The sequence below is a fragment of the Suncus etruscus genome, chromosome 2, assembly GCF_024139225.1.
Source record: "Suncus etruscus isolate mSunEtr1 chromosome 2, mSunEtr1.pri.cur, whole genome shotgun sequence".
In the NCBI taxonomy this organism is placed as follows: Eukaryota; Metazoa; Chordata; class Mammalia; order Eulipotyphla; family Soricidae; genus Suncus; species Suncus etruscus.
Genome location: NC_064849.1, coordinates 35,584,973 through 35,729,151, shown reverse-complemented (window position 1 = coordinate 35,729,151; position 144,179 = coordinate 35,584,973). Strand labels below are relative to the sequence as shown.

The following is a 144,179-nucleotide window of genomic DNA, read 5'->3' as shown; positions in this document are numbered from 1 at the left end:
AGAAGACCATTGCTCTTCACTGCAATATCCATCAGCAGGCCCTTTGCAGTAAATGCCTGCCATGTGACAATGTGATGTCTGCTGTTGTGAAATGCATCAACCAAATCAGATCCAGGGGCTTAAAGCACAGGAGGTTCTGTGCTTTTTTAGAGGAAATGGAGTCAGAATATGGAGATGTGCTCTATTTCACTGAGGTACGTTGGCTCAGCAGGGGAAATGTCCTGAAAAGATTTTTTGAGTTGAGAGAAGAAGTGAAAGCCTTCATGGAGAAGGATAGGAATGCTGTTTCTGAGTTGAGTGATCACAAATGGCTCATGGACTTAGCTTTTCTTGTTGGCATCGCACATATGCTGAATGTACTAAACAAGATGTTACAAGGCCCGGGCAGCTTATCAGTGCTGCCTATGACAACGTGAGAGCATTCTCCACAAAACTTATGTTATGGAAATCCCAGCTCTCTCAGACAAACCTTTGCCATTTCCCAGCATGCAAGGAACTTGTAGATGCAGGCATACCATTCAATGGTGAGAAATATGTTGATGCTATTTTTAAGCTAGAGAAGAAATTTGATCACAGATTTTCAGACTTCAAAAAGCACAGAGCCACTTTCCAAATTTTTCTGGACCCCTTTTCCTTTGATGTGCAAGATGCCCCTCCTGTGCTTCAAATGGAGCTCATTGACCTGCAATGCAACTCTGATCTCAAAGCCAAGTTCAGGGAGATTAGTGGAAAAGCAGACATGCATGGGCAAGTTTTTAGAGAATTGTCCCCCAGCTTCCCTGAGCTTTCCCGAATGTTCAAGCGCACCATGTGCCTTTTTGGGAGCACATATTTGTGTGAAAAGTTATTCTCCACATTGAACTTCAATAAGTCAAAGTACAGGTCTAGACTTAATGATGATCATCTTCAAGCCATACTGAGGGTCTCAACTGCTTCCTCTCTAAAGCCAAATGTGGTTCAGATTTGTGAGAAGCGCTGTCAAGTCTCTGGCAGCAAGGAATAGGCAAAAGATGCCATGTTCTGAAGAACTGTTCATGATCTTCACTCAATGTTCTATTCATGTTCAGAAGAAATAATTAAAACTGTTAATAATGACCTTAGAGGAGTTTTTTCTTTTTTTAGGGTTTTTTTTTTTTGTGTGTGTGTGTGAAATCCCTTATGCGGCCCTGCCTCATCCCAACTTTGCCTCCTGAGGCCCCCAGGTAAATTGAGTTTGAGACCCCTGTTCTATACTATCTCTCCAGTCCCTATATATTTCTTCTAACCAATGGAGAGATAATTTCTAGATTCAGGTATCATAGTACTATGGAGGCCAGTTCATTATAAGAATAAAGTATGTTAACATTTCATGCTTTTTAAAATAAAATTAAAATATTGGAAGTACTTGTCATAGCAATTAGACAAGCAAAAGATATCAAAGGAATCCAGATAAAAAAGAAATAAGTCAAGCTCTCACTGTTTGTAGATATCATGATACTCTACAGAAGAAAATACAGGCAAAACACTCCATGACATTGAGACCAAAAACATCTTCAAAGAGGAAGCACCACTGTCCAAATGAGTGGGAGCAGTGATAAACGAATGGGACTACATTAAACTGAGAAGCTTCTGCACTTCAAAAGAAACTGATTGGGATACAAAGGCCACCCATGAAACAGGAGAAACTATTCACCCAATCCCCATCCAATAAAGGCCTAATATCTAAGATATACAAGGTGCTTACAGAATTAACATGAAAAAGACATCTAATCCCATCAAAAATGGGAGAAGAAATGAACAGACATTTCCTCAAAGAAGAAATACAGATAGCTATAAAGTAAAAACACATGGTTTGTGAGATCACCCCAGGCACCATGTTTCTAAGCCCAAGCAGAGGGGTCTGAAGAAGCTGGGTAGTGGTGAAAGATTCATAAATCAAGCCAATCAGGACAATCAATGAGTCAGTGGCTTCCTGTGACTTCTTTCTCCTGGTATGCAAGTGCCAATCTAAAAGTTTCTTTTCTTTATTATTCCAATACCCATCCACCAGGAGGGGGAATGTTGAGAATGAAACAAAAGTACCTATTCAATGGGCTTTTCATATCAGAGAAAGAGGTTTAAGGAAGGAGGAAGTTGAGGAAATACCTTTGTCTTGAGCTAATAGCTGGGTGTCATCTTACAATTCCACCCTTTTAATTTAAAACAAAACAAAAACAAATAAAAAAAAAGTAACAGAAGTTTTATTCTTCTTTTTTCCATCAAAGGCAAGAGCCAGGATCGAAACTTATAAAAGTGGTTGTTATTTTGCATAGGCACAGTAAAAGTGGGCTCTAATAGCATCAAAGTTTAAATTGTATACACCATTCTCAATAAAGCTGATTAACTTTTTCCATATCTTTGAAAAATTAGTTTCATAGACTTCTCTGAACATAAACATTAAAACCTTTTGCAAATACACTTAATTTGAAAATTTGTACATTCTTACACCAAGCACTGTGATACAAGTCTAGAACATCTGTGTTCCTTTTCATAAACTTCCCTAAACAAAAGCACAAGAACATTTCTGCATACATATATATGTACATATATGTAATTTGAAAATAACTTTGCTGAAACATTCTTTTTTACAATAAATTATTTTAATAAAAATTATTCATAATATTGTCTCAGAGGAAAAATTCCCTTAGCACTAAATTATACAAAATCTTATTGCACTTTCTTTCTTTACTAACAAATTTCAAGGTCTATTCAGTTTAATGATACTTCATATGACAAAATAAATGCCTTTTCTATTTGTTTAAAGAAATATATTTTTAAATGTCTATATGTCAATATTTAGAGGTATGTAATGTTGTTTATTTCTTTTTTTAATATATTTTTTATTTAAGTAACATGATCACGGTTGGGTTACAGTCACAAACAGAACACCCCCCTTCACCAGTGTAACATTCCCCCCTCCACCCTTCCCATCCCCTGCCTGTATTCAAGACAGGCATTCTAGTACAGTTATTTGTTTTTAAGTTCAGTAAATTGTATTTTTTCCTTAAAGGATAAGAGTAAAAAAGTATAGTAAAGGTGTGATAGTGGCAATTGCCGTTGTTTGCATAGGTCCAGAAAAATATGGGGAAAACGGAAAAAAAATCCTTGGCCTCACCCCAGAAGTTTATCAGCTTAAGACCGACTCTGGGTTCCAGACATACTAGTCTGTCCAAACCGAGTCATTCCCCATGGTCCCAGTGAAACTTTTTCATACTTTAGCTATTGTTGGTATCAGGTTCTTATATTTAAAGATTCTGGATTCTGTGCATTTCTTTCATCGATGTCAGGCTGATGTGGAGCATTCTCTAGTTTCAGCATACCATTAAATTCGGAGCAATCTGCCCTGCAAGCAGGCTGTTGCTGAGTTGTCTGGGTGTTGAGAGCACTCTTTGGAGTAAGTCAATGCCAAAGCAGTGGTAGGTCTTCCCTGGTAGAGGCTTGGATCCTGGTAATGTTATAGACAATTGTGGTTGTTTCCATAGATGGTATCCATTGTTCAGGGGTGTATGGGCAATGCCCATTCTTCTGAGACCTAAGCCAAATCATTATACCAATGTTCAGGTATAAGGCCTAACTGAATTACCAAATTTGTGTTCCCATCTCTATTAGATAAGAACATATGTATTATTTTCCCATTTTAATGTGCCTATGCAAAAGAGAAGCAATGCCACAAGATATTGTTGGTGCATCTGGGGACCAATGAATAAAGTCCAACATTCCTCGTAACTTGGTTCAACCATAAAATCTATACAGAGATACTCTTCTACCAGTATTGCTTATAAAACAGATCTCAAAGGGTGAAAATCAAACAATCAAATAACAAAACCTGTGGGCAAAATTGTCACTATATGAGGATGTTCGAAAAGAGTTATAGATGTTAAGGGAATACATCTGAGATATACAAAGGAGATACACGTATCCCTTTTATGTTTTAAAAATAGTCAAGAGGGAGGGTGTTGTTTCTGAGACACCACTTTGGTCTGTGATTTGGACAAGTGAAGAGCACATGGAGCCATATCCTCCCCGTGTGCTGAAACATTCTTATAAAGAATACAGTAATAAGAGTCTGTAGTATCCAAGTTCCTTTTCCATCGACTTATGTGGACAAAGATATTAGAATTTTTTTTGCAGACATAATTTAAGAATAAGTTGCTACATAATATACACAATAAAACATCACAGCAATTGAGAAACATTCACTAGGATAACTGAGAACTTTTAAAAAAAATCTAATAACTTTATGCATTTCCTCAGAACTGTGCAAACTAATATTAAACCACTAAAGTTGGAAACAAAATTATCTGTTTGAAGTTGGGCATAGAACAAAAGAATAGTATTAAGATCTATACAGGTAGAATACACAATTTAACCAGCAATAGAATGACTGATGCAAATAAGATCGAGAGCTTAACCTAGAAGAAAGTTGTAGGATATTCTGAAAACAGCTTCTCCTCAGTTTGGGTTCAGCTGGACTTGGATCCTCCATCTTCTCCATCCTCTTCTGTGTTAGGCTTCTGAGGTCATTTGGGACATAAAGGTCTTTGGTTCTTAAGCTGGAATCTAGGTGGGGGGACACCCTCATCTTCTGTCTTTTGTTCCTCCCCAAATGGAGCTTGCTCTTTGGCTTCTACTCCATCAGTGAACTCGATAAACTGCTGCAGGTTTGGGGGGCCAAGGTCTTCACACAGATTACTGTTGGTAGAAGAAAGGCAGTGGGTCTTTGCTTCTGGGATGCAGCTCAGAGTCTTCAGTTCTCTCCTCTTGACTGCCTGCTTCTGTCCTGCATGAGGATGTTTCTGCCACATTCAGAACATTGACCATGTGCACCAATGTTCTGGTGAAGGGCACTGCACAGTCAGTTCAATTTAAGGAGGTTGTTATAGTAATTAGTCACCAGAGGGTCAAGGCACTTACCATTGTTCGGGTTTTCTAGGGTCCCTGGTCCTGGGTTTCTGTTCAAATGCCAGTTAAAAAATAAAAACCTATTTTGTGAGATCACCCCAATATATACATGCTATGTATTTTAATTTTAATGCTCTTCTAGGCAAGTGTTTTTGTCATTTTCTATTGGGAATTGAGTTATTTCATAACTGTTTCTAAATCCCATGCAGAGGGGTCTGAAGAAGCAGGGTAGAAGCGAAAGATTCATAAACCAAGTCAGTCAGGAGAGTCAAGAAGTCAGTGGTTTCCTGTGGCTTCTTCCACCTGGTGTGTGAGCACTAAGCCAAAACTCACTTCTCTTTATTATACCAATTCTCATCCACCAGAAGGAGGAAGGTCAAGAGTGAGACAAAAATACCTACCCCGTGGGCTTTTATATATCAAAAGAAGAGGTTTCAAAAAGGAGGAAGTTGGGAGAATGCCTTTGTCATGAGTTAATAGCTGGGTGCAATCCTACAGATGACCAAAAGACACATAAAAAAAATGGTCTACATCACTAATCATCAGGGAGATGTAAATCAAAACAACAATAAAATATCATCTCACACCACTGAGACAGGCACACATCACAAAACCACAAGAACAACAAGGGCTAGCATGGATGTGGGGAGAAAGAAACTCTTATCCACTCCTGGTGGGAATGCTGTCTAGTCTAGCCTTTCTGGAAAACAATATGGTTTTCCTCCAAAAATTGGAAATTGAGCTCCCATATGATCCAGCAATACCACTACTAGAGATATAACCTAGGAACACAAAAACACCTTCTACAAAAATTCCTCCTGCTCTCCTATTTCATGGCAACATTATTTTCAATACCAAGAATCGGAAAGCAACCTAGGTGCCCAACAGATGAGTGACTAAAGTGATGCATCTACACAATGAAATACTGTGCAGCTGTTAGAAAAAATGAAGTCATGAAATGTGCCTATACAAGGATGGACATGGAGACTATTATGTGAGTAAAATGAATCAAAGGGATAGGGATGCACATAGAATAGTCTCACCCATCTGTGGAATATAACAAAAATGAAAGATCCCTCATACCAATAGAGTTGAGGGCTGGAAGGACCCCACCCTCATGATATGAAGCTTCCCACAAAGAGCGGTGAGTTCAGTGAGAGCACTAACTGCACTGACAACTACCATGACCATGATAATGAAAAAGAGAAGCAGAATGCCTGTCCAGAAGACAGGCAGGGAGTGGGGGAGGAAGGAAATGGAGAACATTGGTGGTGGGAAAGTTACACTGGTGAAAGGTAGTGCAAATTCAATGACTGAAGCCCCACTATGAACATTTCTGTAACCATGTTGCTTACAGAAATTATTGAAGATTAAAACAATTAAATAATATGTTCTAAGATTGAATCTTCAGTCTTTCAAGTGCCATCTGATGCTCATCATTGTCCTTATCATTTCCACCGGCCTGTATTAAAACTCTGTCCAGCCACTTACTAGAAGCTCTGCATGCAGAGGTCTGAGTAATATAGCACAGTGGATAGGGTGCTTATACTACGTCAAGCACTCCCACGAGCAATCCTCATGAACATAGTCATAAGTAAGCCCACAACACCACTGGGTATGGTCCAAAATTTAAAATATGTATTTTTTTAAATAGAAAGAAGAAAAAATTCTGCGAGTAAACTTGTGCAAGATCCCTAACCTCTCGAATCTTCAGTTCTATAACTTGCAAATGAGGCTAATTATCCTTCTTATAAAGTTGCTAAAAGGATATATATATATATATATATATATATATATATATATATTTAAGTACAGCACGTATTATCTCATTGACATAAATTCCCAGATTAAGGCCCATCTGAGATGGGATATTGGCTAGTGGGTGGCTCAGAGAGGGTCTTGAGTAGAGAGGGTACATTGCAGTCTTCTGGCATGTTGGCAAGATCAAATGGGGTGTGCTTTGGGTAATGATCTGCCAAGTTTGCATTTATGTATTGGGTATTTTTTTTGGGGGGGTCACACCCGGAAGTGTTCAGGGGTTACTCCTGGCTTCGTGCTCAGAAATCGCTCCTGGCAGGCTCAGGGACCATATGGGACACCGGGATTCGAACCAATGACCTTCTGCACGAAAGGCAAGCGCCTTACCTCCATGCTATCTCTCCAGCCCTGGGTATTTTTTTATATATATATGAATATTTTTATTTTGTAAAAATTAAAGGAAAGAACACATGCAAGGGCCTCTGCCTGTGTCTAGGTGATTTAGGTGATCTATGCATTATTTGTTATGTGTTACTCATTCTAGATGCTAAAGCATGTTGTATAACTGAGAAATCAATGCAAACAAAACTAACTTTTAAAAGTTTCAATAGTTTGTACTTTTTCAACATACCCAATTGTGACAATACAGTCAAATATAAGAAAATGAGAGAATTATTAAAGTCAAAGAAGGGAGTAACTGGAAGGTGTAAAAAATCACATATGATTGCACCTATATATGTATATATGCTAATTTGGTTTTCTTGTATATGTTTGTACTCTAGGTCTTATATCCTATTAGAAAGGTCTGGAATTTTTCTAATCTGTGATCCAGCCATCATTTAGGACGGCATGTATCTAATTTAAATTAAAATTGAGTTTCCACTAATAAAATAAATCAAAAATTTTCATTGAAAGCTGGGACAAACTAAGCCAAGCAAAGACCTGTTGATGTAATCAAATCCTGGTTAATGGCCCTTTTCCTTACAACTCACAGGAAAAGATACTTAAAAATAAATTTTCATATTATTCACTGCCCTTTCTCAATTTAGATGTGGAATTGCTATTGATTGGCATCATATCTTTCTGGGTGACAGCAATTGGAGGAGTCTAATAATAGGTCTGGAAGACAAGAAATATGCATAAACCCTAAATCCAAGTTTCCCAGACCAAAGCTTTCCATTGTGTCAAAACTAAATGACAACACCAAGAATTGGAAAATGTTAAAAGCATTGATAAAAAAGAAAAATATATTTTTCTGCAAAAGAATTTGAAAATGGGGCTGGAGCAGTGGCACAGTGGTAGGGTGTTTGCCTTGCACGCGGCTGACCATGGAAGGTCAGAGGTTTAATCTCCCAGCGTCCCAGATGGTCCTCCAAGCTAGGGGTGATTTTTGAGCACATAGCCAGGAGTAACCCCTGAGCGTCACAGTATGTGGCCCAAAAACAAACAAACAAACAAAAATCTGAAAATATGCTTTTCTGGCTTACCACAGACCCTAGGAAAACAGAATTTGATCTCTGTTATAAGCAGAGATAAATAGATCTACATGCGATAAATAAACAACACGGGTGATTCTAGGGAAGGCACTATAGAAATCCAGCAGAAATAACATCTCGTCCTTCTGTTATCCTAGAAACTTCCCCAAACCTTTGAGAGATAAGGGCAGTTGTTTCCATTTTACAGATGAAGAAATTGGCTTTGACTGGCAGATGGCCAGCTATTTGTTCAGCTGGAGAGAAGCCTAGAGCTTCAATTGGATGAACATACCATGCCAGTCTCATAGTTTAAAAGGACAGTTAAGATAGCAGTCATCTCTCCTCCAGATGTGGCTGCTACTCAAGAGAAAAGGTTGAAGGAGCTCCCTTCTAGCCTCCAATGAGGCCCTGGGAAACTCATTAACAACCATGATCTAGCTTCTCACCTTGATACCCTTCACTCATTTGTCTACACCCTGCTGCCTGTGTCAAGCCATGTTCCAGTGGAATATGTCCCAAGTTCCTTTTCATCAAAGTCAGGTAAAACTTGATTGAGAGGGGCCGGAGAGATAGCATGGAGGTAAGGCGTTTGCCTTTCATGCAGGAGGTCATCGGTTCGAATCCCGGCGCCCCATATGGTCCCCTGTGCCTGCCAGGAGCAATTTCTGAGCCTGGAGCCAGGAATAACCCCTGAGCACTGCCAGGTGTGACCCAAAAACCAAAAAAAAAAAAAAAAAAACTTGATTGAGAAAAATCCAGAAACTTGTGCCTCCCAGACTGTGGCAAAATATCTAGAATTATTATCATCTCTGCAAGGGAAACTGTGATCCTAATTCCTAGGTGAGGCACAGATAGCAAAGGATTCCCATGAACTCATACACACTGCAGAAATGTGGTCCTGCCCTCTGGAAATCTAACTGGGATCCAATATGTTTTAAATTCCCATAAATAGTACCTAAAGTCATAGGCAACTATTTCTGGGCTCATTAAAAAATTTCTTGCTGTTTATTTTTATTTTATTTTATTTTACTTTATTTTATTTTATTTTTGGGGGTTTTGGGTCACATCCGGCAGCGCTCAGGGGTTGCTCCTGGTACTGTACACCCTTGGCAGGCACGGTGGACCATATGAGATGCCTGGATTCGAACCACTGTCCTTCAGCATGCAAAGCAAATGCCCTACCTCCATGCTATCTGTCTGGCCCATTGCTTTTTTTTTATAATAATTAATTAATAATGGAAGAAGCTTTATTATTTGAAATCAACTGTCAGCATTTCAACTCTTGGTATAAATTCAATGAAAACAGCTGCATATTTAAATTAGCTAATATTCAACCATCTCCATCACTCACAGGGTGAGCCCCCAGCAGGGTGCGGCCGGCAGAATGCTCCCAGACAGCCCAGTGGGAGCCCAGTCCCACTCCTCCTCATAGCAAAAAGGACATGAAGAGTTGGAAGTTTGATCCCATCTTGGCAGCCACGACGTCCTTCCGGCCAGCGGCACTGCTTATTTTTAATTTAAATTTTATTGGTTAAAGTGTGGTCCCAGGGATTGAACCTGGATTTCCTGCATGAAAGCATGTGTTCAGCCCATTAAGTTATCTCTCTAATCCTTATTTTGAATTAATCCATTTATTATTATTATTATTATTATTATTATTTTAATTGGGAGCTGGGGAGCTTTAAAGTGGCATTTAGGAAGCCGAGGGCTCCACAGGAGACTCTCACTCAACCCAGTCATCTGTTCAATGCAAGGACCCAAGTCTGCCATGCTGCCCATCTGGCCCTTATATATATTCGATTTTTGATATTTCAGCCACACCCAGAAGTGTTCAGAGTTTACTCTTGGCTCTATTCTCTAGGATTACAATAGGTGGTAATCAGGGGACCATCTGGGTTGCTTGGGATCTAACCAGGGTCAGTCATGCGCAAGGCAAGTGCCTTATCTGCTATACAATTGCTCTGACCCCAATACAAAATTTTATTACAAAGAGCAAATCTTTCATTTCTCTAAAGGAAAAAAAAGTCTAACTGGTATTTGGGTTTTTTTTTTTTTCCTAACTGATATTTGTGTGGCTGCACTTACTTAGTGTCACCGTTTCCTGACAATCAATATGATTCTGAGCCTCTGGGCATAGTTTCCCAGCAACACACATCTTCAACCAATCCAGGTGAATTTCCTCTGTCACTTATGGTCACCTGGTTCCTGCATCAGTGGCTTTTCACAGCCATCCATAAATATTAGGCTTTTGGCTACTTAAGGGGAATAAGCAAATATTATGCTTATACACGATTCTTCTCTTAGGATTTGACAATACTGAACAAAGAAACATTGACTAAGGCTGTGCTATCTTGTAGAGGGCCATTTGGAAGGTAATTCTGTGGCATTTAAACTGGACAGAATAGGCTCAATCCAAGTGGGGAGGGTTGGTATAAAAGAAAAAGGAATGAGCCATCGGGATCCTCCACTGCTTTTGCTGATCAGAAATGGTCCAGGAAATAAACTGACTTCCTTGCATCAGATTAGCTTTGGCATTTTCTTTCTTTCCCCTGGCAAATATCCTCAAAGCAAAACAGTCAAGTTATTGCAACCAGTTAGCAAATAGTATATGAATGTTCCCTGTTTTAAGAGTAAATAGCCTTCACTCTAAATTCCCTTCATCCTTTCAAGTATGATTTTAAAGATTTTATGTTGTTTGAATCCCTACAGAAATTTCCCTTGATATCCACAACATGCCGTTTATGGTTGCTAAGCACAGTTATCATATTTTAAATAATGATGTATATTTCGTACTTAAGAAATGAGACTTTCGGATGGGATTTAAATGAACCATAATCTCACCATCATGTTAATAAATTTGCTGTATTTATTGTAGTTCCGAATTTTTTATAATTTTGCAGAATTATATTTCAATGGCCCAAATCATCAACAGCACTGCTTGGGAGTTACCTGCATCTTCCAAGCTGCCAACACACACATGCACACATGTGTGATGTAAGGTCAGTGCCTCTCACATGCTAAGTAATCAATAAATTCTACTGATAAGAGAAGTTTATGTTCAAACAAAATTCATTTCTATTAAGTGGAAAGGAAGTATTGGACTTGCCTATGTTGAATCAGGTTATGATTTTAGCCCATGTGTGGGAGACAGTCAAATGTCTTAATGTCAGCCTCTGGTATAGCAGTGCCACCCTAGCCTTTGTCAGGCACTGGCAACCTCCCTCTAAGACAGTCACAGACCACAGCACAGACAGTCTCACTCTCCACATGGCCCACTCAGTGCCTCCGGGCAAGCCTTGCTGACCTGCTCTTCTCAATTGTCAAGCAAATCTGAAAGCTCTATCGGACAACACCGGATGCTTTCCTGCAAAGAGCAAGACATGTTATTTTTAATTTAGCTTTCAAATGTCTAAATCAGATCCCAATGTGGGTTCCCAATGTTCCCCATGGAACCCACATTTGTAATTTACTATCAGCTATTTTTTCCAATAACACAGGAGAACGGGGAAGGAATCAGAAAATCGTACCTCTCTGGAAAAAAATCTTTCCTTGTGAAGACATCGAAAAGCTTAAAGAGTGCTGGATATTAGGGGCCGGTGAGATAGCATGGAGGTAGGGTGCTTGCCTTGCATGCAGAAGGACGGTGGTTCGAATTCTGGCATCCCATATGTTCCCCCGAGCCTGCCAGGAGCGATTTCTGAATGCAGAGCCAGGAAGAATCCCTGAGCCCTGCCGGGTGTGACCCCAAAAACCAAAACAAAACAAAACAAAACAAAACAAAGAGTGCTGGATGGGATGCCAGGATTTGAACCAATGACCTTCTGCATGAAAGGCAAATGCCTTACCTCCATGCTATCTCTTCGGCCCCAGACTGCTGGATATTTAATGCAAGGATTAAGGTATTTTTTTCTGCAAGCATTCAAGCCCAGTTCAATTTCCAGTCTCCCTTATGGTACCTTTAGTGCTGCCAAAAGTAAACCCTGAGCATAGAGTCAAGAGTAAGCCCTGAAAACTGCCAAGTGTAACCCCAAACCTTCCAAATAAACAAATCCTCTGAGTCATAAAAAATAAATGCTTAATGGTAACATTCTGCTACTCCCTTAAACAAACCTCTTTCTTTAAGGACTAATAACTGCTGCACCTTGTCCTTTAATGTGTCAACATTGATCACTACCTCCTTTTTATCTTGAATCAGGTTTTTCTCGTAAGCCTGTACAATGGCTGGAAACTTAATATGTTCTACCAAAGGAAATAATGTGTCACAGATGCTGGGCACCTCAAAAGAGCCCAAGACCAGCTGAGCCAAGTAAATTCAAGATGGAGAACAAGTAAGTGATGGCTGACTTCCAACTTCATTAAATGCTCATTGTTAACACATATCTTCGTGATAAAAATCATCCTACTGCTTCCATGGCTGCTTCCAGTTGCCATGGCAGTGCCAAAAAGTGAACATAAATATGGTTAGAATTTGGATGATATCTTGACCCTGAAAAATCAGCATCCCAAACCCTCTCCTTGAAATCCTATGCATTTGGGGGCCGGAGAGATAGCAGTGGGAGAGCTTTTGCCTTGCACTTGGCCAAGACAGACCAGGGTTGGATTCCCGGCATCCCATATGGTCCCCCGAGCCTTCCAGGAGAGATTTCTGAGTGCAGATCCAGGAGTAACCCCTGAGCGCTGCCACATATGTCCCCAAAACAAAACAAAACAAAACAAAAAAAGAAATCCCATGCTTATGTTCTACTCCTTATTAATTTATACATTTTTTTGTACCATATAACCTGGAAACTTGTGTAGAAACAGTGCTAATCTAAAGTATGCCCACACTCACACACTTGTTTTTAATAAAATAAATGTCTTACTTAGAAATAGCACTGCTCTCTTTAGAATATGCCAGCACATTAATTTTTGAGCATATGTCTTTGTTTTTATAAATGATTTTCTGTAATTAATTTCTCTATCTTGTTCTCCTTTTGGTATTATATATTTACTTATAAACATATAATTATATTAGATATTTAATTAATTTATCTTATGAGACTAGGGGTGGAAGAGATCAGATTTAAAATCATAAGAAAATAAAAACTTATAATATGGTAATTGTATCCAGAGATATTAGAGATGAGGGGCAGGAGAGCCAGTGTATGGTAGGAAGCCTCCAACAAATAGCGGGAGAGAAGAGTGGAGTTAGGGCAGAGAAGGGACCACTATGACACTGATAGTTGGAAAGCATCACTCTAGACAAGAACTGGGTGCAGAAAGGCGATAAAGTGATAGGCATGATAGTCCTCAGTGACAATATGCAAACCATAATATCTAAAAAGGAGTGGAGAAAGAAAATAAGAGGTGGGAAGGTTGCATTGGTGTAGGGGTGCGACCCCCGGGGACCCCGGCCCGCAGGGTGGATGAGGGTCATGAAGTTATTCATGAGTTACAAAGAGAATTACCGGCCTGAAAGAAAAGAGGGGCTGGGAGATAAAGAGACTCAAGGTGAAAAGTTCCGATCAAGAGTCCAAGTTTATTGAAGAGGGGGCTAGTTTTTATAGCAAGCATGAGCACGTTTTCAGACAAAAGAGGGGAAGGGGTGGTTCAGTACTTTTCCACCATAATATTCCCATACATCACATATGTCAGGGGGGTTTTTAGTGAGTTATACGTTTACTAGCAGTGATCCTACTTTTACTATACTTTTACTATAAGTGATCCTGTTATACATTAACTATAAGTGATTCTGGGGTGCTCTGTTCTGTTAACAATGCTACAGATCTAATCTTAACTTGTAGCCTTTACATAGCATGTTTGTTCTTTATCCATTTACCTCTGGTAAAAGCTTTTTTTATGGTTAGCTTTTTCTTTTTAGGTTCATGGGGGAAGTGCCACCAGTAACCTGTCACGTACACAGACTTTTTGTCTTCTCAGGCATCAGAGACTCCATATTGCTCTCTAGTTAAAGGGCCTCCAACATAGGGGTGGTGGTTTTTTTTTTTATAACTGTAACCCAACAACAAACATGTTTGTAATCATGGTGCTTACATATAGTATTTAAGAGAGAGGGGGAGAGAGAGAGATGAGAGAGAGAGAGAGAGAGAGAGAGAGAGAGAGAGAGAGAGAGAGAGAGAGAGAGAGAGAGAGAGAGAGAGAGAGAGAGAGAGAGAGAGAGATGGGGCTGGAGCGGTGGAGCAAGTGGTAGGGCATTTTCCTTGCACAGGTCTAACCTATGATGGATTGCTGTTCGATCCCCCAGTGGTGTTCCATATGATCCCTCAAGCCAGGGGCAATTTCTATTTTTTTGTTCGTTTGTTTTTTGTTTTTGGGTAACACCCAGCCAGTGATCAGGGATTACTCCTGGCTCTACTCTCAGAAATCACTCCTGGCAGGCTGGGAGAACCATATGGGATACCGAAATTCGAACCACTGAGCATGCAAGGCAAATGTCCTACCTCCATGCTATCTCTCCAGCCACAGTAGAGGTGATTTCTGAGCACATAGCCAGGAGTAACCCCTGAGCATCACCAGGTGTAGCCCCCCCCCCAAAAAAAACCAAACAAACAAAGAATGAGAGAGGAAGGGGGAATGTTTACTCTTTAGGCAGGGGAGAAGACAGGAGGAAAACTAGGGACATTGGTAATGGGAAAGAAAAAAGAAAAAAGAAAATCTCATAAGACAATATACCTTTATGGTTTGTTCTTGAATTCTTTTCTATGACCAAGTCAAATGCCTGGACTCCTGAGAACAGCTAAAAGGTTTAGCCTACCTAGACTTTTTCTACTACTAATGCAAAATGCTGAAATGTCTTGACTGAAAAAATAAAAGACCTTTTTTTAGTCATTTTTAACAAATACTTAATTTTGGTATTGGAGCAATAGTAGAGCAGAGAGGGTGCTTGTCTTGCACAGCCACCCCATGTACCATCCCCGACATCACATATGCCTCCTGAGCACCATCATGAGTGATATCTGGTGTGGTTTAAATATTATTTTTAGGGGCCGGGCGGTGGCGCTAAAGGTAAGGTGCCTGCCTTGCCTGCGCTAGCCTTGGACGGACCGCGGTTCGATCCCCCGGTGTCCCATATGGTCCCCCAAGCCAGGAGCAACTTCTGAGCACATAGCCAGGAGTAACCCCTGAGCGTCACCGGGTGTGGCCCAAAAACCAAAAAAATATATATATATTATTTTTAAATTCTTTTAAATAAAATAGGCAGCACTGGAGAGATAAATCAATGATCTAGGGAACCTCTGCTTTACATGCAGAAAACCTGGGATCAATGCTAGCATTGCATGTTCTCTCAATCACTGTCAGGAGCCTCCCAGACCCCTCCAGGAGTGATCCTAGAATGTGGAAAATGGACCATTGAGCACAGCCCGGTATAACTCCCCTCCCCCCAGAAATGTACTTCTAAAAAAAGTAAATTTTTTTCATGTGTAGTGGCCATCTTTATTTATTTTTTTAATTAATATCTTTAAACTCCTTGATTACAAACATGATTGTGGTTGGGTTTCAGTCACGTAAAGAACATCCTCCTTCACCAGTGCAACATTCTCATCATCAATGTCCCAAATCTCCCTCCTCCCCATCTCACCCTCACCTGTACTCTAGACAGACTTTCTACTTCACTCATTCATTCACATTGTTAGGATAGTTCTCTATGTAGTTATTTCTCTAACTGCACTCATCACTCTTTGTGGTGATCTTGATGTAGTGAGCTGGAACTTCCAGCCCTCCTCTCTTTTGTCTCTGAAAATTATTGCAAGAATGTCTTTCATTTTTTTTTTAAACCCATAGACGAGAGAGACTATTCTGCGTCTCTCTCCCTCTGACTTATTTCACTCAGCACAATAGATTCCATGTACATCCATATATAGGAAAATTTCATGACTTCATCTCTCCTGGCGGCTGTGTAATATTCCATTGTGTATATGTACCACAGTTTCTTTAGTCATTCATCTGTTGAAAGGCATCTTGGTTGTTTTCAGAGTCTGGCTATTGTAAATAGCACTGCAATGAATATATAGGTGTGAGGAAGGGATTTTTGTATTGTATTTTTGTGTTCCTAAAGTATATCCCTAGGAGAGGTTTCACATATATTTTAATTTTGTTTTTTTGGGAGAAAAAAGTGCAAATCTAACTCCAAATCTATTAGTAGGGTATGGTACAATAGTAATACCTCTCTTCTTCTTGCCTTTCTGGACTCTTGATTGACTTTTCAACCCTTTGAAATACAGATTTGCACTTAATCTGACCACATTCTCAAGTCTCAATCCTGAATGAGATTCCACAGGATAGACTGCCCCTCCTGGGCCTAGTTCCCAGGCTACCTACTCAGCATGTATTCTATAGAGCAGAACAGCCACAGAGGACCACTAGGGAGTTTACTAGATAGACATGAGGGCAGACCCATGTCCTCGTTTAGACCCTCTTTATCATACTGTGCAATTTAACAAGCTTCTAGGTGATTCATAAGCTAATCTAGAGAAACACTCAGTATCTTTGCTGCCTAGTTTCATTGGACTGTCCAGTTTTGTTTACTTCCCCAATTTATTAAATTATGTCATGCATGTGTGTCCCCAAACCCTTTCCCTTCATCACTGATTTTGTGAATTTACTTCTACTTTTCATTTCTTGTACATTATTTAATGATATGGTCTAGAGAGGCAAAGAAAATTTTAAGATCAGTAATTCATCAAGACACTTGATAGTTTTCAGACACAAACCACTGGAGGAATAGATAATTTTGTTGCAATGTCCTTCTATTTGTTTGCTTCTCTATAGGTTTTGCTGCTATAATCTCTCAGAGCACAGATGTTAAGGGGGTGGAGAGGCAGATTTTTTATGATCTGGATGCATAGTCCTCTTGGGAGTCTGCCGATGTCTGCTAGTTGGTGACTTTCCACCTGGAAAACACAAACACTGCTTCCTGTGATGCTGCTGGCTGCCATTCTGCCAGAAAGATCCACACTTTGAAAAGGCCAATTGAAAAATCACAGTGAAGACATCTCTAATAGAACCTTTTAGTAGAGTCAAATACAACCACATTTCTGGGGCTAGAGCAATAGCACAGTGGATGGGGACATTTGCCTTGCACACAGCCAACCAAAGCTTGATCCCTGGAATCCCATATGTTCCCCCAAGCTAGCGAAGAGTGATTCCTGAGTGTAGAGCCAGGAGTAACCCCTGAGAGCTGCCAGGCATGGTTCCCTCAAAAAATTTCCTTGTTCTGGGTGTATTTTTATTTTTAAAATGTATGGAATGCTTCTCAAATTTCTGTGTCATCCTTGTGTAGGGACCATGCTAATCTCTGAATTGTTCCAATTTTAGTATATATGCTGCTGAAGCGAGCACTATATTTTTATATTTAACATTACAACTGCTACTGTATATCTGTCCCGGCCAGTTACCCAAGTATTTGCAAAAATTAGCTGCAATGTTAAAAATCTTTCACAGTTGGTTGAACCAAAACTGATGAGAAAACCAACTTTCTCTGATCTTTTCGCCGTTTTGGAACTCTGAGTTTTATTAGGGTGAAAATGGTTTTCAATAAAAATTATACCATATAGTCTTTTACATTTTTATTTATTTTTATTTTAATATATAATTACTTTAAGCACTTGATTACAAAATTGTTCATGGTTGAGTTTCAGTCATAGAATGTACACCATCCTTGACCAGTGCAATTTCCTACCACCAATTATATCATGTAGGTTTGTGTTTTATTTTGGTGCAGAAACTGAACACCTAACAAAGTGACATTAATGAGTGGGTTTCTTGTTTTTGGAGTTTTGGGTCACTCAGAGCTTTTCCTGAATCTGCACTTAGTAATCACTCCTGATGAGACTTGCTATACCATATGAGGTGCAAGGGATTGAACCAAGTCAACTGCATGCAAGGCAAAAGTACCCTACCTATTGTACTCTGTCCAGCCCTTATTGGGTGGTTTTAACATTTTATTATTTAATTAGTGATTTGCAAAGTTATTGATAGTTAAGTTTAGGCATTCTATTTCAACACCAATCCCACCACCATTGTTCCTTTACTTCCACCAGTGCTCCTATACTCCACCTCTCTGTTCACTTTCCTTTCCCCTTGCTTACCATCTTGACAGGCACACTACAAAATTTGGTGGCTGCTGCTTAGCTCTCATGTTTTCAGTGTTGTTGTGTCTGTGTTATGTATATATATTTATATATATAACATATATATACACCTTATATATGTTATATATATAAATATATATGTTTATATATATACGTTATATATATAAACTTAACTCTCTCACATAACCAGCACAACTCCTCTTCCCCCCATTACTTACTTCTCTTTGTCATCTTCTTCCTTCCTTGATTTCTTTCTTTCTCTGTTCTCCTCCATAAGCTCTAGGGTCAAAGTTGATCTCTAGGCATTTCTCCTTTACTACATTCTATTTCACCATCCAGTTATTCTATAGACTGCTTATGTATAGATAAGTGAGATTATCCTATTTGTATTTCAGCTCTGGCTTACTCAACATGGTATTTTCCAGTTCCAATTAGCTAGCTGTACAATGCATGATTTCCTGATTCTCTGTGTGGCAAAGGTGGAGAACTACTGGCCTACATAATGGAGACATTTACTGTTTACCTTTAACCAGAAGCTTAGAAGTGGCCTGATAAGCAAAGCTGGGAGATTCAGTAATAATATCAAGATATGATTGAACAAGTTGAATGTTTAGAAGTTTTTATTTTCAGCAATAGTAGCAAAGAGAAGCGAACTGACAGAGAAAGAGATGTTCAAAATAAAATAAATCATTTTCTGCTGTAGGCCCGAGTGGTTGCCATCGGAATTAGCAAGTTTATGAAACCCGGGAAGGTGGTCCTGGTGCTAGCCAGATGCTACTCAGGACGCAAAGCGGACATTGTTAAGAACATTGATGATGGCACCTCAGACCGCCCCTACAGCCATGCCCTGGTGGCCGGAACTGACCGCTATTCACGCAATGGGATAGCTGTCATAGCCAAGAAGAAAATCGCCAAAAAGATCAAGTCTTTCTTGAAAGTATGTAACTATAATCACCTTATGCCCACAAGGTACTCCCTGGACATCCCTTTGGACAGAACCATTGTCAATAAGGATGTCTTCAGAGGCCCTGCTCTTAAGCGCAAGGCCCGCAGAGAGACCAAGGTCAAGTTTGAGGAGAGATACAAGACCACAAGAACAAGTGGTTCTTCCAGAAGCTGTGGTTTTAAATGTTTTGTTTCCATCATTAAAAACCAACCAAATAAATAAAATAAAATAAATCCGGAAATAAATGCAAAGAGAAAAAAAGCAACTCTTTAGGCTCTAATAACAGATGGTGAAATGAATCATAGCAGTAAAAACTCCCAGGATATATTATTTTTAGAAGATATCGTAATTTTTTTCAAACTCAAAGAATCAATAACTGATGCATATATATATATATGTGTGTGTGTGTGTATATATATTGGTTTTGAGGCCACACCTGGTGACGATCAGGGTTTACTCGTGGCTATGTGCTCAGAAATCGGTCCTGGCTTGGGGGTATATATGGGATGTTGGGGATCAAACCCAGGTCCGTCCTGGGTCGGCACGTGCAAGGCAAATGCCCCACCACTGTGCTATTGCTCCAGTCCCTTGATGTATATATTTTGAAGGACAAAAATGGACTGTAAGGCTGGAGCAATGCACAGTGGTAGGGTGTTTTTTGCCCTACATGTGGCCAACTGGATCAACTTGGGTTCAATCCCCGGTATCCCATATGGTCCCCCAAGCCTGCCAGAGCAATTTCTGAGCACAAAGTCAGGAGTAGCCCTGAGTGCTGCCAGAATGTTTACTTCAGTTAGCAAGAAGCACTTCACTATATAATTTTTGTTATAAAAACCTGAACTATAATAGGATATATGACAAATTCATCTTTTTGGTTTGTGCACCTGTGTTTACTTGAAGACGTTTGTTGTTTAAATTATTGGTTTTCTAATAAAGTTGATTTTTTTTCTTGCTATCCCTCCATTCTTCAACAAATTATTCAGTGGCTTCAAAGTGGTGACAATTTTTCTTGGTATATTGATAAAAAATTGCACAGATTATCCAGTCGTTGGCTCAGAAGCCTTTATCAATGTCAACAAGAGAAACATATTGATTACCTTGTTTAGGAGAGGCATTTTGCCAGGCCCTGAATATGAAAGGAAAAGAAAAAGAAATCACATCTACTTTTGAAGTGCTAATAACACTTTTGGGAATCAGGAATATAAATTTTCTCCCATTAGTTACAAATGCCACATTAGAATTTTTCACTGTCAGCTGTTGGATAGTCTCCACTATATTTAATTCCCAGGTTCCTCCAATGTTTACAACTCTAGAATACTAAAACCAAGATTGCCATTAAAACAATTCATCTGACTTACTCATATTTCACTAGTACAGCCTACTTTTCATGTATGTACATAAAGTTCTGTGTATTTTATCAAATGTGAAATCACCATAAGACTGGCTTTTAACTCATTATCGATTCTTCCCTGTCTCATGTTTAACTCTGATAATCACTCATCTGCTCTTCATCTCTGCTATTTCATGGAGGTTATAGAAATGGTTTTATGCAGTATGTATCTTTGAGATTGGACATTTTTTTAATTCAGCATAACTGAGACTGGATCTTTTTGCTCAGCATAATTTTCCAGAGGTTAATCCAAATAAATGCAAAGAGTTTGCATCATAAATAAATAATAAATCAAGGCTACAGTTTGTTCCTTTTTGTTGCTGAGTAGTAGTTTGTTTAACCAGTCAGCCATGGACAAACATCTGATTAGTTTCCAGTTCAAAGCTATTAAGAATATAGCTGCTCCAAACACTTATGCACAAGCTACAAAGTGAAAAATAAGTTTATTTTTTGGATAAATTTTTTGTTGTTGTTGTTGTTTTTTGGGTCATACCCGGCAGCGCTCAGGAGTTACTCCTGGCTCTATGCTCAGAAATTGCTCCTGGCAGGCTCAGGGGACCATATGGGATGCCGGGATTCGAACCACCGACATTCTGCATGAAAGGCAAACACCTTATCTCCATGCTATCTCTCCGGCCTTTGGATAAAATTTTAAAAGAGCAAATGTTGGTTATATAGGAAAGTTGCTTTAGCTTGAAAAGAAACTGAACAATTCTCAACATTTGGCTGTGCTAGTTTATGTAGCACTAGCTATGTATGTGGGACCTAAATTTTTCTGCATCCTCAACAGCATTTGATGTTATCACTATTTTTCACTTTACCTATTCTAATAGGTCACATTGCAGCTTTTGAGTTCCTCTAACGGATGATATTGAACACTTTTTTCCATGTGTTTACTTGCCACATATAAACTCTCATATTAAAACTTCTTATAGTTTAAGTAATATTGTTGAAATAGCGCTTGAGTTTTGGTGCTAAGGAGATAGTACAGTGATTAAGGCACTTCGTTTGCATGTTCCTGACCTGGGTTTGACCCCTAACATTTCATGATTCCCTAAGCACCACCAGGAGTAATTCCTGAGTGCAGAACCAGGATTACGCTCTGGGTATCACTGGGTGTGACCACCCCTCTTCTGCCTCCCCCAGAAAGAAGCCTAACAACAACAACAAAAAAGACAAAATAGTGCTTAATTTTCTTTTTTTTTTTTTTTTCCAGAGGGGTGTTTGGGTCACACCTGATGATGCTCAGGGGTTACTCCTGGTTTTATGCTCAGAAATTGCTCCTGGCAGGCACAAGGGACCATATGAGATGCTGGGATTCGAACCACCATCCGTCCTGGATCGGCTGCTTGCAAGGCAAACACCCTACCGCTGTGCTCTCCGGCCCCTTATTAATGATAGTTACATTCCACCATTAACAAAAGCTTTACACCACAGTCCTATGTCACCTCGGGTCTGATCTTCATTCCTGGGATCACTTCCAACATTGATAAATTTCATAAAGGCCAAGCACTTATCATTGCTTGATACCATTCCCTTGTTTTGTCTGTTACCAGATTTATCATATGGCATTTGGATTTTTTGTTGTTTTCTTGTTGTTTTTGGACCACACCCGGTGATGCTCTGGGGTTACTCCTGGTTATGTGCTCAGAAGTTGCTCCTGGCTTGGGGAACCATATGGGACACTGGGGGATAGAACCAGGGTGTCCTACAGTTGCCGCGTTCAAGGCATACGGCCTACCGCTTGTGCCACAGCTCTGGCCCCTGGTATTTGAATTTTTGTTTGTTTTTTTTTTTTTTTATTTTTAATGAGACCAATGTGAATTACAAGTCTTTTACAGTTGTATTTCAGGTACATAGTGACAGTGAATTAGGGCCTTTCTCCCCACCAGTGTTGACCTCCCTCCGCCATAGTTCCCAGAATGGCTCCCATACCTCCACCCTTAGCCCCCTCAACTGCTAGTCTAACAGCTCCCTTTTGTGTATAGTTTGTTGGAGTTTGTGAGTCTTGATTCTATTGTCATTGGCTTTGGTTTAAGTATTTAGGTCTGATCATTTTTCCCCCCCACTCAATGTTCCTGAGACCACTTGGCCCCTGATCCTATCCACTTTCTTTTTCCTTTTTTCTCAATTTGTAGAAAGACAGAAATAAGATTATTCATGTTCTATATGTTCTATGGTTCTGTAATGGTATTTGTTCTATCTCTGACTTAAGTTATTAAAATGCCTTTCAGTTCTATCCATGTACCAGACGTTCATGAACAATTTTTCATTTTATATTTGGGCTGTTTCATTTTATTTGCTGAGTTTGAACTCTTCCCACTAAAGATGCCTAGCTATTTTTTAGTCATCTGCCCTATCATTTCATTTGAAGGAGAAATGACATAACCAAGTCTTTATCATATAAAACCATATTAAGACTCCTCCCTTTCTAGATAAAACACCAATTTCATTCCAGCTGTGGATTACTACGTGGTCAGGTTTGAACTCAGGGCAAACATTCTCTGCCACTAATTTGTTCCATACTATCCTTTGAGAATGAATTAACTTGTCATCTTTCTTTCTCTGAGTCTTTGTTATCAGAACCACAAAAAGCATCTGTGATCATGTGGACAAGATGAATTTTGAGTTTTATTCTCATATCCCCTTTTCTAATTATATTGGTTCCCACTGCTTGATCATTTCTCCACTTCTCCAAACTCTTTCCTTTCCCTGTGATAGTCATGAGTGTCTACTGACAAAGCAGTTCAGTTACTCAGTTTAGCCGATTCTCGGTCCAAATTCCAAGTATCCAAAATTAGACTCCTGAATCTTTGGTGTGGTGGTGAACTTGCAGTGCAACTGTGGTGTAGGAAGGTAACCAGTGAGACTGAGTTACTCATCTGGGCACAGCTTATGCAGGATCTTTGGGAAGTTCAGAGCCAAAATACACTGTCATCTTCATTACAATGACCATATGGAACAGAATCAGAAAAATTCATGAGCTCCCAGTCATAAAGCTATAGTGGAAGAAGCAAAATAAAATCTAAGCCTCTCAAGATCCAGTTCATGTATTATACACACTATTTTAATCATTCCATCAATATAATTCCAGGTTTCTTGGTACATGAATTTGATTTGCACACCTATGTATAACACAGGGGACACACAAGAGGAAAGCCTAAAGAGGATTGAGTTATGTTATTATTCATTCTTTACTGTATTAAGAAGTGATGAGACAACACAGAGCTGAAATGCCTTGCCAACAGATTAACCAATATTGAAAACATGGAGGACTCATTGAGGGTTTTGTCTGGTGGTGGCCAGACAGAACTGTCAGTCTACATCAATAGGAAGAGGAAAGTCCAAAGACTGTGGATATGTAAGGCTGCAAATATAAACAATGGTTACATGGTCTTGGTAGTGGTATGGGAGCTGGCCAGGTGCCCAGTGCACGGATTTTAGGAAGGGAGTCTGCATTCAGTAGTATATCCTAAGTTGCTTTCAGTCTCACAAAAAATTATTTCCAGTACTTAAAATCATTGCAGAATTACTGATACTAAACTGAAGAAAAAAAATCCTATGTAGGGGGTCAAAGCGATAGTACTTATAATGGTTAGGGCATTTGACTTGCACACAGCTAACATGGGTTCAATCCCTGGCACCCCATATGGTTCCCTGAGCCCACTAAGAGTAATCCCTATACAAAGCCAGGAGTAAGCTGAGCTCTGCCAGGTATGCCCCCCCCCCAAAAAAAAAACCCAAAAAAATCTCTGTGTAGTAGATATTATTTTAACTTTACAGATAAACTTTAACTTTAGTAGGTATTGTGCTGCATTTTCAAACCCAAATAGCCTGGCTCTAAAACATGTCCTTGGGGCCAGAGATAAAGCACAAGGGTCAAAGTGCTTGCCTTGCACATGGCCAACACCAGTTTGATACCTGGCACTGTATCTGGTCCCAAACAACACCAGGAGTGATCCCTGAGCAGAACTAGGATTAAGCCCTAAGAAGAGCAGTATGTACCCCTCCATCCTTGCGCCAAGGTTCCTCTTGCACCAAGGATATGACACAGGGGCTGAGCACTTGTTTGCAGGTATACGGGCTGAGTTTGCTCCTGGTCCAGCCTGGTCCCATCTGAACACCACCCTCGAGCCCCTAGCACTAAGCTGAGAGTAGCCACCAGGCATAGCATGTTTGGCTTCAAAACAAAACAAAATACAAGTTTCTAAATATGAAATATTAACTAAGAAATCAGTAAATATTATTTCTTAATATATATTCTTATATATTGTATAAATTTATAAAATTAATATATTTGTATATTATATAATATATATTTACAAATATATTTATATAATATTCTTAATATTATTTCTTAATAATAATCATTCTGCAATAAGAAATTACTATGGCTTCTGTATGTCTGAATTTTCAATGTGACTTTGTTTCTTCCAACCTCTGAGACTATCCTCAATTCAAAGATACCTAATCTACTTTCTGTTATGCTTCCCTTTCTTTTTTTTTTTTTATTTTTGGTTTTTGGGCCACACCTGGCAGTGCTCAGGGGTTACTCCTGGCTGTCTGCTCAGAAAGAGCTCCTGGCAGGCACGGGGGACCATATAGGACACTGGGATTCGAACCAACCACCTTTGGTCCTGGATCGGCTGCTTGCAAGGCAAAAGCCATTGTGCTATCTCTCCGGGCCCATGCTTCCCTTTCTAACTTCTACATTTTTCCTTATTAAACTCTGCCTAGAAAATAATATAAAATGTATAAAATATGTACTTCAATTTTTTTATTTGAGACAAAAAAAGGGAGTAAAATACTTTCCCTAAGTCTTTAGCTATTCTTTTCTCAAGACTTCAAAGACTTGATCAGTAAAGTAGTGTTGAAGCTAATAAGCAGAATATTTTACCAAGAACATATTCTTTAACAGGCTACAATGCTATCAAAACTCTACTTTCAAATCTTTTATGTGCAATATGTAGCAAAGAAAATTATGGCAACAATATGTATCTTCCAGGTTACTGTTTAATTCATGAAAATATAATATCAAACTTAGTATAAAAATGTTTAGAAGTTTTATTTAATAAAACTGGCTATACAAATAGATAATTGAAAGTCATTTATACATTTCAAACACAAGTTTCATCTACAAAATTATTTACATTTTTAGAGCCCCTATTTAAAACAAAGTCCCCAAGATGTAGTTTAGACAGGACTTGAAAAGTCTACTATAAACAGACAATACTTTCCAGTACACGACAGAGCAAATGACCACATAGGAGGCGACTCAATCTCCAGAGGTTGTGAGCCCTTAACTCTGATGATAATAGTCATACTGAGTAGGACAGTAACCTAAAGTTAGTGACCTGAATTTATTTATTTATTATTATTATTATTATTTAATGACCTGAATTTAAATGGTGTTCTATTTTAGGGATAAAACAATCTGCAGTGATGGTAGTTTTTCACATGCTGTCACCTATACCAATATATTTAGTATCTTAGAGAAACAAATAGTTGCCTTAAGATTATTCTAAAAATATGGGGCAGGAGAGATAGCACAAGAGTAGGGTGTTTGTCTTGCATGCAGCTGATCCAGGACAGACGGTGGTTTGAATCCTGGCATCCCCATATAGCCTCCCATGCCTGCCAGGAGTGATTTCTGAGCACAGAGCCAGGAGTAACCTCTAAGCAGAGAGCTGGATGGTTCCTGAACACTATAATGTATGGCCATAAAACCATTTTTAAAAAAATCTACCATATCCAAAGATAGTTTTAATAATAAAAAAGATCACTATCGGGCCGGTGAGGTGGCGCTAGAGGTAAGGTGTCTGCCTTGCAAGCGCTAGCCAAGGAAGGATCGAGGTTTGATCCTCTGGCGTCCCATATGGTCCCCCAAGTCAGGGGCAATTTCTGAGCGCTTAGCCAGGAGTAACCCCTGAGCATCAAACGGGTGTGGCCCCCCAAAAAACAAAACAAAAAACAACAACAACAGCAAAAAGAGATCACTATCATTTTCCTAAACTCATTTTCTTCCTCTATTCCTGCTTAAAGGCAAAAGCTGACAGTTTCTGATTTGCTGAAAGATCTAATGGTTTTTGCTTTTTAGGTAAATTCAGATTCTCCTTTTCTTTTTCTTCCTGATTTTCAGTTTCATGACTTGCATTAACCATTCGTTTTCGCTTCTTTGCTTCGGTTCCATCATTTGCAGTTTCTCCTTTGGCCTTAGTAGTCCATGCCTTTATAAAAAATATTGGAGAAAAATATTAGGGAAAAAAACAAATAGGAAGGAAATCATTTATTTCTTTCCCATTCAATCCTGTAATACTTTAATTCAAATTCTATATTTAATCATATTAAGAGCAAAATACATGGTCTATGCATGAACATGTATTAAGAAAAAAACACCAGTTCATAAGCACTTATTTACACAAAGCAATTTGTGTGCCCTGAACTCCCCAACTTTATCATATAGCAAATCTGTACTGTCACAACACAACTAGGATATTAACATCAACACAATCCCGTCTTACATCAACTGGTCTGATTGTATTTGATTCAATTGAAGTATGTGTATTTATCACCATTCAAGACACAGAGCAGAGATTAGAGAAATAATAGAGGATATGGAACTTCCCTTGCACAGGCAACCTGGCTGGATCCCATAGGAATCCATGGGCTGCATCCCATAAGATCCAGTGGGCACTGTCAGGAGTGATCTCTGAGTAAATAGTTGGGAGTAAGTCCTGAGTACTTCCATGTATGGCCAAAATAAAAACAAAAACCATATAACCACAGGGCTCCTCATGCCACCAACTTTCTCATCCAGGCCCCACCTCCTGGCACTCTGCTATTTATCACTGTCATTCTGTCATTTGAGAAATGTTACATATGTCAATATTTTGTAGGGACTAACTTCTATTCACTCAGCAAGAACCAAAGCTTACTTGTTCTATCTGTAAATTTCATTTTTAATCTATAAAAGATTTCCTCTTCCGGTCCCGGAGAGATAGCACAGCGGCGTTTGTCTTGCAAGCAGCCGATCCAGGACCAAAGGTGGTTGGTTCGAATCCCTGTGTCCCATATGGTCCCCCGTGCCTGCCAGGAGCTCTTTCTGAGCAGACAGCCAGGAGTAACCCCTGAGCACTGCCGGGTGTGGCCCCCCCCCCAAAAAAAAAGATTTCCTCTTCCTATTTTATTTTCTTTCCCATTTGTTTACTACAAGAAAGCATTTTTCCAGTAACAAATTTCTCACATTAACAGTTTTAAATAGGGCCCGGAGAGATAGCACAATGGCTTTGCCTTGCAAGCAGCCGATCCAGGACCAAAGGTGGTTGGTTCGAATCCCAGTGTCCCATATGGTCCCCCGTGCCTGCCAGGAGCTATTTCTGAGCAGACAGCCAGGAGTAACCCCTGAGCACTGCCAGGTGTGGCCCAAAAACCAAAAAAAAAAAAAACCAAAAAAAAAAAAAAAAAAAACAAACAGTTTTAAATAAATGTTTAGCTCTTCCCTTAAAATATTTTTTAGGGGCCAGAGCAATAGCACAGTAGTAGGGTGTTTGCCTTGCACGTGGCTGACCAAGGACGGACCTGGGCTCACTCCCCAGTGTCCTATATGTTCCCCCAAGCCAGGAACAATTTCTGAGCGCATAGCCAGGAGTAACCCCTGAGTGTCACCAGGTGTGGCCCCAAAACAAAAAACAAAAAAAAATTTTTTTATTGCGCCAGAGATAGCACAGCAGTAGGGCATTTGCCTTGCATGTGGCAGACTCGGAGAGACCCAGTTCGATTCCCATATGATTCCCCAGCCTGCCAGGGGCGACTTCTGAGTGCAGAGCCAGGAGTAACCCCTGAGCTGGGTGTGGCCCAACAACCAATCAATCAATTAATCAATCAAAAAATAAAGTTTAAAAAAAATTTTTTAGGGCCAAGAGATAGCACCGCAGTAGGACATTTATTTGCCTTGCATGTAGCCAATTCAGGACAGACAGTGGCTCGAATCCCAGCATCCCTTATGGTCCCCTGTGCCTGCCAGGAGCGATTTCTGAGCACAGAGCCAGGGGTAACCCTTGAGCACCACCCGGGTATGACCCAAAAACCAAAAAAAAAAAAAAAAATTTTTTTTAGTGTAATTATGTTATGTGCAACTGTACAATTAAATACAATATTCATAGTATGGCAAATAACAATCCTTACAATTATCATGCATGATATAAATGTGTAAGCAATATTTTATGGCACTCCTAACCAAAGATAAAATCATTAGTTTTTGTAGATTTTAAAATTTGTATTGAGGGGCCGGGAAGGTGGCGCTAGAGGTAAGGTGTCTGCCTTGCAAGCACTAGCCAAGGAAGGACCGCGTCCCATATGGTCCCCCCAAGCCAGGGGCAATTTCTGAGCGCTTAGCCAGGAGTAACCCCTGAGCATCAAACGGGTGTGGCCCAAAAACAAACAAACAAAAAACAAACCAAAAAAAATAAATAAATAAAATTTGTATTGAATGAACTAATATATTGAAAATATTCCCAATTTTTCTATATCTGTGAGGTTCCAGAGAAATGTAGTAGAGAACTATATTTAAAATGATAAATGATTTCATTAATTCTATCTAGTAAATGCCTTTATTGCAAATCAACCTTTTTTTTTTGTTTTTGGTTTTTGGGTCACACCCGGCATTGCTCAGAGGTTACTCCTGGCTCTATGCTCAGAAATCGCTCCTGGCAGGTCTGGGGGACCATATGGGATTCTGGGATTCGAACTGATGACCTTCTGCATGAAAGGCAATCACCTTACCTCCATGCTATCTCTCCGGCCCCAGTCCTTTTTTTTTTTTTTTAAACTACAATGTTCCTATCCAACCAGGCATTTGTTGTTTTTTGTTTTTGTTTTTGGGTCACACCCGGCAGCACGCGGGTTACTCCTGGCTCTACGCTCAGAAATTGCTCCTGGCAGTAAATATACTTATCCAATTTTAAATATTCAAAAAACAATCACAATTTGCCATTAAGGCCTTTTCATTCAGGCGCCAGCATATTTAATTTCATTAATTAGAATTATGTAAAACAGGCCACTGAACTTCGCTGGATCTCAGATGCCAGCACCCTTCTGCCTCTCTACTCTGCTGTCCTGCATTTTCGGCCTGATTTCACCCTTGGTGCGGCTCATCAGCCAGCCTGCCTTCCTGTGAGCTTTCCGGGGAGTCTGCCTTCCCGTGAGCCTTCCGTGGAGGTGAGTCGACACGCCCAGAAAGGGAGGAGCCACTGAACTTTGCTGGATCTCAGATGCCAGCACACTTCTGCCTCTCTACTCTGCTGTCCTGCATTTTTGGCCTGATTTCATCCTGGGTGCGGCCCATCTGCCAGCCTGCCTTCCCGTGAGCCTTCCGTGGAGGTGAGTCGACACACCCAGAAAGGGAGAAGCCAGAGGAGCACGGTTGCTCCGCTCCCCTTCGTGACGGTGCACAGCATTTAGCCGATGAATACAATCACAACACGTAGAAAAACACGCAGTACTAGTGTGACAATGGGGAAACAACACGGGCCAGTGCCAGACATAGAGAATGAAGATGGCAACTCTGATGACTTGAACATGACCAACCACCTAGTCAGTCTCTCAGATAAGGAGTTTAGAGTTGCAATATGGAACATGTTCAAAGAACTCAAACAAAGTATAGAAGAGAAAACTAAAAAGAATCAGGAGAATATGAAGATAGAAATGAGAAAACTCCAAACAGAAATTTCAGATCAAATAACAGGTCTGAGAAACTCAGTAGATGAATTGAAGAAAAACATGTTTGAGATTTCCCACAGGTTAACAGCAGCTGAGGATAGAATCAGTACACTGGAAGATGAGATACATAACAATTACATACAGCAGAAGAAATTGGAAAAAAGCCTCAAAGCAAATGATCAAACAATGGAAAAATTACTCAAAGAATGGGAACAGATGAAAATAGAAGTCTATGATAAGCTCAACAGAAACAACTTAAGAATCATTGGAGTCCCAGAGACTCAGGAAGAAAATCTCCAGGAAGAATCAACAGTCAAGAACATCATTAAAGAGAAACTACCAGAGATAATGAATACATGTGATCAAATCCTGCATGCCCGAAGAGTGCCAACTAAAAGAGACCCCAGAAAAAACACCCCAAGACACATCCTAGTCACAATGACGAATCCCATAGATAGAGACAGAATTCTGAAAGCAGCAAGATCGAAAAGAGAAATTACATTCAAGGGAACATCCTTGAGATTTACTGCAGACCTGTCACCAGAAACACTCAAGGCCAGAAGGCAGTGGTGGGACATAGTGACAAAACTCAATGAAATAAATGCTTCGCCTAGAATACTGCACCCAGCAAAACTCACTTTCAGGTTTGAAGGAACAATACATAGTTTCACAGACAAACAACAGCTCAAAAACTTCACAGACTCAAAACCATTCTTAAAAGAAAAACTGAACGGCATACTTTAAGACAAGGCTTACCAACAGACACACCAAACTTTAATATAAAGATGGCACTAACTCCCAGGACAATTCTTTCTCTCAATGTCAATGGACTAAATGCACCAGTTAAGAGACACAGAGTGGCTAAATGGATCAAAAAACTCAATCCAACCTTCTGCTGCCTACAAGAAACGCACCTGAATAGTCAGAACAAACATAGACTCAAAATAAAAGGCTGGAGGAAAATCATCCAAGCAAACAACACCCAAAAAAAAGCAGGAGTGGCCATATTAATATCAGATGATGCAAACTTTATACTTAGGAAAGTTGTAAGGGACAAAGATGGACATTTTGTATTAATCAAGGGATATGTACAGCAGACACAAAAGAGAAAAGAGCTGGAAGTTCCAGCTCACCTCAGGAAGCTCATCACAAAGAGTGATGAGTTTAGTTGGATAAATAACTACATTTTGAACTGTCCTAATAATGAGAATGTATGAGGGAAATTGAGAACCTGTTTAGAGTACAGGCGGGGGTCGGGTGGGGAGGAGGGAGACTTGGGACATTGGTGATGGGAATGTTGCACTGGTGATGGGTGGTGTTAAGAAAAAAAAAAAAGAAAAAGAAAAAAAAAAAGAATTATGTAAAACAAATAATAGAAGAATTTTCTATCTGTCATTGTTTTTGGATCAGACCTGACAATGCTCAGGGGTTACTGCTGGTCAGCTGGCAGGCTCAGGGGACCACATAAGGTACCATGGATTGAACCCTAGCTGGACACGTTCAAAGCAAGGGCCTTAGCCACTGTACTATGTACTATGTCTCTGGTCTCAAAAAATTTTTTTTTGTTTTGTTTTGGTCACACCTAGCAGTGCTCAGAGGTTATTCCTGGCTCTACGCTCAGAAATTGTTCCTGGCAGGCTGCGGGGGGGGGGGGGGAGGAGGGGGGACGACGACGATGACGGACGGACCATATGGGATGCAGGATTCAAACCACCGTCCTTCTGCATGCAAGGCAAATGCCCTACCTCCATGCCATCTCTCCAGCCCCTGGTCTCAAAAATGTCATTAAAAAACAAAACTGAGGGGCTGGGAAGGTGGCGCTAGAGGTAAGGTGTCTGCCTTGCAAGCGCTAGCATAGGATGGACCGCAGTTCAATCCTCCAGCGTCCCATATGGTCCCCTCAAGCCAGGAGCGATTTCTGAGAGCATAGCCAGGAGTAACCCCAGAGCATCAAACGGGTGTGGCCCAAAAAACAAACAAAAAAACAAAACAAAACTGGGGCCAGAGAGATAGCACAGCGGTAGGGTGTTTGCTTGGCACACAGCTGACCCAGGATGAAATGTGGTTTGAATCTCAGCACCCCATAAGGTTCCCCAAGCAGGACAGGAGAGCAGTTTCTGAGTGCAAAGCCAGGAGTAACACCTGAGCACTGCTGGGTGGGACCCAAAAACAAACAAACAACCCCCACCCCAAAGAATAGCCTCTTTGTACTCCTATGTTCATTACAACACTACTTACAATATAGCCAAAATCTGGAAGCAACGTAAGTGCCCAACAATAGATGAATGGCTAAAGAAACTGAAACATTTACACAATGGAATACTATGCAGTCATCAGGAAAAATGAAGTAAAGAAATTTGCTATACATGGATGGCCATGAAGATTATTATGCTGAATGAAACGAGTCAGAGAGATAGACACAGAATAATCTCACTCACCTGTGGGATAGAAGAAAAATAAGTGAGGGGCTGGAGAGATAGCATGGAGGTAAGGCGTTTGCCTTTCATGCAAGAGGTCATCGGTTCGAATCCCAGCGTCCCATATGGTCCCCCGTGCCTGCCAGGAGCAATTTCTGAGCATGGAGCCAGGAGTAACCCCTGAGCACTGCCGGGTGTGACCCAAAAACCACAAAAAAAAAAAAAAAAAGAAAAGAAAAATAAGTGAGGGATGATATCCAGAGACAATAGAGATGAAGATTAAGAGGATTAGTCCATGGTAGGAAGCTTGCCACAAAGAGCAGAGAGTACAGTTAAAGTAGAGAGGGACTACTATGACAGAGATAGCTGAAACTGATCACTCTGGATAAGAACTGGATGAAAGGGGATAAAGTGACATGCATGGCCCCCTTCATTAACAGTAGTACAAAACAGTGTCAAAAAAGGAAGACAGAGCAAGCACGAGAGCTATCGAGCAAGAAAGTGAGAGAGAGTGAGAGAGAGAGAGAAGTAAAATATCTGCCCCAGAGACAGGTGGGGGTTGGAAGGGAAGAGGTCACAGGGAGGTTGAAAGAAACTGGGGACACTGATAGCAGGAAATGTGGACTGGTAAAGGTTGCTGTACAATGTATGACTGTAACTCAATCATAAACAACTTTATCTATAGAAAAACTGTACTATGAATAACCTTGTAACCATGGTATTTAAATAAATAAAAAGAAAACATAAGTTTGGGAGCCGGAGAGATAACACAGTGGCAAGGCGTTTGCCTTAGACACAGAAGGACAGTGGTTCAAATCCCGGCATCCCATATGGTCCGCCGTGCCTGCCAGGAGCGATTTCTGAGCATAGAGCCAGGAGTAACCCCTGAACGCTGCCGGGTGTGACCCAAAAACCAAACCAAAAACCAAAAAAAAAGAAAAAGAAAAGAAAACATAAGTTTACTAATAGGATTTTCTATCAGGCTAGAGGTGGTCAAACCAGTTTCTAGCTTCCTCAACTTCTAATGCTTCTATTCATATAACCCTGTTAATCAAGGAAAGTATCTATGCCACTAGAAACCTCAGTGCCATCCCTGGGAAAGTGAATTTCAAGTGATATACCACACACATTCCTTTCTCTTGAAATAAAAACTACAAGCTAGTCTTTGGTCTCAGGACAGAAATTTACTGAAAAAGCAAAAGGAGTACACCACCTGTTTTAATTTCCACGTGACTGGCTGGAACCAAAAACCTACATTTAAGTCGGAGGAAGAAAACAGGGACTGTGTGACAATGGTAAATACTGACACACTAGTGAAGAGTCTGCTGTAATAGCCATGCAGTTATAGGTCAATCATATGCAAACTGATGTCTCAACAAACGTCAATTAATTAAAGAAAATTATAGCTTTAAAAAGAACACCCAAAACCAGTATTTTTATTTAGTATCCATTGTGTATATGATAGAATTTTTTCAAATTTGGGGTCAGTGTGGGTAAGAGTGATAGTACAGTGGGTAGAGCATTTGCTTGCATGTGGCCTAACCATGTTTGAATTCCCAGCATCCCATATGATCCCCGGAGTATCACCAGGAATCATTTTCTGAGCTCAGAGCCAAGTGTAACTCTTGAGCAAGCTAGATGTGGTCCCAAAACAAAAACAAACAAACACAATAGGGGATCAGAGATACAGCACAGCAGATGGGGCACTTGCCATTCATGCAATTGACATAGGTTCAACCCTTGTTGACCCACATAAGATCCCCCAGTTATCACCAGGAATGACTCCTTAGAGTCTAGTAATAAGTTTGAGTATAGCCAGGTTATCACTACCCAAAAACAAATACAAAAGAAATACTGTTGGGGTTAGAGAGATAATACAATAGGTCAAGCTCTTACTTTGCTTGCAGTCACCTGGGTTTATCCTCCACTACAAGTAATTGAGCAGGAGTAAGCCCCAGGCACAACTGGCCGTTGCCCCAAATCAAAAACCAGACCAACAACAAAAACTCCTTACAGAAACCCTAAATTTATTGCACAAAAAACCCGTAATTTAAATTTTAAATAAAATTTTATTTAGTAATTTTAAACAGTATCTGCCCAAAAATTTAACCATCAGTGCTTAATAATAATGGCTACATATGCACATATGCAAAGTGGAATGCCTTAAATTTCCAAAAAAAAAAAAAGACACTCGCTATTACCATTTTTTTTCCCGCTATTACCATTTTTTAAACCTGAGAACTCAGACCTCCATTCTAGCACAATCATTCTTACCTTCCTTTCTTCTGCTGTTAATACTCTAAATCTAGTCATTCCTTCTTTTATTATGTCTGCTTCATCTGAAAAGTCTGGATTGTCAGACAAAATATTACTTCTGTTTTCTTCCAGCCACATCTGGAACCCAGTTTTTGGCCTAAAATAGAAATTGTATGAAAAACAACTCTTTTTAAGACAGTTTATAATGCTTTACAATTTTTCATGTTTGTAATTAACCATTAGATGTTGCATAATGACATAAACTCAGAGACAAGATTAATTAAATTTGACAATATTCATATTACATAATACTTAGAACTGCCTGGTAACAATGAAAATAATAAACAAGAAGAACTCATACTATTAAACAGTTATGTACCTAATGATGAGCCATCAACTGCTAACAAACATTAAGGAAGATACTGACAGCAACACATTAGTAGCTGGAGACTTTTTATCACTACTGGATACATTAATTAGGCAGAAAATCAACATGGAAAAAACTGGCCTTAAAAAAAAAAGAAAAGGAAGAGATGACCTAACAGATTTAAATAGGACTCTTCATACCCCAAAAGTTGAGTCCACATTCTTTTCCAGTATGCATGAAACATTCTCAAAGATGCTGGGTCGCAAAATATAACTTCATAAAAGAAAAAAAAAATCTTATCAACTACCCTCTCAGATCACAATGCTTTGAAAATCATACTTAATCACAAACAGAAACAAGAAGAAATGCAACTTCCAAGTTATCTTTATCACTATAAAAATTCATTCTCTAAGAGCACAGTAATTTCTTATGTGTGGCTAATATTTTTTTTTGGGGGGGGGGGGCCACACCCAGCAGCGCTCAGGAGTTATTCCTGGCTCTATACTCAGAAAGCGCTCCTGGCAGGCTTGGGGGACCTTATTGGATGCCGAGATTCAAACGACTGAGCATGCAAGGCAAATGCCTTACCTCCATGCTATCTCTCTGGCTCTATGGCTAATATTCTTTATTAAAAATTTTACTTTTTGGGGGCCGGAGAGATAGCATGGAGGTAGTGCGCTTGCCTTGCATGTGGAAGGATGGTGGTTCGAATCCCGGCATTCCATATGGTCTCCTGAGCCTGCCAGGAGCAATTTCTGAGTATAGAGCCAGGAATAACCCTGAGTGCTGCCGGGTGTGACCCAAAAAACCAAAAAAAAAAAAAAGTACATACAACATAATCAGTTTATATTTTTAATATTATATTTCTCACCATGAGGATACTAGTTAATAAAAGTTTGTTTGTTTCCCCTAACATTAAATTTCTTCTTTCAATGTCAATATAAATGTTTAAACAGATCATTTTTCCACTTCATTGTTAGATACACTGAATACATTTTTCTAAACTTACCCCCTCCCTCCAAGTATTTAAGCAACTTTAAATTTTTCACCAAATGTATTTGATATCTAAATATAATACTTAACTAGGAAGATAACAAAGCAAACATTTAATAAAATTATGGAGAAAAGACTCCAACAATGCAGAGGCAGTGATTTAAAGAGAAAAGTGATTGTTTTCTAGGAATCTGGGCAAATATTCTTTTTATTTTATTTGCTCTGAGATTCTGAAACTAAGATTACTTATGTAAAATTCAGTAATTTACCTTCCTTCTAACTAGCAAATTACAGGCTGTATTTTACCAATGCTTTATGAGTTATGGGGAAAAAATTCCCTGTCCGTTTAATAGGCAACAATTTGTTCTCATTTGGTCAAACTACCCTATTTACTGTTTCTTGGGAACTTTGGGGTACTGAAGCTCACTTTTAACCTTAAGAGCACAAAGGTTTTTAGAACAAGGTTTGATTCAGTCATATTTGTCCATTTTTCTTCCGAGCATAAACTCCCAAACAGGCACATGTGCCTGTAATGCTGAGGACAACACCCAGCAAGAAGGCGAGTGCATCTCCAGCTTCCGCTGCTTCAAAGACGGGGAGCGCAGAAAACATTGACATGAAGACTATGAAACTCAGTATGGAAACTGAGGTCATGATGAGCTCTGGAGCTGTTTGTCCTCTTATTCTTGAGAGCTGATGCTTTCAGAGAAGTGGTGCACCGGTAATTCCTGACTTAAATTACCCAGCTCCTTTAGTTTAGAATATTGAATCTAAGAGGTTCCACGAAGCAGCGCCTTCCAGGAAGCGGCCATTATCAAGATCAAAAATTTACTTTTTTTCAGAAGTACATTTTTGAGGGGGAGCTATACTAGGCTGTGCTTAGTGGTTCATTTTCCACATTCTATGATCACTCCTGGAGGGGTCTGGGAGGCCATACAGGGTGCTGGGGATCAAATTCGGTCATTCACCAGCAAGGCAAGACCCTGATTTACTGTACTATCTCTCCAGCCCCACTTTTAATTTTCATGATTCATTCTAATGTGTGTCATAAGACTTCTGTGATTCATAACTACTAAGTCTAAATAATCTCTTCCTGTTGTACATACCAAAAAAAGTAAATTAATTTAAAAAAAAAAGTAAATAGACCCTAGGTCTAAAGAGATAGTCTAGGGATTTAAGTGCTGACTTGTATGCTTCCAATACTGACTTCATCTCTGGGAACCACATTATCTGGGTACAGTTGAGGAGGGCCCCAAGTACTTAATTGACTCACCCATTTGGTTCAATTCCCAGACATACTCCAAGCCCCACCAGAAGAGATCTCTGAGCACAGTCAGGAGTAACCCTGGGCACAGCTGGGAGTATTTTAAAAAATAAGATACTTGTTCTGAAGTCTTTATGACATTTTGAGGAGTACATCTTTTTGTACTTTCAACTGTACTTCTCCCATGTAGCTGTATCATCTACTTAAAATCAAAGCAAAGTCACATTATATAGATTAAAAAAATGAAACTTAGTGGCCTGAGTAATAGTATAAAGGGTAGGAGGTGTACCTTGCAAGCAGCCAAATACAGTATCCCACATTGTTCCCAAACCTTCCAGGAGTAATCCCTGAGCACAGTTGGGTATGACCCGAAATCCAAACCTTCATCCCGCAAGAAACCCCCACAGCTGCCAAGTAAAAGGCTCAGCCTCAATGTTTCATGACTAATCTCAGAAGATGCCAAGTAGTACATATGTATAACAGTCTTCATGCTGAAAACTCTGGGGCCCCATCAAAAGAGGGGCAGGCTGAGAATTATCCCAGTTCTAAAGATCCCTGCAACACATGACGATGCAACACCTATAAATTCCACAATACTCATAGTCCAGTAGAAATACAGCAAATTAATATGGGAAAGTAGCATTGATCAACAAAGCTCAATAAAAAAAAAAAACAGTAAAACAGAAGACTCAACTCACAACATACAACTCAGTAAATACTCAGGGAAGACTTTAAAAACCCCATTGTGAAATATAACAGTTTTCAAAAACTTTATTTAATGATAATGGTTGTTTTTTTTTTTTTTGCTTTTTGGGCTATATCCAGTGATGCTCAGGGGTTACTCCTGGCTATGTGCTCAGAAATTACTCCTGCCTTGGGGGACCATATGGGATGCCAGAGGCTCAAACCACAGTCTGTTCTAGGTTAGTGCTTGCAAGGCGAATGCCCTACCACTTGCACCACTGCTCCAGCCCCAATAATGGTATTTTTTGATAATTTCATCACTTACTAATTTGTGGTAGCAAGCAATATAAATTATTTTGTGCCTTTCAAGGAGGCATGCTTAGGGAGGAGGTGGGAAACTGGGGACAATGGTGGAGGTCACACTGGTGGTGGAAGTGGTGCCAGAACACTAAATGCCTGAAACAAGTATGTTATAAACAACTTTGCAAACCAGTGCCTAAATAAAGTTAAAAAATTAATAAAACTTAAGCTAATTATAAACTATAGTATCTAATAAAATGCTATCTATAACTTAAAATATACAATTTGGCACCGGAGAGATAGAATGGAGGTAAGGCATTTGCCTTACATGCAGAAGGATGGTGGTTCAAATCCCGGCATCCCATAGGGTACCCTGAGCCTGCCAGAAGCGATTTCTGAGCATAGAACCAGGAGTAACCCGAGTGCTGCTGGGTGTGACCCAAAAACCAAAATAAAAATAAAATAAAACATACAATTTACCGAAGCATACCTTAATAACAGATATTAATAAATATTGGTGATGTTCTTCAGTTAAAGTGTTCGATATAACCAATTACAATACCAACACATTATTTATAATAACAATAACAGAGTGGCATATTTTTGTATTGCTATTTCTGTCTTTTAAATGAAATATAAATCTTTATTTAAGCACCATGATTACAAGCATGTCAATAGTTGGTTTCTTTTTATTTATTTATTTATTTTGGTTTTTGGGTCACACCTGGCAGTGCTCAGGGGTTACTCCTGGCTCTATGCTCAGAAATTGCTCCTGGCAGGCTTGGGGGACCATATGGGATGCTGGGATTCGAACCACCATCCTTCCACATGCAAGGCAAACGCCTTACTTCCATGCTATCTCTCCAGCCCCAGTAGTTGGTTTCAATTATAAAAAATACCTCTCTTCAGCAGTGCTACCTTCTACCACCAATGCCCCCCTACGTCCTCCCTCATCCCATCTGTATTCGAGATAGGCATTCTATGTCTGTCTTATTTACTACCATGTCCTGACAGTTGTTAGTATAGTTATTCCTCTAACTGCACTCACTACTCTTTGTAGTAAGCTTCATATCCTGGACCGGTACTTCCAGTCCTCATCTCTATTGTCTCTGGGTATTATTACAATAATGTCTTAAAACCCATAGATGAATCAGACTATTCTGTGTCTATCTCACTTCTTCTAACTTATTTCACACAGCGTAATAGTTTCCATGTCCATCCATGCAGAGAAAAAATTCATGACTTCATTTTTCCTGATAGCTACATAGTGGAATATTGAAACTTCAAAATTCTAAATTTCTCTGTGAACTGACCTCTCGTTTTCAGTGTTTTGAGAATAAGTAACTGGAATTTCAGCTGATGAATTTTTAGGGTTTTCATCCTTTGTTTCCTCTGTCTTATCAGTTTGAAAAGTCCTTTTTTGGAAATATGATGCTGCAGATACCTAAAAAAGTAAGCAAAATGAATAATGAATAATGAAAAATAGCCAAATAGAGTAACTTCAAATCATAGGAGAGCTTTGGAAAACATGAAAAAATATTTACAATTTAGAATTGGGAGAGGAGTGAGGGGAAGCAGACCCCCTAAGCAGTTAAAATAGTTTTGAGATTTTCAAATGAAAATAAAGGGACCACAGAGTTAGTAGCATGGGTAGACTCAGCTTTAACTCCCAACACCCCATCTGGTCCTCTGAACCCACCAGAGTGTGCATACCCTGGAGTAAACCCTGAACATAGTGATGTGACCCAAAAAAAGAAAAAAGAGAAAAGCAAAACAAACAACAACACAAGGCAAAAAAGAAAAATCCTTTTCACATCAAGTTCCATGATATTAAAATGGAAAACAAAAACATAAAAGACAGGGATGGAGTTTACAGTGATAGAACACTTGCCAAGTGGTATTCAATCCCTGTAATCCTATATAGTCGCTCAAGCCCTACCAGGAGTGATCCTGAGTGTAGAGCCAGAAGTAAAGCCTGAGCACCACCAAGTGTGGCCAGAAAACAAAAACAAAAAACTCAGGGATTTGCATCTGAATTTTCTGGTAAATTGAAAATAAACAAAAACAAACATCCCTCACCACTGCCCTTACAAAGCAATTATAAATAACTGCAGTCCTCTGTCCTAAACCTAAAACCATGAACACAACTGAAATAAGATAATTTTTTTTTTTTTATTGCACATGTGATTAAACTGGTACCTGTTTCGATTTTGGTTTTGGAACTAAAGGCTTGATAACTGGAGACTTTTCAGTACTTGTGTCTCGATTAAATACATTGGATCTCTTGGATGATTTGTTCATACTGTCTAAAATATTAGTTGATCGTGCTGAATTCACTGGAGTGGCTGGCCCTTTAGGACTAGCTGATACCTAAAAAGCAAAAACAGTATTATTAGCATCTCAGGCTTAAATAAGAAATGATCCCAAGGAAAATTTCAAATTTCTGTGAATCTTTATTATAGCCTCATCTTTGGAACTGAATATAATTGTACTCCCTAAACTGAGACAGAAAGATGTTTCCCCAAATGCCATATCCCCAAGAAAAACGTTCTTCAAAACTATGCAAAACTCAAGTGTAAACTATTGTTTCATTTTATTGATGGTCTGTATAAAGATTGCTTCAGTTGCCAATACCCCCAAGTTTGGGGAAGGCCATCAGGTACTCTAGACTTAACTCTCTATATGTAAATATATTTAAGTAATAGAAAGTATCATTGGGAAGAGTTTACCTTGAAGGGGTTCACTCGTCCTTGGCTGCTACAGATAACTGCACCTTTCATAAGAAAAAAAAATACCCTCACTTAAAGGTGGAAAAATTACCTTTTACTTCTATAATAGATGGAATATTCAAATCAATCCATATTTTATTGAATAACTATTGTCACCAAATAACATCATATCCTTTTTTTAGTTCACAAAATTAAAAAGAAAAAATATCATGTAGACTGTATCTCAATATTTTTCAAAAGAAAAAACACTGGTTTATAATTTGTGACAATTAGGCAGTAAAATACAGGACTATATATATCAGAGCTTCTGAAACGTTCCCACTTATTATCCTTTTAGCTTAAATAATACAACTCAAACAAGTAAAGCCAAAAACAATTGATTCATCTGATTTTGAATATTTTATCATCACACATTTAAAATCTTTTACTGTTGCTAAATTTTTCATGACTCCACATTTAGTTATGTGACCCCCCCATATGGGCTTGTTACCTACAGCTTAAGAAGCTAGAATCTATATCATATAAAGTAATTGTTCTTTACATCTTTAAAGCTCTTAACAACTCCAGTGCTAGAGAAATAACAGAGCAGGTTGGGTGCTTGCCTGGTTGACCCAGCATCACATATGGTCCTGTGTCCTACCAAGAGTGATCCTTGAGCAACAGTTAGTATGGGTGTGGCCCAAAAACAAGGGAAAAAAAAAGAAAAGAAAAAAACAACTACAAATAACAACATTCCAATTTTCGAAACAAAATAAAAGCTAGGGCCGGAGTGCTAGCAGAGCAGTAGAGTGTTTGTCTTGCAAGCTGCTGACCTGGAATGGGCCCAGGTTCGATTCCCAGCATCCCGTATGGTCCCCGAACCTGCCAGGAGAGATTTCTGAGCTCAGAGCCAGAAACCCTGAGTGCCGCTGAGTGTGGCCCAAAAACAAAACAAAAATAAATAAATAAAAGCTATTTAGAGATGGCACTTAGCCCAACTTGTCATCCTACAACATACCAAATATTTACAGCTCTTCCTTTATCTGTTCCCATGAAAGAACGGCATGTTATTTTAGCTAAATTTCATGCCTTCTTGCTTTGACAAGAAAACTTACCCATAAAGGTCAGTTTTGCATCTTTGATTTCCTCCACATTTAAACAAACAAAAAATAAATCCTCTACCCCACATCCTCTCTGGCCACTATTTTTTTTTCATTTTTTTTTTGTTACAGTAAATTTTTCAAGGGCTATCTATATAATTACCCCCCAATTTTTCACTGTTCATATATATATATATATATATATATATATGGAATTATATATATATATAAATAGATATATACTATATATAGTAGGACAATTTCCAGTCTTACTATCCTTATATATCCACCCTTGTTAAGAATCCTATAATCTCTATGTGGTCAAAACCAGTGGATACCTTTTGGACACCACCTTCTTTGACTTCTCAACAGCATTCTACAGTATTCCTTTCTTCTTTTGTTGGGAAGGTAGAAAAGGTTGTTAAAAACTATAAAAAAGGGCCCGGAGAGATAGCACAGTGGTATTTGCCTTGCAAGCAGCCGATCCAGGACCTAAGGTAGTTGGTTCGAATCCCGGTGTCCCATATGGTCCCCCGTGCCTGCCAGGAGCTATTTCTGAGCAGACAGCCAGGAGTAATCCCTGAGCACCACCAGGTGTGGCCCAAAAACCAAAAAAAAAAAAAAAAAAAAAAAAAAAAAGTATAAAAAAAATTAGGGAGAAACAGAATAAGACTAAGTTCTTTCCTTTATTCTTGTCTCATACTTCTTTCAATGTTTCCTCTCCCTCTAACATGTTTAGAAATTGGGAATTTATTGGGCCTAAGCTCATTTTTCCCCTCTTTCTTTGGGGGGGGGGGCGCAGGTGGAGGTGAAATATCACACCCAGCTCAAGAATAACTCTTTGTAGTTTTAGGGGGCCTCTATGGGGTGCTAGGGATCAAATCTGGGTCAATCATGTGCAAGGCAAACACCTTGCTTGCTGTACGATCTTTCTGGTCCCAAACTCATTTTTCATCTCACTTTAGGTCCATTTTCAAAAACGCTTCTCACCTCTGCCACTGATTTAAAACTGATATAATCTTGTCGATATTTTCCTTTAATTTTTACTGACCAGACCATCCCAAATATCAAACTGTCTTTGTGACAATCTACCTATTTGTTATCTCCCAACTTACACCTTTTCCAACATTGTCCTGACTCAATAAATGGCTTATTATTCAAGTTAGAAACCAGTAAGTCGGGGCCGGCGCAGTGGCGCTAGAGGTAAGGTGCCTGCCTTGCCTGCGCTAGCCTAGGACGGACCGCAGTTCGATCCCCCGGCATCCCATATGGTTCCCCAAGCCAGGAGCGACTTCTTGCAAGGCAAGTGCAGTGTCTGTATTTTCTCCAACCCCAAAACTGACTTTTTAAAACAATATTCATGTACTACTTTGAATTTTAAAACATACAGAATTTCAAAATATATATATAAGTTTTTATATATAATCTCAGTGATAATTTATGGGTTGGACCTCAAGCTTAAAAAAAAAAGGACTGATTTGCAATAAAGGCATTTACTAGATAGAATTAATGAAATCATTTATCATTTTAAATATAGTTCTCTACTACATTTCTCTGGAACCTCACAGATATAGAAAAATTGGGAATATTTTCAATATATTAGTGCATTCAATACAAATTTTAAAACCTACAAAAACTGGGGCCGGGCGGTGGCGCTAAAGGTAAGGTGCCTGCCTTCCCTGCGCTAGCCTTGGACGGACCGCGGTTTGATCCCCCGGTGTCCCATATGGTCCCCCAAGCCAGGAGTGACTTCTGAGTGCATAGCCAGGAGTAACCCCTGAGCGTTACCGGGTGTGGCCCAAAAACCAAAAAAAAAAAAAAAAAAAAAGAAACCAGTAAGTCTTCAAATCTGAACTCCTACATTGTTTACAGCTTTTTCAGAAATGTCTTCAATTCTTACCCCATTCTCCTTTACTTTCAACTACTACCATTCTACTTCAATCTCACTGGGATTGCTTCAGTAATCTTTAGATTACTGCACTCCTTCTTTGAAGTGTGTCATACTATGCCCTACTTTACCACGGATAGCATCCTTGAGATTTAAAAAAAAAACCCTCACTGTGGCAGATAAAAATGAATTGAGTTTTGGGGCCAGAGCGGTGGTGCAAGTGGTAAGGTGCTTTGCTTTGCGCGCAATAGCCTAGGATGGACCATGGTTTGATCCCCTGGCGTCCTATATGGTCCCCCAAGCCAGGAGCGATTTCTGAGCACATAGTCAGGAGTAACCCCTGAGCATCACTGGGTATGGCCCAAAAACCAAAAAAAAAAAAAAAAAAAAGAATTGAGTTTCCTTTCCCTTTATGTACTCCTCATACTACTTTTATAATCTTCATTCATGCTTCTCAAATCCATTTGCTTCTGTTCCTGTTCCACCAACCTTTTGCTTAGGTGACTAACTCTTCCTTCATATCTGTGTTTTAAAGTGACTATGCAGTCATCCTTGAGGTCCAACCCATAAATTATCACTGAGATTATATATAAAAACTTATATATATATTTTGAAATTCTGTATTTTTTTTTTTTTTTTTTTTTTTTTGTGGTTTTTGGGTCACACCCGGCAGTGCTCAGGGGTTATTCCTGGCTCCAGGCTCAGAAATTGCTCCTGGCAGGCACGGGAGGACCATATATGGGACGCCGGGATTCGAACCGATGACCTCCTGCATGAGAGGCAAACGCCTTACCTCCATGCTATCTCTCCGGCCCCGAAATTCTGTATGTTTTAAAATTCAAAGTAGTACATGAATATTGTTTTAAAAAGTCAGTTTTGGGGTTGGAGAAAATACAGCAGACACTGCACTTGCCTTGCAAATGGGTTCAATCCTTGGCACCTCATATGGTCCATGGAGCCCTACCAGGAGTGATCCCTGAGCACAGAGCCCACAATTTAGACCTAAGCACCGAACCAGGAATAAGTCCTGAACACTGCTGGTTATGGCACAAAAACAAAAAACAAAAAAATTTTAAGGTCATGTTTCACTATACATTTGTAAAAAATATTTACAGATAGCTCAAAGGGGTCCAACTAATGCCTTACATCCATGAGGTTCCATGTTCCCCAAGCATTCTGGATGTAGCCAGCCCTCTGGTTCTCAGTACCACTGGGCAGCTTACTATAGCTTGGCCTAAGCACCAGATCATGAAGCCAAGTATTATTGGGAGAAGCTCCCAGGCTCCTAATCCTCAGGAATGATTCCTTACCCCCAAGCTACCCCCCACTCCTACACATACAAATCAGGATATATGTAAGGTTCTGGGTTTGATTCCCAGCATAGAAAAAAATGTATCAACTTTCTCCAGCATTATGCACATATCCCGGCACCACAGTTTCATAAATAATATCTGAGGGGAAATAAACAAAAATAGTATCCAAGGGTAAGATGTATCTTAGAAGATGTAACACTTTAAAGACTATTTAAATAATTTTTATAGTCAAATAAAATTACGAATTATTTCTCACCTGACTTATTAGCTGGCACATCAGAAGTTTTACTTTTGGAAAATGGGTTCTGTCCTATAAAATAATACAATGTAAGGGGGGGGAGAAAGATTAAAGGATCTTCTTTAATCAATAATCAGAGAAAAAAAGATATTAAGAAAATATTAGCAGGTCAGGATGATAGTTAGAAGGGTTTATGTACAACCTTACATGTGAAAGGCTTGATTTGACCTCTAACCCACATGGCTCTTTGAATACTGCATTTGTGGAAGTCACTGAATATTATGAGTATTGCTCAAGAACAGAAACAAGAAAAACATGGGAGCATTCAATTTCTCTTTATCAAACAAATTTGGAAGAATCCATAGATATCTTTCCTCTCCAATTTCCCTTAAAAATGGATCTCACCAGGTTGTCGTTCAGGTTTTTCTTCTGTATCATTAGCTTCTCTCTCTTCTTCTGCATCACCTTCAACTTGGTTTCTGAGCTGTGGCTGACTCCACTCTGTAACATTATCACTGTACCTGAAAGACAGTATTTCACAGAGCTATATAAAAACAATTTAATATTCAGGATGGAAAAAGTATGTGGAGAAAAGTAGAAAAAGGAAATCAAGGCTGGAGAGATAGCATGGAGGTAAGACGTTTGCCTTGCAAGCAGAAGATCAGTGGTTTGAATCCCGGCATCCCATGTGGTCCCCCGAGCCTGCCAGGAGTGATTTCTGAGCATAGAGCCAGGAGTAATCCCTAAGCATTGCCGGGTGTGACCCAAAAAAAGCAAAAAAAAAAAAAAAAAAAAAAAAAAAAAGGAAAGAAAGAAAAGAAAGAGGAAGGAAGGAAGGAAGGAAGGAAGGAAAGAAGGAAGGAAGGAAGGAAGGAGGGAGGAACGAAGGAAGGAAGGAAGGAAAAGGAAGGAAGGAAGGAAAAGGAAGGAAGGAAGGAAGGAAAAGGAAGGAAGGAAGGAAGGAAAAGGTAGGAAGGAAGGAGGGAAGGAAGGAAGAAGGGAAGGAAGGAAGGAAGGAAAAGGAAGGAAGGAAGAAAGGAGGGAAGGAAGGAAGGAAGGAAGGAAGGAAGGAAAAGGAAGGAAGGAAGGAAGGAAGGAAGGAAGGAAGGAAGGAAGGAAGGAAGGAAGGAAGGAAGGAAGGAAGGAAGGAAGGAAGGAAGGAAGGAAGGAAGGAAGGGAGACAGACAGACCCTCAGGGCACTTGCCTTGCTAGTGTCTGACCCAGGCTTGATCACACAAATCCCATATGGTCCCCTGAGCACCACTAGCAGTGATCTCTGAGCACAGAGCCAGGAGTAACTCCTGAGCACCATTGGGTGAATCCAAAAGAAAAGAAAAGAAAATTTGAACAAGCAAATCTTTCTTACCCAGCATTCAGTCTTTTTCTAAAATCTTCTTCTTCTTCCTCTTCCACCTGAGCTGCTGCCAATTCTGAAGCTTTTTCTACAGCTAGTTCACTAAGTCTTTGAGCCAATATTAATTTTCGAGAGCGAGAAGCATATTTAATTGCCAAATGTACAGCATTTTGAGTCATTAGATCAGCAAGTTCCACACAACGAAATTCCCGCTCCAGTTTGCAAGAAAGCTAACCCAAAAAGGAAAAAATATTTCAATTTACTTTAAGTAAAACTCAAACTGAGAAAGCACTATACTCACTGATCTATCTCATTAATTTGAGGTAAACAATTTTACACCTTTTAATATCTCTAAAACTGGGGAGTGTTTACAATTGACAGTTAGACTGAAAGCAACTTCCCTGTTTCAGTGGATAATATAAATTAAATTACAGTATATTTTAAAACTAATAGTAACATGTTTAATAAAATATAGTACATCATTTTAAAGCTATTAATTGAGCTACAAGAACTGAGTTACAAGAAAAGTAATTAATTTGCTTAAAATTCAAATGTAGTTCTCATTCCCCGTATCACACCCTTTTCGATTAGGGTATTAAATTGAAAGGAATACATTCATTTTTTTTTTTTTTTTTTTTAGATTTTGGGTCACATCGGCTGCACTCAGGAATTAGTTATTCCTGGCTCTGTGCTCAGAAATTGCTCCTGGCAGGCTTGGGAGACCATATGGGATACCAAGAATCAAACCGAGACTCATCCAGGGTTGGCCGCGTGCAAGGCAATGGCCTACTGCTGTACTATTGCTCAGACCACTCTGGTTTTTTTTCATTTCTTATCACTATACCAAGATTGTCATATCAATGCTATCTAGTGAATCTGGATAATGGCAAGTTGACTTATCCACGTTATTAATGTGACTGTGTTTGATCTCAAATATCATAAAGTGGTAACAATTTCAAATTAACAAATAACTCCCTTTCTCTGATCTATTTTAATACCGATAAACTGAAGGTCATTCATATAGCATTTATTCAAAAATAACAATTATTTTCCTTTTGCTATAAAACTTTGTCAACTTAAAGTAGATAACTAAAAGAAATATTAATATATCTACGTCTACTATAGGGTTTTCAAACTCAACTCCAATGGGAAGTCTCATCATATGCCCTCTCAAGAACTGAGTCTACAATGTTTTAAACCCATTAGTTGTGGTGAGTATAACGGTGTTTAAAACTGTGATTAAGACAGTCATTACTGAGAAGCTTACAACTCTAGTACAAGAATAGAGAAGACATAATATTTTTCCTACACTAGCCTACAGTGAAAATACAAAAATATGAACCTTATTTATAAATTACTTCTAAAGTTAAATTTACTCATGTCATAAGACCTACTCCTTGCCAATACATTTTTACTAGGCATGACAACCTAAGAGGATGATAAAAGAGAGATGTACACATTATATATTTGAAAGCCTTATCAAAACTCTTAAACTGCCTAACCTTGGAAGTCTAAAAGTCTACACTCAAATTTTACTTGTACATGATAAAAAGCAGGAGCAGGAATCTCATTCCAAACTCTCAAGAATCACAATCACCGAAGGGCTGTTAAAATCCATCCGGGCCGGCAAGGTGGCGCTAGAGGTAAGGTGTCTGCTTTGCAAGCACTAGCCAAGGAAAGGACCACGGTTAGATCTCCCAGCATCCCATATGGTCCCGCCAAGCCAGGGGCAATTTCTGAGCCCCTAGCCAGGAGTAACCCCTGAGCATCAAACGGTATGGCCCAAAAAACAAAAACAAAAAAAGGAGTAAAAAAAAAAATCCAGACCCAGCAGACCAAAATAAGTAAATAAAAAGGACTATAGCACCATTCCTTTAGGAATTATCAGTTTAAGAATTTGAATACAGGGGCCTGAGCAATAGTGTGCAATGGTAGGGCATTTGCCTTGTACGCAGCTGATCTAGGATGGACCTATTTGATCCCCGGCGTTCCATATGGTTCCCCAAGCCAGAAACGATTTCTTAGTGCACAGCCAGAAGTGATCCCTGAGCGTCGCTGGGTGTGGTCCAGAAACAAACAAAAACAAAAAATTCTAGAAGTGTAAGCTGTGTTAATTCATGCATCTTTAAGGATTCAATCGATAGAATATAAATTTTTTCAGTGTATTTATTTTAACTCACCGCAAGCATTTTCATTAAGAGTTCCTGTTGTTCTCTTATTGCTTTATTTTTAGAGTTTTCATCATATTCATAACCATTCTTAGATAAATAATCAAGGTAGTTGTGAAACATAACTGAACGCCAAAACTGTTCCTGAAATAACAGAAAATTTACTTAGAATCAACCATCAGCTTAATGCCAGGAAAATATTAAATATATATCTTAAGACACCAGTTTTGAACATGGAATTTACTGAATATCCTTCCTTTTATCTTATTTGCAATTCAAATTCTGATATAATGGCTTGGCTTCTGTCCTTAAGACAAAAAAGAGAAAAGTGTTTTAAACATTTTTGGTTACATAGCTAATGCTCCAATAATTTGGTAATTTTGTTTTTAAAGTAATCTCTGCTTGTTTCAAATAACCGATTTCAAGTATTCAAAATGACTTCTGAATACTCAGGCAAGACACAATTTATTGAGGCATCTTCAACAGGCTCCTGGCTGGCCCTGAAAGTAAAATGTCTTACTCTAGTGAAGTCCTAAACATCCTCATCTGGTTCATAGACAAAGGCTCTAAAAACAGAGATGCCAGTCTCTAGGTGATCTTACACAGTCTCCTTGATGTCTACTACTGCTATTAGTTCACAAAATGATTATGCAACACTAATCAATAGACTAATTTTTCAATGGCTGAGTCAAAGGCAGTGTGTCGTCAATTAAGTGTCAAGGTAAAATTGCCACATACCTCCATTTGTCCTTTCTCTGTTGCAATCTGACAGTAAGGGAGTTTAAAGGATAATATAGCGACAGCAGGACGTGGAAGGGTTGGAGGAAATCGAGAACCTTTACATGGAATGCACCTGTCAGTGAAGAGAAGAGTCTCACTATAAAAAATTTTCCAAAATGTGGGCAAAGGAGATGGCTTAACAAGGTGGAACATACACTTTTCTTATGGAAGCTGAAGAACAGATGCAACCAGCAGCACTCCCTGTTTGCCTGAGCACCAACAGGGGATTTGAGGGACCATGTGTGGTGCCAGGGAATGAACCTCAGTCAGATTTGTGCAAGACAATCAAATTACCCACATACTATCTCTCTCCAGCCCATATTTCATATAATTTTAACACAGAATTATTCATACTATTTTAATTTACATATTCATAAAGATAGCTTTTGAAAAAAATTAAATAAATTTATCACTAATTTCCAATTCTATGTAATTTCTGATGTTTATTCATCTCTGTATGTGTAGGTATCATCAACTCCACACCAAAAAAAAGCTCTTCCTTATGTGAGATACAAGAAAACAAAGCAACAGCATAGTAGGGGAACAACAGATAATCAAAGGCATCAATAGATTTTGTCTATGTATCTGGAGGAGGAAAGGAAGGACTGGATGGTGGAGAGATCCTTGGAATATGGGAGAAACATTCTAGTGGTGGGTATGGTATTAGAAGAATGATTTATTTATTTGTTTGGTTATGTACTAAGAGATCACTATTGGTGGGCTTGGGGACCATATGGGATTGAACCTGAGTCAATTGAAATCAAGACAAGTTCTGAAATATCACTCTAGCTAGCCCCTGGAAGAATGATTTATGCATGATGTAATACTGGGTATAATTTTAATTGCCCTAATGCCTGAACCTGGGGTTTCATACAAGCTAGATAATAAAGCACTCTACCACTAAGCTATTCTTGGTCCTGCTCTGCTTTTTTTCCTTTACTATCAGGTGATTTTATACCCTCTCATGTAAAAATACCTTAAAGCACATGTATTTTACTCATAACAAACAATTATGACAAATAAAAATTACTATAATTTTATTAATAGTTTTTTAAAGAGCATTTATAATTTTTTTTTTTTTTTTTTGGTTTTTGGGTCACACCCGGCAGCGCTCAGGGGTTACTCCTGGCTCTATCTCAGAAATCTCCCCTGACAGGCACGGGGGACAATATGGGATGCCGGGATTCGAACCACCATCTTTCTGCATAAAGGCAAATGCCTTACCTCCATACTATCTCTCCGGTCCCATTAAAAATTTTTTTAAACAGTGTTCAAGGATCACCCCAGCATGAACATGGGGTCTGTGCAATTCTGGAGAGTAAACTTAACCCCTGACAGGAAGAGGTTTTTATTAATAGTTTTCGTTGTTGGGGATATAGGGGTAGATCCACCTCCCAACAGTAACTCAGAACTTATTCCTCGCTCTGCACTCAAGGACCACTCCTGGCAGTGCTTGGGGGTGGGGGGTGGGGGAACCATCTGTGGTGTCAGGGATCAAACTATGATTAGACCACATGCAAGGCCTTTACTCTCTCTTCTGGCCCTTCATACTTTGTTTAAAAGTCACACATTCATCAAAGCAGAACATCAATTCACATTTATATTACTTTTAAAGTACTAAAGTAGAAAGACATTTCTCTGTTAAATATCCCTTTCATGGAAGAGAAAAAAAATTAAACCTCTGTGACTGCTAAAATGGTAAATTTTGCTTACTATGAATGAATTTCTTGGAAACTAGTTTATGGAGACAAAATTACTGTAATTCTCTTTCAAATGAATCATAAACTTGTCTCATTACAGTAAAATAATTAAGAGTTTCAAAATATCAGACTGGAGACAATCTGACCAAAGTTCAGACTAATCCTCAAGTCAATTTTTTTTTTTTTTTTTGGTTTTTGGGCCATACCCGGCGGTTCTCAGGGGTTACTCTTGGCTGTCTGCTCAGAAATAGCTCCTGGCAGGCACAAGGGACCATATGGGACACCAGGATTCGAACCAACCACCTTTGGTCTTGGATCGGCTGCTTGCAAGGCAAACGCCGCTGCGCTATCTCTCCGGGCCCTCAAGTCAAATATTTTAAGTTTTACTTTCTGTGTCAAGACACACTACTGCATTCAATGTATGTTCCCAATTCTTCAAAGAATCTCAGCAGTAGAAAATGATTTTGTGAGCCATCTCTTCTAGGTAACAGACCTTATTTATCTTTGTGTGGCACAGAAAGTATGTTTCAAATGAAAAACTAAAATGTAAACATTTTCAAGCTGCTAACTAACTCCTGAGAGTTTTTAAAAAATACAGATGAGATAGGGGCAGAGAGAGTACAGCAGGTAAGGTGCCTTGCAAGTGGCAAGCCAGGTTCAATCCATGGCACCACATATCGTTCTCCAAGCCCACCAGAAGTCATCCCTAAACATTGAGCCATGAGTAAGACCTGAGCAGATAGATGTGGCCTGTGAACCAAAATAAATAAATAAAAAAGCTATACAAAAAAGAAAATAAGGTTGTATTTGCACAGCAAATAAGAACAGTAAATAAAATTAGTAAATTCTCTCAACATTCATTAACCAGTAATAAACAAGAAAAAAGCTTTAGATGATACAATTAAGGATAGTATCTGCTAAACTCAAGTTTGCTTCAAATAAAAAGAAATAATACTTCTATCAATCTACTTTTTATTCATATTCATTAAAGGTGTTTACATCGATTTTCTAAAAACTTACTTTTGTTTTGGGGCCACACCTGGCAGTACTCAGGAGTTACTCCTGACTGCTGAGAAATCACTCCTGGCATGCTCAGTAGACTATATGGAATTCCAGGAATCTAATGCAGATCAGATGCATTCAAGGCAAATGCTGATCCTCAGAGCAATTGCTCTGGCCCCCTAAAAACTTACTTTATTATGAAATTAATTCCCTGTCCAAAGATGGCATAAGTACTCCTGAATCTGTTTTTTGTTTGTTTGTGTTTTTGGTTATGTTTTTTGCTTTTTAGGCCACACCCGGTGACACTCCAGGGTTACTCCTGGCTATGTACTCAGAAATTGCTCCTGGTGTGGGGGACCATATGGGACGCTGGGGTATTGAACCGTGATCCATCCTATGTTACCGCATGCAAGACAAATGCCCACCACTTGTGCCACTGCTCCAGCCCCAATACTCCTTAATCTGGGTCAGATAATATATTTTAAATAAAAAGATCAAATAAACAGATTATCATTAATCCTGAAAATCAAAGGTCAATGCTTTTAAGTAAACATGGTAAAAAAATTGCTATTATTATTAACAGTTGATTTCAAAGAATACTCATAAGGGTGAGGCCATGATAGTGATCTAAGTACTTTATGTATTAACTCAGTCTTCATAGCTATTCTGAGATGGGCACTATTTTCACCTGCTTTTAGAGATGAAGACACAGAGGCACAGAGTTTTAGAGATGAAGACACAGAGGCACAGAGTGTCATAAGTGAAAAGGCCTGAATGCCAGTGATCACACCAGTTAAAATACCACAGCAGGAGTCACATTGCTTTCCAACATTCCATCCTAGATACACACACACTCACACACATATCTCTTAAGAGCTTCAAGAGTTTTTGTAAAGTTCTAAAAATGGACAATTTTCTTTCTGAACCGCCACATTTCACTAGGAAAATAAATTGATCATGATGAGGGCCAAAGTGGTGGCGCAAGGGGTGAGGCAAACGTGTGCCTTGCAAGTGCTAGCCTAGGACGGACCGTGGTTCGATCCTCCAGTGTCCCACTTGGTCCCCCAAGCCAGGAGCAACCTCTGAGCGTCACCGGGTGTGGCCCAAAAAACAAAAACAAAAAAAGATTATGATAAAATATATTGAGAAATTTAGTTTTCAATTTATTCAAGTTTATTCTTTCAAAGTAAAGCTATGGAATGAAAAATCAATTTATCATGTCATAATATAAACAAATCCATATTCTTATTAATAGATCTCAGCACAGGGCCAGAGCAGTAATGTAAGCGGTAAGGCCCAAACTAGCCCAGGACGGACCGAGGTTCAATCCCCCAGCATCCCATATGGTTCCCCAAGCCAGGAGGGATTTCTGAGCCAGTGATCATACCAAAAAAACAAACAGAGGGGCCGGGCGGTGGCGCAAGAGGTAAGGTGCCTGCCTTACCTGCGCTAGCCTTGAACGGACCGCGGTTCGATCCCCGGCGTCCCATATGGTCCCCCAAGCCAGGAGCAACTTCTGAGCTCATAGCCAGGAGTAACCCCTGAGCATTACCGGGTGTGGCCCAAAAAAAAAAAAAAAAAAAAGAATCTGGCCTATATTAAGGGCCGGGTAGGTGGCGCTGGAGGTAAGGTGTCTGCCTTGCAAGCGCTAGCGTAGGACGGACCGCGGTTCGATCCCCCGGCGTCCCATATGGTCCCCCAAGCCAGGGGCGATTTCTGAGCACATAGCCAGGAGTAACCCCTGAGCATCAAAGGGGTGTGGCCCAAAAAAAAAAAAACAAAAACAAAAACAAAATAGATCTCAGCACATTTCAGCATTTTAAATGTCTACTGGCTGACATGTCCTGTTTCTCCTAAAAGCAAGCTGGACCTTAAGGAAAAAATGTTTAGTCCTTTTTTTTTGGGGGGGGGGTTTGTTTTGGGGCCACATTCTGTGTTGCTCAGGGGTTTCTCCTGGCTCTGTGCTCAGACATTGGCCCCAGGGGCTGGAACGATAGTACAGTGGTAGGGCGTTTGCCTTGCACACAGACGATCTGGGACAGACCTTGTTTCTAGCCCCAGTATCCCCTATGGTCCCCCAAGCCTGCCAGGAGTGATTTCTGAGCGCAGAGCCAGGATTAACCCCTGAGTGCCACTGGGTATAATCCTTCCCCCCTCCAAAAAAAAAAATCGCTTCTAGCAGGCTCAGGGGACCAAAGGATGCTGGGTATCGAACCCAGGTCAATCCTGGGTCAGCAGCATCAAAGCAAACACCCTACTACTTGTGCTATCACTCTAGCACCCAAAAAATGTTAAGTCTTTCACTCTATTTACCAATTCCACTCCACTATTAATCCTACTCTATATGCTTAGGGATCACTGCTGGTGGTTCTTAGGGTGCCACCTGGAATACAGAGATCAAACTCTGGTCAGCAGCATGCAAGGCAAGTTCCCTACCTGATATACTATTGATCCAGCTATATGAATGTAATAGTTCTATTTTCATTAGTTCATAGTGTAAGAAAGTTGAAAACCATTGGTGTACAGTGATGTACAATGGTCTTGTGGGTTCCAAAGTTCAATCTCCAGATATCTGCCAATATCTGTTTTGGAAGCCTTTATTTCAATACTTTCTTGATATTCCTAGGTGGATATTTAGCAGGTACTTCAAAATTAGCACACCCAAGAGAAAACTCACTTTTGTCTCTTTCATCTCTATTTTTGTAAGTGTACAGCAAACACATTTGTACAATCTATCTAGTTGCTCTAAATTGAAACATGGATATCATTATTGGTCCTTCTAGTTCACTCTCAATCCCCAATCTACCAGCAAATCCTGTTTTTATCTTTTTTTTTCTTTTTCTTTTTTTTTTTTTGGTTTTTGGATCACACCCGATAGCTCTCAGTAGTTACTCCTGGCTCCATGCTCAGAAACTGCCCCTGGCAGGCTCAGGGGACCATATGGGATGCCAGGATTCGAACCACCAACCTTCTGCATGCAAGGCAAATGCCTTACCTCCATGCTATCTCTCCAGCCCCAAATCCTGTTTTTATCTTTAATTTTCTTCTTTTCCTTTTCAACCCCACATTAGTTCCAGCCATAATTATAGTTCAGTTAGATAACTGCAAAATCCTCCTGAAAAAAGGCAGTGATAACATCTGAAGAAAGATAATCTAATTGAAGAGGACCATGCCACACATATCAGATGCTAAACAATTCTCATCCCTGAGTCTCTAAATGCTCAATACCATCTAAACATTATGAGAGTTAAAAACAAAATAGGCCCACATTTCTAATATTCTCAGAAGGGATAAATACCCTGAATGTAAAATGGTTTCCCTACTTTCAGTCTTAATCTGGACAATTAATTTATCACATATTTGTCATTTGATAGCATGAATCGGATTAGGTCATTCCTTGATAAGACCCTTGAATGACTTCCTGACAGACTTCTTCTTTATCATGGCCACCAATAGTCTATGTACAACTATCTGATATCATCTTAGACTTACACTCCTCTCACTTCCCACTGTTTGTAGTTTAAATCCTTTTAATTCTTCAAATATAACAATTTGTTTCTGTTTCTGATCTCTGCAATTCGGTACATGCTGCCTTTCGGGGCTGGAGCAGTGTTGCAAGCGGTAGGGTGTTTGCCTCGCACGCACTAACCTAGGACGGAGCATGGTTCAATCCCCTGGCGTCCCATTTGGTTCTCCAAGCCAGGAGTGATTTCTGAGCACAGAGCCAGAAGTAACCCAAGCATCACAGGGTAGGACCCAAAAACCAAAAACCAAAAACCAAAAAAAAAAAAAAGTATAGCTTTTATTTCATTCTTCCATAATAGCAGCTAGGCCCCTGGATTCTTCTTTGTTCTTTTGGTTTTTGGGCCACACCTGGCAGCGCTCAGGGATTACTCCTGGCTTTCCGATCAGAAATTTCTCCTGGCAGACTCAGGGGATCATATGGGATGTCCGAGATCAAACCTGGGTCAGTCCCAGGTTGGAAGCGTGCAAGGCAAACACCCTACTACTGTGCTATTGGGTTCTTATTTTTAAATGCTACTTCAATTCCACAACACTACCTACAACATGGTAATTTATTCTCCATCATAAATCTGCTCAAATTAATTAATAGTACTTAACCCAAGTAGTAATACTTGTTTGTTTTTCTTATCTGTCCTTCAAGCAGACTCTAACTTTCATGAAAGCGGAGATCTGTTTTGTTCACAAAGTACCTATACTTTCAAAAGAGTGTCACCGGAGTCAAATACTGTTACTGGATTAGTGCTAGAATACTGTCTAAAATTCAACTATAAACAATTGTGTAAAAAAATTAAATTTAAAAAAGTTAAGTATAGGAGCTGGAGCAATAGCATATAGGTAGAGTATTTTCCTGGCACATGGACAACCTGGAATGGACTCGAGTTTGATTCCTGGAATCCCATACGGTCCCCCGAGCCTCCCAGGAGCAATTTCTAAGTGCAGAACCAGGAGTAACCCCCGAGCACTGCCGGTTATGGGCCTCCCCAAAAAAGTTCGGTACAAATATGTTATGACCCAGAAATTCTAATCCTTAGTATATACCTAAGTAAATTATATTACCCATATAAAAACTGTACATAAATATTTAAAACAAATATTTTGTTTCACCAAGCAGGAATCAACCCAAATGTCTACTAACTAATGAATAAATATCATATCTTTAATTTTTAAAGAGGTGTCAAAGAGGAAATGCTTCAACACAAAATAGAATTTTATATTTGCAGTTAATAAGCCTCTAACAGCCCTACTCCTCATAATAATTTATAGCTAAAGATCTCAAAAAGCTGTTAAGCTATACATATTCAATTCTAAATCCGTTTAAAATAAAAGGTGTTAATAAAAGATTAAAAGCTATATTAACCAGAAATTCCCACTCTTTTGGCTAAAATAACATTAGTCAAATCACTAAACTTAATTTATAGTTTACTCAGTAAGCTGTAACTTACTGGCTGAAAATTCAGTGATACAAATTCCTAATTCATTGGGCATGAGAAGAACTAAATCAAAGACCAATAAAAAGGGCTGGAGCAATAATACAGCAGGTAGGGCTTTTGCCTTGCATGAGGCTGACCTGGGTTTGATCTTTGGCACCCTAAATGGTCCCCTGAGCACCGCCAGGAGTAATTCCTGAGTTCAAAGCCAGGAGTAACCCCTGAGTACCACTGAGTGTAGCTTAAAAAATAAATAAATAAACAAACAAACAAATAAATAAATAAATAAATAAAAAAACAAGGGGCTGGAGCAGTGGCACAATCCCCCGGCATCCCATATGGTCCCCAGAGCCAGGAGCGATTTCTGAGTGCATAATCAGGAGTAACCCCTGATCATCACTAGGTGTGCCCTCCCAAAAAAGAAAGAAATAAAAAAGGCACAGCACAAATAATTTTAAAGAACTTTTCTAGAGTAAACGTTAAGTATTTCTCACCTTAACTGCTGAGGATTTTCATGGATACCAACCACCCAATAGTGATCAGATTTTCCTTTGCAGTGTTCTCTTGTGTTACATATAGGTGTCCATGTATTACCAAGCCCTCGGTTAAGCATTCGAACAATGCCTTCTGAATCCACATAACACGGGGTACCTACACACCAGCAAAAAGCCAAATCATTTTGAAACACCACTATATGTCCATCAAATAAGTTCTGTTTCAAAAGTACATACCTATGGTGTTGGGTGGGTAGTGATACAAGTGGTAAAGCACAAGCCTTCAATGTGTAAGACACTGGGTTTGAGCCCTAGCACAAGTGGACTAGAGCTCCTGAGCACTATCAGGTGCTCTCCAACCCCCAGCCCAACAAATTTATGACAAAAAAAAAGGTTTTTTTTTTTTTTTACTGACAAACAGTAAATTCATGACAATATTCCAAATTTTAATTCAAAAGAAAAAGAGTTAAATAATTCAAAATTATTTCCCACAAAATGCATCAATCACATAGAACTGAAGGAAAAATATTACATGTGACTAATGTTCACCCAAACAAAGGGGGGGGGTCATGGTGAGGAGGAAACACGAGGTTCTGTGAAAACTATGCCACCTGCTGGAATATAAAGGTAATTTTTTAAAGTTAATTTAGTTAAAATATACCTTCACCACAAATCCTACTAAACTAGAATTCTTAAGCCTCCCAATTCATAAAGAACTTGGAAACACTAACGAGAACCTATGGTAAGGTGTACATAAAGAGAATTTGTTTTAAATATATTTTTCCTCCCTCTCTATCTTGGTCTTGTTTCTATCTTCGTTCCCAGCTTGTAGGTAATTCTTTTCTGAAGGGATTAGAGGGAAGACTACTTCCCACTTGGTGCTTAGCGGTTGCTTCAGGTGATGTTTGGGGACCTTGAGATGTTGCCTCCTCCTGTATGCAAAACATACACTCCAGCTCTTTTTTTTTGTTTTGTTTTTGGGCCACACCCGTTTGATGCTCAGGGGTTACACCTGGTTATGCGCTCAGAAATTGCCCCTGGCTGGGGGACCATATGGGACGCTGGGGGATCGAACCACGGTCTGTCCTACGGTAGCGCTTGCAAGGCAGACACCTCACCTCTAGCACCACCTTCCCGACTCCACACTCCAGCTCTTAAAATGTCAATCTACAAGTAATTCTTACCTAAGAAATAAATCACCCCTAATTCCTACTACCCTGTTTCCATCTCGGAAAGTACATAGTAAACTCCTTAATTATTCTACTTCTTATCTGTGATTCCACACACCTCTCACTCCTCAGATCTGGGTCCTATTGGCAACCGGAAAAAAATAAGCTATACAAATGAGAACTATTAATGCTACCATTATTTAAAACATAAGTTAACAATATTAATATTCCAAGAAAAAAAAAATTAATAGATGACTGATTACAAAACAAAACAGAGTTTCTATAATATAACTAAAGGATATAAAACTCCAATAATAGAACTTTTTTTTTTTTTTTTTTTTTGGCTTTTGGGCCACACCCGGCAATGCTCAGTCAGGGGTTACTCCTGGCTGGCTGCTCAGAAATAGCTCCTGGCAGGCACGGGGGACCATATGGGACACCAGGATTCGAACCAACCACCTTTGGTCCTGGATCGGCTGTTTGCAAGGCAAACGCCGCTGTGCTATCTCTCTGGGCCCCCAATAATAGAACATTTTAAACCAGGTGACAGATATGGTACTCCTGGGACTAGAGTAACAGCAGAGGGAGTAAGGAGCTTGCCTTGCATGTGCTGACCTGGGTTTGACCCCAACATCCCAGATGGCACCCCAAGTCTGTCAAGAGTGATTCCTGAGTGCATAGCTAAGAGTAACCCCTGAGCACTAGCAGGTATGGCTCAAATACAAAAACTAAACAGAAATTTGGTACTCTTTGATGTCTACTAAATCAACTGCCACAAGTAAATGAGTCTACAAACAGCATTCTCTAAGAAAAGTAGTTTAGCCACAAATGCAAGTTTTTGTTTTTTTGAATTATACCTGGTTTGTGCTCTGGGATATATGAGGTACCAGAGATTAAACCTGGGTCAGCCTTGGAAATGTAAAAATACTATGCCTCTAATGTCTAAGGAGTTACATAAGTTTTATGGCTATAGATTGCCTTGTCTGCTGCTAAGAAATATTTTAATGTATTACAATCTGGGGACTTGAGGGACAAAGTAATTGTACATGGATTCTGTTTTATTTATCTTAATGTTCTTTGGCTGAAAGTTCAAAGTTAAGATATCAGCAAGGGGACTTCTGAGAATTATGTTACAGGTGATTGTCCTTCCACTGTAACTTTACCTTGTCCTCTTTCTTTGCATCTTTGTTCTCATAATTAAAAATAAAAAATTTAAAAAAGAAAGAAAAAGTTTAAAACCTGATTTTTTTAAAAAATAATCTAAGCCTTCAAAATTTAACATTTTATTCTTATAGCATATTTCAATTGAAATTATAACTTTTAATTACTAAATGTTAAACATGCTTTAACATGTGGCTGACTGGTAGTTAGATTTTGCAAGGGGGAGGGAGCTGCCAGGAATTGAAATCCCAGCCTCACAAATATAAGTAAATAAAAGTCTTTAATATAAACAAATGAATTTATCTTACCTTCAGCTGAAAATCCAACCCAAACAAGGTAGGATTTTCTCGTAAGAGGGAGAGGATCACCATGCAAAATTTGTTTTTTCTTTTTCCCCAGCTCTAGCAGTTGAACCCCAAGGCACTGATCTCCATCAAATCCGGTACCTAGTGAGAAAACATGAAAGAGGCATCAAAAGGTTTGCAGCTATGACACAAATTTTATTTTCTATGAACTGAATTGATTTTGTGATAAATTCTTACATTAACTAGCACACATGGTTCACATCTAATCAAGGCACTATTCAGGTATTAAGACACAGAAGACTGCTTTATATATTTGTATGGTTATAAGCAGAATTCATTCACTGACAAAATATTTACAATAAGCTTACTATGTGCCAGTCACTAGAGCAACAATGGAAAATGAGACAATGTCCTGTTCTCAGAAAACTCATACTGAAGAGGCCGGAGTGGTGGCACAGAGCAGTAAGGCATCTGCCTTGCCAGCGCTAGCCTAGGACAAGCAGTGGTTCAATCTCCTAACGTCCCATATGGTCCCCCAAACCAGGAGCGATTTCTGGGCACGTAGTCAGGAGTAACCCCTGTGAATAACAAGGTGTGGCCCAAAAAACAAAAAAAACAAAAATCTCATACTGAAAAAAGGACAAATAAAAACAGGAACAGAAAAGTTATCATCAAAGAAGCCAATCTGCTAAGAATGCCAAAGAGGTGAAGAGAGGAGAAAGAGGAGAAAGGAGAGAGGAGAGAGAGGAGAGAGAAAAGAGAGAGAAAGAGAGAGAGAAGAGAAAGAGAAAGAGAGAGAGAGAAAACAGGGGTTAAGACATTTGCCTTGCATGTTGAAAATCCTACTTCAACCTTTAGCACCACATATGGTTCCCTGAATACCACCACTAAGAGTAATACTTGAGAACAGACCTTAGGAATAAACCCTGAGCACAACCAGGGTTTCCCCCTCTACCACCAGCCTTAGAAGATCATCTAAGGGCTGGAAAGAGAGTTCAAAGGTTTGAACACCTGCTTTATGTACAAAACACTAGAGTTTGAGGCTGTGAATTCAATCCCTGGTGTTGTCAGCACTACAAGCATGGTCCCCCCCCCCCACAAAAAAATAAGTCATCCAAAAAAAAAAAAAAAGAATTGAAATCAAAAGACTCAATAAGAAGCTATTAAGGTAGTCCAAGAGACGACCTCTGGATTAATTTAATATTTCAGTAGCAGCCCCTGGGGGGAAGAGTGGAGGATATGGGAGGCAGGATGGGAGTGGTTGTGGGAGGACAATTTGGTGGTGGGAATTCCCCTGATTCAATGTAAATATGTACCTGGAATATTACTGTGAACGATATGTAAGCCACTACAATTAAAATAAAAATTATGTTAAAAAAATAAAATAGGGCCCGGAGAGATAGCACAGCGGTGTTTGCCTTGCAAGCAGCCGATCCAGAACCTAAGGTGGTTGGTTCGAATCCCAGTGTCCCATATGGTCCCCCGTGCCTGGCAGGAGCTATTTCTGAGCAGACAGCCAGGAGTTACCCCTGAGCACCGCCGAGTGTGGCCCAAAAAAAAAAAAAAAAAAAAAATAAAATAGAAAAAATAAAATTTCAGTAGAGATGAAAAGACGACAGATTTAGGACCAGAGAGATAGGTGGTAGGGCATTTGCCTTGCAGGTGGCCAACCCGGAGAAACTTGGTTCGATTCCAAGCACCCAGGCGGTTCCCCAGTCTGCCAGGGGCGATTTCTGAATGCAAAACCAGGAGTGAACCCTGAGCATTGCTGGGTGTGGCCCAATAACCAATCAATCAATCAATCAATCAAGTTTTCCCAAAAAAATAGAAAAAACAGATTTAATGTATGTTATTCCACAGAAATAACAGTATGACTTTACTGACAGAGAGGAGAATCAGGGTAATTCTTACATTTTAGACATGAGTAGCTGGATTGATATTATGTCATTGAGATGGGGAAACTAAGAAAATTCAAAAAGAGATAAAGATCTTGGGGCCGGGTAGGTGGCGCTGGAGGTAAGGTGTCTGCCTTGCAAGCGCTAGCCAAGGAAGGACCGCGGTTCGATCCCCCGGCGTCCCATATGGTCCCCCTAAGCCAGGAGCGATTTCTGAGTACATAGCCAGGAGTAACCCCTGAGCGTCAAACGGGTGTGGCCCAAAAACCAAAAAAAAAAAAAAAAAAAAAAAAAAAAGATCTTAAGTGGTCAACTGGAGAGTAGTTTCTGTATTTTTGGCCTGAGTCATGAAGTTAACTGATAATAATAACCAATATTTAAAGAAAAATTATATAAATTATTAAGTATATACTTTGGGGTGTATATTTACACATCTGTTCAGAATGGCAATACAAATGTATTTCTTACTATGGTTAAGTAGCCAAAAGACTAAAAGTCCTTAACCTAGAGAGAATCTTAGAGAAGACAGGCTATAATAGTCTATTACAGCACTGTAATTAAGAGATCAGAATAAGGGTGGGAAAAAAGCAGAAGAGTAAAAGAATTATCAGGAGTGGGACCACATCCAAGTACCATCAGGTCAAAACCAAACCAAAACAATCAGAAAAACTGTTGAAACATACAAAAGAAAGGAATGATCTTAGTTACCCAAACATCGTATTTTATTTCCTATAATGCAGTTCTTCTAGAAATAAAAGGTCAATTATTTCAGAGCATGGTAATGTAAAAAAAGACCGAAAATGATCACCTCTGTGATAAACAATGAGAAGCTGTTCTCCGTGTCCTGCCATTGACACCACAGACCCAGGAAGACTGAAGATTTCTTTCTGAACACCTCCAATAGTAAACAAGCGAAGGAGCAAGGCACTAGTGGCGGCAGCAGCCCAACCATGGCCAAGGCATATGGCCACGATATCTTCATTTTGAGGCATATCTACCATCCACTCTTTGCTTGAATCCCAAGAACTGAAGTGTAAGCAGTGAAGCTTACTGAAAATAAAACAAGACAGGAACAATCAACTTTAAATGATAACTTTTATATAACAGTCAGCAATAAAACCAATTACTTAAGATGTAAGTTTTTACTATACTGTACAAATTATTTACTAGTAATTGTTTACTACATTATAACAAAACCACATATAACCATCACGTTATAGAAGAATATTTACATACAGGAAAAAATTTTGTTTAATCCGCAGCCCTATAGAAATTAAATTTTTAAAAATGAGCTAAAATCCATAGAGTATGCTTCTGGATTGTAAATATACACAAAAAAATGTTAATATAGGAAGTATCAAAATGCTTGGCAACAGTATTTTCAGTGAAAAACAAAACAAAAAACTTCAATATGGAGAAACAAAGCAAAAAAAGGCAAAAAAGAAATTTCAGCCAATAAGATTACAAATTAACAATATAATGTTCCCAATCTTTTGTCTTTGTAATAAGTTGTTATTATTAAACTTAAGTTTCATGAAACAGATACAAAATACTGGAATAACAGTGTAGTAGGCAGGACACATGTCTTTAATGTGGGTATCTTCAGTACTCCATATGGTCTTATAGCAGCCCACTCAGGAGTGAACGCTGAGCACAGAGCCAGGAATAGGCCCTAAGCATACCAAATATAGCTCAATTCAAAGATTTTTTTAAAAAGAAAAAAGAAAAAGAAAACATGTCATATTATTTTAAAAATCAGAGGTAGCCCTGAATTTCTGTAGTTCAAAATCATTTTTTTAAATTAGTTTTTGGGCCACACCCAGCGATGCTCAGAGGTTACTCCTGGCTGTCTGCTCAGAAATAGCTCCTGGCAGGCACGGGGGACCACATGGGACACTGGGACTCGAACCAATCACCTTTGGTCCTGGATCGGCAGCTTGCCAGGCAAACGCCGCTGTGTTATCTCTCCGGGCCCTCAAAATCAATTTTTAAATGAAAGGTAACCATCAATAATAAAGAAATATTATATTTAGGAAAAGAGGAGAACTAGAATAAAAATTACACACTGAAATGAATATTCTAATTATAAAGATACTCAGAATAAAGCCACTGAACCAACAATAAAACTAATTTAATTAAATAGCATTATAGTGCATAAATCTAAAAACTAATAAAAATATTAATATAACCCAGTTTATAGTTTCTCAGACTTGAACACATAATCATAATTGGATCTTGTTTCTTCCTGCAAAAAATGGCTATCAGAGTATACATCCATTTGTTAAATTCATCAAACTATATACCAATAGTAGTGTTTTATTTAATTATACCTCAGTAAAATTTTGAGAGGAACTTCTATAAAAAAAAAACAAACAAACCTAGAAGCATACATATCAGAGTTAATAGTTGTATCTGGCAGTATATATCTGGGGAAATTTTCATTTTCTTAAAAATTCTGTACTTCTGGGAGGGGGCTGGAGAGATAATACAGAGGCTTTGTGTGCAGCAGACCTAGGTTCAATGGATAGCACCATAGATGGATCTCCAGAGATGACTAGGAGCGACTCCTGAGCACAGAGCCAGGAGTAAACCCTTAGCACCACTTAATGTGACCCAAATCCTTACTCTACCCTAAATTCTGTACTTTTTTAAAATACTTTCTCATTTTTAAAAACAGGTCAAAAATAAAACCCAGGGCGCACACGCTCTCTCTCTCTCTCTCCCTCCCTCTCTCTCTCCCTCCCTCCCTCCCTCCCTCCCTCTCTCTCTCTCTCTCTCTCTCTCTCACACACACACACACACACACACACACACAAGAAAATTGTACAACTGTGAACTATATCCTCAGACCAAGTTTTTAAAATATTTTATTGTACTATTAAAAAAATGTTTAGAGGGGCCAGAGAGATAGCATGGAGGTAGGGTGTTTGCCTTGCATGCAGGGGACGGTGGTTCGAATTGCGGCATCCCATATGGTCCCCTGTGCCTGCCAGGAGTATAGAGCCAGGAGGAACTCCTGAGCGCTGCTGGGTGTGACCCAAAACCCCCCCAAAAATTTTTTTAGAGCTCACTTTTTTATTATAAATGATATAATTTGGCATGTATGAAAGATAACGAAAAGGTAGTGAGGGGCCAGAGAGATAGCATGGAGGTAAGATGTTTGCCTTCTATGCAGAAGGACAGTGGTTCAAATCCCGGCATCCCATATGGTGCCCTGAGCCTGCCAGGAGCAATTTCTTTTCTTTTTTTTTTTTTTTTTTTTGGTTTTTGGGCCACACCCGTTTGACGCTCAGGGGTTACTCCTGGCTATGCGCTCAGAAATCGCCCCTGGCTTGGGGGGACCATATGGGACACCGGGGGATCGAACCGAGGTCCGTCCTACACTAGCGCTTGCAAGGTAGACACCTTACCTCTAGCGCCACCTTCCCGCCTCCAGGAGCAATTTCTGAGCATAAAGCCAGGAGTAACCAACCCCTGAGCACTGCTGGGTGTGACCCAAAAACCAAAAAAAAAAAAAGAAAAGAAAAGGTAATGAGGGGGCACTTAAACAAATTCAAAGTATGACTTGAGGTCTAATAGGTAGATTTGTATTAAACTCTGAAATTTCATATTACAACATAAAATCTTGTTTTATTAGACATTGATTTTCAACAATTCCAATACTTAACAGTTACTAAGACTTGACATTACCTTGTTACTTCATCAGCACTTTCACAGCCAAACAAAATAGCTTCATGAGAAAGATCTGCTACTGTATAATTCATAGTGTTTGATAAGTGTGTTGAATGGTGTATGGAGGTATCATGAAACTCCACATCAATGGCATTGTCTTGTTCATCATTATAACAGCGAATAATTCCAATAGAATTCCATACCTACAAACATGTAAAGGTAAATATCAGTCTGAAAAAAAAGTGAAGCTGTAGGGGCCAGAGAGATAAGTACAAAAGGTAAGGAGCTAGCATGCAGCCCACCCAGATTTGATACCAAGCATCCCATATGGTCCCCCAAACACAGCAAGAAGTAGTTCCTGAGCACAAAGCTAAGCATAAGTCCTGTGTCCCATGGCTGCGGCCACAAGACAAGAAAACAAAAGTAAAGCTCCTAGAATTAGCAAGCTAGAGTAGTACAAATTAACAAATATAATCATTCAATATTAAACTTTAAGTTATAGAAGCAATTGGGCTATTCTACCTCTAACTAGTAACATCAGAGTTAGCATTACTATTTACTTTTCCTCACGAGAAAGAACTTTATAGTAAAGTATTTCATATCAATACTTACACTGTCATTAAAACTTTAAAATTGGCCCTTAAATAACCAAACCATTAAATTTTGAAGAAACATAGATGGCCAGAGCAATAAATAGTACAGAGTGTAGGGAGCTTGCCTTGCATATGTCAACCTGGGTTCAATCCCCAACAACTTCACTCCTGGTAAGGAGTGATTTGCACTTCTGAGTACAGTCAAGAGTAAGCCCTAGGCAGAATGCACATCCCTCCCAAAAAAGCAAACACTGAAAATTATTGCCTGCTGGGTTGGAGAGATAGCATGGAAGTAGGGCGTTTTCCTTGAATGCAGAAGGATAGGGGTTCAAATCCCAGTATCTCATATGGTCCCCTGAGCCTGCCAGGAGCAATTTCTGCCGGGTGTGACCCAAACCCCCCCAAAATAATATTGCCTGCAAATGTAAATAACTGTAATTTCTGCTATAATATAAAACTTAATTTGTTATAGTAATAAATACATTATAAGGCAATACAAATAATAACCACATTAGAAAATTTATCTATCACAAATGTGAGTTAATAATAAAAAATTAAGCTAACAGCAAAACTGTATAAATATAAAAATCATTATTAATATTTAGAGACAAGCTCATGTAAGATATAGCTTCCAAAAAAGATAAAACTCTCGGTGGTAAAAATCAACAAATAGAAATATTAACCTGTTTCAGTTCTAAAACCTAAGATAAAAAAGTGGTTTAGTGATTCAGAAATATATATTTAATTTCTGTATGTCATACTTTATTCTCAATGCTTCAGTAAAGAAAACAAAGATCTTAGGTGCAGGGAAGTAACTCAATGGTCCTGGACTTGATTTCTGAAAACAAACAAAACAAATGAACTAACAAAGCCCATAATAAAAAAATAGAAAAAAATATTTTTTTGAGTTCATGCGTTCTTAAATCAGGAATCACTCCTACTGGTACTCAGGGGACCATCTGGGGTAGCGAAAGGAATCAAACCTACCTAGTGTACTATCTCTGCAGCCCAGAAAAAATTATTTCTATCATGTGGAGCTTGTATTCAAGAGGGATGGAACAAGGAAATGTGACAGATTTTCTTCAAAGCATTTATCTCCTAATATATTATAGTTGTCTTTAAAAAATAATAATAACTGCAAAAATAACAACCTCTGACTAGTGTTTTAAAATCAGTATAATCACTTATATAGAACTAACACTATTTAAGGTAAAAAATGAAGTTTGGAAACACCGAAAAATTATTGAAGATTAACAATCATAAGATCATGATGTCATTTTTCAAAGCAGAATTTTAATTTTTATTAGTAAGGTTGAAATAGGACTAAAAATAAGTTAATCATAGAATTGATCATCCACAATATTCAAATCATTTTTTTTAGGGGGCCGGAGAGATAGCACAACAGTAGGGCGATGCATTGCACCCAGCAGATCCACAATAGATGGTGGTTCAATTCCTGGCATCCCATATGGTCCCCCATGCCTGCCAGGTGCGATTTCTGAGCCAGGAATAACCCCTGAGCACTGCTGGGTATGACCCAAAAACCAAAAAATAAAATTTTATTTATTTTTTTTTTTTTTGGGGGGGGCACACCCAATGACGCTCAGGGGTTACTCCTGGCTAAGCGCTCAGAAATCGCTCCTGGCTTGAGAGACCATATGGGACACTGGGGGATTGAACCACAGTCCATCCTTAGTCAGCCGTGTGCAAGGCAAATGCCCTATTGCTGCGCCACTGCTCTGGCCCCTAAAAATATTTTTCACCAAGTAAAATTAACATTACTAAGGTAAGATGTTTAAAAGTGAAGTAAGAGAAGCCAGAACAATAGCACAGTGGGTAGGCTGTTTGCCTTGCACATGGCCATCCTGGGTTCAATTCTTGGTACCCCATAGAGCCCCCGCCTCCCCAGCCTGTCAGAAGTAATTTACAAGTGCAGAGCCAGTGCTGCCAGATGTGGCCCAGAAACAAACAAACAAAAAAAAAAAAATGAGGTAAGAATATTTAAAAGTTCAGTGTAGATCCAAGTTTACCATGAATCTGTGAGTAAGATGCAAGGGTGTAGAACCCGGCTGAAATGGTTTTTGCCGAGGAGTTGGCATAGGCCCATCATAAAACGATCTTTGGGATGTTACAAGGGGTCGAGTGTGAGTGGTTGCTGCTTGATCATCTTCCTCCTCCCCTTTGAGAAGATTTGAACCAGTTTTTAGCATTGTAAGATCTAGAATACAAAAAGATTATAATTGATACTCAAGACACTAATGACATTAAAAAAATTTAAATAAAAAATTGTTATAAAAATCTAATAAATGACCTTTTCTGTTCATACTTTAGTTAACTGATATTTGCCTTTTCACTGGGTTAACATCTGTAGTGATGGTATAAATATGATAAAGGTTTTGTAAAACTGCTGGTGCCTTTGCATGAAACCAGTCCATAAGAGCAGCCTTTGAATGTTAACCAGTACTCACTGATAGAGCTAAGGAGATAGACAGCTCAAAGAGCTAGAGAGCATGTTTTGCATGTTGGAGACCCAGGATGGAGCTCAGTAATACACTGCCCTCTGAGCACAGCAGGAGTAACCCTTGAGCACTTTTTAAACCAAAAATATTTTATTAGCTTAAATCTTTCAGATATTAAATTCACATATTAAAACAAGCTCTGTTCTAAAAAAAATATTCAACAAATTCTGCAGTTAAGTTGTAATTCGAACCAGCTTAAATTTCATGAAAATGCAGCTGAGGGGCCAGAGGTAGCGTAGGCGGTAAGGCATATGCCTCGCATGCGCTGACCTAGGATGGACCTTAGTTTGATCCCCTGGCATCCAATATGGTCCCCCAAGCCAGGAGCAATTTCTGAGTTCATAGCCAGGAGTAACCCCTAAGCATCATTGGGTGTAGCCCAAAAACCAAATAACAAAAAAAGAAAAAAAAAAGGAAACGCAAGTGAACCTGTCATTTAATAAAATTAACTGGGGGCCAAAGTGACAGTACAGTGGGCAGAACATTTGCCCTGTACGCACCTTTGCTGGGTTTGATTTCTGGCATACTGTAAAGTTCTCCAGAGCCTGTCAGGACTAATTCCTGAGTGCAGAGCCAGGAGTTATCCCTGAACACCAGCAGATATGTGAAGAAAAAAAAAAAAGAAAAAAGAACTGACAGGATATGTTGAGGTTACTTCCCTTCTATGGGCAAGAGTTAGGCATTCACTATAACACAGATGTAAACTTAGTGTGTTTGGGAGGAGACTGATGATAGAACTCAAAACTTTAAACATGCAAGGCAAGTATACTATCCCATATTTAACATACATGACCTCAGGAAGTGAAAAGTTTTTATTCACAGCTGTCTTTTACTACTGTACTTTTTTGTTTATTTGTTTGTTTTGGAGGGACACACCCATCGGCACTCCGGAGTTACTCCAGACTCTGCACTCAGAAACTGCTCCTGAATCAAGTGACCATACGAGATGCTGGGGATCAAACATCAGTCCTGGGTCAGGCACGTGCAAGGTAAACACCCTGCCACTGTGCTACCACTCTGGCCTTACTACTGTACTTTAATTGTGGTTATTAAGATTAATAAACTAAGAGTTTTCAGAAAAATATTCTATCCATTTGGGAGGAAAGTCTCCAGATAATCTAAGATAAATTTCTAGATTTTTAGGAACACATCATGGGAGGTATGGCCTATCTTTTGGTCACTGGAACAACCTTGGTGACATAGCTGGCTTTGTTATTCAACTGCTCTTGATATAATCAGACAGAAAAATACTTACATGTAAGAATAATTAAATAGGAAAAAAAGCGTAAGATGCATCTTTGTGAAGATTCCATAATAATTGCTGAAATGTGAATGCTCTAAGCCAGTCATTTACAACACTGTTTTGTATGAAGTCATACATGATACAATCCATTACAGCTGAGTAAACTACTAAACCTTGGAGACATTATGCCTTCTAGTTAAAGTACAATAGAAAAATTATTGTTGCCAATGATAAAATTTTACCTTTCAAGTGAAAATCAGCATATTGGAAAATTTGTGTCAGCCACCAGAAGCTTTATATCTCCTAAAATTTCAAACCTACTAATGAGATTGGTTATACTACTAACAGAAACCATTTTTCTGGGCAACCCTAGTCTTGAGAAACAAAATTTAATCATGTATCGATAATGATTTGCAAAATTTAACAAACCAGTATTTTCCAAATTACCAGTAATTGTTGCAATATCTAACATGGGAAAAAGCTGGTTTCGAAAATTATTCCAATGAATTTTATGTAATAGAATTGAAAAGTGTTTTGTTTTCGTTTTTTATTTTAGTTTTTCGGCCACACCTAGTGATATCTCTGGGGTTACTCCTGGCTATGTGCTCAGAAATGGCTCCTGGCTTGGGGGACCATATAGGATGCCGATTGAATTGTGGTTCATCCTAGGCTAGCATGTACAAGGCAGCAGCTTTATGGCAGGGTCTCAAACTCAATTTACCTGCGGGACGCAGGAAGCAAAGTCGGGGTGATCCTTGAGTGCAAAGTCAGTAGTAAGCCTTGAACATTGGGGGGTGTGACCCAAACAACTAAAACAAAACAAAACAAAAAAAGATTCCTCTAGGGCAGGACCACAAAATGTTGTACGGCCTTGTGGCCCACGGGCTGCGAGTTTGAGACCCCTGCCTGTGCCACTGCTCCAACCCCCAAAAGTAAGATTTGTACTCTATAATGCCAAGCTATATTTAAGAACTTATCTTTTGGTGAGTTTTGATGTAGTTGTCAAAGAATTTTCAAGAGATATTTTTCTGAAAAGCTATTAAAATGCTGCTTATTCAAGCAATATGTTGGTATAAGGCTGTGGTGTATCCCCAAAACAAAGTCAAACAAATTAAAATTCCAATTTAAAAAGTAAAAATGGGTAGTTAATTTTAATGAACTGTATTTAAAATCTGACCATTTCAACAAATCTGAATATAAAAAGTAGTTGAGTGACATTCTTTGTAATACTATCTTCAAATGTAGGGCCGGAGTGGTGGTACAAGCTGTAACGCATCTGCTTTGAGCACACCAGCCTAGGACAGACCCCGGTTCCATCCCCCAACATCCCAAATGGTCCCCCAAGTCAGGAGCAATTTCTGAGCGCATAGCCAGGAGTAACCCCTAAGCATCATCGGGTGTGGCCCAAGAACCAAAAAAAAACAAAAAACAAAAAAAAATCTATTTTCAAATATGGTTACATTTTATACTCATATCACACATTGATTTGAATTAATTATATTTCAAGTGCTCAACAATCATAGATGGCTAATGGTTAGCATGCTAAATAGTCTTACAAGCTCAATGCTGATACCATTATTACTATTAGCCACCTTTTTTCTCTTTCTGTCATCAGCTGACTGAATATTTTCTATATTATTAACTGTTTTTGTTTGCTTGTTTTTGGGTTTTTTTGGGTCACACCCAGCAGCGCTCAGGAGTTACTTCTGCCTCTATGCTGAGAAATCACCCCGGCAGGCTCGGGGAACCACATGGGATGCCGTAATTCGAACCACTGACCTTCTACATGGAAGGCAAATTTTACCTCCATGCTATCTCTCTGGCCCCTATTATTAACTTTTTAAAAGAATTTAAAAAGAATATTTTTAAATAAAGAATAGCTAAGACTATACTTTCAGGGATCATTTCTACAGTACATTCAAGAATTAGAATTTGGGGGCCCGGAGTGGTGGCACAGCGATAGGGTGTTTGCCTTGCACGAGGCTGACCTAGGACAGACCACGGTTCAATCCCCCGGCATCCCATATGGTCCCCTGAGCCAGGAGCCATTTCTGAGCACATAGCCAGGAGTAACCCCTGAGATATCACCAAGTGTGGTTCAAAAACCAAAGAAAAAGAACTAGATTTTGGTACTCTACAGTTAAGCCACATGCTGTCTCTGACACCTCTTTACGGTAAATATTTAATGTTACATAGTATTCAGTATTTTTTAATGAATTTAAAAATTCAGTAATTTTTAATGGCTTTAGTAAAAATTAAAAATATTAACAATAGGATGAATCATCACATTCAAAAAGTTAACTCATACCAACTGAGTTTTCATCATCATCTAGTATATGGCTTCGTTGTCTGGAACAACCTGAAGTCATCATGAGATCATCATCCTCATCATTCACAATCCCTTTTGAAAAAGAGGAGGTTTTGACTGCGTTGTCACTAAGAAAATCACCAGCATTACTTGAATCATCTCCATCAAAAAGATCATTGTAATCCTTTTCCACTCTGCTAGATACCTTGAACAAATTAATACAAAAGCTTAGTTACTTGTCTGAATTTAATTATGCAAGTGTCATATACATGTACCTATCTATAAACTCCACCAGCTTAAGGAACACCTTGATAATAATTTATAAAGTATTAGAGGACTTTTTTTTTTTTTTTTTTTTTGGTTTTTGGGCCACACCCTGTGAGGCTCAGGGGTTACTCCTGGCTATGCGCTCAGAAGTTGCTCCTGGCTTCTTGGGGGACCATATGGGACACCGGGGGATCGAACCGCGGTCCGTCCTAGGCTAGCGCAGGCAAGGCAGGCACCTTACCTCCAGCACCACCGCCCGGCCCCTCGAGGACTATTTATATTTCTAAGTTCTAGTATTTTTTTAATAAATCAGAAACTAAGATTAGCACAGAAGTATAGGATATATAAAAAATATTCTAGAACCTGGGAGTTAAGAGTACAGCAGAAAAGGCATTTGCCCAACCCAGGTTCGAGCCAGGATCTCCAGGTAGTCCCCCAAGCCCTGCCTGGAGTGATATCTGAGGGTAGAGACAGTAGGAAGAACTGAGCACTGCTGGGTGTATGTAGCCCAAAAACCAAAAATATAAAATGATACGACCCAGATATGGTAATATTTTACTCTTCAAGTCATTTCCCAGAAAAGTAACCCACCTGTAAGCACCTCAAAAATGCCTTTGGGGGAGGAGGCTTAAAAGTTAACATACTCGGGTCAGAGAGATAGCATGGAGGTAAAGCATTTGCTTTCCATGCAGAAGGATGGTTGGTTCGAATCCCGGCATCCCATATGGTCCCCTGTGCCTGCCAGGGGCGATTTCTGAGCATAGAGCCAGGAGTAACCCCTGAGTGCTGCCGGGTGTGACCAAAAAAAAAAAAAACCAAGACAAACAAATAAAAACAAAAAACAAAAACAAAAAAGCAGAAGTTAACATACTCATGGGGTCAAAGCAATAGTATAACAGGTAGGATGCTGGCCTTGCATGCAATCAACCCAGTTTTAAGTTTGCCAGAAATGACCCCTGAACTCCTGCGCACTGCAGGGTGTGGCCCTAAAAAATGTTATTTGCTTAGAACTGATCCAAAAAATAGGGTACGGGTTGGAGAGATAGTAGAGAGTACAAGGCTAGCCTTGCATGCAGTTTAACTCCCAACACCATATGCAGTCCCTAGAGCACCTCCAGGAGTGATCCCTAAGCACAGAATAAGTCCTGAGCATAGAAGAATGTGGCCCAAAAATCACAACCACCCAAAAGAGAATTTTTTAAAAATTGGGGAGGTGACTATGGATAACTCAATGGATAGAACAAGACACTTTACATATAGAAGACCAGGTTTGATCCTCGAGCACCACATGGAGGCAATCCCCAAACACAGAGCTGGGAACAGACTCTGATCACCATTTCACACAAAAAATTTTTTTACTTTTTTTATTTTTAAATTTTTTAAATTTCTTACTGAAAAATGAGTGTCCTGGCTTTATTTATGATGGCCATTAAGTATTAATAGTAATACAAAAGGCTTTATAAGAGATGACTTTTAAAACAGATTCTTTTTAAATTGACTTTCTGTGTTGATCAACTGTTATACAGAAATATAAATTACAGTTTATTATAAAATAAACCTGTTCTTTGGTTATGTCTTCTTATACTTCCATATTTCCAAGTATATATAGTGCTATTTTGTTTTCTGAGTTTTTTTTTTATTGTGACTGAAGTTCATTACACAGAATTATTTAAGGTACATAGTGACAATGAATGAAGGGCATTCCCACCACCAATGTTGTCCTCCCTCCAATCCTGTTCCCAGCATGTCTTCCACATATCCCTCCTTTACCCCCAGAATCCTAGTGCAACTGGTCTCCACCTTACAGCTTGTTAAAGGTTGGGTATCTATTCTGTTTGGTGTTTGTTTTCTGAGTTTTAATCATTATCTATTTGGTATATCCTATTAACTCACCAGATTATGATGGAAGATAAGGATCTGGTACAATTTTTTTCAACTATTCCAACTCCCTGAGTACATGTACACTATTAAACTTCACTGTTCTCAATATAGACACTCATGTTGGATGAAAAAATATACTATTATGACCATATAAATTACCGTATTTTCCAGCATATAAAACGACTGGGTGTATAAGACAACCCCCTACTTTTCCTGTTAAAATATAGGGTTTGGGGCCGGAGAGATAGCATGGAGGTAAGGTGTTTGCCTTGCATGCAGAAGGTCATTGGTTCGAATCCCGGCATCCCATATAGTCCCCTGAGCCTGCCAGGAGCAATTTCTGAGTGGAGAGCCAGGAGTAACCCCTGAGCGCTGCCAGGTGTGACCAAAAAACAAAAAACAAAAGAAAAAAAGAAAATAGGGTGTGGGCTATATTTGCCCAAATGGAAATTAAAAAAACAATATGGAAATTTTTTATTTGTTTTTTTTTTTTTGTTTTGGGGTCACACCTGGCAGTACTCAGGGGTTACTCCTGGCTCTATGCTCAGAAATCACTTCTGGCAGGCTCAGGGGACCATATGGGATGCCAGGATTCGAACCACCATCCCTCTGCATGCAAGGCAAATGCCCTACCTCCATGCTATATAAAGAAGTTCAGTTAGGCTGAATGACTATATAAGTTTACCTATTTATTAGGTATATATTAAGAGTAATGGTTAATTCAGGACTGAGACTTTTAGGACAAACTAAGATGCAGTCATCAATTCTAATTTTTACCTATACAACATTTACTTAATTAGCAATCCTAAAACAGTATTTCACAAAGGTATTCATTGGAATATCCAGGAATATTAAAAAAGGATATGTTTATTACTAAAACATATTTGGGAAACATAAAGTTAAACAATTTTAAATATTTAGGGATTGGAATAATAGTACTGTAGGTAAGGGCTTTGCATGCACTGGGCCCAGATTTCTTTTTTTTTTTTTTGGTTTTTGGGCCACACCCGGTGACGCTCAGGGGTTACTCCTGGCTATGCGCTCAGAAGTCGCTCCTGGCTTGGGGGACCATATGGGACGCCGGGGGATCGAACCGCGGTCCGTCTCCTAGGCTAGCTCAGGTAAGGCAGGCACCTTACCTCGAGCGCCACCGCCCGGCCCCGAGCCCAGATTTCAAGAATCCCCAAATACCATCAGGAGTAATTTCTGAGTGCAGAGCCAAGAATATATTCTGAACATTGCCAGGTGGCCCAAAGGCAAAACCAAAGAAAAAAAGAGTTGTTTTTAAATACTCCACTTTTTATGATAGGACAAAGGTTTCCAAATTAATTTGATCTACAACCACTCTTTTTTTTTTTTAATTTTTTTTTTTTTTGGTTTTTCGGGCCACAGCTGTTTGATGCTCAGGGGTTACTCCTGGCTAAGTGCTCAGAAATTGCCCCTGGCTTATGGAGACCATATGGGACACCGGGGGATCGAACCGCGGTCGCGATCTTTCCTTGGCTAGCGCTTGCAAGGCAGACACCTTACATCTAGCGCCACCTCACCGGCCCTTACAACCACTCTTTAAAAAAAAAAAAATCACTGGGCCCGGAGAGATAGCACAGCGGCGTTTGCCTTGCAAGCAGCCGATCCAGGACCTAAGGTGGTTGGTTCGAATCCCGGTGTCCCATATGGTCCCCCGTGCCTGCCAGGAGCTATTTCTGAGCACCGCCGGGTGTGGCCCAAAAACCAAAAAAAAAAAAAAAAAAAAAAAAAAATCACTTTGTTCCACTCCTGCTCTGTGGAAATTCACATACTTTAAACAAACAAATAGAAAGCACATCTCGAGCCCGGAGAGATAGCACAGCGGCGTTTGCCTTGCAAGCAGCCGATCTAGGACCAAAGGTGGTTGGTTCAAATCCCAATGTCCCATATGGTCCCCTGTGCCTGCCAGGAGCTATTTCTGAGCAGACAGCCAGGAGTAACCCCTGAGCACCGCCGAGTGTGGCCCAATAACAAGAGTAACTTTTAAGAAAATAATGTAGTCAGTGGTATTTTCCAAATCCACTTGGAAACAGAAAGATTCTGAAGAAATGTATAATTACCTCACTGTTTGCGGTCTTCCCATCAGAGTCACAAACATTCTCCAAGAGTCCTAGATTTCCTTCTACATCTGTATAAGCTATCTGATCACAAGTAGGATGCCAAGCCAGACAACAAATCGCATAACCTTTCTCATGTTTTACCCTAAAAATTATAAAATGAATCTTTAAAACACTATCATAAAAAATATATAAACTTATTTATTTTTTATATTTATACTATAGCATCTATAGGGAGATACTAGTATATGGCAAATTGTTAAAATATGTTCAATTTTGACAAACTATGAGCTTTATGTTTATATTTTTACAATGTAATAATTTCAGATTTTAAATATTCCATAAAAAATCTATTAGAAATAAATAAGAAGCAGAACTTATATTGAATCATACCTTTCCAAGCAATTTCTGGTTTGCACATTCCAAATTATAATTAAACCATTTGTACTCCCTGCAGCTAAATATTGCCCACAAGGAGACCAGGTAACTACATTCAGGTTCTATAAAAAAAGAAAAAAAGAAAATGATTTTGCATAATTAAAACAGTACACTCCTTTAATTACCGAATTTACATTTATTTTTGTTTTAGGAGGGCCACCAACCGGCAATGCTCAAGGGTTCTCTTGGCTCTACACTCAGAAATCGCTCCTGGCAGGCTTGGGGCAAATTTACATTTTGGAACCAAATTAACATTTTTATTATAAATAAATGATAATTAAATCAGATACCACAAAAGCAAAACACAACAGCTGCTTTTTAATTTTCAGTGATATTCAACTATTATTAGTTGCTATTATTTATCATGTTAAAATTATATTAGCACTGTTTTTTTAAAGTAAAACAAGTTTATCTGGGAAATAAAGGGGAAGGAGAGGTAGACACATGCTAGATAGAGAACACAGGCTTCTTGAAAGTGGGAAAAAGTAGAGTACAAATCCCAAGCATGATTGTAAGGGTTATTTCCCAGAACAAGAACATGAGTATATGAGCACAATTTTAAAAACAAATCTAAAGGGCCCGGAGAGATAGCACAGCGGTGTTTGCCATGCAAGCAGCCGATCCAGGACCAAAGGTGGTTGGTTCGAATCCCAGCATCCCATATGGTCCCCCGTGCCTGCCAGGAGCTATTTCTGAGCAGACAGCCAGAAGTAACCCCTGAGCACCGCCGGGTGTGGCCCAAAAACCAAAAAAAAAAAAAATCTAAAAACAGCACAAGATAATCACTTAGCAGTTACCATCAAGATGAAAACAAGTGAGGTGAAACAAGCCATTGAGACTGATTATGTCAATTTTCTCAACTGCAAAATGAGTTCATATGAAATAGTAACAGAAAATAAATAAAGCTTTTGATCTATTCTAAAACTCAAGAACCCATGATGCTAGGTCACAGCAAACTCAAAAGAACAGTGGCTATTTACTGATAAGTAAGAATAATGTGTTTTATATTATGCTAGGGTTAAATTTGAATTTTCTCAAGTTAAAAGATTTTGTTCTCACAAGAAAATATAAGCTAGGATAAACATCTCTTGACTAAGCAAATAAAGGTCATAGGAGAATTGTTTTGATTAAAAATAATATTTAGGAGCAAGTTTATTTAGGCAAAGATATATTAATTATTCACTTAGCTTACAGAAGTGTCACAAAACTTACCTGAGAAACAAAATTATCTGAAAGATCGAATTCATTACTCCAAGTTTCTCTTCTATACAGCTTAACAGATTTTTCCACAGGAATTGCCAGCAACTAATAGGAAAATTAGGCATCTTTTAATCACAATTATTTAAATAAAAATAAATAAAAATAAATGAACTGTGCCTAGAGTAAATACCGTGAGCCTGCCATGAGTAATTTCTTTTTTTTTTTTTTTTTTGGTTTTTGGGCCACACCTGGCGGTGCTCAGGGGTTACTCCTGGCTGTCTGCTCAGAAATAGCTCCTGGCAGGCACGAGGCACCATATGGGACACCGGGATTCGAACCAACCACCTTTGGTCCTGGATCGGCTGCTTGCAAGGCAAACGCCGCTGTGCTATCTCTCCGGGCCCAATAATTTCTTTTTTATTTAAACTTTATTGATTGATTGACTGATTGGTTTTTGGGTCACAATTAGTGGTGCTCAGGGGTTACTCCTGGCTCTGCACTTAGAAATCACCCCTGGCAGCCTGGGGTACCATATGGGATACCAGGAATCAAACTGGGTCCCTCCCAGGTTGGCTGCATGCAAGGCAAACACCCTACTGCTGTGCTATCTCTCTGGCCCCCCAAGAGTAATTTCTGAGTGCAGAGCCACAAGTAACTGCTGAGTACTGTCAGTTGTGGTCCAATCCCCGCCCACCCCCAAGCAGAATATATGGCACTTTTAAATTTTTATTCATGTTCTTTATAAATCATTACTGGGATATTGTGATCTACAATACTATTTATGGAGGTTTCATGTCAGAATGCATGCTTTTAAATTTTTGTTTGTTTTAGGGTCACACCGGCAGCACTCAAGTCTTTCCTGCAATGCTCAGAGGACCATCTGGGATGCCAGGGTCTGAACCCAGATAGTCTGCGTGTAAGGCAGATTGTACTATGCCTCTAACCACAAAAATGCATGCTTTTAAATTTTTGTTTCATTTTGGAACCACATACACCTCATGGTGTTCAGGACTTACTCCTGGCTCTGCACTAAGAGATCACCCTATAGGTGATCAGGGAACTAAATGTTTACTGGAATTCAGATCAGTTGCATGCAAGGCAAGTGCCCTACTCACTGTACTATCTCTCCAGCCTCCAGAAAGTACACTTTTTTTTTTGGGTCACACCCATTTGACGCTCAGGGGTTACTCCTGGCTATGCACTCAGAAATCGCCTCTGGCTTGGGGGGACCATATGGGGGCTCAAATGAGGTCTGCCGTCCTAGGCTAGCGCTTGCAAGGCAGGTGCCTTACCTCTAGCGCCACCTCTCCGGCCCCACAGAAAATATACTTTTAAAAGTTCACATGACACACAAAAATATGTAAGAAAAACAAAATCTCTCTATATCCTATTGTGACTTCTCAAAAGCAAATATACAAACTATAAAAAAAAAATGCATACAGGGGCTGGAGAGATAGCACAGTGTAGGGCGTTTGCCTTGCACACAGCTGATTCGAACAAAGGTGGTTCGAATCCCGGCATCCCATATGATCCCCGTGCCTGCCAGGAGCGACTTCTGAGCGAAGAGCCAGGAGTAACCTGAGCGCCGCTGGGTGTGACCCAAAATCAAACAAAAATGCATACAAACATATATGAAAGTACATATAGAACACATAATTAACAGCTTTTTATCTATATACAGATGATTCAACAATCTGGTGTTTTGTCTTTTCTTTTATTTAAACCGTATCTGAAGATCATTCCATATGAAGTTACATATCTCATTCTAAAGTTTCACAGAGCCAGTACAATAGCACAGCAGTAGGGTGTTTTTGCCTTGCACGTGGCTGACCTGGACAGACCCAGGTTTGATCCCTGGCATCCTATATGGTCCCCCAAGCCTTCCAGGAACAACTCCTGAGCACTGCTGGGTGTGGCCCCCACACAAAAACAAACAAAAATTCAGATATTTCACACATATGCTGCCTGGGTAAAAAGTGCCTGAGCTGGGACCAGAGAGATAGCATGGAGGTAAGGTGTTTGCCTTTCATGCAGAAGGTCATCAGTTCGAATCCTGGCATCCCATTTGGTCCCCCGTGCCTGCCAGGAGTAACCCCTGAGCACTGCCGGGTGTGACCCAAAAACCACAAAAAAAAAAAGATGCCTGAGCACACATCACCTGGGTTGTGAACCAGGGCTATCTTCACCTTTGAGAAGCCACATTTTCTCCTACGTTCTCTCTCTCTTGCCTCTCCCTTTCTTCAGTACCTCCAAATAAAATCTGTTTCCTCAGAACCTTCAAATAAACTGCTTTTATTTAAAAATAAAAAATTCTCACTTTCAGCAATATCACCATATCACCATTTACTTACATGGTTCCAATAATGAAGATTCAAACTGTTTTTATTATTTTACTGTTAGAAACAATGATGTAGCATTTTATACATACCCTGTGATGCATATAATAAATATGCTTACAGGATAGAAATATTCTTTTTCCTTTTTTGGGGGGGTTTTTGGGCCACACCCAGTGGTGCCCAGGAGTTACTTCTGGCTCTTTGCCCAGATATCGCTCCTGGTAGGCTCAGGGGACCATATGGGATGCCATGAATCAAACCCGGGTCCATCCTGAGTTGGCCTCATGCAAGGCAAACACCCTATAACTGTGCTATCGCTCCAACCCCTAAACTTTCCTTTATAAGCCCAATTGATATCCTTAATATAAAAGAATTTCATTAGCAGGTAAAGAGCATTTTCCATTCTAGTTTCAAGTCTCTCACATTTCTGTTTTATGTATAAACTAGTACTTCAAAATAGTACATACTAGCAGTAAGAGTGGACATATTTCCAGGGTCTGGAGCAATAGCAGAGGGATAGGGCGTTTGCCTTGCACGTGACCAACCCAAGTTTGATCCCCTGCATCCCATATGGTCCCCAAAGCCTGACCGGAGTGATTTCCGAGTTCAAAGCCAGGAGTAAAACCCCAAGTGCCACCGAGTATGACCCAAACAAACAAACAAACAAACAAACAAGGGCCGGTGAGATAGCATAGAGGTAGGGCATTTGCCTTGCATGCAGAAGAACGATGGTTCAAATCCTGGCCTGAGTCTACCAGGAGCAATTTCTGAGTGTAGAGCCAGGAGTAACCCCTGAGCGCTGCCAGGTGTGACCCAAAAACCAAAAACCAAACAAACAAAAAAAACTAAAAAGACTATTTCCAGAGCTATTCCATAACTGAACATAAAGAAAAATAAAAAATTAAAGGGAAAAGTACTCTTCAAAAATTATTTGCCTTTTAGGGGGGCCAAAGTGGTAGTACAGCAGTAATGTGTTTGCTTTGCACGCAGCTGACCCAGGACAGAAGCAGGTTCAATCCCTAGCGTCCCATATGGACCCCTGAGCCAGGAGTGATTTATGAGCGCAGAAGCTGGATGTGGCCCAAAAAACAAACTCTATATAAAGTAATTCTCTTGAATAGAAATCAAGCAAACACAAAGATAATAATTGGCCATTTGTGAGCCAAAGCCACACGTTACGGATGAAATTGGATTTTTTTTCCATGGGACACCAGACAATATCTCATGGCACACTAGTGTGCCACGGCTCAGTGATTGAAAATGCTGGACTAGAACAAATTAAAAAAAAAAAAAGTTGGAAAATAGATTTACTTACCTTTCCACTTTTTGGCTGCCAAGCAAGTCTACAGATCGATTTTGCATTAATCACATCGTTACATTTTTGTAGTAATGGCCAACTAGTAGTACATGTCTGATTTTTTTTTGTTAAAAAAAAAAAAGAAAATTTTATTTTCTTCATGAAAATTTCCCCCCAAAAGATGCAGAACTAAATAGATTAATGTCAGATTAATTAATCAAGGTCAGAAAAAAGCAATTTAGTTTACTTTCATCTAATTATAATATTTATGTACCTGTTACTCTAAGTCTTTCAGAGGTTAAAAAAAGTACAGAATTAAAAAAAAGAACATTCCAGCCAGAGAGAGAGCACAGTGGTAAGGCATTTGCCTTGCAATCGGCCAACCCAGGATCAAAGGTGGTTCAAATCTTGGCATCCCATACGGTCACCTGTGCCTGCCAGGAGCAATTTCTGAGCAGATAGCCAGGAGTAATCTCTGAGGGAAACCTGGTGTTGGCTCTTACCACCCCTCCCCCCACAAAAAGAACATTCCATGGGGCCAGAGCAGTTCCACAGTGATAAGACGTTTGCCCTGCACGCCACTGACCTAGGTGAATCTAGGCTCAATCACCGGTGTCCCATATGGTCCCCCAAACAAGGAGCGATTTCTGAGTGCATAGCCAGGAGTAACCCCTGAGCATCACCGGGTGTGACCCAAAAACCAAAACCAAAACAAACAAAAAAAGAACATTCTTCTGTAATATCAGCAAATAATATACTAGCTGATAAATAAACACAATTAAAACCCCAGCATGTTACATCTTAAGTTTCTATAGAAATGAACTGAACAGATTTATTATAAAATATTATGTGTAAAGTCAAGCCTATTTAGCCTAAGAATGAGAGAATGACACTGGTTATAGAGGCAATAGAAAGTACTTTCTCATCAATCATATCTCTATAAATGCCAAGGTTTTTATTATAGTCTCAGAAAAAATAGAGAGCTTTCATCACATCTTCTTTAAAACTTTTATGTAGGTTAGAATAAATTATTTATGTGATTCCCGAAATCAAATGTGGTTCTTGTTTTATTTTTTCCAATAATTGCTAAAATCTATAAACAAATACAGGGGGCAGAGAGATACTACAGCAGGTAAGGAGCCTAGCTTGAACAGTCAACCTGGGTTTGATGCCTCATACCACCAGGAGTGAACCCTTAGATCCACAGGGTATGATGCAAAACCAAAAATAAGTAAATATAAAATATAATTTCTCTTATGATTCAGTAAAAAGTAATTATGAGCCACTTAAGTTTGTATTGATACTGTTGAATTTTTTATCACAATATTTAAAACCTTTGCTACTCAAAAGAAGAAAATTACACTGAATTATTAATTTGGTCCATTAATAAATTAAGTAACACCCAATAAATGACATCAACAGACAAAAGGTTTTACAAAGGGATGAGTTTACCTGATCTAGAGTTTGCCAAATTCGAACAGATCCATCACAACTAGCTGATGCCTGCAAAAACAAACAATAGATTTGTCTATAATGCAACCATAATGCAATATTGGAATTGATTCAATTATGATAAAGAAGTTTTTAGCACCTGTGTGAAATTTTCTGCTAATCCAGAACATGTGCAATTAAAGAAAAAATAAAGGGGAGGGGATTATTACCAGAAAAATGTCTTTAGGATCAATGGAAATACTTAAAACCGGGGCATCATGTCCTCGAAATGTTTTCTGTTGACTGCAATCCATTACATCCACAATTTTGACAAGAAAATCACTATAAACAATTAAAAAAAAAAACATAAGTAAATGCCAATAAAAAGTATCTCCTAAAAGCTATTTCCCTAATATCTCAAAATTACAATAGTACATGCCATAATTTTTATAGCAAATTATAAAATCTGGCACCAAAATTTAATGACACTAATTTAGTTTCCATCTATAAAAGTGGTAAAAAATACAAGTTAAGATTTCACATGACGGGGCCGGGTAGGTGGCGCTGGAGGTAAGGTGTCTGCCTTGCAAGCGCTAGCCAAGGAAGGACCGCGGTTCGATCCCCCGGCGTCCCATATGGTCCCCCCAAGCCAGGGGCGATTTCTGAGCACATAGCCAGGAGTAACCCCTGAGCGTCAAACGGGTGTGGCCCAAAAACCAAAAAAAAAAAAAAAAAAAAAAAAAAAAGATTTCACATGACATGGGCTGGAGAGATAGCACAACAGTGGGGTGTTTGCCTTGCATGCAGCCGATCCAGGATGGATAATGGTTCGAATCCCGACATCCCCGATGGTCCCCCGTGCCTGCCAGGAGTGATTTCTGAGCGCAGAGCCAAAAGTAACCCCTTAGTGCCGCCAGGTATGGACCCCCCCCCAAAAAAAAAAAGATTTCACATGACAGTTGAGTTGCAGAGACAGTACAGAAGTAACAGATGAGGCTAATTTGAGGTTTAATCCCTGGTACCATGTGGTCCCCGAAGCATAGAAAGTAGCCACCCAGGTCACAGGAGTTGCCTGAATCAAGCATGGCAAAAAAAAAAAAAAAGGATTTTTTTATTTATTTGTTTATTTGTTTTTGGGACACACCTGGCAATGCTCAGGGGTTATCCTGGCTTTGTGCTCAGAAATCACTCCTGGCAGGCTCAGGGGGCCTTATGGGATGGCAAAACCTTTTTATATACTGTTATGTTTATGGACTTTGCTGCAGTGCCAGACTTGTACTTAAAGCCATGTCATGGATTACACTTGGTGATGTGGGTAATGCCATGCGGATCAAACTCTGAGCCACACACATGCAAGGCTCTATCTATAACAGTCACATCCCTGGGTCCCCACAGGCATTTTGTTTCTGGTTTTTTGGGCCACACCCAACAGTGCTCAGAAATTACTCTTGGCAAGGCAGAGAAGACAATATGGGGTGCTGGATTGAAACCACATGCTGGCCACACACAAGTTCAACATCCTATCTTTCTTTCCAGCCCCTTCACAAGCATTTTCTTAAGTGCTATGCTTTTTATCCCAAATAGCAACTTAATTTTCTCTCCCTTTGGCAAACAAACATCAAGAGAAATAAAAAAAAAAAATCTATCTCCTCTTGAAAATAATCACCAAGAAAGACCGCAAGAAACCTGGTAAAAGTTCTTAAATATGGGGCCGTCGCGGTGGCGCTAGAGATAAGGTGTCTGCCTTGCCAGCGCTAGCCTAGGACGGACCGAGGTTCGATTCCCCGGCGTCCCATATGGTCCCCCAAGCCAGGAGTGACTTCTGAGCGCATAGCCAGGAGTAACCCCTGAGCATCACCGGGTGTGGCCCAAAAACCAAAAAAAAAAAGTTCTGAAATATTTTGAGGGGAATTTTTTATTTGGTTGGTTTGGGGCCACACTCAGACACTCTCAAAGGTTATTCCTGGCTCTGCACTCAGGAATCACTTCTAGCAGTGCTCAGGGGATTACATAAGGTGCCAGGGACAAGACATAGGTCAGTCACAATTATCTATATTATCTCCAGTCCCATAATTTTTTATTTTGTTTTTATTGTTCTTTGTTTGAGGGTCATACCTCGAAATGCTCAGTTGATTCCTGAGTGCAAAGCTCAAAATGCTCAGGAATTATTCCTTGCTTTGCACTCAGGAATCAATCCTGACATCATTCAGGGGACTTATGGGATGACAGAGATGTAACCAGGGCCAGTCACATACAAAGTAAGTGTCCTACCTACTGTATTATCTTACCTTTCTGCTCCCCATAAATATTCTGTTTTGGGGGCCAGAGAGATAGCATGGAGGTAAGGCGTTTGCCTTGCATGCAGAAGGTCGGTGGTTCGAATCCCGGCATCCCATAAGGTCCCCCAAGACTGCCAGGAGCAATTTCTGAGCATAGAGCCAGGAGTAACCCCTGAGCGCTGCCGGTTGTGGCCCAAAAACCCCCAAAAAAAGAAAAAGAAAAAAGTATAAATGTATTCTCAAAGCCTCTACAAAGGCCAGAGAAACAGAAGTGTAGGTAGGACACTTGCCTTCCATGAATCACCAGAATCTCATAGTCCCCTGCATTCTGCTAAAAGTAACCTCTGAATATAGAGCTGATAGTCCTGGTACTGTCAGGTATGGCCCAAAATCAACCAGGGAAAAAAAAGATTCCATGATGGCTTAGGAATAGTGCAAAAGATAAGCTGCATGCCTGGCATACTGCCTGCCAACTCTGGTTCAAATCTCTAGCACCACATATCATCCCCTGAGTATAGAGCCAGAACAGTCCCCTGAGCCTTGCTAGATATGGTCAGATACTCCCCTCCATAAAATACCTCTACTAAGAAAAAGACATCAATAAAAATCGAGATTAGAAAAAAAAAAAATAGTCCTGAAAATGTCACTCAAAAAGCAAAAATTAGTCATTCTGTCAATCGCTATTTCTGTTTTTGATATATACAAGAGTCCTACCTAGATCCAGCAGCAATTTTTGTACCATCTCCATTAAAGACCACGTGGTTTGCATTTGTGGTAAATCGGGTCAGTAAGCCATCTGGAACTCCTTCAGGAAATGTGTGCACTTGAATAGTATTGTTAGATACCGCAGTGACCAATTTTCCATTCTAAAAGAAAATTAAAGACAAATTAGCAAAGCAAATTAAAAATAAAAAAAGTAATCACAGGGACCAGCAGTGGCACAAGCAGTAGAGCGTTTGCCTTGCACACACTAACCTAGCATGAACCGAGGTTCCATTCCCTGGTATTTCATATAGTCCCCCAAGCCAGGAGCAATTTCTGAGTGAATAGTGAAGAGTAACCCCTGAGCATCACCAGGTGTAGCCCAAAAAGCAGAAGGAAGGAAGGAAGGAAGGAAGGAAGGAAGGAGGGAGGGAGGGAGGGAGGGAGGGAGGGAGGGAGGGAGGGAGGGAGGGAGGAAGGAAGGGAGGAAGGAAGGAAGGAAGGAAGGAAGGAAGGAAGGAAGGAAGGAAGGAAGGAAGGAAGGAAGGAAGGAAGGAAGGAAATGTACGCATGATGCCCAAATGAAAATAATTTTAAAAAACTAGCAAAACAAGTTCAAATCAGTTGGGAGCCTTTCCATAGATTAAAATCCTGTAAAAAAAAGAAAAATCTTTATAAATGTAGTTTATGTCAAGAGAATATTAGGGCTATGTCACTGAATAATTTTTTCTGAACTCCACCAGCAGTGATCCCTGAGAACAGAGCCAAGATTCAGCCCTGAGCACTTCTGGGTGTGATCCAAAAACAAAAATAAAACAAAATCAAAATTAAAAGTATTTTCAATAGATCACTATTTCTAGTATAGCCACTTTAAAATGTTCAGGGGGCCAGAGCTAAAAGGATATCCGTTATGGCCCAACAAAACAAAACAAAACAAAACAAAACAAATAAAAGCTCAGAAACTTCTGGCTTTATTATGCAGTTTTATTTCATAAGAGAAACAAGAGGGACATTCCTGTTAAAAATTATTTTTTTAACCAAGCTGATCACAACAGTATTTCACAACACTTGATGTAATTGTCTCAAAATACCTTCAAAGCACATGAGTATGCCTTTTCTCCAACATTAATGAACTTAGGGTCATCATCATCCAGGTTTTCCCAAATTCTCACATCACCATCACTTCCACATGTTACAATATAACTGTGAAGAAAATACAAACAGTAAAAAGTCACCCTGTTTCTAAACTTTTTTTTATTATACTTAATCTTTTAAAGGTATTGACCAATACTTTCCCACTAACAAAAGTCTTAATGACAAGGACAGGTAACCTCCTTTTCTATAAAATGAAAGGTTATTCCTATATTCGCTATACATCTTCCTTGATATATTTTAGTTACTATATAATAAAGGAAGGAGTATGCAATCTCTGTGACTACAGGTAACAGATACACCTTATCAATGTATCTCTAGCACAAAGCAGTCTGACATACGTATGTTAACGAATGATGAAGAGTTTAATTAACCAGCTAATTATCTGAATGACTAGCTTATCTCTCCAAACCTATTATCTTCCAAGTGCTTTTATTTACTAACATTTGTCATAATGACTCCAAACAAAATATTAAATGTTTAAAAGTAGTAAAGTTATGGGGCTAAAGTGATAGCAGGGAGGTAGGGCATTTGCCTTGCATGCAGAAGGACAGTGGCTCGAATCCTGGCATCCCATATGGTCCCCTGCACCTGCCAGGAGCGATTTTTGAGCGTAGAGGATTTCTGAGTGTAGAGCCAGGAGCAATCCCTGAGCGCTGCCAGGTGTGACCCAAAAACCAAAACCAACCCCCCCCCCCAAAAGTAGTAAAGTTACAAAACTAAAGTGTCCTATTATGATGGGATTATTAGTATTCCTCTAAATTATAGTAGCATTTTGTTCAAAATCAGTTAGAAATCTTTAATCAAAGCATCCAACTTAAGCTTTTGAAGCTGTCAGAGAAATGCAATTAATGAAAACAAAGTCTATCCCTACAACAGTAAACATTAATCAAACAATTTCTACATTAAAAGCAGAAACAACAAATGATTTCTTTGGGGGACGGCCACAACTGGTGGTACTCAAGAAGTTACACCTGCCGCTACACTTAGGAGTTATTTTGAATGATACCCAAGTCAGCCACCCATGTGTAAGGCAAATGCTCTATCCACTGTATTATCTCTCTCGCCTAAAATAATTTAATTTTTAAATCCTGTAATTGCACTTTAGAGTATCTTGATTCACATAAGAATCTGACTGAATTGTTCTTTTTTAACTGCCTAAATTATACTGTGCCAGAATAAAATGAAATTGAATACAGGCTTAAATTTATAAAAAATTCAAAGGAATATATATAAGCTTAGATGATAAATTTTTATGTTTAAAAATATTTGAGGAGGGCTCAGAGAGACTTGGGCCTTCCATGCAGTCCAACCAGATTCAATCTCCAGCACCCTCTATGATCCAGTCAGGAGTGATCCCTGAGCACAGAACCAGGACTAAGTTCTGAACACAGCTAGTATAGTCAGAGCAATCAGTGTCAGGGGTGGTGGGAAGGAGAGGCAGGGATTGTACAGAAAGACAGTACAAGGCTAAGGCAACTGTCTTATACACAGTCAACTCTAGTTTGATCCCAGCAGCATGTGTGGTTCTCAAGCACTGTCAAGAGTGATCATTGACTACAGTGTCAGGATAAGCCCTGGGGTTGTACCCCCCAATTTTTTTTTAAATCTTTTGAAATTTGCCCCATTCTCAAGTGTCCTGTCCTGATTTAGGTGTTAAATTGAGAGTTCTGCTATAAATATCTGAGTAGGACTAACTTTATTATGCTCTATGACATAATTACAAAACCAACTATTACGTTGGCATTTTATCCCTACCTGAATTCTCCATCCTCACAGAGCCATGTTCTTTCTTTATCTAACAACTTCTACCCTCATGAGATTCATGATGAGGCACCAGCAAAATCTCTAGATCCTCAGCTTTCTTTATGAACATTCCTCTGAGAATAATGCTTCCTCTTCAATTCTCTTAAGTGCTAGCTGATTTCTTTTCCACATCCCTAGAGGATCTGGTGGTGGAACTTTCTAGCACTTTTCATTCTATTGCCACACCCTACCCTCTATCTGAAGAAAAAGGAAAAGATCAAGGGATGTGGTTCATTCTCAAGTGCCAACTATAGGCCTAATAGTTCTGCTGAGCCACAATCTCCAGTAGACAGCTGTGTGTAAGCACTTCAAGTAAAGTGTGTAATCCCAGAAAGTACCACAACTACAACTAAGTGTTCAAGAACTGTCAGGAATGTAACCAATGGCATGTGTGAGCACCACAGTAACCCCAGGGAAGAATGTGCAAGAGCAGACAATTAGTTTATACTCCACAAAGAGCATGTGTGCAAGCCACAACTGAAGTGTGAAATCCTCACCCCAATCTGGACCTCCGCCTAACCCCCAACAAGCAACAGAGTGAAATATAATTTGCAAAATCGTGTAACCCTAGTCATAGCAACAACAATAAGCACTACAAGAAAATTTCAAAATTTGGGGTGTTTTTTTTTGTTTGTTTGTTTTTGGTCACACCCTTCAGTGCTCAGGGGTTACTCCTGGCTCTGCACTCAGAAATCACGGCTTAGGGACCATACAGGTTGCCGGAAATTGAACTGTTGGATTTGGCTGCATGCAAGGCAAACGTCCTATCGCTGTGCTATCACTCTGGCCCAATTTCAAAATTTTGAAATTAAGAAAAAGACATGAAACTGAGATCAGAGAGATAGCACAAGTAGTAAGTATAGCATATGTTTCGAATGTGCAGGGCTCCAAGTTCAAAACCTAGCACTTCATGGTTTCTAAATATATCAGGTTTGAAAGGGAAGAAAGCTGTAAGAAAACTAATGCATTCCTTTTTATTTATTTAGGATTTTGGGTCATACCTGGCAGTGCTTAGGGGTTACTCCTGGCTCCATGCTCAGAAATCGCTCCTGGCAGGCATGGGGGACCATATGGGATGCCGGGATTTGAACCAATGACCTTCTGCATGAAAGGCAAATGCCTTAACTCCATGCTATCTTTTCGGCCCCCAACTAATGTATTCCTAAAGAGAAATTCTTCCTAGTTATTTAAAGATTTTTTAATATAATTTTTAATATAGTTATCTCCCCAATACTTATTCCTATTTGAAACAGCAGTATTTTCAATACCCATTTAAATGAAACTGATATACAACCCTACCCTCCACCCATCTCAGATTCCCATGGTTAGATTTTGTCAATATTTCAACTGTTTCATAATCTCAACTTCAATCTTTCTAACCAATTTATCATTTTGCTTTATTCCCTAAATATCTTAATTCCAACAATTTCCCATTCTCATAGGATCTATAATTGACTGAAATTACATATGCTACAACTTCCTATTCCCTTCAAGTTCGTACTCTCTCCTAATTTCATTTGGAATCCATTTTATGTCATTAAAATCACTCCTCTGGGTCACTTTAGCCCTCTTCCACTTTATTATACTTGCCAAGCATAATCCAAACTCTGGTTAAACCCAACTCTTGTCCATTAATAAAATGGTGCTCACACAGCTAACTATAGTTGGGAAAATAAAACTGACTACTTTCATCTAGTCTCACTTTAAATTCACCATCACTAACCTAAAGTAGGTCTTCAGTAATGTCAAGCAATCTAACTATATTTTCCTAGTCCTTTAGATATTTCCTGTCTTGTAACCATCATATCTATTTCTCATCAAACCTTCACCTCCTCCTGACTCAATTAACAATCCCAATACCTCCCTTTTTTTCAATCTACTATAATCAATTTTTTTGATTTGTTTTGTTTTGGGGCCACACCCGGTGATGCTCAGGGATTACTCCTGGCTATATGCTCAGAATCGCTCCTGACTTGGGGGACCATATGGATGCAGGGGGATCGTACCGGGTCTGTCCTAGGTCAGCACGTGCAAAGCAAACACACTACCGCTGCACCACCACTCCAAAAAAAGCTCATGATCACCCACTACCACATCACTACATCTAATGGAAGTTCTCGGTATTTTTTTTTTTTTTTTTGGTTCCCACACCCGGCATTGCTCAGGGGTTACTCCTGGCTGTCTGCTCAGAAATAACTCCTGGCAGGCACGGGGGACCATATGGGACACCGGGATTCAAACCAACCACCTTTGGTCCTGGATTGGCTGCTTGCAAGGCAAACGCCGCTGTGCTATCTCTCCGGGCCCAAGTTCTCAGTTTTTTTTTTTTTTTTGGTTTTTGGGCCACACCCTGTGACGCTCAGGGGTTACTCCTGGCTATGCGCTCAGAAGTTGCTCCTGGCTTCTTGGGGGACCATATGGGACGCCGGGGGATCGAACCGCGGTCCGTCCTAGGCTAGCGCAGGCAAGGCAGGCACCTTACCTCCAGCGCCACCGCCCGGCCCCAAGTTCTCAGTTTTTAAACTGACCCACCAGCAGCACTTGACCTGGTTCATTATTTCTTACTTAAAAATGCTACTTCATGTGGCCAGAGAAATAGCATGCCTTGCATGCAAAAGGACGGTGGTTCAAATCCTGGCATCCCATATGGCCGCCCAGACTGCCAGGAGTGATTTCTGAGTGTAGAACCTTGAGCGCCGCCCGGTGTGACCCAAAAACAAAAACAAAAAAGCTATCTAAGGGCCAGAGAGATAGTACAGCAGTAGGGCATTTGCCTTGCATGCAACCAATCTAGGACAAATGGTGGTTCAAATCCCAGCATCCCACATGGTCCCCTGTGCCTGCCAGGAGCAATTTCTAAGAGCAGAACCAGGAGTAATCCCTGAGTGCCACTGGGTGTGACCCCAAAACAAAACAAAACAAAAAGTTCAAATCCCAGCATCCCACATGGTCCCCTGTGCCTGCCAGGAGCAATTTCTAAGAGCAGAACCAGGAGTAATCCCTAAGTGCCACTGGGTGTGACGCCAAAACAAAACAAAACAAAAAGCTACTTCAAGTTGTTTCTAGATACCATCCCTAGCACTGAACTATCTTGAGGGGTGGAGGTGGTTGAGATCTCCAATGGCACTGGGGATTGGGACCAATCCTGGAATAGAAATATGGTGATGCTGGGGGTCAGTAGAGTTAGATCCAACAATGTTGGGAAAGGTTTTGGGAAGGCTGGGTAGTGTAAAGCAACAACACTGAACTGCGGACCTCATGTATACAATGCTCCCTTTGAGTTATCTCCTGACTCTTTGAACATTTGGGGGGGGGGGGTTTACTGGCCACACTCAGCAACGCTCAGGGGTTCGCACTGGTCAGCAATCAAGAATCACTCCTGATGCACTCACGAGACCATATGAGATGTCAGGATCTAACCTGGGTCAGCTGCATGCAAAGCTAATGAATACTCTATCTGCTGTACTCAATCCAGATCCCACCCTTTGAACATCTTAACTACAATCATTTCTTTCTTACATGGCTTCATTTCAATAGTATAAATTAAACATCTATATAGTGAAAAATTTGGGGGGGGGGTTTTTTTGGGGGGACACACCTGTAGGCACTCAGAAATTGCCCCTAGCAGGCTCTGGGGACCATATAGGATACCGGGAATCAAACATGGGTCTGTTTTTTGCAAGGCAAATGCCCTACCTCTGTGCTATCACTCTGGCCCCTATATCATGACAACTTCTATACTTAGATCTCCAGCCAGGATCCCAATCCTAAATCCTAGGAAGCATCAGCTAAAGATTTAAACTTCTGTCTTTAACTCAAATTCTTCTCTGAGCTTTAGAATCATTTATCCACATCTCTAATCTGTAAATATCAAATAAATCCTATCCTGTACCCAGATACAAATTCATAACCTCTATATCCTACCTTTAAAATGTGTTTTCTCTCCATTGAAGGTGTCTGCAAATGACATCAATTCCCACAGATAACACTAAGAAAGGGATGGCATCACTAACACCTCCCTTATCCTTAATATCTAATGGAGCATAATAATTTTATCTTTTAACTATCTCCTGGGGATGAGAATATAACTTAGTGGTAGTGTATGCTTCACATATCTGAGGTCCTAAATACAATCCTGGGCACTATTTCCACTATAACATGCACCCTTTAGTACAAGCATGCATTACATTCAGCAAGATTAAAAAATACCTAATAGACTCTCTGCATCCATTCCTACTCCTTTTCATGAGCCATAATTTATGCAGCTTCTCAAGAATAAGAGTGGCCCTATTTCTACTTCTACCCTTTATATACCATCCTGCTGATTTGGGGTTCAAGCATGATTCCTAATGCAGCTCAGGAGTTAAATAGTATACCCTCCTTCACAAATGTCAGTCTGTTTTCATTTATTACATTAAACATCACTAGTTTTTTCAGTACTTTTATGGTCCCTTCACATAAGACCTTAGCACACTGTGTCTATGGCTTGGAATGCAACCCACACAATCAACACTTTCTAATAACACTTAATTCCTACTCAATCTTCAAGTTTTATATAAAAAAAATGCTTCCATAACCAGAGAAACAGTACAAGAATTAAGTGCTTGCTTTCCATGCATCCCATCTCAGTTTTCTCCCAGGATCCCCAGAGCATTGTCTTGAGCAACCCCTGAGTGTTGAACCAGGTATTGCCAGTACCAGTAGGATATGGTCCCAAAACCCACCAAAAGAAGCACTTCCATTAAGAAAACTCTCCTTGGGGCCGGGTGGTGGCGCTAAAGGTAAGGTGCCTGCCTTGCCTGCGCTAACCTTGGACGGACTGCGGTTCGATCCCCCGGTGTCCCATATGGTCCCCCAAGCCAGGAGCAACTTCTGAGCACATAGCCAGGAGTAACCCCTGAGCGTTACTGGGTGTGGCCCAAAAACCAAAAAAAAAAAAGGAAAACTCTCCTTGGGCCGGAGAGATAGTATGGAGGTAAGGCGTTTGCGTTGCATGCAGAAGGACGGTGGTTCGAATCCCAGCATCCCATATGGTACCCCGAGCCTGCCAGGGACGATTTCTGAGCACAGAGCCAGGAGGAACCCCTAACTGAGCGCTGCCGGGTGTGATGCTTCGTGGCCTGGCAAGACTGAAGGATGCAGACACGAAACACTTCACTGCTCCAAGTTACCTTACCTCCCGGATTCATCAAAACAGACCTCCGTGTGTCCCTCGGTGTGGCCGTATCTCGTGGGCTTCTGGATGACGGGCATCTTTCCCGCTCCCTACTAGGAAAAAAAGTTTTGCAGAGACTTAAAATTTATTTGCAAGGCAATGCAAGGACAGGGAAGCAGGCAGGTTAGCATTCAGCCAGACTACGGATAATTCCTTCCCCCCCCTTTCCCGTTCCACACGAATAGCAAAAGCAGGAGAGAGTAAGACCTGTCAAAGCCTGAGTCGAAATCAGGGCGAGTTACTCAGGCGGGCGACAAAACCCCAAACTTGAGCGTCTGCAGGAAAGCTGGCCACCCCAGCAGCCCGCCACTCAACTTCCCGCGCTTTGGCGTGCAGCCCTCACTGCGCCTGCGCCGACCCGCCCACTCCACACCCCCTCCCTCGCGCGCACGCGCAGGTCGGGACCGGAAGTCGCCGCGTATTGACGTCATCAGCGCGCCGGCCGCGAGGGGCGGAAGGAAAAAAAAAAAGAAGCCGGTGGCTGTAGCAAGAAAGGCAGAGAGAGAGAGAGAACCTAACGCGGAAGTGGTGGTGGCGCCTGAGGGAGCTGCTGGCGGCGGCGCCGGCGACGTCTCAGACAGGAAACCCAGCGTTTATCTAAGGGATTGGGAGCATGCGAAGAGACGGCGGCTGTGTCGGTCTGACGTGAGCTGCTGCCTCCGTCTTCCCCTTCGCGAGCGCTCCAAGTGATGGCGAGGATGATGGCGGCGGTTCCTCGGGCGGCCCCAGGGCAGCGGCGCTCCGGAAGGTGAGTGGGGGCGGGGGCGAGGCGAGGGTCTGCGCCGACGGGCCTTCCCGGCACATCCGGGTCCCTTCCCCGGGCCCGGCCCGCCCCTCCCTCCCCCGAGCCCGGCGGACTGGAGGCATCTGCGCCAGGCCGACTCCGCTCGAGGGGAGGAGGAGGCGGGCGGAGCATCTTTCTTGGATCCTCTTCCCTCGACATTTCCGCGCAGACCGAAGAGGAAAGAAAGTCTTCGTGCGTGCCCGCTCTTCCTACACTCCATAGATCCCTGAAGAAGAAGAAGAAGGAGGAGGAGGAGGAGGAGGAGGAGGAAGAGGAGGAGGAAGAGGAAGAGGAAGAAGAAGAGGAAGAAGAAGAAGGAGGAGGAGGAGGAGGAAGAGGAAGAAGAAGAAGAAGAAGGAAGAAGAAGAAGAAGAAGAAGAAGAAGAAGAAGAAGAAGAGAAAAATAAAGAACTTGGCCTTGCAGACGCTCCTCAAGTTCACCGACGTGATAGCAAAGCAAAGCTGGAACAAAGCGCACACGTTGGTGTGGAATCAATCTTGCTTTCCTCTAGGCCTCGCGCTCTGGGCTCCTATGAATTCGCGTCGGCCCTTCAGTTCATTCCCCATCTTTGCCAGGCCCCGCCGCCGAGGATTCTCTTTAACAACAGGATATTTGTGGGTCCCCCTGCCTCCGACCCGCCGTAACCCTAGGTTCACGAATCTGTGTTTAGAGATGAGCTCGTCTCTTCGACTTGTCAGTCTTCGTTTCCAGTGTGCCCAGTTGCAAACTGAAAGACCGGGCGGGGTTGGGGAGGGGAACATTTGGCACGCCAGACGTTTCCAAATGGCCTTGGCGAGGCGCAGAGGTCTAATGTATGAATGAATGAATGAATGCAGAGGAAGAGTGATTCAGAACCAACTTGGATTTGTGGCAACGAAAGTCCGAGCAAAAGAGGCCCCCCCCCAGGCGATTCTCGTTGCTTATTTTATTTTGCAATCTTATTTTTCTAGGTAGGCTGATTGATCATTTTTTAAATACAATTAATTGCATAGACGGTATAAACTCGTCTAAGGTTCTGCGTTATAAGGTGAATTTTACGAACACTTCCCCTAAAATGAGCAAATCTAGGGCTGCAGAAATAAGACGGTGGCCTCTATCCCAGGCATCCCATCTGGTCCCCTGAGCACCATCATGTGTGAGTCCTGAGCTCAGAAACAAGTAAATCCTCTTCATCACCGGGTGTGGTTAAAAAGCAAGACGTGTTTGTAAATTTTTTTTTTTTTTTTTTTTTTTGGTTTTTGGTTTTTGGGCCACACCCAGCGCTGCTCAGGGGTTACTCCTGGCTGTCTGCTCAGAAATAGCTCCTGGCAGGCACGGGGGACCATATGGGACACCGGGATTCGAACTAACCACCTTAGGTCCTGGATCGGCTGCTTGCAAGGCAGCACCACTGTGCTATCTCTGGGCCCATGTGTAAAATTTTTTAATGAACAAATGATGAAACTTAAGAATCTGTATTTTGAGAATATAATATCTATAATGCCACGTGACTTTCATGTCTTTTTTTTTTTTTTTTTTTGGTTTTTGGGCCACACCCTGTGAGGCTCAGGGGTTACTCCTGGCTATGCGCTCAGAAGTTGCTCCTGGCTTCTTGGGGGACCATATGGGACGCCGGGGGATCGAACCGCGGTCCGTCCTAGGCTAGCGCAGGCAAGGCAGGCACCTTACCTCCAGCGCCACCGCCCGGCCCGACTTTCATGTCTTAATGAAGCCAGTTGACTCAGATTTTTCTTGACAAAATTCATATTTATGGTAAGCGCTTAATCTTGGCATTGAACAGCCCTAGTTTTTTATTTTGACTCCTACAATTGCCTGTCGTGTGACCTTGACCAATGGCTCTGCTTTTTTCTGACAATAGGTTCCCTTACATATGCTGTATAAAATGTACAAAACAAATTGCTATTTATATCTCGGCAACTTTGGGTGTGCTTTCACTGCTCTCATCTGAACTAAAGTTGAATTAAATGACTAAAACATTTTAAATATTAAAAGATAAATTCTTGATTTTGCTAATATATCTTCACAATTTCATTCCTAATTCAGAAAAATACCTGGGAATTTTAATGTCTTTCAGTGAGCTTTGTGGAGGGAAAGAGGCATTCAGACATGTACAAAATATGTAAGAATACTGATGTGACTGTCACTATACAGCATTCAACCTTTTCCAAAATGCTTTATTTATTACTAATTAATAATGATAAAAACATCATGTAGAATTGAGTAGCTGAATAAACTCAAAAAAAAATACAGGTTGCAGATTCAGTTGCAGTAAAGGTTAGTGGTCTTTGCTCTAGTCTTTTTTTTGTTTGTTTGTTTTTGGTTTTGGTTTTTTTGGGTCACACCCGGCAGCACTCAGGGGTTACTCCTGGCTCTATGCTCAGAAATCACTCCTGGCAGGCTCGGGGGACCATATAGGATGCTGGGATTCCAACCATCGACCTTCTGCATGAAAGGCATGCTATCTCTCCCGCCACAAGTCTTAATTTAGAAGGTTCATTCATACTACCTAAGGCTGACATGTGTCTCAAGGGCAATAGAATGAAAACACACACGTGGGGCCGGGCGGTGGCGCTGGAGGTAGGGTGCCTGCCTTGCCTGCGCTAGCCTAGGACGGACCGCGGTTCGATCCCCCGGCGTCCCATATGGTTCCCCAAGAAGCCAGGAGCAACTTCTGAGCGCATAGCCAGGAGTAACCCCTGAGCGTCACAGGGTGTGACCCAAAAACCAAAAAAAAAAAAAAAGGAATGAAAACACGTGAATGTATATGGCTAGAGTACTGGTTGAGATGGCATTAACTAAAAGGAGCAGTTTTAGGGGCCTTAGCAACAGCACAATGGGTAAAGTGGTTTGCCTTGAACATGGCAAACAAATATGATTCCATCATTCTCACGGTCCCCGAAGCATTCCTAGGATACTGATTCCTAAATACAAAACTCTTGAACATCACTGGTTATGACCTAAAAAAAGTAGTGACATAAGGGGTAGGGCATTTGCCTTGCATTCGCTAACCTAGGATGGAACATGGTTCAATCCCCCCGGGTGTCCCTGGGGTCCCCCAAACCAGGAGCGATTTCTGAGTGTGAGTAACTCCTAAGCATCACCGGGTGTGGCCCAAGAGCCAAAATAAAAAAAATCGAAATAAAATGTTTAGAAGCTATATCAGGGCTGAAAAGACTTCAGGAGTTTAGATGCTTGCCTTATATGCTGCTGCAGAACCAGTGGGATTCCACACATGCCCTAAGCACCACCAGGAATAATCCCTGAGTGTAAAGCCAGGAGTAAGTTCAAAGCGCTGCCAGGTGTGGCCAAAACAAAATAAAAAAATAATTTTAAAAGACAGCATTGGGGCCGGAGAGGTGGCGCTAGAGGTAAGGTGTCTGCCTTGCAAGCGCTAGCCAAGGAAAGACCTTGGTTGGATCCCCTGGCGTCCCATATGGTCACCCCAAGCCAGGGGCAATTTCTGAGCACTTAGCCAGGAGTAACCCCTGAGCGTCAAACGAGTGTGGCCCAAAAAAAAAAGACAGCATCATAACCTTAGAGTGTCAGTTTTTCAAGTCTTCAGTAATATAAGTACTGAATGTGAAAATTATTAAACCTGGGGCTGTAGTGATAGCACAGTGCGAAGGGTGGGTTACCTTGCATGTGGTTGACCCAGGTGACCTGCGTTCTATCCCTAGCAATCCATTAGGTCCCCTGAGGCTGCCAGGAGGTTTTCTAAGCACTGAGTCAAGAACAACTCCTGAGCACCACTGGGTGTAGTCCCAAAACCAAACAAACAGCAACAACAAAAATACATAACATTGTAGGCAGCTTAGAAATACAAAGATTTTTATGTCTCTGAAAGTATCCTGTACTTATCAGACTATCAATTTGCGGGGGAAATAGTGCTTTCTTTATTCTTTTATTCTTTTGGGGTGGGCACACCCGGCAGCACTCGGGTTACTCCTGATTCTGTACTCAGAAATAACTCCCGGCAGGGGTCGGGGGGAACCATATGGGATGCCAGAGATTGAACCACCATTTATCCTGAGTTGGCTGTGTGCAAGGCAAACACCCTATCACTGGCGCTATCTCCAGCCATGCTAGCAAACTTTTCATTTGTAAAAAGAAAAGTGTATAGGACAAGAAAAGTTCTTAATGAGTGTATGTTGGTTGGTATGCAAGGAACACAGTCTGAGCCCCTGCACCAGTGGGTCCACAGCCCTTTGCCATGCTTACTGCCCTAGTGTGATTCCAAAACAAAAATAAAAGGGGGTTATAAATTCACAGCTTAATTATTTTACTTTGCTACCAAGAACAAACTTTGTTAGATATTTTCAGTGATTAGGGGCCGGAGTGATAGCATAATGGTACAGGTGATTGCCTTGCATGTGGCCTACCCAGGATGGACCTGTGTTCTATTTCTTGCATCCCATTTGGTCCCCTGAGCCAGCCAGGAGTGATTTCTTTTTCTTTTTTTCTTTTTTTTGGTTTTTGGGTCACACCTGGCAGTGCTCAGGGGTTATTCCTGGCTCCAGGCTCAGAAATTGCTCCTGGCAGGCACAGGGGACCATATGGGGCGCCGGGATTCGAACCGATGACCTCCTGCATGAAAGGCAAACGCCTTACCTCCATGCTATCTCTTCCAGGAGTGATTTCTGAGTGCAGAGCCAGCGGTAACCCCTGAGTGCCACTAGTATGCCCCTCCATTTTTTTTTCAGTGATTCTGTCTGTTCACAAAGTTTTGTTAAGATTTTATTTAAGATAATAGTGCTACCAACTCCCCCCCGCAAGCAATTGAAGTACACTAGAAATGAGCAAAGAAATGGAGGTTTCCTTGATGATTTTAGTTCTTTTTACCTTCACTTTTCCTTCAGAAATAGCCTATAAGACAAGTAGTAGCCTTCTAACAGTGAGTGATAGATTTGCCAGTCATATAATCAGTATTAATTTAAACTTTTCTCCTTACATAACCAATCCCAATTTGCTACCTACTTTATTTATTGGGGGCTTCCTAAGTGGAACTCAGAAGACCCTATATTTTACCAAATGCTTTCTTCATTATAATTTCTTCCATAAAACAGTTGTAATAAATAAAAATGAATTTACTATTGAACACTTAATACAATTAGGTGCTGAGCTGACTATTTTATTTAATCTCAGTGGCATAATAAAAGTAAATAATAGCCATACCTATTGTATATTACAGATGAGAAATTGTGGTTTTAATGTGATATGGCTAGTACAAAAGAACTGAACTCAGACAACATTTCTGTTTGGGTTTATTGGTTTTTGGGTCACACCCAGTGGTGCTCAGGGGTTGTTCCTGCAGGCTCAGAGGACCATATAGGATGCTGGGAATCAAACCAGGGTCCTTTCTGGGTTGGCCACATGCTAGGCAAACGCCCTATCACTGTGCTATTTCTCTGGCCCCAAGCAACATTTCTTTTTTTTTTTTTTTCTTTTTTTGTTTTTTTGGGCCACACCCGTTTGATGCTCAGGGGTTACTCCTGGCTAAGCGCTCAGAAATTATCCCTGGCTTGGGGAGACCATATGGGACGCGGGGGGATCGAATTGCAGTCCTTCCTTGGCTAGCGCTTGCAAGGCAGACACCTTACCTCTAGCGCCACCTCGCTGGCCCCCCCAAGCAGCATTTCTAATGACTGCCATCTTTGTGTGATGGAGTTGACATCTATATACATGTATAGATGTAATGAAAATATTAAAGTGCTTATTGTTAGAAATAGTAGAATTAGTGGTAATTCTTACTGTTTTTTTACAAATTTATGCTTGGAACCCCATATAGCCTCCTGATCACTACTGGGTGTGGCCCAAAAACCAGAAAAAGTATTGAACCTCTAGAGATAACAGAGATGAAATCCAGATGTCCCTTATGCCAGGCAAGCGCTCTACCCTCTGTACTATCACTCTGGCCCCATTAAACATGTTTTTACTTTTCTTTTTTGTTCCCCAATTTTTTATGGGGGGAAAAAAGCCTTTTATTTTCACTTAGATATTTGTTTTGTATTTTAGGTTTGGGCTATACCCAACTGTTCATACTCTGCCTTTGCTTAGGAATCACTCCTGGGGACCCTCATGTGTTGGCAGGCACGGGAGACCATATGGGATACCTGGGATCAAACCAAGGTTGGCCAAATGCAAGGCAAAGCCCTGCTTCTGTGCTATCTCTCTGGCCACCTCTTTTATTGACCTTTTATGTTTAAGCTGTGCAGTTAGATTTATTTATGTTGGCCATTTCTTGCTTCCTAATATGCGCTTTAATTGCTATAAACTTCCCTGTTATACTGCTTTTGCTATGCCCTCTATATTTTGATAGCTTGTATATTCATTATCATTTATTTCCAGGAATTTTATTTCCTCACTGATTTTATCTTTGCTCCACTGGTTGTTCAGAAGTAAATTGTTTTGCTTTTCCAATGTTTGAGTGTTTTTTTTTCCATTTTTATTGATTAATTTCTACTTTTAAAGCTTCCTAGAGAGGATAATTGATATAATTTCTCTTGACCTTGTGCAGCAATGTTTTGTGACCCAGAATGTGATCTATTATGGAGAATGTACCATATGCACCAGAGAAGAATGTATACTCTTAAGAGTCTTATCTTATTTTCATATCTTCTTTAAATGCCAGTGTTCCCTTACAGAGTTTTTGCCTACATGACCTGTATATATATATATATATATATATATATATATATATATATATATACAGTGATGACAGGAATGCTTGATTTCCTACTATTGTGTTGCTGTCAGTGTTTTTCTTCATGTCTGTTGGTTGTTTTTAAATATTTTGGGGCCAGAGATAGAATGGAGGTAGGGCGTTTGCCTTTCATGCAGGACAGAGGTTCGAATCCCGGCAACCCTTTTAGTCCCCCGAGTTTGCGCCCCCCCCCAGCGATTTCTGAGCGGAGAGCCAGGAGTACTGAGCGCTGTCAGGTGTGACCCCCCCAAAAAAAAAACAACAGCAACAACAACAACAAAATATATATATATAATATATATATATTATATATATATTGATGGTCCACCATCAGGAGCTATATGTTTTTAGTAATGTGAGTTCTTCTTGGTGTATTAATCCCTTCATCATTAAGAAATGGCCCTCCCTGTCCTTTCTGCCCATTTTTTTGTTTGTATTTTGAGTCACACCTGGAGGTGATCAGGGGTTATTCCTAGTTCTGCACTCAAGAATCACTCCTGGTGGTGCTCAGGAAACCATATGGATGGATACCTGAGATCCAACCTGGGTCAGCTGCATGCAAGGCAAGCGCCTTTCCCACTGTGCTATCACTCCAGCCCCTGAATCAATTATTTACTTATTGAATCATTTATTTACTTCTGGTTGGGGGGCCAAAGCCAGCAATACTTAGGGGTCACTCAATACTACTCAACAATCATTCCTTCAGAAGCTCATATGTGGTGCTTTCTGGCCTTTTAAAGTTTAAAGTCTGTGTCATCTGATACAAATATTGTTACCTTAGCTTTTTTGTTTGTTTTGTTTTTGTTTTTCAGCCACACCCGTTTGATGCTCAGGGGCTATTTCTGGCTAAGCACTCAGAAATTGCCCCTGGCTTGGGGGAACCATATGGGATGATGGGGGATCGAAGCTTGGTCCTTCCTTGGCTAGTGCTTGCAAGGCAGACACCTTACCTCTAGCGCCACCTCACCGGTCCCACCATAGCCTTTTTTTAAAAGGAATTGTTTACCTGTAAGATGGTTTGTAATCTTTGACTTTAAGCTTGTGTTTACCCTACTTGTTCAGTGTGTCTCTTAGAGAATGTTGTGGTCAGTTTTCTCACATATCCTATCACTCTGTTTCTTGATTGGTGAGTTCAGTCCATTGACATTGAAATTAATGAGATGAAGGAATGTATTGTCACCATTCGTAGGGTTTACATGTGACTCATCTTGTCTTTTATAGAAGTTCCTTGAGGGCTGGAGATGTAGTACAGCAGTTAGAGAACTTGCCTTGCATATGACCACCCTAGGTTCCATCTCCAGCATCCCATATAGTCCCCCAAGCATTGACAGAAGTAATTCCTGAGCTTCACTGGGTATGTCCCCAAAATAGCAACAACAACAAAAAAATACACTGGTGTGATAATAAATGGGTAGGGCCCTTGCATTGTTTGTGTCCAACCTTGATTCATCCCTAGCTTCATATATGATCCCCTAATCCCTCTTAGAGTAAGCCCAGAACACTGCCAGGTGTGACCAAAAAACAAAGATGCTTCTTGAATGTTTCTTGAAAAGCTACCGTATTTGCCGGCGTATAAGACGACCCCCTAATTTTGCAGTTAAAACATAGGTTTAGGCCTATATTCGCTGTATCAGACAGAACGTTCCTGTGCTACAACTGTATGTACCACAGTGAGCCAATCACAGCAAGCAAAGGTTCAAAGGTTATACTGTAATAGACTTCCTCTCTGACTCTGGCCAATCTGAGCAGACTTTTTACAGTGCAGATTCGGGTCCAGAACATTGTCTAATTTGCATGCATAAAAAACCTGCTTGGATTGGCTGAGTCAGAGAGGCAGTCCGAGCTGCCTTGCAGTGATTGGTGCAGGATCGAGTTGGAAAATTCGTTTTGTGGCAATATTCAGACAATTTTTGTTTAGCGGCATATTGAAACATTTTTCGGGATATACTCAGCGTATAAGACGACCCCCGATTTTCGGTTGACTTTTTTTGTTTCAAAGTCATCTTATACGCCAGAAAATACGGTAGCTTTAAAAGCTGGGAAGTTACTAAGCAATTGCTTGTCTATAAAATTTTTTTATCTTTTTTTCAAATCAAATTAAATCTAACTGATTATGGTATTCTTGATAAGATGTTCATTTCATTCTGCTTTTTATTATATATTTTATTATTTATTATATATTATATTCATTCTGCAATTCTCATTTGACTTATAGAGTTTTATTTGAGAAAACTACTGTTAATCTTAGAGAATTTCCTTTGTGACTTACATATTTGATCTTGGGACTTCAATATTCTCTTACTGGGCGGAGGGAGTGAGGGAGAAGGTGGGAGAGAGAGGGGAGAGAGAGGAGAGAGAGAAAGAGAGAGTTAGAGAGGGAGGGAGGGAGAGAGGGAGGGAGGGAGGAGATGGGACCTGTTTTTGGCTTAAATCATGCCTTGTTGGGGATCAGGGTGATGAGAGAGAGAGGGAGAGGGAGAGGGAGACCTGTTTTTGGCTTATTGAATCAAGATTCATGTCTTCTTTAACTCTGGAAAAAAATCATGCCTTGTTGGGGATAGGGGTGATCAACTCCAGCAGCTTACTCCTGGCTCTGCGCTTAGAAATTGCTGCTGCAGGCTCACCATGTGGGATACAAAGCAAACACTCTAGACTTCTTTCTTCTAATTCTCCTTGTTCCTCAGAGACTGTAATGAGTCTGCTGTTATTCTTAATCTCATCCTGTAGTTCTCTGGTGTACTGTTCATTTTTTTTTCAGACATTCTTCATCTTCTGTTGGTTTCTAGAAGTTTCCTACATACCATCTTTAGCTCACTCCACTGTTAAGGACTTCCTTTAAGTTTTTTATGTCACACACATAACTTTGGTTTCTGGTTGATTAGTTTTCTTTTTTTTTTTTTTTTTTTTTTGGTTTTTGGGCCACACCCATTTGACACTCAGAAATTGCCCCTGGCTTGGGGGGACCATAGGGGACGCGGGGGGATCGAACCGCTGCCCGTCCTATGGTAGCGCTTGCAAGGCAGACACCTTACCTCTAGCGCCACCTTCCCGGCCCCTGGTTGATTAGTTTTCTAACTTCTATTGATAATTGTATATGCATGTATTATTATTATCTGCATCATGATGCCTCTGATATATATATATATATATATATATATATAATCTGAGAGATTTTTTTTTTTTTTTGGTTTTTGGGCCACACCCTGCGGTGCTCAGGGGTTACTCCTGGCTGTCTGCTCAGAAATAGCTCCTGGCAGGCACGGGGGACCATATGGGACACCGGGATTCGAACCAACCACCTTTGGTCCTGGATCGGCTGCTTGCAAGGCAAACGCTGCTGTGCTATCTCTCTGGGCCCAATCTGAGAGATTTTAAAGTTGGTTGATACTGTAGAACCTTCACTTTTGTTGGACTTTATAGGCTTTTACATAGCTTCCCTATTGTGTCTTTTGAATTCTGGTGTGAATTTTCATAATTCATTCTCATAAGCAAATTATGAAAGTGTAGCAATTGACTCCCAAGAATGAAGGGGTACTCTAGGACTGTAACCTCCATGGGGAAATTGGTGACTTCAGTATAGTGCTGAAGGAATAAAAGTATTCCAGTATTCCATCATTGAGGTGTTAAGGCTCCATTTGATCCCTACAGATTCTCAAGTTGGAGGCCTCATGTCCTTCCTGGACTGACTGGTTCCAAAGAGTACCTACTGCATTTGGGGTACTCACCTAAAACACGGATGGCCAGGGCTTATCTGGAATGGAGACCAGACTATTTGGTACTATTTTTCTGTGCTAAATAAGCATATTTTAAAAATTGGCGCTTAATATATAAGCCATAAAGTGAGCAGCAAATAATTTGTGTTGTGTGTGGTTTGTTTTTTTTTTTTTAGATACATCCAGAAAGTGCCCAGAAGAAACTTCCTGCCGGAAAAACTGAAAAAGCATTATTTATAACACTGGAATTGTGGATAAGTTTTGAAGATGGCAGAAAACATTGAAAATGATTGTAAAGATGTAGATGTAAGACCTAAAACTACCCGGAGTAGAAGTGCTGATAGAAAAGATGGTTACGTGTGGAGTGGAAAGAAGTTGTCTTGGTCGAAAAAGAATGAAAGTTGTTCAGATGCTGAAACGGTGAATGTTATAGAGAAAACAGAAGTTCCCTTAAGAAGCCAAGAACGAAAGCACAGCTGTTCATCCATCGAGTTGGATTTAGATCACTCCTGTGGGCATAGATTTCTAGGCCGTTCTCTTAAACAGAAACTTCAAGATGCTGTGGGGCAGTGCTTTCCAATAAAGAATTGTAGTAGCCGGCACTCTTCAGGACTTCCATCCAAAAGAAAAATTCATATCAGTGAACTCATGTTAGATAAGTGTCCTTTCCCACCTCGATCGGATTTAGCCTTTAGGTGGCACTTTATTAAACGACATACAGCTCCTATAAATCCTAAATCAGATGATTGGGTAAGCACAGACTTATCTCAGAGTGAACTGAGGGATATTCAGTTAAAACGAAGAAACACAGAAGAAGAGATAAACTGTTTCTCACATACTAATGTTCAGCCCTGTGTCATAACCACAAACACTGTTTCATGTGGAAGTGGTCCTCTAACTGGTTCTGTAATGAACCTAGTTTCAAATAACAGTATAGAAGATAGTGATATGGATTCAGATGATGAAATTATTACACTTTGCACAAGTTCCAGGAAAAGAAACAAACCCAAATGGGAGCTAGATGAAGATATCCTGCAGTTGGAAACACCACCTAAGTACCACACCCAGATTGATTATGTCCACTATCTTGTACCAGACCTCCTTCAGATCAATAACAATCCATGTTATTGGGGAGTTATGGATAAATATGCAGCTGAAGCTCTACTAGAAGGAAAACCTGAAGGTACTTTTTTACTTCGAGATTCAGCACAGGAAGACTATTTGTTCTCTGTTAGTTTTAGACGCTATAGTCGTTCTCTTCACGCTAGAATTGAACAGTGGAATCACAACTTTAGCTTTGATGCACATGATCCTTGTGTCTTCCATTCTCCTGATATTACTGGGCTCCTAGAACATTATAAGGACCCAAGTGCCTGTATGTTCTTTGAACCACTTTTATCTACTCCTTTAATTCGGACTTTCCCCTTTTCCCTACAGCACATATGCAGAACAGTTATTTGTAACTGTACAACTTATGATGGTATTGATGCCCTTCCAATTCCTTCCTCTATGAAATTATATCTGAAGGAATATCACTATAAATCAAAAGTTAGAGTACTCAGGATTGATGCACCAGAACAATGCTAGGAAAGGAGTAGAAACATTGGAATTATACACATATTTTTATTTAATGGCTTATTTTTCTTATACTTTACATTTTTTTAAAAGGGCAACTGGAATACAAATAAACTTCTGCCCAAAATTTTACTTCCAGATCATTTTATTTTTATTCTGACATACTAATTGTTTAAGGTTATATATACTAAGGAGTAATGAACCAGATTTAGTTTTTGTTACTATATAGATTATATACCTAATTTTTTCTTTTCTTGATTGTAGTTTGCAGTGTTCCAGAGATATTAAAAATTTGGTAGACATTGCAAACAGTCGAACAATATGTATTTTGTACTTTTAAAAGAATATCCTGTATCCCTTTCCACTTGTGAAATGCTATGTTAGCCTATTCCATTAGCATTCCTATCCATATAATTTCCCCATCCCCATCCCCATCCCAAGAGTTGTTTTCAGTTCTTCAGTTAAGTGTGTTGTAATTCACAGTACATATTAATGTAATGGACTTATGTATTAAATAGGTTGTTAATATAACAAAATGGCTTAAAATAAAAGTTGATGTGTTTTCATTTTACATATTAACCATAAAATAGGGTTTCTAAGCCTGATTAATCTGGTCAGTAAGAAATGAGGAGAAGCTCTGGCTCAATGGTAGAATGAATGCCTTATGTATGTGAACCCTGGGTTGGATCTCAGGCACCTCAGAAGAGAAAAAAGAATTAATGAAAAAGACGATATTTTGCTGTTGAATTTCTTGTACATGATAGTGAGGTTATTTGTTTTATTCCTTGAATAGAGCTTTCTCTCCACATGGTTGAATTAGAATCAGTATCTTGAGAATGTAAATATTGTTTCTTTCTCACTGGAAGCTTTAAAATGATAACACTAGTAACTTGTAATGAAAAAAGTTACTAAAGCAACTGTGAGGTTTTTCTGTATTATGTACTGTTATTTTTTTCTTAGACCTTTTATAGAAACTAAACTTGTTCTTCAGCTGAAATACCACAGTTTATTAAAACAACAGCCATAAGGTTCCATTAGTAACCAACAAAAAAATTGTTAAGTTGCTCTTGAATAAAATTTCAAGAGGTAAACAGGGTCTCTCAGTGTTCAGGAAGCTTCGTACTGTTTTTTAACCTTTGCATTTCAAAAAATTGCTCTTGTTTTCATAATTAATATATCTTTTATGATCAGTTCCCAAAAAGAATACATTTTGAAAGCTGCATGAAGTTTCATCCATAGCAGTATAGGGCACTAGAGGTAATATTTTACATTTACTCTTTTGAGAACAGGGAAGCATTTTTAGAAACATCATTAGCCCAATATAATAAAGATTAATAGAGTGATACCATCCAGCTCCTCTTTTTTTTAAAGAATCAATAATGAATTCCCAGACAGTTGTTTCTTCTGGCAAGCTATCTATCCCTTTATACTAACTAGCATTTTTAATCTAATTTTGCTCTAGTAGGAAGCTGCTTTTCCATTTATTGAAAGAAATTTGACTCATTTACAAGCTGGAAAAGATGTTTCTTAAATATTACTGCTTTTAAGTTGAAGCATTCACCTTTCATGAAAATATATGGTTAATAAAGATGTCAGTTTTTGATATTATCTTTAAAATAAATGTTAACAATTAACACAAAATCAAAGGAAATATCTGTTAGCATTTTTCTTTCAGCAGTTTTTTTCTCAGTGGTCTCAAGACTCTTGATTCCAGTGAGAGGTAGAAAATGACACCTCTCATCAATGATGAGGCTCAGAATATCTTTACACCAAGTTGAGATTTTCCTTTTTCAAGTGTAGAAAAGTCTCATACTACCTCATCTTTATTGTGGCACTTTTGTAGATCACTGAGAAGCTTAACTGACTTACCAATATAGTACTTCCTAAATATCTTTGGTGAAAGAAAATTGTGTGGTTAGACTTTACCCATAATTAGAGTTTTTATCAGAATTTGATAATGAGACTTTCTGTTTCTATGAAACAATCATTTTAAATAATTTTCTTTTAAAAATAATTTTTTATCAGTACAGAAAAACCTAAGGGATGATTAGTTAAGAATATTGTTAAAAGGTAATTTTATAACAAAATTATAATTATGTTGCCTTTTATAATGATAAAATTGGTGTTTATATGAAAATCAAGCTCTAAGTCGTTTTTCATATATTCAGACTGGTTGCTTGTAATATATTCTCCCTGGCTTAATTTTTCAGCTTCAAGGTATTAATAGTTATTAACATTTTCAAAATACTGCCATAGACAGCCTTGAAGTAGATGATCCAAGAAATGATCTGGTAAGAGACATTTATTCTGAAATGGTTTGGTTTGGTTTGGTTTGGTTTGGTTTGGTTTGGTTTGCTACAATGAAAAGATACCTGGAAAGTAGAAACAAAGACCTGAGAAGGTAATTGCTTTTGAAATAAAGGGAAAAAAAAGAGAAGGATTGGAATTTAGGAAGTTTAATTTTTTAATAACTATAAGGGTATATTTGGGAGACTACTCGGTATTCAGAAATTTAACTTATTAAGAAACTTTTATTGGAATGTATAAATAAAATGAGTAAATTCTGAGAAAAATGTGGAAAAGGTAAAAATCTAAATATGAATAAAAATTTTTAACAACTCTTATGTGATGATGTGAACATTAGAAGTATAAATTCCGGAGTTGATAAAACATATGGCATGGTGGGAATGTGTAGTTTATTGATAAGAAAGGGTGGTGCTAAAAGAAACAATAAAATATTAAATTAAGAATTAGGCATTACCTCAGGGAAAAAGCTTTGACAGTGCAAGGAAACTACTTAATTGCTAATAGCTAGTCTGGACCAGACACTTAACTGTGCTTTGGGAATCATCCTGCTCTAATCAGGAAATAAACTTGACTTTTATATTTCTCTGAAGCTTTTCAGGATATACCTCTCCAATCCTGTTTTTGTTTTTTTTTTTTTAAGCTACAGCTTGATACATACTACAGTTACTGAAGTATGTTGAATGGTTTTTTTAGATTTCATAGCATTTTATATAAAAACTCATATGATCTTTCTATAACCATGCCAAACACTTAAATAATTCATAGAGTGAATGGTTTAATTTAAAGGAAGACCTAATAAGAGGAAGAAGAAAGGAAGCTTTTAGTCAGCTTGTGGCTAGATTTATTGATTTGATGATCAAACCTGGGTTCTTTACTGAATTTCAGCTAAGAGCAAACTTGGGTCAAAAAATGACTTTCTTTAAAGTTTTGACTTATTATAAATAATATAAAGGATATTTTAATAATTAGCAGTTCTTTAAAAATAAAGCAAATGTGGCAAACAGGACACAGATCATTACTAAAATTTCATTTCTTTTATAAGAAAATCATGATTATCATTTATTCATGAGACAAAGCCATTAAGACAAATCAAGTTATCAGCTTCCTGTCTCTGAAGTTTGGGTCATTTTATAGATCCACGTAATAGAGAACTTCCTTCCTATGAAACAAAATCCTTGAGACCAAAATCTCTTATACTCAGCTTTCATGAAAAATCTTGTCTTTTTTAGCAATATTCACATCAAATAGATTCTATAATTATTTTGGCAAAGCAAATTTCACACAAAAATTTAGACTTTCCTGACTATAAAATGAGGGAAAATAATGCAAGTACAAAATTTCCAGAGTGTTAGATGACTTGATGTCCAAAAGAATAAGATTTAAATCATGTTATTTCTGCATTTGGAAAAATTTTTTAGAAACAGTAAGTCACATTTTTTTTATTCCTGTAGAATGAACAGAAGCACAATGTGGTTTTGGTTTTTATTTTAATGACCTATTGAAATGAGCAATACTGCAAAAGTCTTTATATTACTAATCTCTACAGACATTGGAACACAAAATGGAGGTAACTGTAGAAATACATTAGCTTCTAAATAGAAATGAAGATGAATGTATATAGCCCAATGGAAAGGTATTTCAGTAGGGCACAGAAGTCCTATTTCAAAAAAAAACAAACAAACACAACCAAAGTCTACTTTTACCACTTTTTAATAATTAGCCAGTACTAAGTCTTTTCTGCTTTTATTTCCTGACGTTTAAAAAAAAGTAGGTAATAATACTTGTCACTTGACTTCCTGAAGACCAATTCTTCAGTGAAGAAGTGACCCTTAGAGCATACTTGAAAATAATTGTTGTATAGCCCTTACACACAAATGTGATGATAGGTTTTCAGAGTATCCCTTTAGTGAACCTGCAGATTGACATGCACTTCCTTTATTCGGTAATAGGCTTTCTTGGCTTAATTTGACAATAGAGATAACTGTACAATTTGGATTTATGGTTTAGACTGCAATTAGATGAACAGTTGCAATTTCCTATCCTTAATAAGGTCTGTGTAAAATTGATGTTAGCCTAAGTTATTTTAAAAGTTGATTACATTTGGAGGAAGTAAAAGATAATCACTTTTGCCATGGTTATAATGAAATCTTAGCTTTCAGACCTGAGTGTAAAACTCAAGATTTACCTAAATTGTGCTGATTTTGCTTTTCTGAAATAGATAAATTCTGTTACAAGTATGAACTTGCTATATATTGAATACATACAGAATTTAGTTACTTCACAAAAGTATTAATGACTATTTGTGTCTATCAAAGCTTGTATAAACTTATCCCCTAAATGTAGACTGTCCGTTTTTGTTCCTATTCCTAAAGTTGTTTTCTTTGATGTGAGTTTAAATAAGTTCTGAATAAATTTTCATTTCTTCTTAATTAAAACTTCTTATAAAATCCAGAGGCCTCGCATTTTGTTTTTAAAATTTTGTGTATATATGTTACAGTTAACGCAAGGGGGGAATATAAAACTTGGGATTCTTGTACATTTTCGAGTTGTAGTATGCTACTCTTCACGGAACCTCAAGAAGCTGATGTCAAGATGTGATCAGATATGCTGGAGAAATATGGGGGAGTGGGTCTTAATTTAGAATGAAAGGCACTGGAGCAGGAGCTGATGGGAAGTCTTCATGCAGGTCCAACCTAGCTGGTGTGGAGGAACCTGAAGGATTGGGTACGGTGAACTTAAGGCCTTTTGTTTTGGCTGCTCAGAGGTTTATGCCTGACTCCCACTCAGGAGTCACTCCTGGCGGTGCTCAGGGGACTCTCTGAAATGCAGGAGATTGAATCTGGGTCTGCCGCATGCAAGGCAAGTTCACCCACTGTACTATGACTAGAGCTTCAGGCCTTTCATCCATCATCTCACATGCAATTCTGAATAAACATTAGCGTTAGCCTCTATAGGCTCCCATGGGGCACAGGAATGGCCCTGTTCTCTAATCCCTAGTGTCCACTATCCTGGCTGAGAACTAGCAGGACTAAGTTAGATGTCACAAGATTCAGAGGGACTAGGAGCAATTAATTGGGTGAAGCACTCAGGCGCAGGTGGTTTTTGACCCCGAACTTCAATAACTTAGTAATGATTCAGCACATCTGTTTTGTTTTAGGACCACCCCCCACCCATGGTCTGGGCTTATTCCTAGCTCTACACTCAGAAATCGAGGATTATATGTAGTTCCAAGAATCGAACCCAGGTTGGCTGCATGCAAGCTCCTACCTTCTGTTCTATAGCTCCGGCCGTGGAGCAACATTTTTAAATGATTTTTTAAAAGACTCTTATCCTGAGTTAAATAAAAACTTTAAACAGTAGCCTTTCAATCCCCATTTGTTGGCTTAACGCTTCCTTCTGGCTAAAGGCGCTGCCATTCCCAGCACCCTTAGGAAGGGTCGTTCTAGTGACATTTAATAAGTTTAATGAAATGTGCACCCGCCCACCCGCTAAGGGTTAACACAAGGAAGCAAAATGAAGTGTATTGGTTATTTCTAACATGCGTGTTATATGCGTTTTGTAGGAAATCGCATCCATCTATGCATGTTTTACCTGTAAAACTAGTGTCTAATTCCTGCAGCAAAGAAAGGGAAGAGAAAGAGAAAGAAAGGGAGAAAGGAAAGAAGGAAGGAAAAGACAAAAGAATGACGAAGGGAGGAAGGAAGGAAGAAAGAAAGAAAGAAAGAAAGAAAGAAAGAAAGAAAGAAAGAAAGAAAGAAAGAAAGAAAGAAAGAAAGAAAGAAAGAAAAAGGAAGGAAAGAAAGGAAAGAAAGAAGGAAGGAAAAGAGAAAGAAAGGAAGAAAGAAAGAAAGAAAGAAAGAAAAGAAAGAAAGAAAGAAAGAAAGAAAGAAAGAAAGAAAGAAAGAAAGAAAGAAAGAAAGAAAGAAAGAAGATAGATCAGCAAACTGCTGTCCAGTTTGTGAAGCCATTTGCAAACGTCATTCCCTCTCTAAGCCTCCCTAAATCGTGGCCCCCAACTCCTGAGTCCCTAGATTAGACAGCACCCAAAGCTCCAAAGATGCCCTCCGGTACTGTGTATCTGTCAAAGCCGCGGAGAGGCGGAATCCCGACCCGGCTCCCTACTAAGCCTTATAAGGAAACCAGCCGGTAACTTCCGCCGGGAAAAACCGAACCGTCCCGACGCCCGCGGTTGGGACTCGGGAAAACCCGGAGCGGTCCTCGGGGCCGCCCACCTGGCAGGAACCGCTTTGGGCCGGTGCGAGCGCGAGAGGGCGCCAGGCGGCCCCGCCTCGGGGGAGCTGCAGTCCCGCTCCAGACCTGCCGGGGGCGCCAATATCCGGGTTCCGGGGCGGAGGCGGCGCGCGCGACGCTCCGCACTTCCGGTTCCGGCGTCGGGAGGAGTCGACCGCTACTTGGCCAGAGCGCTGAGGCGTCCCGGCTTCGTCGTCAGCCAGTCCAGTCCGGTCGGCGCTCCGCACTGTTCGCTACCAGCTTCCCCCAGCTCCATCGCCGGCCGCTCCCCGACCTTGCTGCGGGCTTGGATTTAGTCGGTGAGTCGGCGGGGCTCGTGAGGGCGGAGGTGCCGGGGCGTGGGGCTCCCGGGGAAGCATCCCCTCAGCGAGAGGGGCTGGCGGCGGGTGACGTCGTCCCCGGCGGGTTTCCTCGGAGCGTGACGTCAGAGCGCGGCCGCCGAGGGCGGGGGGGGGCGAGCGAGCCCGGCCCCTCCCCCACCCGACCCGACCGGAGTCGGCTGGTTCGCTCCGGTTGCACCCGGATTCCCCTTTGTTCCGGCCCTTGGGGGCTGCTGCCTAATTAGGACTTCCGGTCCGTCGCCCCCTCCCCGCCCCGCGCGTAGGTTTCGGCTCCCAGAAGGCGACGGGCCTGCATCCTGGCCCTTGCAGGGGAGTCGGTGAGCAAGGGCCTGAGCCAGACTGCAGTCTATTGGGGGATCCCTCCCAGAATTGCTCCTGTCTGGTGCCTCTCGTGAGAGTCGGGTGTTTGGGGGAGAGCTGGGCCTTTCCTCGGAAAATTCCCAGCCCTGCCCGCTTCGCATCGCATCGCCTAGGAAACGGTTTTGCGTCGCTCCCGGTGCTCCCAGGGGTGCAGCGCCCCAGGGGGAAGCCGGTAAGTCGGTGCCAGGTAAGAAGGAACCTTCCGAAAGCTGCCAGGGCTTCTGTGGGAGCCGCCAATAATCTCGACTCACCCCGTCTCTGCAACTCCTGGGAAAGCTAAGTTACCCCGACACCTAAGTCGGGACCCCTGGAGCTTGACAGTTAGGGATCTTTTACATTGTGAAAATGGGGTGGGAGTGGGGGGATCCTGTGTGCCCCCCCTGAGACTTCCTGAAGCTGTCGTTCCCCTCCAGCCCCCTTTTACCATCAGATACGCTGGACTGTCCAGCTTGGGAAATTTTCTCATTTTCCTGTTTCTGGACTAAGAACTGCCCGTCAAGAAACATGGCGCTGTGACGTCAGTTGTAAAAACTGATGTTTATGCTTTTGCTTTGCTGCTGTGCGTGACCAGTTCGTCAAAAGTTTGTGGTATTGAGGCCGGAACGATATAGCACCGTGGTAGGGCGTTTGCCTTGCATGTGGCCGAATGGGATAGACCCAGGTTCCATCGCTAGCATCCCATATAGTCTCCTGCGCAGAGCCCAGAGTAACCCCTGAGCGCTGCCGGGTGTGACCCAAAATAAACCAAAAATAAATGAATATATAAGACAAAAGTGTATGGTATTGGGGCTGGAGCGGTGGCGCAGGGCGTAAGGCTTCTGCCTTGCCCGCACTAGCCTAGGACAGACAGCGGTTCGATTCCCTGGCGTCCCAATTGGTCCCCCAAGCCAGGACCGATTTCTGAGCGCATAGCCAGGAGTAACTTCAGAGCGTCACTGGGTGTGGCCCAAAAACCAAAAAAAAAGAAGTTTATGGTATTATGAAATGATGGGGAGTTTTTGTGGGTTTTTTTTTTGTTTTGTTTTGTTTGTTTTTTGGGCCACACCCGGTGACGATCAGGGGTTACTCCTGGCTATGCGCTCAGAAGTTGTTCCTGGCTTGGGGGACCATATGGGACGCCGGGGGATCGAACCGTGGTCCGTCCAAGGCTAGCGCAGGCAAGGCAGGCACCTTACCTCTTGTGCCACCGCCCGGCCCCTGTGGGTTTTTTTTTTTTTTAAATCTATTTCAAGGGAAAGCTTTGCTGCAGACATTATTTGCTCTCTTTGCCCAGAGATTGGGGTAGTTCGCTCTGGCCCTAGCCAGCCAGGGCAAATACAGTTTTATTCTGAGAACTCTACACTTTTAGTATTTATGCTGTTTTCTGTGCCCACATGCAAAAGATTATAAGTGAATAAATATCCTATTGTCCCCTCTGTTATAAGCATGTTATTTTTTTGTTTGTTTTGGGGCCATACTCGGCAGGGCATAGGGGTTACTCCTGGCTCTCTGCTCAGAAATTGCTCCTGGCAGGCCCGTGGTACTACATGGGATGCCAGGGATGGAACCTGGGTCATTTCAGGTCCCTGTGCAAAGCAGACGCCCTACCGCTGTGCTATCGCTCTGGCCTCCAGGCATGTTATTCTCTTTTTTTTTTTTTTTTTTTTTTGGTTTTTGGGCCACACCCTGTGCCGCTCAGGGGTTACTCCTGGCTATGCGCTCAGAAGTTGCTCCTGGCTTCTTGGGGGACCATATGGGACACCGGGGGATCAAACCGCGGTCCGTCCTAGGCTAGCACAGGCAAGGCAGGCACCTTACCTCCAGCGCCACCGCCCGGCCCCAGGCATGTTATTCTTAAGGCTTTTGGTTTGAACATTACTGACATGTACTTCATAGTTGAAACAAGTGCATTCAATGAACTGAAATGATTGAAGTCTTGGTGGGAAGATTTTCTTCTAACAATATAGTGGTATAGGGAGGAAATAGTTAAAGGTTAAAAAGAAAAAGAATGACAACAGAGAAAAATTGCCTGAATGGAAGTCAGAATAGACCCAGGCCCAGAATATGAAGTGGATAATCCTAACATTTTGTTCTTTCCAACCCCTGTTGTCTTACTTAAACCCAAGGGAAAGTGCTCACCCAGCCACCTAGTTAAGAAAAATACAAAAGGGGCCGGAGAGATAGCACAGCGAAGTTTGCCTTACAAGCAGCTGACACAGGACCTAAGGTGGTTGGTTCAAATCCCGGTGTCCCTTATGGTCCCCCGTGCCTGCCAGGAGCTATTTCTGAGCAGATAGCCCAGAGTAACCCCTGAGCACCGCTGGGTGTGGCCCCCCCAAAAAAAAAAATACGAAAGAAGTGTTTTTTTCCCTTGTTTTGTTTTGTTTGGGGGGGGGGGCACACCTAATAGCGCTCAGGGGTTACTCCTGACCTTGACTCCCATTTCAGAAATCACTCCTAGCAGGCTTGGGGGACCATATTGAATGCTAGTGATTGACCCTGGTTGGATGTGTGCAAGGCAAATGCCCTACATGCTATCATGTCTTCTACCCCAAACATTGGTTTGGTTTTTTTTTAACTTTCCTGCCTAAAGAAACCCCATGCCCCAGCTTCCCTGCCCTGTCCTTCCTTTCTTGATATAAAGCTTCTACTGAGTTTGGCACTAAGATTTTCTTAGTTATGGCACTCATCCTTCCTCTGTTTTTTTTTTGTTTGTTTGTTTGTTTTGTTCTGTTTTGGTTTTTTTCGGGCCACACCCGTTTGATGCTCAGGGGTTACTCCTGGCTAAGTGATCAGAAATTGCCCTTGGCTTGGGGGGACCATATGGGACGCGGGGGGGGTGGTGGGGTGGGATTGAACCGCGGTCCATCCTACGCTAGTGCTTGCAAGGCAGACACCTCGCAGGCCCCATCCTTCCTCTGTTTTAACCAATCTGAACTACTTACACTTTCTCCCCACACACACACAAGCACACCCTGCTGTGCTAGGACTTAACTCCTGACAGTGCTCAGGGATCATTACCTGAGCTATTTAGGGAACCATACTATCCCATAGGGGACCAGACCTAGGATTGAACGTAGGTCAAAAAGTGCCTTACTGGGGCTGGAGAGATACCATGGAGGTAGGGCATTTGCCTTGCATGCAGAAGGACGGTGGTTTTAATGCCGGCATCCCATATGATCCGCGAGCCTGCCTGGAGCTATTTCTGAGCATAGAGCCAGGAGCAACTCGAGTGCTGCCGGGTGTGAGCCAAAAAACAAATGAACAAACAAAAAAGTGCCTTACTTACTGTACTACTCCAGTCTGAATTGCTTACACCAGGGGTCTCAAACTCAGTTTACCTGGGGGCCGCAGGAGGCAAAGTCGGGGTGAGGCAGGGCCACATAAGAGATTTTGCTTACCGAATATTCGCAATAGAAAATCGCATTAGTAAGAAAAAAAATCGCATTAAACATTTGCGTAACCCGAACGAAACTGCTCGGGGTATGCGAATGTTTAATGCGATTTTTTTCTTATTAATGTGATTTTTATTGCGATTATTTGGTAAGCGAATAATCGCGAATATTGCGATATTTGAAGGCTGGCCGCAGGCCACAAAATACTGTACGGAGGGCCGCGAGTTTGAGAGCCCTGACTTACACTTTCACAGATTCTGTTGATTCTTTTTCAGCCTTTGTGCAGGCTTTTTCCCTAGGATCCCCATCTCCTACTCTCAACTGTTTACTCATTGTAGAGGCACAGGATTCCCTCCCCCAATGCTTCCTTGAGTCCTTTAAGAGTTGTGGGGTGCTAACAAATGTTCTTGTACTTAATTACCCCAATTTCAACTTACAGTTCTTTCTCTGTGTTGTGAACTCTTTTAGCCTGTATTTCATATGATACTATTAATTGTCCCAAAGCGCAACCCAGTACCTGGTATATATGTTTCGATTCATGTCTGATAGATATAGAAAATATAAATGTGATTGTTAAAAAAATGATTTTTGGGGGCCGGAGAGAAAGCATGGAGGTAAAGCATTTGCCTTTCATGCAGAAGGTCATTGGTTCGAATCCCGGCATCCCATATTATCCCCTGAGCCTGCCAGGAGCGATTTCTGAGCATAGAGCCAGAAGTAACCCCTGAGCACTGCCGGGACTAAAAAAAAAAAAAAAAAACAAGAGACAGGGGGGGGAAGGGGAGGGGGGAGGGAGGGAGAGAAAGAAATGATTTTTTCAGATTACTTTCTTCAAAATGTTAAATGTTCAGAAGCTTTGAAATTTCCAATTTCTTGATGCAAAACAATATATCTGATAAAACATAATGAAAAATACTCTTGAAATTCATGCTTTCATGGCTGAAGAGACAGTACAGTGGAAAGGTTCTTTCCTTGCACACTGCCAATCAGGATTTAATCCCCAGCACCCCACTTGGTCCCCAGAACAAATTTAAAAAACTAGAAGGTATTTCAGTATCCTTTCCCCTATACTAACAATACAAAAATCCTGATCTTCTTATACATGTAGGACTTTCTAGATTATTAAATGTTTTAATTTTCTGTGAAGTAGTTAATAACGTGTCTTTATTGGAGCTAGAGATAGCACAGTGTGAGGCTGTTTGCCTTGCACAGGGATGACCCGGGACAGACCCGGGTTTGATCCCCAGCATTCTATGGTCACCAAGCCTGCCAGTAGCGACTTCTGAGCGCAGAGTCAGGAGTAACCCCTGAGTGCTGTTGGGTGTGGCACAAAAAAAATCTAAAAATAAAATAAAAATAAAAACTTGTCTTTATCAAAAGAATTCAGGTTTAATAACTATGTAGCCCAATATACCACAGTTGGTTGAGCTTATGAAATCTGTTGCCAGTAGACACTAGTAATTCATTAATCCACCTTTCTTAATTCCTCTTGACTGGATTACTATTTTTGTTAGGTGGGATTAACAGAAATGTTTCACTTTCCTAGTGTGTTTCAAAATAAATTTTGTGTTGGGGTCAGAACAATAGTACAGAGGATAAGGCTCTTGCTTTTATACATGGCCCTCCCAGGTTCTATCCATTCCATATCCAGCCAGAAGGAAGTCTTTAGTACTGCTGTGACCCAAAATCCCCAAAAATAGGGCCCAGGGAGATAGCACAGTGGTGTTCGCCTTGCAAGCAGCCGATCCAGGACCAAAGGTGGTTGGTTCGAATCCCATGTGGTCTCCCGTGCCCGCCAGGAGCTATTTCTGAGCACATAGCCAGGAGTAACCCCTGAGCACCGCCGGGTGTGGCCCGAAAACCAAAAAAAAAAAAATCCCCAAAAATAATAATAATGAATTTTGTACTGTTTAAAATTACTATTCTGGGTCCAGAGAGTACAACCAGCTGAGAGTTTCATATGTAGGTCAGGCACCTCTTGATCCCCTGAATACTACTGGAAACAACCCCCCAACCCCAACATACATGCTAGAGTAACTTTTGACCACTATTGAGCCAGGCCTCCCCTACCCCAAAATAAATAAAATAATATTACATTCTGGCTACTCAGGAAGTACACTGACTTTGTTTTTCCTTTAACTGATAGGAATCTCCTACCATGACTAGTAACAGTAAAGAAACAAAAAGTTGCTTTAGATTGGGCTGGAGGAGTACTTCCCTTGCTTGCAGTAGACCCACCACGTGCTCCCTGGAGCACAGAGCCAGATGTTAAACCCTGAACTCCCACCAGGTGTAGCCCGAAAGCAAACCAAGAGAAAAAAGAAGTAGCTTTAGATTATTCCTCCCCTGCCCAAAAATAAAGTAAAAATGTTTTTCTTCTTTGTTTCTTTGGAATGAGGCATTAAAAATCAGTTCAAGGGGCCTGAGACATAGCACAGTGGTAGGGTGTTTGCCTTGCATGTGCCCGGCCCAGGACGGACCTGGGTTCGATTCCCAGCATCCCATATGGTCCCCTGAGGCTGCCAGGAGCGATTTCTAAGTGCAGAGCCAGGAGTAACCCCTGGGCAGGTTGGGTGTGACCCAAAAACCAAAAGAAAAAAATCAGTTCAAGATGGTAGATAGATTAAATTAAGAAGCTTCTAAAGGAAACAGTGACTAGGATACAAAGACTACTCATAGAATGGGGGGAATGTATTCCTCTGATAAAAGGTTAATATCCAAGATATGCAAGGAAAAAAAAATCTAACTGCATCCAAAAAGATGAAAAGTAATGAGCATTTTCTCAAAGAAAAAATACAGATGACCACCTGCCAAAAGGTAGATGAAAAAAATGTTCCACATCACTAGTCATAAGAGAGCTGCAAATCAGAACGAGATATCATCTCTCAACAAAGAGAACAACTAGTGTTGGCACAGATATGGGGAGAAATGGACTCTTATTTACTGCTGGTGGGAATATTGACTGGTCCAGCCTTTTTGGAAAAATATGAATATTCCTAAAAAATAGAAATTGAGCTTCCATATGATCCAGCAATACCACTCCTAGGAACCCAAAAACAGTACAGAAAAGTCCTGTGTTGCAGCACTATGTACAATAACCAGAATCTGAAACAGATGAGTGGCTAAAAATAAAAGTAGTACATCTGCACAATGGAACACTATGCAGCTGTTGGGGGAAATGAAGTTTGCTTATATCTGATGGATATGGAAATTATGCTGAGTGATATGAGTCAGAGGGAGAGGGATAGACATAGCATAATCTCAATCATTTGTGGGATATAAGAAAAATAAACTGCTGGAGTGGTGGCGCAGTGGTGGGGTGTTTGCTTTTTACATGGCTGACCTAGGATAGACTGTGGTTCGATCCCCCAGCATCCCACATGTGGGGTCCCACAAGCCAGGAGTGACCCCTGAGTGTCACCAGATATGGCCCCCAAACCAAAAAAAAAAAAAAAAACACACAACTTTCAGGACTGGAGCAGTAGCACAGCGGTAGGAAGAGCAGTAGAGTTTTGGCCTCACATGCAATAGACCTAGATGGACCCAGACATCATCCTATAAGGTCCCCAAGCCTGCCAGAAGCAATTTCTGAGCACAGAGCCAGGAGTAACCCCAGAGCGCCACTAGGTGTGGCACAGAAACAAACTAAAAAACAACTTTCTTGCAAACTTATTGATATTAAATTGTAGAATTGACATTTTAATGATTCTGTGATCCAGAAATATATTATGTTTATGGTTTTGTTGTGTTTTTGGTTTTTGTGTTATTCATTTTTGGGCCATACCTGACAGTGTTCAGGGCTCGGAATTACTTCTCCTAATGAGGCTTAGAGGAGCCTTATTGGGTACTGGGAGTCAAACCCTGGTCTGCCATGTGTAAGATTTGAGCACTATACCCACTCTTGCCCTGGATCTATGTGTTTTTTAAAAACTATGAAGGAAGAAAGTAACTCTGAAGGCCTAATCAGCAAGACCATAATGAAACTGACTTGGTTACTTGGTTAGTCTCAGCTCTAGAATGAATGTGAACTGTGATACACAACCACTTTCAGATTTTACAAGACTCACCCTTGTTTGAAAAGCATGTTAGTGTTATGTGGACTTTAAACTTGTCTTGCAGTGATCATTTCCTTATGATGATGATGATTATGTAATATTCAGTAGAAACATATGGGGGTGGTTTTTTGTTTTATTTTCTACCAGCATGGCTCAGTCCTGGTGTGCTTGGGGGGCCCATATGTGGTTCTGGGGATTGAACCTGAGTCACATATATACAAAGCAAGCATACTGCCCACTGTACTCTGGCTCTAAAATAAGTCTTATCAAAGAAATAAATGAATAATTGTTTTTTGGTGTTCATTCAAATTGTTTTGGTATTTTGTTTGAATAAAGTCAAAGATGTAGCAGTTGTGATTTAGGCTTTGTGTTTATATAAATTCTTTAATTGAATGACAATGAAATACACAGTTCATGATTGAGATCCAGTCATACAGTATCCAACACCTTTCACCAGTGCACATTTCCCCCCACCAATGTCCCCAGTTTTCCCCCTGCCTGCCTTTGTAGCATTCTTTCTTCCCCCCTCACATACACACATTCTTTCAGACAATGGTTTGTAATCTTGTTACTGAAGGAGTATCATGAGTATTACTATCTTCTTTTAGTACCCAGTTCTTGCCCAGAGCGATCATTTCCAAACTATCCTTGTCATAGTGGTTCCTTCTCTTTCCTAACTACAATCCCCTACTGTGGCAAACTTCCTACTATGGGCCAGTTCTCCTGGCCCTTGTCTCTATTGGATTTGGATATTATTACCGTGCTTTTTTTTGGGGGGGGGGTTGGTTTTTGGGTCACACCCGGTGACGCACGGGGGTTACTCCTGGCTCATATGGGATGCCAGGGGATTGAACTGTAGTTTATCCTAGGACAACCGCATGCAAGGCAAACGTCTTATTACTGTGCCACTGCTCCAGCCCCCAACCATGCTATCTTTTTATATATATTCCACAAATGGGTGCAATCATTCTATGTCTATCCCTCTCCCCCTGATTCAATTCACTCAGCATAATACTCTCCATATCCATTCATATATAAGCAAATTTCATGACTTTACTTTCCTTTTTTTCTTTTTCTTTTAAGAGGTGTACCCTGGGGCTGGAGAGATAGCATGGAGGTAAGGCGTTTGCCTTTCATGCAGAAGGTCATCGGTTGGAATCCCTGCATCCCATATGGTCCCCCCTGTGCCTGCCAGGGGCGATTTCTGAGCTTAGAGCCAAGAGTAACCCCTGAGCGCTGCCGAGTGACCCCCCAAAAAAACAAACAAACAAAAAAGAGGTGTACCCTAACATGGGACTCCGGGCTTTGAACCTGAATGTTTCAGAGGCTGCTTGTAAACCATTCAGGTTCACAGGCTGCTTGCTAGTCAAGCACCTGGCCACTGAGCTAGATCGAGGGCCCCATGACTTTACTTTTTTCCTAACAGCTACATAGTATTCCATTGTGTAGGTGTACCACAATTTCTTTATCTACTCATCTGTTTTCAGGCACTTGGGTTGTTTCTAGATTCTAGCTGTTGTGATAGTGCTGAAATGAATATAGGAATACAAAGGGTTTTGCTGCATTTTCTGTTGTTGGGCCCCTAGAATATATTCCTAGGAGCAGTAGTGCTGGGTCATCTTGGAGCTTAATTTTCAGGTTTTTGAGGAATGTCCGAATTGTTTTTCAAAATGGATGAACCAATCTACGTTCCCACCAGCAGTGAATGTGAATCCCTTTCTATCCATATCTATGCCAGTACTAATTGTCTTATTTCTTTTTTTTTGTTTGTTTGTATTGTTTTTGGTTTGGGGGACCACATCTGTTTGATGCTCAGGGGTTACTCCTGGCTATGCTCTCAGAAATCGCCCCTGGCATGGGGGGGACGATATGGGACACTGGGGGGATTGAATCGGGATCTATCTGTCCTAGGCTAGCGCTAGCAAGGCCACCTCTCTGCCCCCTGATTATCTTATTTCTTTGTGTTGTGTGCTAGTCTCTGTGGTGAGATGATAGCTCATTGTTGTTTAGATTTGTATTTGATTTGTAAATTACCCTGGCTGTGCTGGGGAGGGGGCTATATTCTCAGTGCTTAGGGAACTGTGTAACTTTATTCCCAGAAAACCATCTGGGCTAGCAGCAGGGAGGTCAGGTGTCTAGTCTTTTTGTACCACTCACTGCAGGATTACTCCTGGCAGGTTCTAGGGACTATGGGATGCTGGGGACCAAACCTGGTCAACCGTATGCAAGGCAAATGCCCTACCTGCTGTACCTGCTTCAGCCCTAATATCTATTGTTTACCATACCAAATATTACCAACTTAAAGATAAATAGATATAAAATTTTTATCCTGGTGGAAATGAGCAGGGACACATCTAGTGGTGCTCAGATCAAACCAAGCCAGTATAGGCAAGGCCATCTTTCAGGCTCTTTATGATTATTTTGTAATTGCAGTGTTGTTACTGTTGTCGCTGTTGTGGGGGGGTGGTTTGCTGGACAAGCATGGCAAGCAGGAGCCAAGCCAGCAGTGCTCAGGGATTACTCCAAGCAGAGTCAGGAGATCCTTTAAGGCTCTAGGCGTCAATCTCTGGTTGGATGTCTACGAGGCAAGGACTTTGCCCACTGTATCTCCTCAGTCCCTGTAATGTTCGGGTTTTTTTTTTTTTAACGTACCTAAAATAGCAAAGCAATCAAAAGTAGAATATATCCTGTCTTTTGATTTATTTTTTGGTCATACTTGGCAGTAGTCAGGGTCTACTCCTGGCACTACCCTCAGGGATCACTTTTGATAGTGCTGAGGGAACCGTATGGAATGCTGGGGTTCAAACCCAGGTTAGCTAGCCTCTTGTAAGGCAGACGACCTATCCTCTACCCTCTGTACTGTCATACTGGCCCTATTTTTTTGTTTGTTTTGTCTGTTTAATATGAAATCAGAAAACAAGCAAAAGGGCAGTTGCTGGGTTGGAGGAGGAAGTACATTGGAAAGGAAGGTTAGTAACTAAACCTTCTGGACTGAAGGAAGTGGTCTGTATGTCAGGTGGTTAAAGAGGTATTTGATATTGTTAGAACTTTTTGACCTGAACACTTAGGACCTTTATTGCATCTTTATATATATATATATATATTTTTTTTTTATTTAATTGATCAGAGTGGATGTGGTCTAAGGACATAAGCAAATTCATGGGGTGAACAGCAGAGCAAAACTGAAATTTAAAGATACTAACTTTATGGGGCTGGATAGATAGCCTTGCTTGTGGCTGATGTGAGTTCAATTCATGGCTTCTCATATGGTCCTCCAGCACCACCAGAAATAATTCTGATGCAGAGCCAGGAGTTAGCCCTAAGAATCACTGATATGGCCTCAAAACATATACATACATACATACATACATACATACATACATACATACATACATACATACATTCTACTTAATGTGACCAGAGAAAGAGTGTCCATTATATAAGACCCCCCAAAAAACTATAATTTGAAACAAGATACCTGTTTTTATTCTATCATAGCATAAAAGTTATGTAAAAAATAATATATACATGGGCCAAAATGGTAATGGAAGTGATAGGATGTTTGCCTTGTATGCGCTAACCTAGGACGGACCGCGATTCAATCCACTGGCATCCCATATGTTTCCCCAAGCCAGGAGCAATTTCTGAGCATCACTGGGTGTGGCCCAAACAACAAACAAGCAAACAAGAAATGTGTGTGTGTGTGTGTAAGAATTTATGTTCTGTAAATATTAAAAATGCTGCCTTTAAAATGTTCCCCCTTTTTTTTTTTCCAGAAAAATGTCTGAAGAGTTTTCGGTAAGTTGATGCACTTTTTATATTTTTTATAAATATACACTTTAAAAGAGATGATTCTTTGAATTTTTTGTTTGTAATAGATGATTTACCTTAGCTTAAAGTTTTGCCTCAGTTGTTTTCTTAGCCTGGTAGAATTTAATTCTATTAATTGTTATAAGCAATAATCCAACATTTGTGCATGGCATGTACCAGATACTATGTTAAGTGTATTATTATCTCCTAAGCCTTAAACTAATCCTAGACTTTTTGATAATGAGGAAACCGAATATTAAAAGAGGGTAGAACATTTGGTTGAAAGCTAGTATATATCATGTTGTATCTAGAAAACTCAAAAACTTCTTTGAGAAATCTTTGCTATGAAGTTGATAGTCATAATAATCTCTCAAAGTTTATATTAAATGAGTTATTTCTAAAATAAACACTTTGCCTTTTAAAAATGCAACCAAAGATTTATAATCCTTGACTCTGGCTTACTTGTCTTTTATGGGTTTCTAATAACTTTTGGCAAGACTTGTCCATGGATGAGCTTGCTAAGACTGCTAAAATGTGCTTGTTCTGTATTCCAGTTGGCAGATGCACTGCCTGACCATTCCCCTGCCAAAGCCTCAGCTACAAGTAATACAAAACCTGGCCAACCTCCACAAGGTTGGCCTGGTTCCAGTCCTTGGAACAACCCAAGTGCTCCACCTTCTATGCCATCTGGACTCCCACCAAGTGCAACACCCTCCACTGTGCCTTTTGGACCCGCACCAACCGGAATGTATCCATCTGTGCCTCCCACCGGACCACCTCCAGGACCCCCAGCACCCTTTCCTCCCTCTGGACCATCTTGTCCCCCTCCGGGTGGTCCGTATTCAGCCCCAACTGCTGGGCCATATCCTACGCCAAATATGCCCTTTCCAGAGCTCCCAAGACCATATGGTGCCCCAACAGATCCAACTGCAGCTGGTCCTTTAGGTCCATGGGGATCGATGTCTTCTGGACCATGGGCACCCGGAATGGGAGGGCAATATCCTGCCCCTAATATGCCATATCCATCTCCAGGGCCATATCCTGCTCCTCCTCCCCACACACAAGGGGCAGCACCACCTGTTCCATGGGGCACTGTTCCACCTGGCGCGTGGGGACCACCAGCACCATATCCTGCCCCTGCAGGATCATACCCTACACCAGGACTCTATCCCACTCCAAATAATCCTTTTCAAGTGCCTTCAGGACCTTCTGGTGCTCCACCAATGCCTGGTGCCCCTCATGTGAGTGTTTAATTTTTCATTGAACATGCAGTAACATGCAATTGAAAAATACCTCCAGTTTTTAGTGTAATGTTGGAAAGCTCTTTAAACTTTAGAAGAAAGTGGTATGCCTATTAAAATATGAAATGTAGGGGCCGGTGAGGTGGCGCTAGAGGTAAGGTGTCTGCCTTGCAAGCGCTAACCAAGGAAGGACCGAGGTTTGATCCCCCGGCATCCCATATGGTCCCCCCAAGCCAGGGGCAATTTCTGAGCGCTTAGCCAGGAGTAACCCCTGAGCATCAAATGGGTGAGGCCGAAAAACAAAAAAAATGAAATGTAAATTTTATAGGTAAAACATTTTAGAAGGATGAAAATACAAGCAATCCCTATACTAAAAATATGAAAACTTCCCAAAAATTTCCCGTAACTTCAGTAAGTACTATCCTCAAAAACATTCTCGAAATTTCATTTTACAGTTTGCATTTTGTTGGTCTTTTTTTTTTTTTCCTGTTGCACATTATTTTTAGAGTCCCAGTGTGACCTCAGAATGAGGCTGTATTGTCTCAGTGCTCAGAAAGAGCTGCTGGTAGGCTCGGGGAACCACACGGGATGCCAGGAATCGAACCCCAGGCTGGGTGTGTGCAAGGCAAACGCCCTTCCACTCGTGTGCTATTGCTCCAGCCCAGAGACTTCACAGATTTTAAAGCCACCTCGGGCATATTTCTGTTATTTCACAGGGGCACTGGTTGTAGGTCATGACCTTGTCGATGATGATTAGGCCCTTGATAAAAAACAAAAAGAACGTGACCAGCACCATTTCCTTGGCCCAGGCATCATTGAGGAAGGTGGCAAGTCTCTGGGCCATCTTGGTCTTGGCAGGAGGCGGCAGTGGTGACAACCAGGGTCTGGAGCACTCCGGAAATTGTATTCACCCCCAAATGTGCATCTGCCAACTCACTGTGTGTGCGCACTGGCACAAACCAAGCAGGAACAAGTACAAGGAGCATTCTCTTTATTTTTCTTCTATTTTCCTTTAAAAAAAAAATTAATCGGGACCAGGAGGGTGGCGCTAGAGGTAAGGTGTCTGCCTTGCAAGCGCTAGCCAAGGAAGGACCGAGGTTTGATCCCCCGGCATCCCATATGGTCCACCAAGCCAGGAGTGATTTCTGAGTGCATAGCAGGAGTGTAACCCCTGAGCGTCAAACGGGTGTGGCCCAAAAACCAAAAAAAAAAAAATTATCTCTTGGAGTCAGAGCAGTCGTATGGTGGAGAGCACTTGCCTTACACACAGCCAACGCAGCATCTCATATCCCCTGAGAACCAGAGGGTATGGCCCCAAACAAAAATTCTCAATATTGTTTATATAGCAGCACATCATACAGTTTAGTAAAGACAGATTTTCAAGAAATCTAGGGGAATGAACATGTAACATTGCACATCTTTCAATATACTCTCAATATTGTTTTCTGGGAAACTTTAAAAATTTTTAGCAGCACTGTGTTCAATATATTGTATTACTAGACTAACACTTTGTTGTTAGCCAAGGTAGAAGAGGGCTGACAGTTGAGGTTCCCAATTTGGGCCTAGGCTGAAGTAGAAAAGTAGATCCGGGGCCGGAGAGATAGCAAGGAGGTAAGACATTTGCCTTCCATGCAGAAGGATGGTGGTTTGAATCCCGGCATCCCATATGATCCCCCGAGCCTGCCAGGAGCGATTTCTGAACTCATAGCCAGGAGTAACTCGAGCACTGCCATGTGTGACCCAATAAAAACAAAAAAAAGAAAAGTAGATCCTGCATGAAAAAGTGGAAGAGTATTTCCTTCAGGGGCCAGAGAGATAACACAGTGGTAGGGCGTTTGCCTTGCACACAGCCGACCCAGGATGGACCATGGTTCAAATCCCGGTATCCCATATGGTCCCCTGAGCCTGCCAGGAGCAATTTCTGAAGGCCACCAGGTGTGACCCAAAAACAAAAAACAAGCAAACAAGTATTTCCTCTGTTGGTAAACCATATGAATATTCAAATGTAGAGATAGAATTCTCCTTAACTCTTTGGAAGGAAATATGTTGGGGAGAGGGGCTATACTCAGCTGTGCTAAAGACCTAATACTGGCTCTGCACTTAGGTATCACTCCTTGCCAGCTTGGATTAAATGGGATGCGAGAGATTGAACCGGGTTCACCACATGCAAGGCAGATGTCTTGCCTGCTGCATTATCATTCCAGCTCCAAAACAAATAGATCTGCAAGGTCACCTCCATTATGAAGGAAAGAAATCTTAATAAAGCACCCCAAAAACCAACTTTTATTTGTTTAACATCTTACTCTATAATTTCTCCTTTAAAATTGATTTTGAAAATTGTATGCCAAAGTAATTTGTGTTTAACTTTTTCTTTTTTCTATTTCAGTCTTACCATTAAACTAATAATGGAAGAACAGATGATGCTTTGCTTTGTGAAGTACATATGTATGCACATGAATGCATATATTAAAATGATTTCACTAAGAAACATAAAAGAACACCTCTTGCACCTCTCAGAAGGTTATCTGCCTCGTATACTTGGATACATAGTACATCAGATGACTACAATCAGATAAAAATGTAAATCATCCTAATGTGATTTCATTTGGTTTTATGGAAAGTTAAAATGATTGTGTATATTGGATAGTTCTTTACTACAATTTGTTTAATATGAATTCTGCAATTTGGTAAATTATGAACCTGCGAACTTAAATATCTAAGATAATGTGTGGACTATTGAGAAACTATAACTTCATTGAAGATCTTTCTATAATCCTCAAAATAAAGGAAAACAATCACATTTCTATAAGTTAAGCAAATTATGCCTCAACCTTTTTTGAGCTCCTCTAGGTACAGGATTGTCATATGTTGAGTCATTAGCAAGGCAGTATTCCACTTTTATTTTTGAGCTTTTAGTTAAGGCTTTTTCTCTTTGAGTTCTACCGATTTGTTTTCTGGTTAGCCAAAGTGATGATACAGCTTTGAAATATAACATTTATGGAAGATTTTTCTTTTTAAAGAATGGTTTTGAATATCATGTTCATACTGCTTTGGGAAGAACTCAAGGGAGAAAATAATTCTCCTTTGTCTTTCCTCATTCAAACTAGAGGACGCCTTGAAATTTTAATAGGTAGTTTGCATTCCCATAAACCATATCTACCCAGAGCATTCCATTAAGCCAGTCTCCCTCTCCCTTGTACTTTGACAGAAGTACATTCCTTATTTCTCCCTGCTGGGGACATTGACACACTCTTGGGATCTACATAAACACATGCAGTGAACTTGAAGAACTTGTGCTATATAGCCATGATTGTTCTTTTGTACAAGTATGATCAAATTATATCCAGAGTCTGGTTATGTCCTCCTTAGTCCATTTATAAAGTCCTTAGAGCTAATAGTTTTGTATTTGTTGACAGGTAAATAAATAGAATTGGTGCCATTCTTAAAAACTTCTCTAACACCAGAAGTAATAAAGTGTAGACCTCTATGAGTTTAAAGCAATGATTGTGTTACTAAAACAGATATTGTTTATAATGACCAGAGTAGCCAAGAAGCTTTTGACACTTACATTTGAATTTTTTGTTTGTTTACTTTTAGTTTGTGGGCCGTACCTGGCAGTGCTTGGAGGTTGCTCCCAGCAGTGTTGGAACTTTGCCAATCTGGGGATCTAATCCTAATCTGCCATATATGCAAAGCAAACTTCAGATTTTGAGCTACTCCCTAGCCCAATTCATAGGTTTGAGATAGAAGTCACTATTTTCTTTGTCAAGGAAGAATAACACTGTCAAAAAACTGTTTTGAAACTATATCCACTGGGTTATTGTGAATTTCTTGACTTTGTAATAGAGATTTACCAGTTTTATACTCTTGTTTTTGCTTAGAAGCAAAGTATTTCATAGTTAATCCTATTTTAGTTAAAAGCCAAGAATTTCAAATGCTGCCAGTTTAATGACTTAAAGCTACCTCCTCTTAGGAAAGTAAACAGAAAACAAGACAGTCACCTTGGGGTACAACAGTCTTTTTTTTTTTAGACCTCCTTTTTTAACTGGTTGGCAGATTCAAGCTTCAGAATTAAAATTAAACTTGATATTCTGTGACCAGGTATATTGTTAGACAGCTCTTCATAGTGGCACAACTGGTGTTTTTCTTTTGTTTTGTTGTCAGGGACAAGCAGCAGCTGTCTTATCTCATAATTTACTGTCTAAACAGCCTCCTTTTAAAAGGCAAAGTAGTCTTAGTGGCATAGTGTATGCTGTCCATTGCTAGCATATCAGTTAACTCAGTGTTAAGATGATAGAGAAACTGGGATAGCTACAAAAATACCTGTTCTTACAGTGACTTTGTTTACATTGGAATGGGTGACAACTCTGGCTTTAGGTACAGTGTTGCACTAGAAAGGATAATGTTTCATTGAAAGAGGAAGAGTTAGAAGGTTGGGAATCTAATTGTGTAGTCCATTGATCATGGAGAAAATCTTGCTAACAGACTGGAAACACACGATTTGAAATCACTACTCTTCATAAGCAATTTTAGGGTTTGGTTTGGTTTTGAGGCCACAGCTGGTGGTACTCAACTGTTACTCCTGGCTCTGCAGACGGGAATACTAGGAACTGAATCCAGGTTGGCCACATGCAAAGCAAGCACAGTACCTACTGTACTGTCTGGCCCCTTAATAAGCAGTTTTTGGTAACAGCCTTTTCTGCTCAACTTTTTTTAACCTTTGTGTATTTTATCTTAAAGACTTTTTGGTTTTGGTTTTGGTTTTGATTTTTGGGCTACACCCGGCAGCGCTCTGTTAACGCCTGACTCTGCACTCAGAAATTACTCCAGGCTGGCTCAGGAGACCATATGAGATACCAGGGAATAGGAAAAGAGAGAGAGAGAGATACCAGGAATTGAACCCAGGTCAGCCACGGGCAAGGCAAATGCCCTGCCCACAGTGCTATTGCTCTGGCCCTCTTAAAGACTCCTTTTTTCCTTTAAGGTCAAAACTAAATGGTCACAAGATTAGTTCATTAAAAGTAATTTTACTTTGTGGAAATAGGTATTTGGGGGTGTGCATTTGGACTTTCCAAGCAGAAATTTAAATTTGATAGGGATTATTATTATTAAAATGTATTGGAGTTAGAACCAGATTTTTATATACTGAACCTGAAAAAGATTACCAAAAACCAAAAAGTGGGGGGGGGGGCTAACAAGATAGTACAAGAGTTAAAGTACTTGTTTTATGTGTAGCTAACTTGCTTCAGTCCTCAGCACCATACATGAGTATTATTAAGTATGCTCTCACCATCCGCCTCAGAAAAATTTGTATATATTTCAGAATATATGAGATCTTCATTCACGGTTCTCAAGAATTCAGGCTCCTTTTGTGAAAGTGCTTAAAATAATTTAATAACAACTTTGGGATTGGCCTGTGGAACTGGTTCCACAACCCTATTTTGTATAAAGTAGTACATTTATTATTCAAGTACAGGCAACAAATTTATTTTTAATTACTTATGATCTTTTGGCAAGTTTTCTCTATTTTCAGTGACAAATAGTAGGGCCGAAAAGTGAAGAGATGGATTTTTACTTAGCTCGTCACACTGTGAGGATAGAATGTTGGGAAAGAAGTCAGTTTGCCTATCATCTTTAATCTTGCAAATATTTAGTGCCACCTGTTGTACTCAAATGTACATATTTTGAAACTATGGGTAGATCAACATAGTACTACTCAGTTTCAGTTAAAATACTGTGCCTAGTGTCAGTCAGTTGCCTACAATTATATATAGTTAGTGCCAGTGTCTTTCTCTTTCACCCTAAAGAAATCTAGTGCTAGTTTTTATAAAATGTCAGTGTTGGGCCCAGAGAGATAGCACATCAGTAGGGCATTTGCCCTGCTTGCAACCAACCCAGGATGGATGGTAGTTCAAATCCTGGCATTCTATATGGTCCCCCGAGCCTGCCAGGAGCAATTTCTGAGTGCAGAACCAGAAGTAACCCCTAAGCACCATCGGGTGTGACCCAAAAACAAATAAATAAAATGTCAGAGTAACAAGCCCTAGAAATTAAACCTAAGCACAGACTTCTAAGAAACATCAAAATTATAAAAAGTTGAATTTCCTACAAATTACACAGAATAGCACTGTACTATGCCGCCTAAAATACTGTTTTTGTTTCCGGGGGAAAGGATAGTAAAGCAATAGTAAAATTGAAGGCAGGGTTCCTTTTATTTTTAGAATTCTGACCAGTAAAATAACTGAATGAATTCAGTATTAAAAATGTACCGTGCAAGCTTGTGACTAAGGAATACTTGTGAGAAATGCACTTACCCAACTCAGATGTGTCCAATCCAGGTTACTTTACTGGGCATCAGAGATGAATGAAGGAGAAAGTCCTAGAGAGGCTCAAGTCTGAGGATGGCATTTACAGAATTTGTTAGTGCTCTCAATGTTAGTTTACTTAAGTAATGCAACTGTTGAGAATTAGAGGTTACCCTTGGGCTGTTTAAGGAGCAAAGTCTGGTAGACCTAAATTGATGTTACTTAAAAAGTGCAACTACTCAATCCTACAAATTAGTGGGATGCTGTAATCTTCACTTTCCCTCCCCTTTGATAAAGGCACTTTCACTGCCTTACTGATTCACAGATACTGATTTGCTGCCATTTAGTAAACTCGGTTTTTATGTGTGCTCTAGAGACTTTAAAATTGTTTTTCTAAATGTGACTCTTCCATTAACTAAACAGTGACAAATTTAATGTATGTAATTGTCTATGCATTTTAAATTAAACTGCCTGAAATGTGATCTGTTACGTACACACTTGTTTGTATCATGAACTGCAAGCAATTTGTTTGAGATGTTAGGTTTTATCACCTGCTGCTGTATTTGTAAACAAATGTAAACAAAGACAAATGTTGCTTTAAGAAGTAATTATAAGTAGATATGGTTTATGGATGTGATACTTGATGATTTTTTTATGATAAACTTGTTTGCCTTTGTGTATTATAGCTGAAAACTTTTTAAACATGTTTTTTCATGGTTTCATAGTCGTTAATATTCTTTGAACCGAATTTGGATCTTTCTTGAGCCAGTCTAGAACCTAATTACTGCAGATCATTTTGCTGAAGAAAGGTAGAACTGGGAAACTATGGACACACGTCGCGTATGATCTGAATTGAATTTGAATGCACTGGCTGGAAACAAAAGCCTTTCAGCACTGGTGTCTCTGGTCCTCTCCCTTCAAGGTTGAGCTATTCTTTGTAGCCAATTTGTGGGGGAAAAGCCCCTTCCCCCACAACTGCCCCTTTTCTCACATGCCTTAACTTCTACTCACTAGTGAGGAGGGTCCCTATTTACTTGGTAGTTTACCACTTTCTTGCCACGGGGAATTTGGTAGCTAAAGAGGTTTTCTTAAACTCTTTTGAGTTCTGAAGGAGTTTTTTTTTTTTTGTTTTTTTTTTTTTGCCTTATTGATCAAAGTTTAGCTGTAATTTGTATCGTTTTGTATATTAATATTCCCTTAAAGAAAACCATCTACATCAGAATTGGTTACCATCTGGAGTAGAGATGTTTTCCCTGTTATGAAATGGCATTTCTTTAATAAACATTCTTCCTATGATACCTGACCTAAACAGGCTCTTTTTTTTTTTTTTAACCACCATATTAAAACTGAGTGGGCCAAAGTGATAGCAGCAGGGCACTTGTTTGCATGCAGAGCACAGAGCCAGGAGTAACCCCTGAGCACCGCTGGGTGTGGCCCAAAAACAAAGAAACAAATAACTTAGAACCAATCCTATTGCTAAAGATCTGTAATTTTATGTGTTGGATTGGGTACGCCCAACTTAGAACTAGAAAGTTACTTTTGATGTTCATGACATATGGTAAGAACCCAGGCCTTGTGCACACAAAACATGGACTCAGCCTTTGAGTAAATGCCAGAGGCGAATGTGGATCATCTAGAATTGGTTGCAGTAACATGTGAATGGTACTATCATTGGAGCAGATTTGTATGTTAATGTAATAACTACAGTTATTATAGTTATTATTAACTATTACAAATATGTTGTAATTATCAACATTTTCGTCCTGTATTTCATACTGACTTAAGGATTCAGCACTTAGGAGATCTGGTTGGGTAGATAGTAGCTTTGTTTTCCTTATGGTCACAGTTTTACCATTAGCTAAGTTACAGAAACAGGAGCAAGAGAATACAAGTGTTTGCCTAGCATATGCCTGATCTACAGCACACTATGTGGTCCCCCATGACCCACCATAAGTGATCCCTGAGTGCAGAACCAGCAGTAAACAGTACCATCAAGTTTTGTCCTCCCCCCAAAATGTGACCCCATTTTGGCTTGGTTTTGTGTTTGGTTTTTTTGAGCCACATCTAGCAGTGCTCGGGTTACTCCAGGCTTTGCACTCAGAGATCAGTCGTGGCAGGCTACAGGCTATAGGACCAGGGATTGAACTCAGGTTGCTCTTAGGCTAGGCAAGTGCCCTACCCACTGTGCTATCACTCCAGACCTGTTTATTTCTTGGTTTATTTATTTCAGTAAATGTGCCCTCAGTAGAGGAAGCAAGCACTTTGTTGTCTTAAAGCCACTAATCCTAAAATTGGAACCCAAACGCAATTGCTTCATTTAAACCTATTTTTTTTCTTTTTTGGTTTTTGGTTTTGGGGCTACACCCGACGATGCTCAGGGGTTACTCCTGGCTGTCTGCTCAGAAATAGCTCCTGGCAGGCACGGGGGACCATATGGGACACCGGGATTCGAACCAACCACCTTTGGTCCTGGATCGACTGCTTGCAAGGCAAACGCCGCTGTGCTATCTCTCCGGGCCCTTAAACCTACTTTCTTCCCTAAAACTCAGTCTCCAAATACAGATCAGTTGTTTGGGGGGAACTAGGGATACCAGCAGAGAATATAATACAGCAGGTATAAGGGTGCAGCCAGGTGTGGCTCAAAGACAAAAGACTTACAGAAATTTAGGTAAGGACAGTTTGCTTGATAGTCTTTAAGTTTTTATTTCCTTGGTGGGGAAGGTAAAAGTACAAAAAGATTAGCTGCTTTGAAACTAAAATAAACTCGCTTGTAGGAAGAAGGGTCTGAGGCCATCCATAACTCAAAGTGTGGGATCCCCCTGGGATTGTATTCCTAGTACTATAGGATTCCCAGAGCACTGGGGGAGGGCGTGTCCCTCAAAAAATAACAACAAAGCTTGTAGATCTGTTTCCTAGTTAAGATTTACAAAAACCCTAATCGAAGTTTCACAAAGGCCACACTGGATTTGGTACCAGCATGCCTATATGCTCCCCTGAACCTTCCAGGAGTGAGCCCTCAACTCAGCCAGGAGTAAGCTGTGAGCATTGCCAATGAACTTTCTTTGTTTTGCTTTTGTTGTTGTTGTTGTTTTTGGGTCACACCCGGCAGTGCTCAGGGGTTACTCCTGGCTCCAAGCTCAGAAATTGCTCCTGGCAGGCGGGGGGGGGGGGGGGGGGGGCGGGATATGGGACAACGGGACTCGAACCAATGACCTGCATGAAAGGCAAACGCCTCACCTCCATGCTATCTCTCCGGCCCCACCAATAAACTTTTTTTGTTTGTTTGTTTGTTTTTGTTTTTGGGTCACACCCGATGACGCTCAGGGGTTACTCCTGGCTATGTGCTCAGAAGTCGCTCCTGGCTTGGGGGACCATATGGGACGCCAGGGGATTGAACCGCGGTCCGTCCTAGGCTAGCGCAGGCAAGGCAGGCACCTTACCTTTAGCGCCACCGCCCGGCCCCAAACTTTTAATCTTTAGAATTTTGCCTAGAAATCTTTCATACAATTTTCAAGAACCCACCAGCATAGGAAAATCCACTTTTGTGCTAACACCCTGGGAGTTGGGAGAATTTGGGCTTATTACACTAGCAGATCAAGCAGTGTGTGGTCTATAGGAAAAGGCGGCTGTTCCCCTCAACCCCAAGATCTGGGACCTATATTATAGGGGAGTGGCACGTGTAAACAGCTGGTAGGACAGGATAGAAGCATAATTCTCAAGCATGTTATTTGTAAAGCAAGGTCAACCCTATCTCAAGGACACAGTTTGAGTATGCTGTTGTCACAATGCAAGGCCAAGGTTGCACAAGGACATCCTGAGCACACTGTTGTCATAGCCCCTATTTCTGGCTTAGCACCCCCTGGCAGCTCCTGTTCTGCTGGTTGTTCGTTTGCGATGAGGACAGGACCTCATTTCTCTTTTTTTTTTTTTTTTTTTTTCTGGTTTTTGGGTCACACCTGGCAGCATTCATAGGTTCCTCTGGCTCTATGTTCAGAAATCACTCCTGGCAAGCTCAGGAGACCATATGGGATGCAGGGATTGAACCACTGATGACCTGCATGCAAGGCAAATGCTTTACCCTCCAAGCTATCTCCCCAGCCCCTCTGTCTTCAATCTTGAAGATGAAACAAAACAGTTGTGGTAGATATAGTACAGTGGGTACTTGCACTCACTTCCTAGTCTCTAAAATGAAAAAGCTGAACTAGGTGTTGCTGTAGACCCCTTAGGCCTCAAGCTCCATCCTGATCCATATCTGGTTTCCCAAAGGGCCTGGGGCTCTGATGGCTACTTAATCAGCCTAAGATGCTTGACTTTCCAAACTGGATTGTTATTAGTATGTCTCTAAATTAGAAATGATGTTTCTGCATAGAAAATACTATGGAAAAGAAACTTAGATGCTCTAGACTCGTGTTACAGTGCTCTTATAAAATTGGATCTTTAGAAATTGCAGAAAATCAAGATTTTCCAAATGGATTTAAAAAAAAAAAAAAAAAAAAAGATGCCTGACTTTCCTCCTAGCAGACTAGAACCATACTGAGAATGGGTACTGAAATCACAACACAATTTCATTAAGTAACTGGGGGAAAAAAAAAAAACTATATTGACTACTTTCCTGGTGATAAAAGTAATGCAGTTAATTAAAGCCATTTAGGAAATAGAGCTGTGGAAGTGAGTTTTACATAGCAGATCTGGTTACTTCCTCCTAAAATATGGTCAAGGGACCTTTGACTAACCCACCAACAGTTAGGCCTATTCCAGGGTGATTGGCAGGTGTGTGTTCCATATCTGAAACAAAGGCCCGTGCCCTGCCTGCTTGTCAGGTTCTTTAACAAAACATTTCCCCTAACAGTGTGCACCTGGCCTTTTTGTTAAGGGCCTAAGGTTTGTTGCTGCGACTAGATGTGTGGCAGGATAGTCTTCTATGACCAGCTCCCCATAAAACCCATAGATCCAGATGCTAATGAAATACAGGCACCCACTGACTAAGACATTCCAGACACGTTCCATAAGTTACTGATGAGACTTTTCTCGTGGCCTCAGACAAAGAGGAAGCAGAAAGTCAATGTTGAACCTCTCTTGGGCTGGTGACCTGTCTTCCCACTGCTGTTGCTGAGTCTTTTGCCATGATACAACGCAGAGCACATCTAAGCTGAGTATCAGGAATTCTGGTGATGCATTCAATGAAACCCAGATAAATTGTCAATATATATGTCAATATATTTTTATTTATATATAATACATATTTAACCAAACTTGCTCTTAAAATAACCATTTGACTAGCTTTATAATTATTATTTTGATGTGGGTGCCACACCCATACTGGACTTACGCCTGGCTCTGTCCTTGGCAGTGTTTAAGGAACTGAAGATGATGCTGAGGCTTGAACTTGGGTCAACCTCATGCAAGGTGAGTGCTCTAGCCAATTTACTATCTCTCCAGCCCCTGGTTTTATTTATTTATATTTTTATAATACCAGGTGGTTTTCAGGGCTTACTCGTGGCTCTGCATTCATGGACCACTCCTGGCCGGCTCAGAGGACTCTATGGGGTGCCAGGGAAAAATTGGGCCAGTAGAGCAAGAACTACCCATTGAGCTCTTCAGCCCTGGTTTCTCCTTTATGAAGAAATCAAGACTGCTTTCAGTCATTGGTCCAGGAAACTAATAGATGAAGTGGGACTGGGATATACCCTGAACTCAGGTTGAATATATACTGCATGTCCCTTCATGTTTGCTCAAACATGATGTCACTGATATAAAACGGTTTGTTTTATAGAGGCTCCACCCAATGTGGACTCACCACTCCCAGCATGACATAGATGCTATTGTTTAGGGGTCACGCCTGGCAGTGCTTACTCCTGACTGTTCATTCCTGGTGGGGCTCTGTGAACTATAAATGGTGCTGGACTTTGAACCTAGATCTGGGCATGTGCAAAGCAAGTGTCCGATTCACTGTAGTTACTCTGACCCCCATAAATGGGTTTTTTAATTAGATTTTATATTAGGGTGCCCAGAGAAATGGATACACACATTGATTATTAGGATCTCACCAGAGTTCACCTCTGATGGGGTTGACCAAGACTAGAGACTCTGTGGTGCTGAAGATGGATCCTGGAGCCCTGTGTGCCAGCTTGCACTCCTGTCCTGTGGGGTATCTTCCTGGCCTCACAGTGATTTATTTTAAGGGACTAACTCACACAATAATGGGGTAAGCTAACCTGGAATCTGAAGAGTAGCCAAAAGGCTACACATTCTGAGAAGAGTTTGAAATCTCCAAGCTGGAAACTGGAGCAGGACTTTTTCTTTTTGTATTCTTTTGTTTGTGTGTGTGTTTGGGGGCCACACGCAATGGCACTCAGGGTTACACCTTGCTCTGCACTCAGATATCGCTTTTGGGGCCAGAGTGATAGCACAGCAGAAGGGTTTTTGCCTTGAACGCTGCCAACCCCAGATGGACCCAGGTTCAATTCCCAGCATTCTACGCATATGGTCCCCAAACCTACCGTAAGGAGCGATTTCTGAATTCAGAGCCAGGAATTATCCTTGAGTGCTGCTGAATGTGGCCAAAAAACAGCAACAATAACAACAAAAAATCGCTCCTGGCAGGCTCAGGGGACCATAGGGCCCAGAGATAGTAGAGCAGGTAAGACTCCTGACATGGTCAGCCCAGGTTCAATCCCATACAGTTCCCAGCGTTCATGAGGAGTAATTTCTATGTGCAAAGCTAAGAGTAACCCTAGTACCCTAGGAGTAACCAAATACTGCTTGGTGTGCCCCAAGAAACAAGACCAAACAAAAACAACACCAAGTCTTCACAGAAGCACTTCAATTTATGTTGGACATAGCATCAACACATAAAATTAATTTAACAGGTTTGATGTGTCTCAGGGTCATTGGGTCACATCTAGTGATGGTCAGGGCTATTCCTAGCTCTGTGTTAAGGGATCATTTCTAGCGGTGCTCAGAGGATCATATGGTGCTGGAGATTGAACCATAATTGACATGGTGCACTTTAATCTCTACTACCACCTGTCTGGCCCTAATTTTTCTTTTCTTTTCTTTTTTTTTTTTTTTGTATTTGGGTCACACCTGGCAGTGCTCAGGGGGTTACTCCTGGCTCTATGCTCAGAAATCACTCCTGGCACGCACAGGGGACCATATGGGATGCCAGGATTTGATCCACCGACCTTCTGCATGAAAGGCAAACGCCTTACCTCCATGCTGTGTCTCCGCCCCTCTCCCTAATTTTTCTTAATTGAAAAGAAAAGGAGGGGCCGGCGAGGTGGCGCTAGAGGTAAGGTGTCTGCCTTGCAAGCGCTAGCCAAGGAAGGATCATGGTTCGATCCCCCGGCGTCCCATATGGTCCCCCCAAGCCAGGGGCAATTTCTGAGCTCTTAGCAACAGGAGCAAATGGGTGTGGCCCCAAAAACCAAGAAAAAGAAAAAGGAAAGGATGTATGTGTATGTTTTTGAAAAGACAAAGGTGTGGGGGGGGGTGCGTGCGTGCATGTGTCCACAGATGTAGTTTAGACTGTCCATTCAAAGTTAGACCAAGATCTCTTCTACATGGAAAAGAAAGTCTGGAGTTTTACCAGCCACCATGTAAGTATAACTTTGACCAGAAGAGGGCACTGTCGCCTATTTGGGTGACTGCTCAGCTCAGCAATCTAGAATGGAAGCAACTGACACTCCGTGATTATATTTTATACGGCCCCTAGTTAATTTAATTACGCTGTTAAGAGAATAAAAGTTAAATATGTTTCTCACTTATTTAAAAGGGCATCTGTGTTCTTTCTTTTGACTGGTGCATCATACCTGGTGCCATCAGGCAAAGTCACATCAGACAGTTTTTTCAGAACGTGGTAAAGCAGGCTGGAGCTGAAGGTGACTGAAAGAGATGTGGGATGACCTACAGGGGGAGCTCCAGGCAGCTGGAAATTTTTTGGTGAGACTCATGGTTGTTCATGGTGTTTGGGTTTGAAATCTCTTGACAGTACAACTCTGTCTAGTAAAACAGTTGATCTAATCTCTGCCTCCTTAATTAGAAATGTAAATTTACGTAAGTATAGTTATTCCTTAGATCATATGAATCATTAAAAATTCCCCTCCTCTGCTTTCATCTTAATGACAGCTTACGTTTTGCAAAGTTTGAACTTACAGAGGGCCTTCCCATCAGAAATAGCAAGTAACCTAGAAGGCATTCATTATTTCTAATTTAGAGTTAAGGAAGCACTGAGGGTAAGAGCTTTGCTTTAACTCTTTAAGCCTAGAAGAGAACACCAGACCTGGGACCTGATCATATCAAAAATGCATGTGTAAGGTCTGGAACAATATCACAGTAGGTAGGGTGCTTACCTTGCATTCAGCTAACCTGAGTTTGGTCCCCGGCATCATATATGGTCCCCTAAGCATGACTCGGAGTGATTCCTGAGCTCAGAGCCAGGAATAATTCCTGAGCACTCCCAAATTTGGTCCCAAAACAAACAAAATAAATGCATTCTGGGGCCTGAGTGATAGCACAGCAGGTAGGGCATTTGCCTTGTACACACCAACCCTGGCATCTCGTTTGGTCCCCCAGCCTCCCAGAAGGGATTTCTCATCACAGAGTTGTGGAGTAACTCCTGAGCAAAACAAACCAAAGAACCGAAATCACTCCTGGCAGGGTCAGGGGACCATATATGCCAAGGATCGAAAATGAGTCAACAGTGTGCAAGGCAAACACTCTACCTGCTGTGCTATCGCTCAGTCCCCCCAGCCCTAGGAGTGATTTCTGAACTCAGAGCCAGGGGTAAGTGCAGCTGGGTGTGGCCCCAAAATAAAGCAAAACAAAACATAAAAACATGCTTCTCTTCTGTGAATTGCTGTTTCCAATCCCCATTAAAGTGGAATGTATTCAAACCAACTCACCTAGAATTTTCAGCTGGAAGATCATAAGCAGTAGAAATGCATGCATGGGTTGTAGAAGAGGCTCAAAGGGCTGAAGCACTGGACCTGAGTTTGATACTTAACACCACATGGTCCTCTGAAGACCAACAAGAGTGACTCCCATGCTAACACTGAGTTGGCAGTAGCCACTGAAGCAGGTGGAGAGCCTTCAAAAAAATAATCTTGATTTGTCTACTAAATGACTTTTCTTTTTTTTTTTTGTTTTTTTTTTTTGTTGTTTGTTTTTTGTTTTTTTTTTTGTTTTGGTTTTTGGGCCACACCCGTTTGACGCTCAGGGGTTACTCCTGGCTATGTGCTCAGAAATCGCCCCTGGCTTGGGGGGACCATATGGGACGCCGGGGGATCGAACCGCGGTCCTTCCTTGGCTAGCGCTTGCAAGGCAGACACCTTACCTCCAGCGCCACCTACCCGGCCCCATACTAAATGACTTTTCATGAACATACTTGAGTACGACCCAAATGTTGTTGGTTCCTAATTAAAGCAGGCTCACAAAGTCCTCTAAGACGACCCTTCAACCCATGAAAAACTTCCTAAAAGTTGAGAGTCATGTTATATGCTGGTATACGGCATGCTGAAACTTGTTCCAGCTTCAAGGATGAGTGATCTGCACCCCTCTTACTTTTAAGAAGTAACTTACTTTTAAGACTTTTAGGAAGTTTTTCATGGGTTGAAGGGTTGTCTTATACGCCGGCAAATACGGTATTTAAAAAAGCAGATCCACATCTCTTGCATCCATGAAAATGAGAGTCCATGTGAGGAGGCATGCTATAAAAGAATTTCATCACTACTACCAACTTTGCAAATATTGTAGGTTCTTTTTGTGTATACAGAAGTAATATTGGGGCCAGAAAGATAGTACAGTGGGTAGGATATCTGTCTTGCACTCTGCTGGCCCAGGTTCAAATCTCCAGCATCCCATATGGTCCCCTGAGCACCAACAGTTATGCTTCCTAAGTGCAGAGCCAAGAGTACCCTTGAACATCACTATCTGTAGCCCAAACCACCCCACCCCAAAAAGCAGAAAGTAATGTTAGGTGGCAGAGATATATATAGTACAGGAGATAGAGAGCTTGCCTTGCACACAGCCAACCTAGGTTCCATTCCTCATACCACATATGGTCCCATAAACCCTACCAGGAGTGATTCCTCGGTGGAGCCAAGAGTAAACCCTGAGCACTGCCAAAAACAAAA

At 40.5% G+C, this 144,179-nt stretch overlaps 4 protein-coding genes, 1 non-coding gene and 1 pseudogene across 6 annotated transcripts; 3 read left to right on the top strand and 3 right to left on the bottom strand.

The window, feature by feature from the left end:
* Positions 1-17,388: 17,388 nt before the first annotated feature.
* LOC126002264 (U6 spliceosomal RNA) lies at positions 17,389-17,492 on the bottom strand. The gene has a single exon (XR_007493021.1). It is a non-coding gene; the product is annotated as a U6 spliceosomal RNA (small nuclear RNA).
* Positions 17,493-18,974: 1,482 nt separating this feature from the next.
* LOC125999645 (60S ribosomal protein L27-like) lies at positions 18,975-19,372 on the top strand (annotated as a pseudogene).
* A 7,234-nt stretch (positions 19,373-26,606) lies between these two features.
* Positions 26,607-95,278, bottom strand: WDHD1 (WD repeat and HMG-box DNA binding protein 1). The gene is made up of 25 exons (XM_049767025.1): positions 95,191-95,278; positions 88,148-88,259; positions 87,069-87,220; positions 84,306-84,417; positions 84,097-84,147; positions 82,663-82,758; positions 79,024-79,116; positions 77,767-77,873; positions 77,377-77,518; positions 73,142-73,346; positions 69,102-69,289; positions 66,497-66,681; positions 63,615-63,856; positions 60,915-61,052; positions 58,277-58,433; positions 50,087-50,201; positions 49,361-49,492; positions 47,193-47,410; positions 46,231-46,346; positions 45,844-45,897; positions 41,308-41,351; positions 40,778-40,948; positions 39,892-40,022; positions 34,989-35,127; positions 26,607-26,807 (listed from the first exon to the last, which is right to left on the bottom strand). The coding sequence occupies exons 1-25, from the start codon at positions 95,265-95,267 to the stop codon at positions 26,607-26,609; spliced, it is 3,378 nt and encodes a 1,125-aa protein (XP_049622982.1). The 5' UTR covers positions 95,268-95,278.
* On the bottom strand, positions 36,805-36,984 carry LOC125999587 (small integral membrane protein 30-like). The gene has a single exon (XM_049767658.1). The coding sequence runs from the start codon at positions 36,982-36,984 to the stop codon at positions 36,805-36,807; it is 180 nt and encodes a 59-aa protein (XP_049623615.1).
* A 636-nt stretch (positions 95,279-95,914) lies between the features above and the next one.
* Positions 95,915-108,178, top strand: SOCS4 (suppressor of cytokine signaling 4). Its single transcript, XM_049767319.1, has 2 exons — positions 95,915-95,977; positions 106,604-108,178. The coding sequence occupies exon 2, from the start codon at positions 106,695-106,697 to the stop codon at positions 108,012-108,014; it is 1,320 nt and encodes a 439-aa protein (XP_049623276.1). The 5' UTR covers positions 95,915-95,977; positions 106,604-106,694; the 3' UTR covers positions 108,015-108,178.
* A 6,571-nt stretch (positions 108,179-114,749) lies between these two features.
* On the top strand, positions 114,750-130,563 carry MAPK1IP1L (mitogen-activated protein kinase 1 interacting protein 1 like). Of its 2 annotated transcripts, none has more exons than XM_049767519.1 (4): positions 114,750-114,859; positions 126,467-126,488; positions 127,055-127,741; positions 130,128-130,563. In XM_049767519.1, exons 2-4 carry the CDS (start codon positions 126,471-126,473, stop codon positions 130,137-130,139), a joined length of 717 nt encoding a protein of 238 aa, XP_049623476.1. In that variant the 5' UTR covers positions 114,750-114,859; positions 126,467-126,470; the 3' UTR covers positions 130,140-130,563. The 2 variants fall into 2 exon arrangements, with proteins under 2 accessions (XP_049623476.1, XP_049623482.1); XM_049767525.1 differs by lacking the exon at positions 114,750-114,859 and adding an exon at positions 115,081-115,133.
* The last annotated feature ends 13,616 nt before the right edge of the window (positions 130,564-144,179 follow it).

What these genes read in the sequence shown, in the direction of transcription:
- LOC125999587 (XM_049767658.1), bottom strand. Translation starts at nt 36,984, where the DNA reads ATGACCTCAGTTTCCATACTGAGTTTCATAGTCTTCATGTCAATGTTT.
- SOCS4 (XM_049767319.1), top strand. Translation starts at nt 106,695, where the DNA reads ATGGCAGAAAACATTGAAAATGATTGTAAAGATGTAGATGTAAGACCT.
- WDHD1 (XM_049767025.1), bottom strand. Translation starts at nt 95,267, where the DNA reads ATGCCCGTCATCCAGAAGCCCACGAGATACGGCCACACCGAGGGACAC. An exon ending in AAAATTGCTGCTGGATCTAG is followed by an intron (nt 84,418 to 87,068) that starts GTAGGACTCTTG and finishes AATTGTTTATAG; the next exon opens with TGATTTTCTTGTCAAAATTG. An exon ending in GGTTGGATTTTCAGCTGAAG is followed by an intron (nt 58,434 to 60,914) that starts GTAAGATAAATT and finishes GCTGGTGTGTAG; the next exon opens with GTACCCCGTGTTATGTGGAT.